The following is a 135,000-nucleotide window of genomic DNA, read 5'->3' on the forward strand; positions in this document are numbered from 1 at the left end:
TAGCGTTATTCTCACACTGCAATGTATCTCTGAGCTAGGACACGCCCCTCCCTCACCTAACTCTGCACATGTTACATCTGCCCCCTGCAGTGCAGCATGGTGTTACCCAGGGGCTCAGTTACTGGCTTCTTCTGCATGTAGCCCACATCTACCTCTCTGCACATGTTACATCTGCCCCCCTGCAGCGCAGCATGGTGTTACCAAGGTGCTCAGTTACTGTGTAGCCCCCACATGCTGGACCGCTGTATTCTCACACTGTAATGTGTTGCTCATGTTAGTACATACTGTAACCTGTTACCCGTTTCTGCACGTAGGAGTCTGGGAATGGGGGTCTGTTCTATGTTCTCTCGTTTTGGAGGGATTATCGCCCCCTTTGTACCAGCGCTGGTGAGTAGCGTGCTGTGGTCGGTGTACTGTACATTGGGAAGGATGAGGGTCTGACTCTTCTCCCCTCTCAGCGTTATTTCCACAGGTCACTGCCGTTCATTGTGTTTGGCTGCGCCGGTCTGTCCGCGGGGTTACTCAGCCTTCTCTTACCGGAGACCCTGAACTGTCCGCTTCCCGAGACGCTGTCGGACCTGCAGGTGTCGTACCGGCGTCTGGCTGCAGCGGAGGAGGAGGAGGTGGCCTTGTTTGCAGATAGAGAGGTGACTGTATAGGTTGGAGTCGCACACTGGGGATGGATGGCGTACACAAAGGCGCTGGGGCCTGGTGCAGTATGGGAAAGGTCTCCTTCTGAGATGTGGTGTTGCTAGGATACTCGGATAACTGACTGATGCAGTGGGTTGCTAGGATACTCTGATAATTTATGGAGGGTTGCTAGGATACTCTGATAATTTATGGAGGGTTGCTAGGATACTCTGATAACTGATGGAGGGTTGCTAGGATACTCTGATAACTGATGGAGGGTTGCTAGGATACTCTGATAACTGATGGAGGGTTGCTAGGTTTCACTGATAACTGATGGACGGTTGCTAGGATACTCTGATAACTGATGGAGGGTTGCTAGGTTTCTCTGATAACTGATGGACGGTTGCTAGGATACTCTGATAATTTATGGACGGTTGCTAGGATACTCTGATAACTGATGGAGGGTTGCTAGGATACTCTGATAACTGATGGAGGGTTGCTAGGTTTCACTGATAACTGATGGACGGTTGCTAGGATACTCTGATAACTGATGGAGGGTTGCTAGGTTTCTCTGATAACTGATGGACGGTTGCTAGGATACTCTGATAACTTATGGACGGTTGCTAGGATACTCTGATAACTGATGGAGGGTTGCTAGGATACTCTGATAACTGATGGAGGGTTGCTAGGTTTCTCTGTTAACTGATGGACGGTTGCTAGGATACTCTGATAACTTATGGACGGTTGCTAGGATACTCTGATAACTGATGGAGGGTTGCTAGGATTCTCTGATAACTGATGGACGGTTGCTAGGATACTCTGATAACTGATGGACGGTTGCTAGGATACTCTGATAACTTATGGACGGTAGCTAGGATACTCTGATAACTGATGGAGGGTTGCTAGGATACTCTGATAACTGATGGAGGGTTGCTAGGATACTCTGATAATGTTCCCATTATTCTGCTGTCTCCTCAGGATGAGCTCAGGACCCCTGGAGAGACCTCTAGTGAGGATGAGGAGGATTTACGCCGTGGCGCTCACAGGGTGCAGACCAGCTGACCTCACCTGTGATAACACCCCTGGAAGTCACCGGGGGTCCGTCCTTCTCCAGCCCCCCACGGATCTCCTCCCAGATTCTGGAAGTTACTGGGCTGGTGGTCCTGCAGTACTGGGAATGGGAAGGATGTGGTGATGGTGCGCCCCCTTCTGCTGCTCTCATGTTTACACGCCCCCCCCCTACCGCGCACACACACAGGGGGTCCGCGCTAGTCGCCAGATGCCGCCTTGGTCCTCGCTGGGACGTGGTCACTGGCCGCTGCCGCCATAGCTCAGGGCTCGTGTGGATTTTTACATGATTTTATATGAAAAGCTTTAGATTTGTTATGTTATGTACAGCGCTGAGTATATATATTTATATGTCTGCCTGGGACGTACAGCGCTGAGTATATATATTTATATGTCTGCCTGGGACGTACAGCGCTGAGTATATATATTTATATGTCTGCCTGGGACGTACAGCGCTGAGTATATATATATTTATATGTTTGCCTGGGACGTACAGCGCTGAGTATATATATTTATATGTCTGCCTGGGACGTACAGCGCTGAGTATATATATTTATATGTCTGCCTGGGACGTACAGCGCTGAGTATATATTTATATGTCTGCCTGGGACTGCTGTCCTCTACCTCCCGCCATATGTACAGATGTCCTATCTTCTTATGGATTATATTAAAGCTCCTTCTATTACCCTGGTGGTGTTACTGATTGGGGGGGGGCCTGGCGCTTCTACCTCAGTCACCCGGCTGTCACACGTTTCTGCCCAAGCATGGCCCACTGATGTCACTAACACACGTTGGCGATGTGCCCTCACTGCCACTTCTAGTTACCCTGTCCATATATGAGCTGAGGGCCCATCTCCAGGGGGCCACATCCAAAGGCTGCTGCCGGGCTCTGGTGCCGGGCTCGCACCGGGCGGTGGCTGTTTGTAGAATGTGCACCGTATATAATCTGTGTAAGGTGCGGTGTGTGGTCAGTGTATGGTGTGTGGTCCGTGTACGGTGTAGTATAGCATTGTTCCTGTAGTGTAACCTGGGCCCAGCACCAGCGCGGAGGTTCCTGTGTGTGCACACTGTATATAATCTGTGTAAGGCGCGGTGTGTGGTCAGTGTATGGTGTGTGCGGTGTAGTATAGCATTGTTCCTGTAGTGTAGCCTGGGCCCAGCTCCAGCGCGGAGGTTCCTGTGTGTGCACTGTATATAATCTGTGTAAGGCGCGGTGTGTGGTCAGTGTATGGTGTGTGCAGGGTAGTATAGCATTGTTCCTGTAGTGTAACCTGGGCCCAGCTCCAGTGCGGAGGTTCCTGTGTGCACCGTATATAATCTGTGTAAGGCGCGGTGTGTGGTCAGTGTATGGTGTGCGGTGTAGTATAGCATTGTTCCTGTAGTGTAACCTGGGCCCAGCTCCAGCGCGGAGGTTCCTGTGTGTGCACCGTATATAATCTGTGTAAGGTGCGGTGTGTGGTCAGTGTATGGTGTGTGCGGTGTAGTATAGCATTGTTCCTGTAGTGTAGCCTGGGCCCAGCTCCAGCGCGGAGGTTCCTGTGTGTGCACTGTATATAATCTGTGTAAGGTGCGGTGTGTGGTCAGTGTACGGTGTGTGCGGTGTAGTATAGCATTGTTCCTGTAGTGTAGCCTGGGCCCAGCTCCAGCGCGGAGGATCCTGTGTGTGCACTGTATATAATCTGTGTAAGGTGCGGTGTGTGGTCAGTGTATGGTGTGTGTGGTGTAGTATAGCATTGTTCCTGTAGTGTAGCCTGGGCCCAGCTCCAGCGCGGAGGATCCTGTGTGTGCACCGTATATAATCTGTGTAAGGCGCGGTGTGTGGTCAGTGTATGGTGTGTGCGGTGTAGTATAGCATTGTTCCTGTAGTGTAGCCTGGGCCCAGCTCCAGCGCGGAGGTTCCTGTGTGCGCACTGTATATAATCTGTGTAAGGCGCGGTGTGTGGTCAGTGTATGGTGTGTGCGGTGTAGTATAGCATTGTTACTGTAGTGTAGCCTGGGCCCAGCTCCAGCGCGGAGGTTCCTGTGTGTGCACCGTATATAATCTGTGTAAGGCGCGGTGTGTGGTCAGTGTATGGTGTGTGCAGGGTAGTATAGCATTGTTCCTGTAGTGTAACCTGGGCCCAGCTCCAGTGCGGAGGTTCCTGTGTGCACCGTATATAATCTGTGTAAGGCGCGGTGTGTGGTCAGTGTATGGTGTGCGGTGTAGTATAGCATTGTTCCTGTAGTGTAACCTGGGCCCAGCTCCAGCGCGGAGGTTCCTGTGTGTGCACCGTATATAATCTGTGTAAGGTGCGGTGTGTGGTCAGTGTATGGTGTGTGCGGTGTAGTATAGCATTGTTCCTGTAGTGTAGCCTGGGCCCAGCTCCAGCGCGGAGGTTCCTGTGTGTGCACTGTATATAATCTGTGTAAGGTGCGGTGTGTGGTCAGTGTACGGTGTGTGCGGTGTAGTATAGCATTGTTCCTGTAGTGTAGCCTGGGCCCAGCTCCAGCGCGGAGGATCCTGTGTGTGCACTGTATATAATCTGTGTAAGGTGCGGTGTGTGGTCAGTGTATGGTGTGTGTGGTGTAGTATAGCATTGTTCCTGTAGTGTAGCCTGGGCCCAGCTCCAGCGCGGAGGATCCTGTGTGTGCACCGTATATAATCTGTGTAAGGCGCGGTGTGTGGTCAGTGTATGGTGTGTGCGGTGTAGTATAGCATTGTTCCTGTAGTGTAGCCTGGGCCCAGCTCCAGCGCGGAGGTTCCTGTGTGCGCACTGTATATAATCTGTGTAAGGCGCGGTGTGTGGTCAGTGTATGGTGTGTGCGGTGTAGTATAGCATTGTTACTGTAGTGTAGCCTGGGCCCAGCTCCAGCGCGGAGGTTCCTGTGTGTGCACCGTATATAATCTGTGTAAGGCGCGGTGTGTGGTCAGTGTATGGTGTGTGCGGTGTAGTATAGCATTGTTCCTGTAGTGTAGCCTGGGCCCAGCTCCAGCGCGGCGGTTCCTGTGTGTGCACCGTATATAATATGTGTAAGGCGCGGTGTGTGGTCAGTGTATGGTGTGTGCGGTGTAGTATAGCATTGTTCCTGTAGTGTAGCCTGGGCCTAGCTCCAGCGCGGAGGTTCCTGTGTGTGCGCACTGTATATAATCTGTGTAAGGTGCAGTGTGTGGTCAGTGTGCGGTGTAGTATAGCATTGTTCCTGTAGTGTAACCTGTGCCCAGCTCCAGCGCGGCGGTTCCTGTGTGTGCACTGTATATAATCTGTGTAAGGTGCGGTGTGTGGTCAGTGTGCGGTGTAGTATAGCATTGTTCCTGTAGTGTAGCCTGGGCCCAGCTCCAGGGCGGAGGTTCCTGTGTGTGCACTGTATATAATCTGTGTAAGGTGCGGTGTGTGCGGTGTAGTATAGCATTGTTTCTGTAGTGTAGCTTGGGCCCAGCTCCAGGGCGGAGGTTCCTGTGTGTGCACCGTATATAATCTGTGTAAAGTGCGGTGTGTGGTCCGTGTGCGGTGAAGTGTAGCGTCGGCCCAGCTCCAGTGCCGAGGTTCCTGTGTGTGCACTGTATATAATCTGTGTAAGGTGCGGTGTGTGGTCAGTGTACGGTGTGTGCGGTGTAGCATAGCATTGTTCCTGTAGTGTAGCCTGGGCCCAGCTCCAGCGCCGAGGTTCCTGTGTGTGCACCGTATATAATCTGTGTAAGGCGCGGTGTGTGGTCAGTGTATGGTGTATGGTGTATGGTGTGTGGTCCGTGTACAGTGTGTGCGGTGTAGTGTAGCGTGGGCCCAGCTCTAGTGCGGAGGTTCCTGTGTGTGCACCGTATATAATCTGTGTAAGGCGCGGTGTGTGGTCAGTGTATGGTGTATGGTGTATGGTGTGTGGTCCGTGTACAGTGTGTGCGGTGTAGTGTAGCGTGGGCCCAGCTCTAGTGCGGAGGTTCCTGTGTGTGCAGATAACCAGCTGCCGTCTGTTAGTGATATTGATTGTCAGGCCTGTGATGACCCAGTTATCAGACAGACACACAGAGCATTGATGTGCCCTTTGGGCATTGCGGCCACTGGGTCAGAGTCAGTGGCTGTAGGATGGGAGGGGGATGTTTTGCTGTAAAGTAAAGAAATTGGGGATTTTAACATGGAACCTCCACCATTATGATATGGGTTGTTGTGTGATCCCACTAGGCCGGACACCAGAGGGTCCAATGTACACTCCCACCCCCCAAATAGAGCATGTGATACCTGAAATCTGCATATATCATTAAATAGGGCAGCTGTTGGGGCTCATCCCACCAACCCCTAAAGGGATAATCCACCTACAGGTCACTTCCGCCTGTACCTGGTACTGCTTCCTACACCTCAGGCTGTGCCCACTCCTCAGCACTGGTAGGGCATCCTACACCTCAGGCTGTGCCCACTCCTCAGCACTGGTAGGGCTTCCTACACCTCAGTCTGTGCCCACTCCTCAGCACTGGTAGGGCTTCCTACACCTCAGTCTGTGCCCACATTTCAGCACTGGTAGGGCTTCCTACACCTCAGGCTGTGCCCACTCCTCAGCACTGGTAGGGCTTCCTACACCTCAGGCTGTGCCCACTCCTCAGCACTGGTAGGGCTTCCTACACATCAGTCTGTGCCCACTCCTCAGCACTGGTAGGGCTTCCTACACCTCAGTCTGTGCCCACATTTCAGCACTGGTAGGGCTTCCTACACCTCAGGCTGTGCCCACTCCTCAGCACTGGTAGGGCTTCCTACACCTCAGTCTGTGCCCACTCCTCAGCACTGGTAGGGCTTCCTACACCTCAGGCTGTGCCCACATCTCAGCACTGGTAGGGCTTCCTACACCTCAGGCTGTGCCCACATCTCAGCACTGGTAGGGCTTCCTACACCTCAGGCTGTGCCCACATTTCAGCACTGGTAGGGCTTCCTACACCTCAGGCTGTGCCCACATCTCAGCACTGGTAGGGCTTCCTACACCTCAGGCTGTGCCCACTCCTCAGCACTGGTAGGTCTTCCTACACCTCAGTCTGTGCCCACTCCTCAGCACTGGTAGGGCATCCTACACCTCAGTCTGTGCCCACTCCTCAGCACTGGTAGGGCTTCCTACACCTCAGGCTGTGCCCACATCTCAGCACTGGTAGGGCTTCCTACACCTCAGGCTGTGCCCACATTTCAGCACTGGTAGGGCTTCCTACACCTCAGTCTGTGCCCACATTTCAGCACTGGTAGGGCTTCCTACACCTCAGGCTGTGCCCACTCCTCAGCACTGGTAGGTCTTCCTACACCTCAGGCTGTGCCCACTCCTCAGCACTGGTAGGGCATCCTACACCTCAGGCTGTGCCCACTCCTCAGCACTGGTAGGGCTTCCTACACCTCAGGCTGTGCCCACTCCTCAGCACTGGTAGGGCTTCCTACACCTCAGGCTGTGCCCACTCCTCAGCACTGGTAGGGCTTCCTACACCTCAGGCTGTGCCCACTCCTCAGCACTGGTAGGTCTTCCTACACCTCAGTCTGTGCCCACATCTCAGCACTGGTAGGGCTTCCTACACCTCAGGCTGTGCCCACATCTCAGCACTGGTAGGGCATCCTACACCTCAGTCTGTGCCCACTCCTCAGCACTGGTAGGGCTTCCTACACCTCAGGCTGTGCCCACTCCTCAGCACTGGTAGGGCTTCCTACACCTCAGGCTGTGCCCACTCCTCAGCACTGGTAGGGCTTCCTACACCTCAGGCTGTGCCCACTCCTCAGCACTGGTAGGGCTTCCTACACCTCAGGCTGTGCCCACTCCTCAGCACTGGTAGGGCTTCCTACACCTCAGGCTGTGCCCACTCCTCAGCACTGGTAGGGCTTCCTACACCTCAGGCTGTGCCCACTCCTCAGCACTGGTAGGGCTTCCTACACCTCAGGCTGTGCCCACTCCTCAGCACTGGTAGGGCTTCCTACACCTCAGATATAGAGGAAAAAGACATTTGAGTGGTGCGCTATCAATAGCGGCCGGCACTGGGTTGTCAGGCCCAACAAAAATATAGAATTAGAAGAAAGGGGTGTGCCGGCGCTAGCTGCTTCAATAAAATATACTCAACGGTTTAAAAAAGTATAAATTTATTTAACATATTATAAATATCATAGACATTTCTAAAAGAACATACAATACATGTATAAATAAAAATAATAATAATAAAAAGTTATTTGAATGATAAGGTGCTGTAGGAATGATAAGGTGCTGTAGGAATTTCTTAGGTACTTGTGTATTTTGGCGGCGCTCCCGATGTGCATCGCGCAATGTTTTTATCGCACTCGATGGCATGCGATGCGATTTTTGTCCCCTATGCAATGAAACATTGGATAAGTACCCTAAAGGGTGCTTTTAAGCACCCAAATGGGTGCTTACAATGTTAAATGCACCCCCACGCTACCCCCCCACTATAAACGTGAACCCGAAGCGTGGTGAGCGCAGCGAGGGGCGGCGGTGGTACGCGTCCTCCGACCTTTTCATACCCCCACTATCCACGTCGGCGTGGTGTTGAGAATAGAAAGTGTGGCGAGCGCAGCGAGCCACCGAAGCGTGGCGAGCGGACGCGGATACCTTCACAGGTATCCGCGTCCCTTTGCGGGCTTCAGAGGTATCCGCGTCCCCTCGCCACGCTTCGGGTTCACGTTTATAGTGGGGGGGTGGCGTGGGGGTGCATTTAACATTGTATAAGCACCCATTAAGGTGCTTATACAATGTTTAATAGCATCGCATTGTATGACATTGTACAATATTGCGCGATATCGCATCGCATACCATCGCATGCCTTATGGTCTGCGATGCGATGGGCGCCGCCAAAATACACAAGTACCATTTGTTATGAGAGCAAATGAGCAGGTGGAGAAAGTCTAGGACTCCATAGTGATGTAAGTTTTGTATATTACCATCCTTTTTGTATCACCTGACTGATCCAGGTAAGGTGACTCCAGAATGTCCTTGCCTTATGATTTCAAAGGCTCAAGCCTCCCTATTTGGCAAGTGTCCTCCTTATGCTGGATTTAGGAATATGGCGTATACCCCAAATGAAGGTCCAGATTTTTGTGGAGTGGTATTTCGTCGTCGGGAGAATGGACTGGTCACTTGTGGAAATGGATGGGGGGGGTCCAGATACATATAAGAACAGGCTCAACGCGTTTCCCCGGCTTATCTGTGGCCGGCTGCCGATGTCGGCACTTTAGGCCGATAAATTTGGAGAAATCGGTCCAAAATCGCATGTGTTTGACATCTGATCTGATGCGCGGTCCCGAGCGCTTCGGATCTGATCAGGTGGTCGGACCTGCTGAACATAAAATATATCGGCATCTGACCCATCATGGGCACATCGTGGGTGCTTTTGCACCCATGATGTATCAGATCCGATATATCTATATGTTTGTACTCCCCCCAGCAGTGCGTGTACGTCTCCGGAAACGGCCGCCGGAGAGAAGCAGTGCGTTCTGTCAGGCTGTCACAAATGTAGTGACAGCACTGAGTGGTAAGACAAGCAGTTCTCCGTCACCTCTGGGCTGAGCTCCGGCAGAGTACGGCACCTGATTGCCTGCGCGGCTCTCTGTAGACTCCAGTGTTATAAGAATTTAACAAGGGAGCCAACAGAGAGCCGCGCAGACACTATACTCTGCTGGAGCTCAGTCCGCAGGTGACGGAGGACTTCTCACCCGATTTCCCAGCCGTACAATCTGACGAGGAGCAGTACAGGCAGTAGTGGGGCAGTGTGATCATAATCTCAGCTCTGGGTATGGTATACTCTGCTCGGCTGCCACAGTGTATGCTACACTGATTGTGGCTGTAGTGAGGGAGGGTGCGGCGCTGCTGGTTCCACATTGCTGTTCACCATGCTTTACTGCAGCAGTGCACCCAAGCAGAATTTAGCTTTTTTGACCCCTGGCTCCTTTCATACACCTATTTCTGGCCACCTCCGCTGAGAGAAGAGAGCTGCCTCAGCGCCCTGCACCTAAAGAAACTGTCATCTTGGTGAAACCCTGGCCAGATCTTGCCTATAGCCATAGGAGCCAGCTCTTTGGGATCTTGACCTCCCAATAATTGTGCTTACATTACACATGCTATTTCTCTGACCTATGGAGGCTCATATGAACCCAGCTACATTAGTTAAGGGGGGCTACAGTTTAAAAGCAGCCCTGCTGAGGCAGTGGAGGTGGGGGGGGCTACATTGAAACATTTGGGGACAACTAGAAATAATTATATAAAAATATTATTAAATAAATAAATATTATTAATATATCAGGGTTGCCGACTCTCCCGGAATGGGCGGGAGTCTCCTGAAAATCGGGACCCCCTCCCGGCCCCCCGGAAGGGTGGGCAACCCTCCTGGATTCAGGGGGGACCCCCCCGCGCCCCGGATTGCGGCATTAAAATGCTGCAATCCTCAGGTCTCCGATGAGGGGGCGGAGATAAAATGACACAATCGCGTCATTTTAGCCCCGCACCCTCCACAGAGATCCGTGAATTCGGCAGTTTGTCATCATGGGGGCGGGGCTTAGTGATGTCACACTAAAGCCCCGCCCCTGAGCGGCTGCTGGAACTCTCCTCTCCAGGCTTCTCCCGGAGAGGAGAATTATAAAGTCAGCAACCCTGTAATATATTATTAAATCAAATAAAAACTGTAAAAAAAATAGAAACCGGATCCAGGTCTCCTGGCACGGGATGTGGACTCGCAGGAACAGCCTAGGATCAGGGACTCCCGCTGATGGCTCAGGGCAGCTAGGCTGTGTGGCTTTGTAAATTACATGACATGTGATTAATCTGATGCAAATTGGAAGTAAAAAATGGCACATCAAGGGGGAAATTGTATGTAGGCCTCCTGCGAAGCTGCCGGGGAAGTTCAAGGGAAATCGGATTTACAGGTCAGATAAATCTTACTAGTGTATGGGGGCCTTAGTGACAGATGAGAAGTGCGGTTCCATCTCCGCTGATAGAGCGCAGGATTACAGAGAGACCTGTGCAATCTCTAATTGTTTCAGTCATTTTCCACTTCTAGTAAATGTCAGTGTGTTTGTGGTATAACACAGCAGTTGTGTGTGTGTGTGTGTGTGTGTGTGTGTGTGTGTGTGTAAAGTGATAATAGAGGAAATGTTAGTGGAGGACTATTAATCATTACTAGAACGACTCAAGTGGTGACTGTCCAGGATCCGGCTCCAGCAGGTCCATAGTGTATACTGACAACAGCGGGGGATGCTGTGCTGTACTGTGAGGTAACTCTCCCATGTCCTGGGTCAGTGATACACAGACGTTCATATGCACATGGGAACATGTAGCTCCGCTGGGGAATACGTACCGACCTGTGTATATTGGTGTGTGTGGGGGCGGGGCTTTGCAGCGAATCGCGGGAGGGGGGGTCGCGGGGGCGGGGTTACTGCGAATCGTTGGAGGGGGGGCAGGGGTGCCGCGAATCGTGGGAGGGAGCCGTGAATCGCGGGAGGGGGGGTCACGGGGTGGGGGGATGCCTCGAATCGCGGGAGTCGTGAATCGTGGGGGTGCCGCGAATCACTAGAGGGGGGGGGGGGTGCTGCGAATGTTGACATAAGTGTGGCACTTCATTGGTGTCCATGTCGGAGGGGGCCGCGAATTGTGGGAGGGGGGGTCGCGAATCACGGGAGGGGGGGTCGCGGGGGGGTTGTTGCCGCGAATTGCGCGGGGGGGGGGGAAGCGGGGGTTGCCACGAATCATGGGAGGGGGGGCCGCGCGGGGGGGGTGTGCCGTGAATCGCGGGGGGGTGTTTGCCGCGAATCGCGGGAGTGGCGGGGGGGGTCGCGAATCACGAGAGGGGGGGTCGCGGGGGTGCTCACCTGGTGGCTGCTGTTTGTCCTAGTGCGCTGGACTGTCCTGCTGTCAGTTCTTCTTACTGTGAGCGCAGCGGGACCTCTGGTCCTTTGCACGTGAGTGTGTGCAGGACGGTGCTAGGCTTAGCTGTAATGTGCGAGGCTGGGGGGGGGGAGTGTTGGAAGAGGAGGGGGTGGATGTTGTGGGAGGTTGTGGTGTAGGACGATAGCATGGGGGGGGCGCAGTGTGTAGCCGTGGGGCGGGGTTTGGGAGTGTATGGGCGGTCCTGGGGAGTGGCGGGCGAGGAGGGGACAGGGCTGGTGTGTAGGACGGAGGGCAAGGGGGGTTTGTGTAGAACGGATGAGACCATGTTTTGCATTGTTGCTAACGGTGGACGGGCCTGTCAATCACCCGTGGAAGCCGTTAGCTTGAGTGACGGATCTGGCTAAATATATATATATATAGCAGGGAGTGGGGTTGGAGGCACTCACAGGATTTGTCAGAAATAAACACACAGACCCAAAGTCTGGCAGCAACGTTTCGGTCAGTTTATTGACCTTTGTCAAGCTCAGTGAATGTACAAAAAGCACTTACCTATATACCCTGTTCCCCACCGTGTGCAGCGAGATGCCAGCTTCCTCCTGTCGGTACGAGTCGTGATGACGTCACTGTTCAGCGACGCGCACCCTCCGGTGCGCTCAGCCCTGCAGGATGGTTGCTAGGCAACTCTGTGTAACAAAGAAAAATATACTGTGACATCAAACTGTGACAATACATGATATAAAAGAATGACACACAGCATCAGCGCAAGAGAGAGTAATGAAAAGGAAATATATAAAGAATATTAAAGAAAAAAATAATAATATATATAATAAACGGCTTCCTATGCTCCTGTCAGGAAGACGGGAGAGGTATACATGTCAAACTCCAAAAACACTATAAAAAATCAGAACGCCTCTGCAGTTAGCAGATATGAGGTACGGTCGGAGGTAACAAACATGACATGGAGTATAGTATGAAACATGTAACATTGCAGCAAAGACAACGGGGGTACTACCATGTTCAAAGAAAGCAGCGGAAACTGCAGGCTTCATTTAAGCCCGTTGGGGATACAGTTTGAAGTCTATGTATCCACATTGACTCTTTTTGTAACAATTTCTTATCACGATCTCCGCCACGCAAAGTTTTAGGTACGTGGTCTATGATTTTGTAGCGCAGGGTCGCTAGACCATGTTTCTGCTCCCTAAAGTGCCGTGGGACCGGTTGTTCTAGCGGGATTATCTTACCGAGCAGTGCTTGACGGATGTGTGCCCTGTGACCTGCCATCCGTTCTTTGAACGTGCGGGTGGTTTTACCCACATATAGCAGGCCACAGGGACAGCGTATAAAATATACAACGTGAGTGGTACTGCAGGTCAATATATGTTTAATGGAAATGCGTTCGCTGGTATGTGGATGTTGGAAATCCGGACCAGTTTCCAAATAGCTGCATGTAGTGCAGTTTAAACATCGCTAGCACCCCGGTTTTTTAGACAAAAAATTAACAGGGCTGTTCACTCTAAAGTTGGATATGTCATTGTGCACCAGGATGTCTTTCAAATTGCGTTGTCTTTTAAAACTAGGCAGTAAGGTGTACTTGGCAAATCCTTTGAGGTCAGGGTCTCTGGATACGAGGGGCCACAATTTTTTTGCGTTTTGTACAATGGCGGTACTAGAGCGGTTATAGGTTTGGACAAAGGGTATTCTGTCATCCATGCCTTTCTTAAATTTGGGTTTTAGGGTTTGTTCCCTGGGGATCGAGAGGGCTGCCACTTTGGCTTGATTTAATGCTTTGAAATCGTAACCCCTGCAGACAAATTTTTTTATCATCAGATCTATCTCTTTTTCTGTCTCAGTGGGGTTGTCACAAATTCTGTGTACCCGTAGAAACTGAGAAAATGGAAGGCTGCGTATGGTGTTGCTGGGATGTGCACTCTCACTGTGTAGGAGTGTATTTCTGTCCGTAGCTTTTTTGTAGAGACCTGTGGATATTTTGCCGCCACCTATAGATATTTGTACATCTAAATAGTGCACAGTTTCACTGCTGATTTCGTATGTGAATTTAATTGTGGAATCTAGCAAGTTGATTCTATTGATTAACGCTATGAAATCCACTCTGGTGCCTGACCATATAAGAAACACGTCATCTATATATCTTACATATAGTGGGATATATTGAGAGACGTCTGGATCATTCAAAAAAAATTGCTGTTCCACAGCAAACATATAGGCATTTGCAAACGCAGGGGCCACGCAAGATCCCATCGCGCAGCCCCTGCGTTGCAAGTACCACTTACGATCAAATAAAAAGTAGTTCCTTTCAAGTGTAAGTGACAGCAGTTGTAAGAATAACTGGATGTCGGGACCCTTGTACAACGGGCTATTATGGAGCAGAGTCCGCACTGCGTCTATCCCCTCTCTGGGGAATGTTCGTATACAGACTCACGATATCCAAGGTACAAAGGTGGCAATTAGCTGGAAGAGAGTCAAGTGCTTGTAATTTTAACAATAAATCCGTTGTGTCTTTTAAATATGTTGGTTGGGCCTGAATCGTGGATTGAAGATGAAAGTCCAGGTACTTGGAAACTTGATAATAAATGGAATCACGAGCCGAAATGATCGGGCGTCCAGGGGGGTTAATAGCATCCTTGTGACTTTCGTTTGTCCCTACAGCCGATTTCAATGACCTACAATGGAAAATTTAATCATATAAATTTAACCGTAAGCTGAGACTGCGGGAACATTATAACAAGTCCACAGAAATACAAGCACCTCAATTGACTACAGATTTTCCCTTCAAAACAGCTTCAACTTTTGATCCTACTACCAACAATGCGTCACTGAAAGCATTTAACAAAACGTTGGACCATCTGGCAATGGTGGAAGGACATCGTCCTAGGACCAAAGCCCCCAATCTCTCACGTAAAGAAACCCAATGTCTACGCAATCTCAGCAATGATCAGAGTATTGTCATCCGCCCCGCGGACAAAGGGGCGGTATTGTAATTGCCACCTTTGTACCTTGGATATCGTGAGTCTGTATACGAACATTCCCCACAGAGAGGGGATAGACGCAGTGCGGACTCTGCTCCATAATAGCCCGTTGTACAAGGGTCCCGACATCCAATTATTCTTACAACTGCTGTCACTGACACTTGAAAGGAACTACTTTTTATTTGATCGTAAGTGGTACTTGCAACGCAGGGGCTGCGCGATGGGATCTTGCGTGGCCCCTGCGTTTGCAAATGCCTATATGTTTGCTGTGGAACAGCAATTTTTTTTGAATGATCCAGACGTCTCTCAATATATCCCACTATATGTAAGATATATAGATGACGTGTTTCTTATATGGTCAGGCACCAGAGTGGATTTCATAGCGTTAATCAATAGAATCAACTTGCTAGATTCCACAATTAAATTCACATACGAAATCAGCAGTGAAACTGTGCACTATTTAGATGTACAAATATCTATAGGTGACGGCAAAATATCCACAGGTCTCTACAAAAAAGCTACGGACAGAAATACACTCCTACACAGTGAGAGTGCACATCCCAGCAACACCATATGCAGCCTTCCATTTTCTCAGTTTCTACGGGTACACAGAATTTGTGACAACCCCACTGAGACAGAAAAAGAGATAGATCTGATGATAAAAAAATTTGTCTGCAGGGGTTACGATTTCAAAGCATTAAATCAAGCCAAAGTGGCAGCCCTCTCGATCCCCAGGGAACAAACCCTAAAACCCAAATTTAAGAAAGGCATGGATGACAGAATACCTTTTGTCCAAACTTATAATCGCTCTAGTACCGCCATTGTACAAAACGCAAAAAAATTGTGGCCCCTCGTATCCAGAGACCCTGACCTCAAAGGATTTGCCAAGTACACCTTACTGCCTAGTTTTAAAAGACAACGCAATTTGAAAGACATCCTGGTGCACAATGACATATCCAACTTTAGAGTGAACAGCCCTGTTAATTTTTTGTCTAAAAAACCGGGGTGCTACCGATGTTTAAACTGCACTACATGCAGCTATTTGGAAACTGGTCCGGATTTCCAACATCCACATACCAGCGAACGCATCTCCATTAAACATATATTGACCTGCAGTACCACTCACGTTGTATATTTTATACGCTGTCCCTGTGGCCTGCTATATGTGGGTAAAACCACCCGCACGTTCAAAGAACGGATGGCAGGTCACAGGGCACACATCCGTCAAGCACTGCTCGGTAAGATAATCCCGCTAGAACAACCGGTCCCACGGCACTTTAGGGAGCAGAAACATGGTCTAGCGACCCTGCGCTACAAAATCATAGACCACGTACCTAAAACTTTGCGTGGCGGAGATCGTGATAAGAAATTGTTACAAAAAGAGTCAATGTGGATACATAGACTTCAAACTGTATCCCCAACGGGCTTAAATGAAGCCTGCAGTTTCCGCTGCTTTCTTTGAACATGGTAGTACCCCCGTTGTCTTTGCTGCAATGTTACATGTTTCATACTATACTCCATGTCATGTTTGTTACCTCCGACCGTACCTCATATCTGCTAACTGCAGAGGCGTTCTGATTTTTTATAGTGTTTTTGGAGTTTGACATGTACACCTCTCCCGTCTTCCTGACAGGAGCATAGGAAGCCGTTTATTATATATATTATTATTTTTTTCTTTAATATTCTTTATATATTTCCTTTTCATTACTCTCTCTTGCGCTGATGCTGTGTGTCATTCTTTTATATCATGTATTGTCACAGTTTGATGTCACAGTATATTTTTCTTTGTTACACAGAGTTGCCTAGCAACCATCCTGCAGGGCTGAGCGCACCGGAGGGTGCGCGTCGCTGAACAGTGACGTCATCACGACTCGTACCGACAGGAGGAAGCTGGCATCTCGCTGCACACGGTGGGGAACAGGGTATATAGGTAAGTGCTTTTTGTACATTCACTGAGCTTGACAAAGGTCAATAAACTGACCGAAACGTTGCTGCCAGACTTTGGGTCTGTGTGTTTATTTCTGACAAATCCTGTGAGTGCCTCCAACCCCACTCCCTGCTACGTACAGTGTCGTTTGACACAGGCATGGCACCCAGGTCAAGATTGAACTATACAAGCTGAGTGCCGATCGCTACAAAGGAGATATATATATATATATAGCTTTGTTGTTTGAAGCAGGCACTCACCAAACAGCATCAGAGCAAGTTGAAAAAGGATTTTAATTAATCATCATGTAGGTCGACGTTTCGATCCGCCACAGGGATCTTTGTCAAGACAGAGTATGTCACAAACAGGACAAGCAGCACCAGGAAGTGTACATGTCTGGTGTCAGTGGTCGGCTTTTATGGGATCACTGGGCTTAATGGAAACACACCCACTTCCTGTAGATCGAAAACCCGGAAGTGTGGTGAAAGTGATATTTAGAAAAGTTAAAACGACCCAAATGTATAATAACATAAGAGCCATAATGACGATTGGTGCCAGCCAGGAGTATGCATGAATTTGAAGCTATCAAAACTAAATAAATAAGCGGAGACACTGTAACAAACGACAACCGGAAGTAACGTGCGCTCCATTGCCGTGGAACGCACGAACTTCCGGATTCTGCGCAATAGACGGATATCGCTGTATGGGATATGATTAGACCCGGAAGCAGCGTGCGCTCCACCTGTGTGGAACGCATGCGATCCCGGAAGTATGTAATACAATATTGTATGCCAGCAAAACGAAACATTTAAAGCAATAACCGGACTAGTAAATACTCAATTATTAATAAGCGCTACATGCCACTCCCAACTGGCAACAAATCACCAAAGTATTATGAAAATATTTATAAAAAATATTTATAAAAAATATATTTATAAAAATTGATTGTGTATGACCATAAATGCCCAACCACAACACACTGCCCGATACATCACATGATATAATAACTTAACAACTTAGACTTAATATGCATATTAAAAAACATATAAAAAGAGTAGCAGATATCATTATAGAAATATGCTAGTAGGAAATGACGACAAAAATTTTTAAGAAAAACTTTCTTTTCTGAAAAAATATGGAAAAAATAATAAAAAGAAGACAGCACTGTCTAGAAAAATGAAAAAATCTTGAAAAAATGGACAAAATCACAAAAAGATGTTATAGGAAATATGTTCATTAAGGCCCCGCGGGGCTACTGTCCCCAGGTCATAAATCCACCGAGCTTCACGTTGGTGCAATTTTTTTGCACGATCCCCTCCACGTAACAAAGGTGGCACAAAATCGATGAGCATACATCTCAAGCTGGCAACCGAATGTCCACGCAATAAAGGTGCCCATACACGTTACAATTATTGTATACAATATTGTATACAATATCGCATCATCGCATATCGGTTTTGCGATGAGATGAGATCTAGTACAAAAAGTATGTGCAGCACATACTTTTTGTACTAGATCTCATCTCATCGCAAAACAGAGATGCGATGAGATGTGATATTGTATACAATATTGTATACAATAATTGTAACGTGTATGGGCACCTTAAGAAATGTTTTGCCACCGGTTTATCTGATTTTTTGTTTTCCAGGGCCTGGCGAATGGATAAGCGGTGATTCGCCATCCGTTCCCTGAAGCACCTTGTGGTCAATCCAACGTAGTACAGTCCACACGGACAAATGAGAATGTATATAACGTACGAAGCAGTGCAGGACAGCCTGTGCCGTATTTTTATTTTCTTCCCGGTGTGTGGATGGGGAAATGTTTGACCGATCAACATCGATCTACAGGTAGTGCAATCCGTACAACGGACACACCCAAGGCGTTGTGTCGGTAGCCAGGTAGTTGTCCCCATGTTAGACTGCATCTGTGGCCTCATAAGCATCTGCTTCAGGTTTGGTCCACGTCGAAATGATTGCATAGGTGGTATCTTGCTTACGTGGCCCATTCTCGCATCAGTGGCCACAATCGGCCAGTACTTTTTAATGGCTTTACCCATATCATCTGATGCTGTGTTGAATGTGGATGCGAAAATCATGCGATCCTGCCCAGATTTTTTGGGGGGATTCAACTGCTCTTTTTGGTGCCTGTTGCGTGCTTTGTAGAGGCATCTGGTGATGGTCTTCTGCTGGTATGCCTCTGAATCTACAGCGCAAGTGCAGATCGATGAGATGTGTATGCGGTTCCTTGAAAGAGGATACCAGCAGAAGATCATCACCAGATGCCTCTACAAAGCACGCAACAGGCACCAAAAAGAGCAGTTGAATCCCCTAAAAAAATCTGGGCAGGATCGCATGATTTTCGCATCCACATTCAACACAGCATCAGATGATATGGGTAAAGCCATTAAAAAGTACTGGCCGATTGTGGCCACTGATGCGAGAATGGGCCACGTAAGCAAGATACCACCTATGCAATCATTTCGACGTGGACCAAACCTGAAGCAGATGCTTATGAGGCCACAGATGCAGTCTAACATGGGGACAACTACCTGGCTACCGACACAACGCCTTGGGTGTGTCCGTTGTACGGATTGCACTACCTGTAGATCGATGTTGATCGGTCAAACATTTCCCCATCCACACACCGGGAAGAAAATAAAAATACGGCACAGGCTGTCCTGCACTGCTTCGTACGTTATATACATTCTCATTTGTCCGTGTGGACTGTACTACGTTGGATTGACCACAAGGTGCTTCAGGGAACGCATGGCGAATCACCGCTTATCCATTCGCCAGGCCCTGGAAAACAAAAAATCGGATAAACCGGTGGTAAAACATTTCTTATTGCGTGGACATTCGGTTGCCAGCTTGAGATGTATGCTCATCGATTTTGTGCCACCTTTGTTACGTGGAGGGGATCGTGAAAAAAAATTGCACCAACGTGAAGCTCGGTGGATTTATGACCTGGGGACAGTAGCCCCGCGGGGCCTTAATGAACATATTTCCTATAACATCTTTTTGTGATTTTGTCCATTTTTTCAAGATTTTTTCATTTTTCTAGACAGTGCTGTCTTCTTTCTATTATTTTTTCCATATTTTTTCCATTTTTTCAGAAAAGAAAGTTTTTCTTTAAATTTTTTGTCGTCATTTCCTACTAGCATATTTCTATAATGATATCTGCTACTCTTTTTATATGTTATTTAGGTACTTGTTTCCTAGAACGGCCACAACGATTTAGATCGTTGTGGTCGTAAGATAAAAAATCGGATCGGTCGCATCGCATGCGATTTGGTCGCATACGATGCGACCGATCCGATCTGCCGATTTTTCACCCGATTTTTTTTTTTTTTACACCAGATTTGTTTAAATTGCCCCCCCAAATGTTAATAAGTGTGCTAGACCCCACGATAGACGTGAACCCGAAGCGTGGCGAGCGCAGCGAGCCCGCGAGGGGCGGCGGTGCGCGTCCTCCGACCTTTTCATTCCCCTACTATCCACTAGGGCGTGGAGTGAGAATATAATAGTGTGGCGAGCGCAGCGAGCCACCGAGCCCGAAGCGTGGCGAGCGCAGCGAGCCCCGCGAGGGGATGCGTCTAACTTCACAGGTATACGCGTCCCCTCGCGGGGCTCGCTGCGCTCGCCACGCTTCGGGCTCGGTGGCTCGCTGCGCTCGCCACACTATTATATTCTCACTCCACGCCCTAGTGGATAGTAGGGAAATGAAAAGGTCGGAGGACGCGCACCGCCGCCCCTCGCGGGCTCGCTGCGCTCGCCACGCTTCGGGTTCACGTCTATCGTGGGGTCATGGCGGGCACATAAAAAATGTGAAATGGGTCATATTGGCCCATTTCACCTTTTTTATCATTTTTCCCTATGTGAGATGGACTTAATCAAGTCCATCTCATCTTGTGCCATTATAATGGCACAAGACCGACCGATTTCAATGTTAAAAGATTTTTTAACATTGAAGTCTATGGAAAAATCGGGTCAATCGGTCGGTCGCATCGCGGCCGATTTTAATTGGTCGCGACCGACCGATTGACCCGATTTCTGTCAATCAAATGGAAAAAATTGTAAAAAATCGGCCACATCGTGAGGATCGTGTCCCTTAATTAAGAGCCACGATCACTCACGATTGTGGCCGTTCTAGGAAACAAGTACCGTTATTTAATATGCATATTAAGTCTAAGTTGTTAAGTTATTATATCATGTGATGTATCGGGCAGTGTGTTGTGGTTGGGCATTTATGGTCATACACAATCAATTTTTATAAATATATTTTTTATAAATATTTTTTACAAATATTTTCATAATACTTTGGTGATTTGTTGCCAGTTGGGAATGTGCATGTAGCGCTTATTAATAATTGAGTATTTACTAGTCCGGTTATTGCTTTAAATGTTTCGTTTTGCTGGCATACAATATTGTATTACATACTTCCGGGATCGCGTGCGTTCCACACAGGTGGAGCGCACGCTGCTTCCGGGTCTAATCATATCCCATACAGCGATATCCGTCTATTGCGCAGAATCCGGAAGTTTGTGCGTTCCACGGCAATGGAGCGCACGTTACTTCCGGTTGTCGTTTGTTACAGTGTCTCCGCTTATTTATTTAGTTTTGATAGCTTCAAATTCATGCATACTCCTGGCTGGCACCAATCGTCATTATGGCTCTTATGTTATTATACATTTGGGTCGTTTTAACTTTTCTAAATATCACTTTCACCACACTTCCGGGTTTTCGATCTACAGGAAGTGGGTGTGTTTCCATTAAGCCCAGTGATCCCATAAAAGCCGACCACTGACACCAGACATGTACACTTCCTGGTGCTGCTTGTCCTGTTTGTGACATACTCTGTCTTGACAAAGATCCCTGTGGCGGATCGAAACGTCGACCTACATGATGATTAATTAAAATCCTTTTTCAACTTGCTCTGATGCTGTTTGGTGAGTGCCTGCTTCAAACAACAAAGCTGTATTTGAGATATCGATTCCTTTAAAGTGGAGCACCTCCCTGTTGCCTTGCGATTCACTAGTGTGCGGTTCCACCTACCATTATATATATATATATATATATATAGCTATTTTTGTGTCGGAACGACCCGGAACGCCGTTCCTGAAGCTGTTTTGCAAAATGACGTCAGCATGAACAGCGTTTTGGGACCTCTGCGGCCGGCCCCGCTCTGATGCGCCGCTGCTTCCCTTCGTTCTGAGAGGAGAGCGCACCGCGCATCTCTCCCTACCTTCACTGTGTCCCTGCTGTCATCAGCATCTCTCCTTCCCTTCCTTCACTGTATGTCCCTGTGACATTAGCCAATCAAAGCTCGCAGGCCAGCTCCTGATTGGCTGCCGGCCCTCGAGCCAATCAGAGCTCACATGCCAGCAGCTAATCAGGAGCCGGCCTGCAAGCTTTGATTGGCTGATGTCACAGGGACACACAGTGAAGGAAGGGAAGGAGAGATCAGCGGTGTAGCTAGGTGCCACGGTGCCCGGAGCAAGGGCATGTTTCGCGCCCCCCCCCCCCGATTTGTAGTAGGTGGGGCTCTTGCGTGGCGAAAAGGGGACGCGGCCTAACATTATACCACACAACGTAATACCCATTGCACATAAAGCCACATGCTATAATGCCACCAATTACACATAAGGTCACCCATGATGCCCATTACATACTATATAACAAACCGTATTGCCTGTCATTGGCAGTGCCACACACAGTGGCTACACTAATGCAGCCGTGACATGCAAACCCCATTTCAGGCAACAGGGATGATGTGCAGAACATGTTTGTATGATTACATATCTCCCATTGCAGCAGCAACCATAATACCCGGTCACCCCGCCATCCTTCCCGGCCTCCTGCTGCCCCAGGTGTAGTAGAGACAGGACCGAGATAGATAGATAGATATATATATATATATATATATATATATATATATATATATATATATATATATATATATATATATATATATATATATATATATATATATAAAAAACCTGCTCTGATATGTATTTGAGGTGTATAATAAGCAATACTAGAAGATTGACATAGAATGTAGTTTAATGATCACTGTTATAATGCCACAATTACAAACTGTAATTTAGTGAATGGTAAAGTGTAATGCAGTTCAGTTCAGTAAAGCACTATATCAGTGCTTAGATGGGGGGCATTCACAAGGGGTATTTAAATGGGAATCCTAGTAAGTAGGAGTAGGGAAATGAAGGGTAAGGTGATTAGGGGTATATTAGTATAATAGAACAGGGGCCAGTGCAGGGTGTACGCAGAATCATACAGGCTGGTGGTGCGGAGTGGCTGGCATCCCATCCCTCCTTCAGCATACCTCTAACCTGTATGTACTGCATTGTTCTTCCTCCTGTCAGTGGAGTCCCTCATTGTCCTGCGGTCCTTCCTGGCCATGACTGTTGTGTTGAATGCAGCGTACAGATGCCAGTCCGGCTTCCAAAGAGGCAGAGCAGGATGTGACTTCCGGGTCGGTATTCTCACAAGATTGTGCTGTCCGGGGTCACATCTCGGATTAGAGGAGACTTTATTTAAATGTCCAGCTATGCTGCTCCGACGCACCCGCATGGTCTTTTAAATCGCCCGGTTCGCCCCCCTCTGTATCCGTCCCTGCAGCAGTGGGTCCTCTCCCTCTTCATGTTGCACCAGCGGCTCTCGGCAGCAGTGTCCCGTCCCCCCACCCCGGCACCCCCCGGTGCGCACGCCTGGGAGACGTGCACTGCTATTTAAAACTTACATCTCCCGCTGGACCGCGCTAGCCAATAGGCGCTCGCGGTCCAGCAGCCACCAGTTGATTGGCTGCTGGACCGCAAGCGCCTATTGGCTAGCGGTCCAGCGGGAGACGTGAATTTTAAATAGCACCGCGTCTCCCGGACACAGCGGGAAGCCGGAAGCTAGCGGGGGAGATGGGGCGGCAGACTAGAGTGCAGGGGAGCGGGTGAGCTGGCGGTGCCGGCACAGCTCCGGCGCCATGATAGCTTCCAGCGCCCGGAGCTGGTGCTCCACCGGCACCGCCCTCGCTACGCCTCTGGGAGAGATGCTGATGGGGCATCCGTGTAACTCTGCGTCAGGCGTGTGGCATCACTGCACGCAATCTGCAGCCTGCCTCCCTGACAGCTCAGGAGGAGCAACCGCTGCAGGGACATCCTCCTGCACGCATCCGACAGCAGGCTCCCGCACACTGATGTGAGCGGGGATGGGGGCAGTTGTGTGACAGGGCTGGCTGCTACTATGCTTCCCCTACAGTACCAGCGCTATGACCGTGATGGTGGGATGGGGAGGGGGGGGGGGGGTTTACAGCCCACAGGTTATTTAGATGGGAGCTTGCAGGGAAGTGTCACCTTGGACAGAGTGGGGAGGGATCTGAGTCAGGCTTGCCTAACCTCCCTTCCCTCCGACAGCCGAACCCTCTCCGCTCACAGCCTAAATCTTAAGGTGCGTACACATGGGGCAATATGGTCGCTGGCAATATATTGCTCAGTGTTCTGTTTTCATCAGTGACCAGAGATGTCACACTGCCGGGATAAGAGGCCAGGAAGTCGCTGGTCGGAGGAGCGTACGCCTCCGACCAGTGACCATTCAGGGGCTGAAAAGGGAAGCACGCACTCAGCGATTTATCGCCGTGCTCACTCCAATCACAGGCAATATGGACACTCAGTGACCATATTTCCAGCGATATTTGCAATAATCGATCCCGTGTATACGCACCTATAGTCCTTCCCTCCCATCCCTCCTGCACCATAATCCTCGACCTTCCCTTCCACAGCCTAAAACCACAACCTTCCAGCCAGTAGCCTAAACCTTCCGGGTGCCAGACCGGGTCCCAACAGTCATTAACCCGACGCTGGGATCCCGACTGTTAAAACACAGATGGCCACCAGCTATTCTCCCTTGTGGGGGTCCACAACCCCCATAGAGGGAGAATAGAATAGGTGGCGAGCGTAGCGATCCCCCAACGGGCTTTGTTGCGCTGGCCACGCTGTCTGAGTCCGGCCAGTCGGGATCCCGACTGACGGAACAGCATACCACACCCAAACCTTCCCTCCCTTAGCCTAACCCTGACTTTCCTCCCCCACAGACAACTCTTAACGTGCTGCAGCCTAACCCTATGCACTCCTGTAGTGCCTAACCTGAATCTTTCCCCAAAACCTAACCTGCTCTTAAACCTAATCTTCCCTCCTGCACCCTAAACTGCTGGTGGGAAATTCTGGAACCATGGGGGAAAAGTGTTTCTGGCACTGTGGGGAAATATCTGGCCCTGTGGAGACATATGTGTATCTGGCACTATTGGGGGCATATGTGTATCTGGCACTATTGTGGACATATGTGTATCTGGCACTATTGTGGACATATGTGTATCTGGCACTATTGGGGGCATATGTGTATCTGGCACTATTGTGGACATATGTGTATCTGGCACTATTGTGGACATATGTGTATCTGGCACTATTGGGGGCCATGTGTGTGTATCTGGCACTATTGGGGGCATATGTGTATCTGGCACTATTGGGGGCATATGTGTATCTGGCACTATTGTGGACATATGTGTATCTGGCACTATTGGGGGCCATGTGTGTATCTGGCACTTTTGGGGGCATATGTGTATCTGGCACTATTAGGGGCATATGTGTATCTGGCACTATTGGGGGCATATGTGTATCTGGCACTATTGGGGGCATATGTGTATCTGGCACTATTGGGGGCATATGTGTATCTGGCACTATTGGGGGCATATGTGTATCTGGCACTATTGGGGGCATATGTGTATCTGGCACTATTGGGGGCATATGTGTATCTGGCACTATTGGGGGCATATGTGTATCTGGCACTACTGGGGGCATATGTGTATCTGGCACTATTGGGGACATATGTGTATCTGGCACTATTGTGGACATATGTGTATCTGGCACTATTGGGGGCTATGTGTGTATCTGGCACTATTGGGGGCATATGTGTATCTGGCACTATTGGGAGCATATGTGTATCTGGCACTATTGGGGGCATATGTGTATCTGGCACTATTGGGGGCATATGTGTATCTGGCACTATTGGGGGCATATGTGTATCTGGCACTACTGCTGGCATATGTGTATCTGGCACTACTGGGGGCATATGTGTATCTGGCACTATTGGGGGCATATGTGTATCTGGCACTATTGGGGGCATATGTGTATCTGGCACTATTGGGGGCATACTGTATGTGTATCTGGCACTGTGGGACATGTGTATCTGGCACTATTGGGGGCATATGTGTATCTGGCACTATTGGGGGGCATATGTGTATCTGGCACTATTGGGGGCCATATGTGTATCTGGCACTATTGGGGGCCATATGTGTATCTGGCACTTTTGGGGGCCATATGTGTATCTGGCACTATTGGGGGCCATATGTGTATCTGGCACTATTGGGGGCATATGTGTATCTGGCACTATTGGGGGCCATATGTGTATCTGGCACTATTGGGGGCCATATGTGTATCTGGCACTATTGGGGGCCATATGTGTATCTGGCACTATTGGGGGCCATATGTGTATCTGGCACTATTGGGGGCCATATGTGTATCTGGCACTATTGGGGGCCATATGTGTATCAATCCTCCATTTTCATTGGTCGCACCCCATGTGGCCACAATCTTTTTTGGCGTGTACACACAGTGCCACAAAGTATTTTTTTAGACTTGCACCACTGGTTTGGGGGCATTGTTTATCTGGCACTGCTGGGGAGCATTGTGTATCGGGCATTACTGTGGGTATTGGGGGCATTGTGCAACTGGCACTGCTGATGGCTTGTATATATACGGCATTATTGTGGCCTTATGTGTATATATGGCACTGCTGAGGGCATTATATGTTAAAGTGTATTCAACAATTGATGCCCGCCCCTTTAGTAGCTCTGCCCACATCTGCCCCGCCCACAGTTCCTCAACCTATTTTCCTACAAAAACAGCACTGTGTGTAAATATATATATATATATATATATATATATATAGAGAGAGAGAGAGATATATAAAATCTCTCATGTCTTCTCATGCCACCAACCCTAAGTGACTTTTTAACCCATTTAAATCTCTACTGTACCCTCAGAATCCGCACTCTTCTTATCCTCCTACTCTACTACCTCTCCTCTTGATCCTATACCTGCGCAAGTCATTAAAAATCTATCTCCTTGCTTATTCCAACCGTAACTAAAATCTGCAATCTCTCTCTTGCTACTGGTACTTTTCCTTCTCAGCTCGAACATGCAGTGATTACTCCCATTCTGAAAAAACACAATTCTGACCCTAACTCTCTCTCTAACTATCGTCCTATCTCTCAGCTCCCATGCCTCTCCAAGCTACTCGAGATACTTGTCTACTCTCGCCTCACACACTTTCTTAACTCTAACACCCTATTAGACCCGCTTCAGTCAGGCTTTCGCTCCCAACACTCCACTCAGACAGCACTGACTAAAGTGGTGAATGATCTGGTAACTGCTAAGTCTAAAGGCCATTACTCACTGGTTATTCTTCTAGATCTTTCTGCTGCATTTGACACTGTGGATCACACACTTCTCATACAAACACTACACTCCCTAGGTCTTAATGATACAGCCATTTCCTGGTTCACATCTTACCTATCTGATCGCTCTTTCAGTGTTCGCTTCTCTGACTCTACTCTTCCTCTTCACTACCTCTGTCAGTCGGAGTTCCGCAAGGTTCAGTCTTAGGTCCTCTGCTTTTCTCAATCTATACTTCCTCTCTTGGTAAACTAATCAGCTCTTTCGGATTTCAGTATCACTTATATGCAGATGATACTCAAATCTATCTATCAACCCCAGAGTTGTCACCAGTGGTTTTGGGCCGAGTCTCTGAATGTCTCTCTGCCATCTCATCCTGGATGTCTTCTCACCACCTCAAACTCAATATTTCCAAAACGGAATTACTTATATTCCCACCAACCAAGAACAGTTACCATCCTGATATCTCCATCGCTGTTGACAACTCGACAATCTACCCTACCCCACAAGCTCGTTGCCTAGGGGGTCATCCTCGACTCTGAACTGTCCTTTCTTCCCCACATTCAATCTGTCTCCAAATCATGTTACATGCATCTAAAAAACATATCCAAAATACGACCCTATCTCACACAAGACACTACCAAATCTCTTATCCATGCACTCATTATATCCCGCATTGATTATTGCAACAGTCTCCTAACTGGTCTTCCCAAGAACAGACTCTCACCACTGCAATCCATTCTAAATGCTGCTGCTCGGCTAATCTTCCTTGTAAGACGCTCATCGTCTGCTGATCCGCTCTGCCAGTCCCTCCATTGGTTGCCTGTATCTTACCGTATTCAATATAAAACACGGTACTTGTGTAGTATCACGGCTCCCATCGCATGCCATATGTAGTGGCATGCGATGGCATGCGATGCAATTTTACCGTGTTTTTATGCATTTTTGATAAAAATCGCATTGCATGAGATCGTCATTTTTCACTGAAATTATGGACATGAGTTGAAATCATGTACAATGCACCCCAAATGTCATTTTTCACACTGTACCACCCCCACTATCAACGCCAACCCGAAGCGTGGCGAGCGCAGCGAGCCCACAAGGGGCGGCGGTACGCGTCCTACGACCTTTTCATACCCCCACTATCCACGTCGGCGGGGAGTTGAGAATATAAAGTGTGGCGAGCGCAGCGAGCCCGAAGCGTGGCGATGTGTAGCCATAGGCTACAATGGGCTATCGCCATATCAGAATGGCGATAGCCCAGGGCTGCGATGCCGGGCTGCCTGATGTTGATACATCGGGCAGCTTCGCATCCCCCATAGAAACCTATGGGGGATGCGGCCGGCGGCGGTGCAGGGAGGATCGCAGCAGGGATCGGAGATTCCTGCTGTGGTCCCCCTATGATACATTTAGGTGATACTTAATAGCCCTAAATATTAGTTGATAAATGGGCCCCTAAAACTCTCCGCTAGCCTCCAAACTTCCAAGCGTTCCCTGAAAACTCACCTCTTCAGGCAGCCTATCATATTTATATACCGCACACATAATCGTCTGAGGCACTTATGTGTTATAAATGCGGGAGTGTCGGCAACCCTGCTGTACCGATGGTGTACTATAATATAATACCTTTTTGAATACAAGTCCGATGAGCTGCCGCCTCTAATTTCTACAAGGAACCTGCCGAGGGAACTGAGTGGATAACTGGATACTGTATATTTCTTCTCTGGAAGGCACCAGGGCATAAAGGGATAATCCAGGGTGCCAGACCCCGCTCGCAAATGTATATACATATATATATTTGTGTTCTGTGTGTCCAGCAGACCATGAAGGAGATGTCAGCACGTTATTCCATGTGATTGTACTCAGCAGAGATCTATGATGGGGGCGGGGTGCCCGGGGTGTGATGTTAAACAACCTGTTTACAGTAAAGAGGAGGCAGAGAATGGACAGGACGGGGTAGGAGTGATGTCAGCAGGCTGGGACAGGGGGGAGAGGCGGCACAGCCTGGCATCTCTTGGATCTGGGCACTTGGAGGGTGAGGAGATGCCGGTGGTCACAGAGGAAGAGCTGCACAGTTTTCTGCTGAACACGGTACAATGTGTGTGTGTGTGTGTTGTGGGTCTTTGTGTCACATGCAGTGTGCTGCAGATACACAATGCTGAATGCATCACATGACCAGGACCCTTATCTGCATGTCGCAGTGGGCGGGCTCTGTGTTAGCTGGGATTGCTCTGCATGCTGGGTAGTATAATGGACATTTGTCCTGGTTCTTACTTACACATTTCCTGACAGCGAGTGTAATAGGGACATTGGGGGCTCACAGCGGCACTTCCTCTTGTGTCTTGTACGTTACTTTTATCGCTCGTCCCTGTATTAACCGCTCCCCCAGCTGTATGATGCCATCCCAGATAGTCCAATCCTGGCTCTTACTGGGCATACACACGCAGAGATGTGGGCTGAGCAATTCCCAGTGTGTGTATACATACAGAGCCCATACACACGCAGAGATGTGGCCGAGCAATTCCCCATGTGTATATACATACAGAGCCCATACACACGCAGAGATGTGGGCTGAGCAATTCCCGGTGTGTGTATACATACAGAGCCCATACACATGCAGAGATGTGGGCTGAGCCATCCCCCGTGTGTATATACATACAGAGCCCATACACATGCAGAGATGTGGGCTGAGCAATTCCCGGTGTGTGTGTGTGTGTGTGTGTGTATATACAGAGCCCATACACATGCAGAGATGTGGGCTGAGCAATTCCCCATGTGTATATACATACAGAGCCCATACACATGCAGAGATGTGTGCTGAGCAATTCCCAGTGTGTATATACATACAGAGCCCATACACACGCAGAGATGTGTGCTGAGCCATTCCCCGTGTGTAGATACATACAGAGCCCATACACATGCAGAGATGTGGGCTGAGCCATCCCCCCCCAGTGTGTATATACATACAGAGCCCATACACATGCAGAGATGTGTGCTGATCCATTCCCCGTGTGTATATACATACAGAGCCCATACACATGCAGAGATGTGGGCTAAGCAATTCCCGGTGTGTGTGTGTATATACAGAGCCCATACACATGCAGAGATGTGGGCTGAGCAATTCCCCATGTGTAGATACATACAGAGTCCATACACACGCAGAGATGTGGGCTGAGCCATCCCCCGTGTGTATATACATACAGAGCCCATACACACGCAGTGATGTGTGCTGAGCCATTCCCAGTGTGTATATACATACAGAGCCCATACACACGCAGAGATGTGTGCTGAGCCATTCCCCGTGTATATATACATACAGAGCCCATACACATGCAGAGATGTGTGCTGAGCCATTCCCCATGTGTATATACATACAGAGCCCATACACATGCAGAGATGTGTGCTGAGCCATTCCCCGTGTGTAGATACATACAGAGCCCATACACATGCAGAGATGTGGGCTGAGCCATTCCCCATGTGTATATACATACAGAGCCCATACACATGCAGAGATGTGTGCTGATCCATTCCCCGTGTGTATATACATACAGAGCCCATACACATGCAAAGATGTGTGCTGAGCCATTCCCCATGTGTATATACATACAGAGCCCATACACATGCAGAGATGTGTGCTGAGCCATTCCCCATGTGTATATACATACAGAGCCCATACACATGCAGAGATGTGGGCTAAGCCATTCCCCGTGTGTATATACATACAGAGCCCATACACATGCAGAGATGTGGGCTGAGCCACCCCCCCCCAGTGTGTATATACATACAGAGCCCATACACACGCAGAGATGTGTGCTGATCCATTCCCCGTGTGTATATACATACAGAGCCCATACACACGCAGAGATGTGTGCTGATCCATTCCCCGTGTGTATATACACACAGAGCCCATACACACGCAGAGATGTGTGCTGATCCATTCCCCGTGTGTATATACATACAGAGCCCATACACACGCAGAGATGTGTGCTGATCCATTCCCCGTGTGTATATACATACAGAGCCCATACACACGCAGAGATGTGTGCTGAGCCATTCCCCGTGTGTATATACATACAGAGCCCATACACATGCAGAGATGTGTGCTGAGCAATTCCCCATGTGTATATACATACAGAGCCCATACACATGCAGAGATGTGGGCTAAACCATCCCCCGTGTGTATATACATACAGAGCCCATACACATGCAGAGATGTGTGCTGATCCATTCCCCGTGTGTATATACATACAGAGCCCATACACATGCAGAGATGTGGGCTAAGCAATTCCCGGTGTGTGTGTGTATATACAGAGCCCATACACATGCAGAGATGTGGGCTGAGCAATTCCCCATGTGTAGATACATACAGAGCCCATACACACGCAGAGATGTGTGCTGATCCATTCCCCGTGTGTATATACATACAGAGCCCATACACACGCAGAGATGTGTGCTGATCCATTCCCCGTGTGTATATACATACAGAGCCCATACACATGCAAAGATGTGTGCTGAGCCATTCCCCATGTGTATATACATACAGAGCCCATACACATGCAGAGATGTGTGCTGAGCCATTCCCCGTGTGTATATACATACAGAGCCCATACACACGCAGTGATGTGTGCTAAGCCATTCCCCATGTGTATATACATACAGAGCCCATACACACGCAGTGATGTGTGCTGAGCCATTCCCCATGTGTATATACATACAGAGCCCATACACATGCAGAGATGTGTGCTGAGCCATTCCCCATGTGTATATACATACAGAGCCCATACACATGCAGAGATGTGGGCTGAGCCATTCCCCGTGTGTATATACATACAGAGCCCATACACATGCAGAGATGTGGGCTGAGCCACCCCCCCCAGTGTGTATATACATACAGAGCCCATACACATGCAGAGATGTGGGCTGAGCAATTCCCAGTGTGTATATACATACAGAGCCCATACACACGCAGAGATGTGTGCTGATCCATTCCCCGTGTGTATATACATACAGAGCCCATACACACGCAGAGATGTGTGCTGATCCATTCCCCGTGTGTATATACACACAGAGCCCATACACACGCAGAGATGTGTGCTGATCCATTCCCCGTGTGTATATACATACAGAGCCCATACACACGCAGAGATGTGTGCTGATCCATTCCCCGTGTGTATATACATACAGAGCCCATACACACGCAGAGATGTGTGCTGAGCCATTCCCCGTGTGTATATACATACAGAGCCCATACACACGCAGAGATGTGTGCTGAGCCATTCCCCGTGTGTATATACATACAGAGCCCATACACACGCAGAGATGTGTGCTGAGCCATTCCCCGTGTGTATATACATACAGAGCCCATACACATGCAAAGATGTGTGCTGAGCCATTCCCCATGTGTATATACATACAGAGCCCATACACATGCAGAGATGTGTGCTGAGCCATTCCCCATGTGTATATACATACAGAGCCCATACACATGCAGAGATGTGGGCTGAGCAATTCCCCCTGTGTATATACATACAGAGCTCATACACATGCAGAGATGTGGGCTGAGCAATTCCCGGTGTGTGTGTGTGTGTGTGTGTGTGTATATACAGAGCCCATACACATGCAGAGATGTGGGCTGAGCCATTCCCCGTGTGTATATACATACAGAGCCCATACACACACAGAGATGTGGGCTGAGAATTCCTGGTGTGTGTAGATACATACAGAGCCCATACACACGCAGAGATGTGTGCTGATCCATTCCCCGTGTGTATATACATACAGAGCCCATACACACGCAGAGATGTGTGCTGATCCATTCCCCGTGTGTATATACATACAGAGCCCATACACACGCAGAGATGTGTGCTGATCCATTCCCCGTGTGTATATACATACAGAGCCCATACACACGCAGAGATGTGTGCTGATCCATTCCCCGTGTGTATATACATACAGAGCCCATACACACGCAGAGATGTGTGCTGAGCCATTCCCCGTGTGTATATACATACAGAGCCCATACACATGCAGAGATGTGGGCTGAGCCATTCCCCATGTGTATATACATACAGAGCCCATACACATGCAGAGATGTGTGCTGAGCAATTCCCCATGTGTATATACATACAGAGCCCATACACATGCAGAGATGTGTGCTGAGCCATTCCCCATGTGTATATACATACAGAGCCCATACACACGCAGTGATGTGTGCTGAGCCATTCCCCGTGTGCAGATACATACAGAGCCCATACACACGCAGAGATGTGGGCTGAGCCATCCCCCGTGTGTATATACATACAGCGCCCATACACATGCAGAGATGTGTGCTGAGCCATTCCCAGTGTGTATATACATACAGAGCCCATACACACGCAGAGATGTGGGCTGAGCCATTCCCCATATGTATATACATACAGAGCCCATACACACGCAGAGATGTGGGCTGAGCCTTCCCCAGTGTATATATACATACAGAGCCCATACACATGCAGAGATGTGGGCTGAGCCATTCCCCATGTGTATATACATACAGAGCCCATAATCATGCAGAGATGTGTGCTGAGCCATTCCCCGTGTGTATATACATACAGAGCCCATACACACGCAGAGATGTGGGCTGAGCCATTCCCGTGTGTATATACATACAGAGCCCATACACATGCAGAGATGTGTGCTGAGCCATTCCCCGTGTGTATATACATACAGACCCCATACACATGCAGAGATGTGTGCTGAGCCATTCCCCATGTGCAGATACATACAGAGCCCATACACATGCAGAGATGTGTGCTGAGCCATTCCCCGTGTGTATATACATACAGAGCCCATACACACGCATAGATGTGGGCTGAGCAATTCCCAGCGTGTATATACATACAGAGCCCATACACACGCAGAGATGTGTGCTGAGCCATACCCTGTGTGTATATACATACAGAGCCCATACAGACGCAGAGATGTGTGCTGAGCCATTCCCGTGTGTATATACATACAGAACCCATACATATGCAGAGATGTGGGCTGAGCCATTCCCATACCTCCCAACTTTCCGCTCGCCCGACCCGGGACACTGCTGAAGCGCGCCGCAATTTTCGGGGGGCGTGGCCTAATTTCGGGGGCTTGGCCTATACTCGTAGCTCTCCCGCGAGGCCACGCCCCCATTTTGCCACTATGTCCTGTACCCTGTATAGTATACCCCCAGACTGTACCATCGCTATATACCCCATAGACTGTGTCCTGTACCCTATATAGTATACCCCCACACTGTACCATCGCTATATACCCCCATAGACTATATCCTGTACCCTGTATAGTATACCCCCAGACTGTACCATCACTATATACCCCATAGACTATGTCCTGTACTCTGTATAGTATACCCCCAGACTGTACCATCGTTATATACCCCATAGACTATGTCCTGTACACTGTATAGTATACCCCCACACTGTACCATCGCTATATACCCCATAGACTATGTCCTGTACTCTGTATAGTATACCCCCAGACTGTACCATCGCTATATACCCCCATAGACTATATCCTGTACCCTGTATAGTATACCCCCAGACTGTACCATCGCTATATACCCCCATAGACTATGTCCTGTACCCTGTATAGTATACCCCCAGACTGTACCATCGCTATATACCCCATAGACTATGTCCTGTACCCTGTAGAGTATACCCCCAGACTGTACCATCGCTATATACCCCATAGACTATATCCTGTACCCTGTATAGTATACCTCCAGACTGTACCATCGCTATATACCCCCATAGACTATGTCCTGTACCCTGTATAGTATACCCCTAGACTGTACCATCGCTATATACCCCCATAGACTATGTCCTGTACTCTGTATAGTATACCCCCAGACTGTACCATCGCTATATACCCCATAGACTATGTCCTGTACCCTGTATGCCCCCAGTTGGTGCCATCACTATATACCCCCATATACTATGTCCTGTACCCTGTATAGTAAACCCCTAGACTGTACCATCACTATATACCCCATAGACTATGTCCTGTACTCTGTATAGTATACCCCCAGACTGTACCATCGCTATATACCCCATAGACTATGTCCTGTACCCTGTATAGTATACCCCCAGACTGTACCATCGCTATATACACCCATAGACTATGTCATGTACTCTGTATGGTGTACCCCCAGACTGTACCATCGCTATATACCCCATATATACCCTGTACTCTGTATACTAGGACCCCAGTTGGTGCCATCACTATATACCCCATAGACTATGTCCTGTACCCTGTATAGTATACCCCCAGACTGTACCATCGCTATATACCCCATAGACTATGTCCTGTACCCTGTATAGTATTCCCCCAGACTGTACCATCACTATATACCCCATAGACTATGTCCTGTACTCTGTATAGTATACCCCCAGACTGTACCATCGCTATATACCCCATAGACTATGTCCTGTACTCTGTATAGTATACCCCCAGACTGTACCATCGCTATATACCCCATAGACTATGTCCTGTACTCTGTATAGTATACCCCCAGACTGTACCATCGCTATATACCCCATAGACTATGTCCTGTACTCTGTATAGTATACCCCCAGGCTGTACCATCGTTATATACCCCATAGACTATGTCCTGTACACTGTATAGTATACCCCCACACTGTACCATCGCTATATACCCCATAGACTATGTCCTGTACTCTGTATAGTATACCCCCAGACTGTACCATCGCTATATACCCCCATAGACTATATCCTGTACCCTGTATAGTATACCCCCAGACTGTACCATCGCTATATACCCCCATAGACTATGTCCTGTACCCTGTATAGTATACCCCCAGACTGTACCATCGCTTTATACCCCATAGACTATGTCCTGTACCCTGTAGAGTATACCCCCAGACTGTACCATCGCTATATACCCCATAGACTATATCCTGTACCCTGTATAGTATACCTCCAGACTGTACCATCGCTATATACCCCCATAGACTATGTCCTGTACCCTGTATAGTATACCCCCAGACTGTACCATCGCTATATACCCCATAGACTATGTCCTGTACCCTGTAGAGTATACCCCCAGACTGTACCATCGCTATATACCCCATAGACTATGTCCTGTACCCTGTATGCCCCCAGTTGGTGCCATCACTATATACCCCCATATACTATGTCCTGTACCCTGTATAGTATACCCCCAGACTGTACCATCACTATATACCCCCATTGACTATGTCCTGTACTCTGTATAGTATACCACCAGACTGTACCATCGCTATATACCCCATAGACTATGTCCTGTACCCTGGATAGTATACCCCCAGACTGTACCATCGCTATATACACCCATAGACTATGTCATGTACTCTGTATGGTGTACCCCCAGACTGTACCATCGCTATATACCCCATATATACCCTGTACTCTGTATACTAGGACCCCAGTTGGTGCCATCACTATATACCCCATAGACTATGTCCTGTACCCTGTATAGTATACCCCCAGACTGTACCATCGCTATATACCCCCATAGACTATGTCCTGTACCCTGTATAGTATACCCCCAGACTGTACCATCACTATATACCCCATAGACTATGTCCTGTACCCTGTATAGTATACCCCCAGACTGTACCATCGCTATATACCCCATAGACTGTGTCCTGTACCCTGTATAGTATACCCCCAGACTGTACCATCGCTATATACCTCATAGACTATGTCCTGTACCCTGTATAGTATACCCCCAGACTGTACCATCGCTATATACCCCCATAGACTATGTCCTGTACCCTGTATAGTATACCCCCAGACTGTACCATTGCTATATACCCCATAGACTATGTCCTGTACCCTGTAGAGTATACCCCCAGACTGTACCATCGCTATATACCCCATAGACTATATCCTGTACCCTGTATAGTATACCTCCAGACTGTACCATCGCTATATACCCCCATAGACTATGTCCTGTACCCTGTATAGTATACCCCCAGACTGTACCATCGCTATATACCCCATAGACTATGTCCTGTACCCTGTAGAGTATACCCCCAGACTGTACCATCGCTATATACCCCATAGACTATATCCTGTACCCTGTATAGTATACCCCCAGACTGTACCATCGCTATATACCCCATAGACTATGTCCTGTACCCTGTATGCCCCCAGTTGGTGCCATCACTATATACCCCCATATACTATGTCCTGTACCCTGTATAGTATACCCCCAGACTGTACCATCACTATATACCCCATAGACTATGTCCTGTACTCTGTATAGTATACCCCCAGACTGTACCATCGCTATATACCTCATAGACTATGTCCTGTACCCGGTATAGTATACCCCCAGACTGTACCATCGCTATATACCCCATAGACTATGTCATGTACCCTGTATAGTATACCCCCAGACTGCACCATCGCTATATACCCCATAGACTATGTCCTGTACCCTGTATAGTATACCCCCAGACTGTACCATCGCTATATACCCCATAGACTATGTCCTGTACTCTGTATAGTATACCCTCAGACTGTACCATCGCTATATACCCCATAGACTATGTCCTGTACCCTGTATAGTATACCTCCAGACTGTACCATCGCTATATACCTCATAGACTATGTCCTGTACCCTGTATAGTATACCCCCAGACTGTACCATCGCTATATACACCCATAGACTATGTCATGTACTCTGTATAGTATACCCCCAGACTGTACCATCGCTATATACCTCATAGACTATGTCCTGTACCCTGTATAGTATACCCCCAGACTGTACCATCGCTATATACCTCATAGACTATGTCCTGTACCCTGTATAGTATACCCCCAGACTGTACCATCGCTATATACCCCATAGACTATGTCCTGTACCCTGTATAGTATACCCCCAGACTGTACCATCGCTATATACCTCATAGACTATGTCCTGTACCCTGTATAGTATACCCCCAGACTGTACCATCGCTATATACACCCATAGACTATGTCATGTACTCTGTATGGTGTACCCCCAGACTGTACCATCGCTATATACCCCCATAGACTATGTCCTGTACCCTGTATAGTATACCCCCAGACTGTACCATCGCTATATACCCCATAGACTATGTCCTGTACTCTGTATAGTATACCCCCAGACTGTACCATCGCTATATACCCCATAGACTATGTCCTGTACCCTGTATAGTATACCCCCAGACTGTGCCATCGCTATATACCCCCATAGACTATGTCCTGTACCCTGTATAGTATACCCCCAGACTGTACCATCACTATATACCCCATAGACTATGTCCTGTACCCTGTATAGTATACCCCCAGACTGTACCATCGCTATATACCTCATAGACTATGTCCTGTACCCTGTATAGTATACCCCCAGACTGTACCATCGCTATATACCCCCATAGACTATGTCCTGTACCCTGTATAGTATACCCCCAGACTGTACCATCGCTATATACCCCATAGACTATGTCCTGTACCCTGTAGAGTATACCCCCAGACTGTACCATCGCTATATACCCCATAGACTATATCCTGTACCCTGTATAGTATACCTCCAGACTGTACCATCGCTATATACCCCCATAGACTATGTCCTGTACCCTGTATAGTATACCCCCAGACTGTACCATTGCTATATACCCCATAGACTATGTCCTGTACCCTGTAGAGTATACCCCCAGACTGTACCATCGCTATATACCCCATAGACTATATCCTGTACCCTGTATAGTATACCCCCAGACTGTACCATCGCTATATACCCCATAGACTATGTCCTGTACCCTGTATGCCCCCAGTTGGTGCCATCACTATATACCCCCATATATTATGTCCTGTACCCTGTATAGTATACCCCCAGACTGTACCATCACTATATACCCCATAGACTATGTCCTGTACTCTGTATAGTATACCCCCAGACTGTACCATCGCTATATACCTCATAGACTATGTCCTGTACCCGGTATAGTATACCCCCAGACTGTACCATCGCTATATACCCCATAGACTATGTCATGTACCCTGTATAGTATACCCCCAGACTGCACCATCGCTATATACCCCATAGACTATGTCCTGTACCCTGTATAGTATACCCCCAGACTGTACCATCGCTATATACCCCATAGACTATGTCCTGTACTCTGTATAGTATACCCTCAGACTGTACCATCGCTATATACCCCATAGACTATGTCCTGTACCCTGTATAGTATACCTCCAGACTGTACCATCGCTATATACCTCATAGACTATGTCCTGTACCCTGTATAGTATACCCCCAGACTGTACCATCGCTATATACACCCATAGACTATGTCATGTACTCTGTATAGTATACCCCCAGACTGTACCATCGCTATATACCTCATAGACTATGTCCTGTACCCTGTATAGTATACCCCCAGACTGTACCATCGCTATATACCTCATAGACTATGTCCTGTACCCTGTATAGTATACCCCCAGACTGTACCATTGCTATATACCCCATAGACTATGTCCTGTACCCTGTATAGTATACCCCCAGACTGTACCATCGCTATATACCTCATAGACTATGTCCTGTACCCTGTATAGTATACCCCCAGACTGTACCATCGCTATATACACCCATAGACTATGTCATGTACTCTGTATGGTGTACCCCCAGACTGTACCATCGCTATATACCCCCATAGACTATGTCCTGTACCCTGTATAGTATACCCCCAGACTGTACCATCGCTATATACCCCATAGACTATGTCCTGTACTCTGTATAGTATACCCCCAGACTGTACCATCGCTATATACCCCATAGACTATGTCCTGTACCCTGTATAGTATACCCCCAGACTGTGCCATCGCTATATACCCCCATAGACTATGTCCTGTACCCTGTATAGTATACCCCCAGACTGTACCATCGCTATATACCCCATAGACTATGTCCTGTACCCTGTATAGTATACCCCCAGACTGTACCATCGCTATATACCCCATAGACTATGTCCTGTACTCTGTATAGTATACCCCCAGACTGTACCATCGCTATATACCCCATAGACTATGTCCTGTACCCTGTACCCTGTATAGTATACCCCCAGACTGTACCATCGCTATATACCCCCATAGACTACGTCCTGTACCCTGTATAGTATACCCCCAGACTGTACCATCGCTATATACCCCATAGACTATGTCCTGTACCCTGTATAGTATACCCCAGACTGTACCATCGCTATATACCCCATAGACTATGTCCTGTACCCTGTATAGTATACCCCCAGACTGTACCATCGCTATATACCCCATAGACTATGTCCTGTACCCTGTATAGTATACCCCCAGACTGTACCATCGCTATATACCCCATAGACTATGTCCTGTACCCTGTATAGTATACCCCCAGACTGTACCATCACTATATACCCCATAGACTATGTCCTGTACCCTGTATAGTATACCCCCAGACTGTACCATCGCTATATACCCCATATATACCCTGTACTCTGTATACTAGGACCCCAGTTGGTTCCATGGCTATATGCCCCCATAGACTATGTCCTGTACTCTGTATACTAGGACCCCAGTTGGTGCCATCGCTATATACCCCATAGACTATGTCCTGTACTCTGTATAGTATACCCCCAGACTGTACCATCGCTATATACCCCATAGACTATGTCCTGTACCCTGTATGCCCCCAGTTGGTGCCATCACTATATACCCCCATAGACTATGTCCTGTACCCTGTATAGTATTCCCCCAGACTGTACCATCGCTATATACCCCCATAGACTATGTTCTGTACCCTGTATAGTATACCCCCAGACTGTACCATCGCTATATACCCCATAGACTATGTCCTGTACCCTGTATAGTATTCCCCCAGACTGTACCATCGCTATATACCCCATATATACCCTGTACTCTGTATACTAGGACCCCAGTTGGTTCCATGACTATATGCCCCCATAGACTATGTCCTGTACTCTGTATAGTATACCCCCAGACTGTACCATCGCTATATACCCCATAGACTGTGTCCTGTGCTCTGTATAGTATACCCCCAGACTGTACCATCGCTATATACCCCATAGACTATGTCCTGTACCCTGTATGCCCCCAGTTGGTTCCATCACTATATACCCCATATATACCCTGTACTCTGTATAGTACTGTATACCCCCAGACTGTACCATCGCTATATACCCCATATACTATGTCCTGTACCCTGTATGCCCCCAGTTGGTGCCATCACTATATACCCCATAGACTATGTCCTGTACGCTGTATGCCCCCAGTTGGTTCCATTGCTATATACCCCATAGACTATGTCCTGTACCCTGTATGCCCCCAGTTGGTTCCATGACTATATGCCCTATAGACTGTGTCCTGTACCCTGTATGCCCCCAGTTGGTTCCATCACTATATGCCCACTCGCTGATCTCTGTCTCCCAGTGGGATGTCCGTCACCGTCGCGTCTCCCAGATGGTGGAAGAGGTGCTGAGAGTTATGGTGAATCTCACATCGCAGATCAGTGTCTGGGACTCCAGGTTCCATAGTATCTCCAACTCTGGGATCCATAGTGACAACCTGAAGGTGAGACACAGGGACCTCGTGTAACATCCATGAGTAGCACTGTGACATCGATGTGTTATATATGTTGTTCTTCAGTATAGATGTCAGGAAAACAGATGTATCGGATAATGTCAGGATACGGGGAATGTCATTGTGACATTCCTGGGTGCAGATCTGGAAGTCTCCAGGACATGTTGGCAGCTGAACCATATTTACCGGATGACTAAAAACTAAATGTAGAAAAACAATTGTTTTACTATATCCGATGTATCCAAGATGAGGAGACGGACATGATGGTTAGCGTAGTACTCCACGGCCATGTGCACATTGATTTGCGTGTGACTCATTTAGCGGCCCCTGGAAGGTACATTAAAAGGCTTCAACTTTGTTGTTCCTGGGTCAGGCAGCACATGGTACATTAGAAGGCTGGGACTCTGCCGGTCCGGGTGTGGTATAGTAGCCCGACAGTCGGGATTCCGACAGTCATTAGTCAGACGTCTGAATCCCGACTGCACAGCGTGGGGAGCGCAATGAAGCCCCTTGTGGGCACGGTGGCAAGCTGCGCTCGCCACCTATTTTATTCTCCCTCTATGAGGATCGTGGACCCCCACGAGGGAGCAGTCGGGATTCCGACGTCGGAGGAATGACTGTCGGAATCCCGACTGTCGGGGAGCCGTCCGGCACCTGCCGGTCCTGGGTCAGACAGCACATGGTACATTAGAAGGCTGGGACTCTGCAGGTCCTGGGTCAGGCAGCACATGGTAGGATAGGACTCTGCAGGTCCTGGGTCAGGCAGCAAATGGTACATTAGAAGGTTGGGACCCTACTGACCCTGGGTCAGGCAGCACATGGTAGGATAGGACTCTGCAGGTCTTGGGTCAGGCAGCACATGGTAGGATAGGACTCTGCAGGTCCTGGGTCAGGCAGCAAATGGTACATTAGAAGGTTGGGACCCTACTGACCCTGGGTCAGGCAGCACATGGTAGGATAGGACTCTGCAGGTCCTGGGTCAGGCAGCACATGGTAGGATAGGACTTTGCAGGTCCTGGGTCAGGCAGCACATGGTACATTAGAAGGTTGGGACCTTACTGACCCTGGGTCAGGCAGCACATGGTTGGATAGGACTTTGCAGGTCCTGGGTCAGGCAGCACATGGTACATTAAAAGGCTGGGACTCCTCGGGTCCTGGGTCAGGCAGCATGTGGTACATTAGAAGGATTAGACTCTGCAGGTCCTGGGTCAGGCAGCACATGGTAGGATAGGACTCTGCAGGTCCTGGGTCAGGCAGCACATGGTACATTAGAAGGCTGGGACTTTGCAGGTCCTGGGTCAGGCAGCACATGGTAGGATAGGACTCTGCAGGTCCTGGGTCAGGCAGCACATGGTACATTAGAAGGTTGGGACCCTACCGACCCTGGGTCAGGCAGCACATGGTAGGATAGGACTCTGCAGGTCCTGAGTCAGGCAGCACATGGTAAATTAGAAGGCTGGGACTCTGCAGGTCCTGGGTCAGGCAGCACATGGTAGGATAGGACTCTGCAGGCCCTGGGTCAGGCAGCATATGGTACATTAGAAGGTTGGGACTCCTTCCGACCCTGGGCCAGGCAGCAGATGGTAGGATATGACTCTGCAGGTCCTGGGTCAGGCAGCACATGGTACATTAGAAGGCTGGGACTCCTCAGGTCCTGGGTCAGGCAGCACATGGTAGGATAGGACTCTGCAGGTCCTGGGTCAGGCAGTCCTGGGTCAGGCAGCACAAGGTACATAAGAAGGTTGGGACTCTACCGACCCTGGGTCAGGCAGCACATGGTAGGATATGACTCTGCAGGTCCTGGGTCAGGCAGCACATGGTACATTGAAGGCTGGGACTCCTTGGGTCCTGGGTCAGGCAGCACATGGTATATTAGAAGGCTAGGACTCTGCAGGTTCTGGGTCAGGCAGCACATGGTACATCAGAAAGCTGGGACTCTGCAGGTCCTGGGTCAGGCAGCACATGGTACATTAGAAGGTTGGGACTCTGCAGGTCCTGGGTCAGGCAGCACATGGTCGGCCCTGGGTCAGGCAGCACATGGTACATTAAAAGGTTGGGACTCTGCAGGTCCTTGGTCAGGCAGCACATGGTACATTAGAAGTCTGGGACTGCTCGGGTCCTGGGTCAGGCAGCACATGGTACTGTATATTAGAAGGCTGGTACTCTGCCAGCCCTGAGTCAGGCAGCCAATGGTACATTAGAAGGTTGGTACTCTGCCGGCCCTTGGTCAGGCAGCACATGGTACATTAGAACAACAAAACACCACAAGTTGATACTGAGCTCTGATTGAATATTCCGTACTGCTGCTGAACCCTGAGGGGGATTACCAAAAACCCCTCACAGAATATGCACAAGAAAAAAAGAAGAAGTAGGAACAGCGCTGTACCGAATATATAAAAAAATATTTAATTAAGAATTGCAATTTTACATATTATCACAGTCAATATTAGACAGACAAGACTTACACACATAAAACACAGAAAACTCCCCCTTATATAACTGGTGCTGGTTAGACTTTGTTAATGCAATTGCGGGTGTTTTGCTCATATGTAGAGCCAGTTAGTAGGTTAGTACTGAGTATCTCCTGAGGAAGCCGCTGAGAGGACTCTAAGGCGGAGAAACGCGTTGAGAGGGGACACTGAGGCTGCCAACAACATTGGGCTGATAATCGATTCTTGGATATGACCTATTGCTAAAGGTCGGAGAAAATCGCCATTGTTTACAAGCCATACTTGACCCCAGGATTACAAAATAGGTATACCACGTTAAAATGTGCACATTTCTGTGGGGACTGAACTCAGTACTAACCTACTAACTGGCTCTACATATGAGCAAAACACCCGCAATTGCATTAACAAAGTCTAACCAGCACCAGTTATATAAGGGGGAGATTTCTGTGTTTTATGTGTGTAAGTCTTGTCTGTCTAATATTGACTGTGATAATATGTAAAATTGCAATTCTTAATTAAATATTTTTTTATATATTCGGTACAGCGCTGTTCCTACTTCTTCTTTTTTTCTGGTACATTAGAAGGCTGGGACTCTGCAGGTCCTGGGTCAGGCAGCACATGGTAGGATAGGACTCTGCAGGTCCTGGGTCAGGCAGCACATGGTACATTAGAAGGTTGGGACCCTACCGACCCTGGGTCAGTCAGCACATGGTAGGATAGGACTCTGCAGGTCCTGGGTCAGGCAGCACATGGTACATTAGAACGCTGGGACTTCTCGGGTCCTGGGTCAGGCAGCACATGGTACATTAGAAGGATGTGACTCTGCAGGTCCTGGGTCAGGCAGCACATGGTAGGATAGGACTCTGCAGGTCCTGGGTCAGGCAGCACATGGTACATTAGAAGGTTGGGACTCTACCGACCCTAGGTCAGGCAGCACATGGTAGGATAGGACTCTGCAGGTCCTGGGTCAGGCAGCACATGGTATATTAGAAGGTTGGGACTCTGCAGGTCCTGGGTCAGGCAGCACATGGTACATTAGAAGGCTGGGACTCTGCAGGTCCTGGGTCAGGCAGCACATGGTACATTAGAAGGCTGGGACTCTGCAGGTCCTGGGTCAGGCAGCACATGGTAGGATAGGACTCTGCAGGTCCTGGGTCAGGCAGCACATGGTACATTAGAAGGTTGGGACCCTACCGACCCTGGGTCAGGCAGCACATGGTAGGATAGACTCTGCAGGTCCTGAGTCAGGCAGCACATGGTAAATTAGAAGGCTGGGACTCTGCAGGTCCTGGGTCAGGCAGCACATGGTAGGATAGGACTCTGCAGGCCCTGGGTCAGGCAGCATATGGTACATTAGAAGGTTGGGACTCCTTCCGACCCTGGGCCAGGCAGCAGATGGTAGGATATGACTCTGCAGGTCCTGGGTCAGGCAGCACATGGTACATTAGAAGGCTGGGACTCCTCGGGTCCTGGGTCAGGCAGCACATGGTAGGATAGGACTCTGCAGGTCCTGGGTCAGGCAGCACATGGTACATAAGAAGGTTGGGACTCTACCGACCCTGGGTCAGGCAGCACATGGTAGGATATGACTCTGCAGGTCCTGGGTCAGGCAGCACATGGTACATTGAAGGCTGGGACTCCTTGGGTCCTGGGTCAGGCAGCACATGGTATATTAGAAGGCTGGGACTCTGCAGCTTCTGGGTCAGGCAGCACATGGTACATCAGAAAGCTGGGACTCTGCAGGTCCTGGGTCAGGCAGCACATGGTACATTAGAAGGTTGGGACTCTGCAGGTCCTGGGTCAGGCAGCACATGGTCGGCCCTGGGTCAGGCAGCACATGGTACATTAAAAGGTTGGGACTCTGCAGGTCCTTGGTCAGGCAGCACATGGTACATTAGAAGTCTGGGACTGCTCGGGTCCTGGGTCAGGCAGCACATGGTATATTAGAAGGCTGGTACTCTGCCAGCCCTGAGTCAGGCAGCCAATGGTACATTAGAAGGTTGGTACTCTGCCGGCCCTTGGTCAGGCAGCACATGGTACATTAGAACAACAAAACACCACAAGTTGATACTGAGCTCTGATTGAATATTCCGTACTGCTGCTGAACCCTGAGGGGGATTACCAAAAACCCCTCACAGAATATGCACAAGAAAAAAAGAAGAAGTAGGAACAGCGCTGTACCGAATATATAAAAAAATATTTAATTAAGAATTGCAATTTTTAATATTAGCACAGTCAATATTAGACAGACAAGACTTACACACATAAAACACAGAAAACTCCCCCTTATATAACTGGTGCTGGTTAGACTTTGTTAATGCAATTGCGGGTGTTTTGCTCATATGTAGAGCCAGTTAGTAGGTTAGTACTGAGTATCTCCTGAGGAAGCCGCTGAGAGGACTCTAAGGCGGAGAAACGCGTTGAGAGGGGACACTGAGGTTGCCAACAACATTGGGCTGATAATCGATTCTTGGATATGACCTATTGCTAAAGGTCGGAGAAAATCGCCATTGTTTACAAGCCATACTTGACCCCAGGATTACAAAATAGGTATACCACGTTAAAATGTGCACATTTCTGTGGGGACTGAACTCAGTACTAACCTACTAACTGGCTCTACATATGAGCAAAACACCCGCAATTGCATTAACAAAGTCTAACCAGCACCAGTTATATAAGGGGGAGATTTCTGTGTTTTATGTGTGTAAGTCTTGTCTGTCTAATATTGACTGTGATAATATGTAAAATTGCAATTCTTAATTAAATATTTTTTTATATATTCGGTACAGCGCTGTTCCTACTTCTTCTTTTTTTCTGGTACATTAGAAGGCTGGGACTCTGCAGGTCCTGGGTCAGGCAGCACATGGTACATTAGAAGGCTGGGACTCTGCAGGTCCTGGGTCAGGCAGCACATGGTAGGATAGGACTCTGCAGGTCCTGGGTCAGGCAGCACATGGTACATTAGAAGGTTGGGACCCTACCGACCCTGGGTCAGTCAGCACATGGTAGGATAGGACTCTGCAGGTCCTGGGTCAGGCAGCACATGGTACATTAGAACGCTGGGACTTCTCGGGTCCTGGGTCAGGCAGCACATGGTACATTAGAAGGATGTGACTCTGCAGGTCCTGGGTCAGGCAGCACATGGTAGGATAGGACTCTGCAGGTCCTGGGTCAGGCAGCACATGGTACATTAGAAGGTTGGGACTCTGCAGGTCCTGGGTCAGGCAGCACATGGTACATTAGAAGGTTGGGACTCTACCGACCCTAGGTCAGGCAGCACATGGTAGGATAGGACTCTGCAGGTCCTGGGTCAGGCAGCACATGGTATATTAGAAGGTTGGGACTCTGCAGGTCCTGGGTCAGGCAGCACATGGTACATTAGAAGGTTGGGACTCTACCGACCCTGGGTCAGGCAGCACATGGTAGGATATGACTGCAGGTCCTGGGTCAGGCAGCACATGGTACATTGAAGGCTGGGACTCCTTGGGTCCTGGGTCAGGCAGCACATGGTACATTAGAAGGCTGGGACTCTGCATGTACTGGGTCAGGCAGCACATGGGACATCAGAAAGCTGGGACTCTGCAGGTCCTAGGTCTGGCAGCACATGGTACATTAGAAGGTTGGGACTCTGCAGGTCCTGGGTCAGGCAGCACATGGTCGGCCCTGGGTCAGGCAGCACATGGTACATTAAAAGGTTTGGACTCTGCAGGTCCTTGGTCAGGCAGCACATGGTACATTAGACGGCTGGGACTGCTCGGGTCCTGGGTCAGGCAGCCAATGGTGCATTAGAAGGTTGGGACTCTGCCGGCCCTTGGTCAGGCAGCACATGGTACATTAGAAGGCTGGGACTCTGACGGCTGGTCAGGCAGCACATGGTAGGCTAGGACTCTGCTAGTCCTGGGTCAGGCAGCACATGGTACGTTAGAAGGCTGGGACTCTGCCGGCCCTGAGTCAGGCTGCCAATGGTACATTAGAAGGTTGGGACTCTGCCGGCCCTTGGTCAGGCAGCACATGGTACATTAGAACAACAAAACACCACAAGTTGATACTGAGCTCTGATTGAATATTCCGTACTGCTGCTGAACCCTGAGGGGGATTACCAAAAACCCCTCACAGAATATGCACAAGAAAAAAAGAAGAAGTAGGAACAGCGCTGTACCGAATATATAAAAAAAATATTTAATTAAGAATTGCAATTTTACATATTATCACAGTCAATATTAGACAGACAAGACTTACACACATAAAACACAGAAAACTCCCCCTTATATAACTGGTGCTGGTTAGACTTTGTTAATGCAATTGCGGGTGTTTTGCTCATATGTAGAGCCAGTTAGTAGGTTAGTACTGAGTATCTCCTGAGGAAGCCGCTGAGAGGACTCTAAGGCGGAGAAACGCGTTGAGAGGGGACACTGAGGCTGCCAACAACATTGGGCTGATAATCGATTCTTGGATATGACCTATTGCTAAAGGTCGGAGAAAATCGCCATTGTTTACAAGCCATACTTGACCCCATGATTACAAAATAGGTATACCACGTTAAAATGTGCACATTTCTGTGGGGACTGAACTCAGTACTAACCTACTAACTGGCTCTACATATGAGCAAAACACCCACAATTGCATTAACAAAGTCTAACCAGCACCAGTTATATATAAGGGGGAGATTTCTGTGTTTTATGTGTGTAAGTCTTGTCTGTCTAATATTGACTGTGATAATATGTAAAATTGCAATTCTTAATTAAATATTTTTTTATATATTCGGTACAGCGCTGTTCCTACTTCTTCTTTTTTTCTGGTACATTAGAAGGCTGGGACTCTGCAGGTCCTGGGTCAGGCAGCACATGGTACATTAGAAGGCTGGGACTCTGCAGGTCCTGGGTCAGGCAGCACATGGTAGGATAGGACTCTGCAGGTCCTGGGTCAGGCAGCACATGGTACATTAGAAGGTTGGGACCCTACCGACCCTGGGTCAGTCAGCACATGGTAGGATAGGACTCTGCAGGTCCTGGGTCAGGCAGCACATGGTAAATGAGAAGGCTGGCACTCTGCAGGTCCTGGGTCAGGCAGCACATGGTAGGATAGGACTCTGCAGGCCCTGGGTCAGGCAGCATATGGTAAATTAGAAGGTTGGGACTCTACCGACCCTGGGTCAGGCAGCAGATGGTAGGATATGACTCTGCAGGTCCTGGGTCAGGCAGCACATGGTACATTAGAAGGCTGGGACTCCTCGGGTCCTGGGTCAGGCAGCACATGGTACATTAGAAGGATGGGACTCTGCAGGTCCTGGGTCAGGCAGCACATGGAAGGATAGGACTCTGCAGGTCCTGGGTCAGGCAGCACATTGTACATTAGAAGGTTGGGACTCTACCGACCCTAGGTCAGGCAGCACATGGTAGGATAGGACTCTGCAGGTCCTGGGTCAGGCAGCACCTGGTATATTAGAAGGCTGGGACTCTGCAGGTCCTGGGTCAGGCAGCACATGGTACATTAGAAGGTTGGGACTCTACCAACCCTGGGTCAGGCAGCACATGGTAGGATATGACTGCAGGTCCTTGGTCAGGCAGCACATGGTACATTGAAGGCTGGGACTCCTTGGGTCCTGGGTCAGGCAGCACATGGTACATTTGAAGGCTGGGACTCTGCATGTCCTGGATCAGGCAGCACATGGTACATCAGAAAGCTGGGACTCTGCAGGTCCTGGGTCAGGCAGCACATGGTACATTAGAAGGTTGGGACTCTGCAGGTCCTGGGTCAGGCAGCACATGGTCGGCCCTGGGTCAGGCAGCACATGGTACATTAAAAGGTTTGGACTCTGCAGGTCCTTGGTCAGGCAGCACATGGTACATTAGAAGGCTGGGACTGCTCGGGTCCTGGGTCAGGCAGTACATGGTACATTAGAAGGCTGGTACTCTGCCGGCCCTGAGTCAGGCAGCCAATAGGTTGGGACTCTGCCGGCCCTTGGTCAGGCAGCACATTGTACATTAGAAGGCTGGGACTCTGACGGCTGGTCAGGCAGCACATGGTAGGCTAGGACTCTGCTAGTCCTGGGTCAGGCATCACATGGTACGTTAGAAGGCTGGGACTCTGCCGGCCCTGGGTCAGGCAGCACATGGTACATTAGAAGTCTGGGACTCTGACGACTTTGGGGTCAGGCAGCACATGGTACATTAGAAGACTGGGACTCTGTCGGTCCTGGGTCAGGCAGCACATGGCACATTAGAAGGCTGGGACTCTGCAGACCCTGGGTCAGGCAGCACATGATACATTAGAAGGCTGGGACTCTGCTGACCCTGGGTCAGGCAGCACATGGTACATTAGAAGGCTGGGACTCTGCCGGCTGGTCAGACAGCACATGGTAGGCTAGGACTCTGCTGGTCCTGGGTCAGGCAGCACATGGTACATCAGAAGGTTGGGAATCTGCCGGCTGGTCAGGCAGCACATGGTACATTAGAAGTCTGGGACTCTGCCGAGTCTGGGTCAGGCAGCACATGGTACATTAGAAGATAGGGACTCTGTTGGTCCTAGGTCAAGCAGCATATGGCACATTAGAAGACTGGGACTCTGCTGACCCTGGGTTAGGCAGCACATGGTACATTAGAAGTCTGGGACTCTGCCGACCCTGGGTCAGGCAGCACATGGTACATTAGAAGGTTGGGACTCTGCCGGCCCTGGGTCAGGCAGCACATGGTACATTAGAAGGCTGGGACTCTGCCGGCCCTAGGTCAGGCAGCACATGGTACATTAGAAGTCTTGGACTCTGCCGACCCTGGGTCAGGCAGCACATGGTACATTAGAAGGTTGGGACTCTACCGAGTCTGGATCAGGCAGCACATGGTACATTAGAAGATTGGGACTCTGTAGGTCCTGGGTCAAGCAGCATATGGCACATTAGAAAACTGGGACTCTGCTGACCCTGGGTTAGGCAGCACATGGTACATTAGAAGTCTGGGACTCTGCCGAACCTGGGTCAGGCAGCACATGGTACATTAGAAGGTTGGGACTCTGCCGGCCCTGGGTCAGGCAGCACATGGTACATTAGAAGGCTGGGACTCTGCCGGCCCTAGGTCAGGCAGCACATGGTACATTAGAAGGCTGGGACTCTGCCGACCCTGGGTCAGGCAGCACATGGTACATTAGAAGGTTGGGACTCTGCCGACCCTGGGTCAGGCAGCACATGGTACATTAGAAGGTTAGGACTCTGCCGGCCCTTGGTCAGGCAGCACATGGTACATTAGAAGACTGGGACTCTGCCGGCCCTAGGTCAGGCAGCACATGGTACATTAGAAGGCTGGGACTCTGCCGGCCCTGGGTCAGGCAGCACATGGTACATTAGAAGGTTGGGACTCTGCCAGCCCTAGGTCAGGCAGCACATGGTACATTAGAAGGCTGGGACTCTGCCGGCCCTGGGTCAGGCAGCACATGGTACATTAGAAGGCTGGGACTCTGCCGACCCTGGGTCAGGCAGCACATGGTACATTAGAAGGCTGGGACTCTGCCGACCCTGGGTCAGGCAGCACATGGTACATTAGAAGGCTGGGACTCTGTCGGCCCTGGGACAGGCAGCACACGATACATTAGAAGGCTGGGACTCTGCCGGCCCTAGGTCAGGCAGCACAAGGTACATTAGAAGGTTGGGACTCTGCCGGCCATAGGTCAGGCAGCACATGGTACATTAGAAGCTTGGGACTCTGCCGGCCCTAGGTACATTAGAAGGCTGGGACTCTGCCGGCCCTAGGTCAGGCAGCACATGGTACATTAGAAGGTTGGGACTCTGCCGGCCCTAGGTCAGGCAGCACATGGTACATTAGAAGCTTGGGACTCTGCCGGCCCTAGGTCTGGCAGCACATGGTACATTAGAAGCTTTGGACTCTGCCGGCCCTAGGTCTGGCAGCACATGGTTTATTAGAAGCTTGGGACTCTGCCGGCCCTAGGTCAGGCAGCACATGGTACATTAGAAGGCTGGGACTCTGACGACCCTGGGTCAGGCAGCACATGGTACATTAGAAGGCTGGGACTCTGCCGACCCTGGGTCAGGCAGCACATGGTACATTAGAAGGCTGGGACTCTGCCGACCCTGGGTCAGGCAGTACATGGTACATTAGAAGGCTGGGACTCTGCCGGCCCTAGATCAGGCAGCACATGGTACATTAGAAGGTTGGGATTCTACCGGCCCTAGTTCAGGCAGCATATGGTACATTAGAAGCTTGGGACTCTGCCGGCCCTAGGTCAGGCAGCACATGGTACATTAGAAGGTTGGGACTCTGCCGGCCCTAGGTCAGGCAGCACATGGTACATTAGAAGGCTGGGACTCTGCCGGCCCCAGGTCAGGAAGCACATGGTACATTAGAAGCTTGGGACTCTGCCGGCCCTAGATGAGGCAGCACATGGTACATTAGAAGCTTGGGACTCTGCCGGCCCTGGGTCAGGCAGCACATGGTACATTAGAAGGTTGGGACTCTGCCGGCCCTGGGTTAAGGCAGCACATGGTACATTAGAAGGCTGGGACTCTGCCGGCCATGGGTCAGGCAGCACATGGTACATTAGAAGCTTGGGACTCTGCCGGCCCTAGGTCAGGCAGCACATGGTACATTAGAAGGTTGGGATTCTATCGGTCCTAGGTCAGGCAGCACATGGTAGGATAGGACTCTGCAGGTCCTGGGTCAGGCAGCACATGGTACATTAGAAGGCTGGGACTCTGCCGGCCCTGGGTCAGGCAGCACATGGTACATTAGAAGGCTAGGACTCTGCCGGCCCTGGGTCAGGCAGCACATGGTACATTAGAAGGCTAGGACGCTATCGGCCCTAGGTCAGGCAGCACATGGTACATTAGAAGGTTGGGACTCTGCCGGCCCCAGATCAGGAAGCACATGATACATTAGAAGCTTGGGACTCTGCCGGCCCTAGATCAGGCAGCACATGGTACATTAGAAGGTTGGGACTCTGCCGCCCCTGGGTCAGGCAGTACATGGTACATTAGAAGGCTGGGACTCTGCCGGCCCTGGGTCAGGCAGCACATGGTACATTAGAAGGCTAGGACTCTGCCGGCCCTGGGTCAGGCAGCACATGGTACATTAGAAGGCTAGGACGCTATCGGCCCTAGGTCAGGCAGCATATGGTACATTAGAAGGCTGGGACTCTGCCGGCCCTAGGTCAGGCAGCACATGGTAGGCTAGGACTCTGCCGGCCTAGGTCAGGCAGCACATGGTACATTAGAAGGCTGGGACTCTGCCGGCCCTAGGTCAGGCAGCACATGGTACATTAGAAGGTTGGGACTCTGCCGGCCCTAGGTCAGGCAGCACATGGTACATTAGAAGGCTGGGACTCTGCCGGCCCTAGGTCAGGCAGCACATGGTACATTAGAAGGTTGGGACTCTGCCGGCCCTGGGTCAGGCAGCACATGGTACATTAGAAGGTTGGGACTCTGCCGGCCCCAGATCAGGAAGCACATGATACATTAGAAGCTTGGGACTCTGCCGGCCCTAGATCAGGCAGCACATGGTACATTAGAAGGTTGGGACTCTGCCGCCCCTGGGTCAGGCAGCACATGGTACATTAGAAGGCTGGGACTCTGCCGGCCCTAGGTCAGGCAGCACATGGTACATTAGAAGCTTGGGACTCTGCCGGCCCTGGGTCAGGCAGCACATGGTACATTAGAAGCTTGGGACTCTGCCGGCCCTGGGTCAGGCAGCACATGGTACATTAGAAGGTTGGGACTCTGCCACCTCTGGGTCAGGCAGCACATGGTACATTAGAAGGCTGGGACTCTGCCGGCCCTAGGTCAGGCAGCACATGGTACATTAGAAGCTTGGGACTCTGCCGGCCCTGGGTCAGGCAGCACATGGTACATTAGAAGCTTGGGACTCTGCCGGCCCTGGGTCAGGCAGCACATGGTACATTAGAAGGTTGGGACTCTGCCGCCCCTGGGTCAGGCAGTACATGGTACATTAGAAGGTTGGGACTCTGCCGCCCCTGGGTCAGGCAGTACATGGTACATTAGAAGGCTGGGACTCTGCCGGCCCTGGGTCAGGCAGCACATGGTACATTAGAAGGTTGGGACTATGCCGACCCTAGGTCAGGCAGTACATGGTACATTAGAAGGCTGGGACTCTGCCGGCCCTGGGTCAGGCAGCACATGGTACATTAGAAGCTTGGGACTCTGCCGGCCCTAGATCAGGCAGCACATGGTACATTAGAAGGTTGGGACTCTGCCGCCCCTGGGTCAGGCAGCACATGGTACATTAGAAGGCTGGGACTCTGCCGGCCCTAGGTCAGGCAGCACATGGTACATTAGAAGCTTGGGACTCTGCCGGCCCTGGGTCAGGCAGCACATGGTACATTAGAAGCTTGGGACTCTGCCGGCCCTGGGTCAGGCAGCACATGGTACATTAGAAGGTTGGGACTCTGCCACCTCTGGGTCAGGCAGCACATGGTACATTAGAAGGCTGGGACTCTGCCGGCCCTAGGTCAGGCAGCACATGGTACATTAGAAGCTTGGGACTCTGCCGGCCCTGGGTCAGGCAGCACATGGTACATTAGAAGCTTGGGACTCTGCCGGCCCTGGGTCAGGCAGCACATGGTACATTAGAAGGTTGGGACTCTGCCGCCCCTGGGTCAGGCAGTACATGGTACATTAGAAGGTTGGGACTCTGCCGCCCCTGGGTCAGGCAGTACATGGTACATTAGAAGGCTGGGACTCTGCCGGCCCTGGGTCAGGCAGCACATGGTACATTAGAAGGTTGGGACTATGCCGACCCTAGGTCAGGCAGTACATGGTACATTAGAAGGCTGGGACTCTGCCGACCCTGGGTCAGGCAGCACATGGTACATTAGAAGGCTGGGACTCTGTCGGCCCTAGGTCAGGCAGTACATGGTACATTAGAAGGCTGGGACTCTGCCGACCCTGGGTCAGGCAGTACATGGTACATTAGAAGGCTGGGACTCTACCGGCCCTGGATGATATTAAACTGTGATACTGTGTGTATATTAAATGTCCCCTTACTGTCCATGATATGAGGGATATAGACAATAGACATGTGATTCCCCAAATTAAGGACTCCTCCAGTTTTATTCAGCTAACTTCTATTGCTGCAGACTGACGCTGAGCTGACACTTAACCTGCCACTGTCATAACTGTGACTCCTCTCTCTCGCTCCCTCTCTCTCTTTTGCTGCTGCTGGTGGGATCAGGACCAGCCAGATTTACTAGCTCACTGGATGGTGCTGCTAAGGGGGCGGAGGTCCCTGCACCCCTGTATACAGGTAATGAGGAGTGTGCATACCCCCACTCACTGCACGTATATATACGTCTCATACAGAATATGCACGTGCCATTATCCCTGAACCCTGACCCCGCACACCAGGGATCCCACACTCATACAACGGGGTGATGAACACTGCTCACAATGCATGATGGTTACTATGATGTGTAACGACAATGAATAATACAACAGATGAGAAATGTCAGTGTGTCACAAGCATGCTACTTACTGTACAGTCAGTACATGATATGTGACATCACTGTGGTCTTCCTCCTGTAGTAGTGTATTAGGATCCCCTGTGACCATCGCTGTGGACTTCCTCCTGTAGTAGTGTATGAGGATCCCCTGTGACCATTGCTGTGTTCTTCCTCCTGTATCAGTGTATGAGGATCCCCTGTGACCATCGCTGTGGTCTTCCTCCTGTATTAGTGTATGAGGATCCCCTGTGACCATCGCTGTGTTCTTCCTCCTGTATCAGTGTATGAGGATCCCCTGTGACCATCGCTGTGGCCTTCCTCCTGTATCAGTGTATGAGGATCCCCTGTGACCATCGCTGTGTTCTTCCTCCTGCAGCCGTGTATGAGGATCCCCTGTGACCATCGCTGTGTTCTTCCTCCTGCAGCCGTGTATGAGGATCCCCTGTGACCATCACTGTGGTCTTCCTCCTGCAGCAGTTTATGAGGATCCCCTGTGACCATCGCTGTGGCCTTCCTCCTGTATCAGTGTATGAGGATCCCCTGTGACCATCGCTGTGGCCTTCCTCCTGTATCAGTGTATGAGGATCCCCTGTGACCATCGCTGTGTTCTTCCTCCTGCAGCCGTGTATGAGGATCCCCTGTGACCATCGCTGTGGCCTTCCTCCTGTATCAGTGTATGAGAATCCCCTGTGACCATTGCTGTGTTCTTCCTCCTGTATCAGTGTATGAGGATCCCCTGTGACCATCGCTGTGGCCTTCCTCCTGTATCAGTGTATGAGGATCCCCTGTGACCATTGCTGTGTTCTTCCTCCTGTATCAGTGTATGAGGATCCCCTGTGACCATCGCTGTGGTCTTCCTCCTGTATCATTGTATGAGAATCCCCTGTGACCATTGCTGTGTTCTTCCTCCTGTATCAGTGTATGAGGATCCCCTGTGACCATCGCTGTGGTCTTCCTCCTGTAGTAGTGTATGAGGATCCCCTGTGACCATCGCTGTGTTCTTCCTCCTGTATCAGTGTATGAGGATCCCCTGTGACCATCGCTGTGGACTTCCTCCTGTATCAGTGTATGAGGATCCCCTGTGACCATCGCTGTGGACTTCCTCCTGTATCAGTGTATGAGGATCCCCTGTGACCATTGCTGTGTTCTTCCTCCTGTATCAGTGTAGGAGAATCCCCTGTGACCACCAGTGTGGTCTTCCTCCTGTATCAGTTTATGAGAATCCCCTGTGACCATCACTGTGGTCTTCCTCCTGCAGCAGTGTATGAGGATCCCCTGTGACCATCGCTGTGGCCTTCCTCCTGTATCTGTGTATGAGGATCCCCTGTGACCATCGCTGTGTTCTTCCTCCTGTATCAGTGTATGAGGATCCCCTGTGACCATCGCTGTGGTCTTCCTCCTGCAGCAGTGTATGAGGATCCCCTGTGACCATCGCTGTGGTCTTCCTCCTGTATCAGTGTATGAGAATCCCCTGTGACCATCGCTGTGGTCTTCCTCCTGTATCAGTGTATGAGAATCCCCTGTGACCATTGCTGTGTTCTTCCTCCTGTATCAGTGTATGAGGATCCCCTGTGACCATCGCTGTGGTCTTCCTCCTGTATCCGTGTATGAGGATCCCCTGTGACCATTGCTGTGTTCTTCCTCCTGTATCAGTGTAGGAGAATCCCCTGTGACCACCAGTGTGGTCTTCCTCCTGTATCAGTTTATGAGAATCCCCTGTGACCATCACTGTGGTCTTCCTCCTGCAGCAGTGTATGAGGATCCCCTGTGACCATCGCTGTGGCCTTCCTCCTGTATCTGTGTATGAGGATCCCCTGTGACCATCGCTGTGTTCTTCCTCCTGTATCAGTGTATGAGGATCCCCTGTGACCATCGCTGTGGTCTTCCTCCTGCAGCAGTGTATGAGGATCCCCTGTGACCATCGCTGTGGTCTTCCTCCTGTATCAGTGTATGAGAATCCCCTGTGACCATCGCTGTGGTCTTCCTCCTGTATCAGTGTATGAGAATCCCCTGTGACCATTGCTGTGTTCTTCCTCCTGTATCAGTGTATGAGGATCCCCTGTGACCATCGCTGTGGTCTTCCTCCTGCAGCAGTGTATGAGGATCCCCTGTGACCATCGCTGTGGCCTTCCTCCTGTATCAGTGTATGAGGATCCCCTGTGACCATCGCTGTGTTCTTCCTCCTGTATCAGTGTATGAGGATCCCCTGTGACCATCGCTGTGGCCTTCCTCCTGCAGCAGTGTATGAGGATCCCCTGTGACCATCGCTGTGTTCTTCCTCCTGTATCAGTGTATGAGGATCCCCTGTGACCATCGCTGTGGACTTCCTCCTGTATCAGTGTATGAGGATCCCCTGTGACCATCGCTGTGGACTTCCTCCTGTATCAGTGTATGAGGATCCCCTGTGACCATTGCTGTGTTCTTCCTCCTGTATCAGTGTATGAGAATCCCCTGTGACCACCAGTGTGGTCTTCCTCCTGTATCAGTTTATGAGAATCCCCTGTGACCATCACTGTGGTCTTCCTCCTGCAGCAGTGTATGAGGATCCCCTGTGACCATCGCTGTGGCCTTCCTCCTGTATCAGTGTATGAGGATCCCCTGTGACCATCGCTGTGTTCTTCCTCCTGTATCAGTGTATGAGGATCCCCTGTGACCATCGCTGTGGTCTTCCTCCTGCAGCAGTGTATGAGGATCCCCTGTGACCATCGCTGTGGTCTTCCTCCTGTATCAGTGTATGAGAATCCCCTGTGACCATCGCTGTGGTCTTCCTCCTGTATCAGTGTATGAGAATCCCCTGTGACCATTGCTGTGTTCTTCCTCCTGTATCAGTGTATGAGGATCCCCTGTGACCATCGCTGTGGTCTTCCTCCTGCAGCAGTGTATGAGGATCCCCTGTGACCATCGCTGTGGCCTTCCTCCTGTATCAGTGTATGAGGATCCCCTGTGACCATCGCTGTGTTCTTCCTCCTGTATCAGTGTATGAGGATCCCCTGTGACCATCGCTGTGGTCTTCCTCCTGCAGCAGTGTATGAGGATCCCCTGTGACCATCGCTGTGGTCTTCCTCCTGTATCAGTGTATGAGAATCCCCTGTGACCATCGCTGTGGTCTTCCTCCTGTATCAGTGTATGAGAATCCCCTGTGACCATTGCTGTGTTCTTCCTCCTGTATCAGTGTATGAGGATCCCCTGTGACCACCAGTGTGGTCTTCCTCCTGTATCAGTGTATGAGAATCCCCTGTGACCATTGCTGTGTTCTTCCTCCTGTATCAGTGTATGAGGATCCCCTGTGACCACCAGTGTGGTCTTCCTCCTGTATCAGTGTATGAGAATCCCCTGTGACCATCACTGTGGTCTTCCTCCTGCAGCAGTGTATGAGGATCCCCTGTGACCATCGCTGTGGCCTTCCTCCTGTATCAGTGTACGAGGATCCCCTGTGACCATCGCTGTGGCCTTCCTCCTGTATCAGTGTATGAGGATCCCCTGTGACCATCGCTGTGGTCTTCCTCCTGCAGCAGTGTATGAGGATCCCCTGTGACCATCGCTGTGGTCTTCCTCCTGTATCAGTGTATGAGAATCCCCTGTGACCATCGCTGTGGTCTTCCTCCTGTATCAGTGTATGAGAATCCCCTGTGACCATTGCTGTGTTCTTCCTCCTGTATCAGTGTATGAGGATCCCCTGTGACCATCGCTGTGTTCTTCCTCCTGTATCAGTGTATAAGGATCCCCTGTGACCACCAGTGTGGTCTTCCTCCTGTATCAGTGTATGAGATTCCCCTGTGACCATCGCTGTGTTCTTCCTCCTGTATCAGTGTATGAGAATCCCCTGTGACCATCGCTGTGGTCTTCCTCCTGCAGCAGTGTATGAGGATCCCCTGTGACCATTGCTGTGGTCACTTCCTCATACACTGTATCAGTGTATGAGGATCCCCTGTGACCATCGCTGTGGTTTTCCTCCTGCAGCAGTGTATGAGGATCCCATGAGACCATCGCTGTGGCCTTCCTCCTGTATCAGTGTATGATGATCCCCTGTGACCACCAGTGTGGTCTTCCTCCTGTATCAGTGTATGAGAATCCCCTGTGACCATCACTGTGAACTTCCTCCTGCAGTATAAGAATCGACTGTGACCATTGCTGTGGTCTCTTCCTCATACACTGTATCAGTGTATGAGGATCCCCTGTGACCATCGCTGTGGCCTTCCTCCTCTATCCGTGTATGAGGATCTCCTGTGACCATCGCTGTGGTCTTCCTCCTGCAGCAGTGTATGAGGATCCCCTGTGACCATCGCTGTGGTCTTCCTCCTGCAGAAGTGCATGTGGATCCCCTGTGACCATCGCTGTGGTCTACCTCCTGTATCGGTGTATGTGGATCCCCTGTGACCATCGCTGTGGTCTACCTCCTGTATCAGTGTATGTGGATCCCCTGTGACCATTGCTGTGGTCTACCTCCTGTATCGGTGTATGTGGATCCCCTGTGACCATCGCTGTGGTCTTTCTCCTGCAGCAGTGTATGTGGATCCCCTGTAACATCCTTGTGGTCTTCCTCCTGTATCATTGTACAGCAGGCATGTCCAAACTATGGCCCTCCAGCTGTTGTGAAACTACACATCCCAGAATGCATTGCCATAGTTTTAGCATTCCCTAATAGCAAAACTGTGGCAAGGCATGATGGGACTTGTAGTTTCACAACAGCTGGAGGGCCATAGTTTGGACATGCCTGGTGTACGGGGATCCCCTGTGACCATCACTGTGGTCTTCCTCCTCCAGCAGTGTATGAGGATCCCCTGTGACCATCACTGTGGTCTTCCTCCTGCAGCAGTGTATGAGGATCCCCTGTGACCATCGCTGTGTTCTTCCTCCTGTATCAGTGTATGAGGATCCCTTGTGACCATCGCTGTGGTCTTCCTCCTGTATCAGTGTATGAGAATCCCCTGTGACCATTGCTGTGTTCTTCCTCCTGTATCAGTGTATGAGGATCCCCTGTGACCATCGCTGTGGACTTCCTCCTGTATCAGTGTATGAGGATCCCCTGTGACCATTGCTGTGGACTTCCTCCTGTATCAGTGTATGAGGATCCCCTGTGACCATCACTGTGGTCTTCCTCCTGCAGCAGTGTATGAGGATCCCCTGTGACCATCGCTGTGTTCTTCCTCCTGTATCAGTGTATGAGGATCCCATGTGACCATCGCTGTGGTTTTCCTCCTGTATTAGTGTATGAGGATCCCCTGTGACCATCGCTGTGGTCTTCCTCCTGTAGCAGTGTATGAGGATCCCCTGAGACCATCGCTGTGGTCTTCCTCTTGCAGCAGTGTATGAGGATCCCCTGTGACCATCGCTGTGGTCTTCCTCCTGCAACAGTGTATGAGGATCCCCTGTGACCATCACTGTGGACTTCCTCCTGTATCAGTGTATGAGGATCCCCTGTGACCATTGCTGTGGCCTTCCTCCTGTATCAGTGTATGAGGATTCCCTGTGACCATCGCTGTGGACTTCCTCCTGTATCAGTGTACGAGGATCCCCTGTGACCATCGCTATGGACTTCCTCCTGTATTAGTGTGGTCTTCCTCCTGTATCAGTGTATGAGGATCCCCTGAGATTATCGCTGTGGACTTTCTCCTATATCAGTGTATGAGGATCCCCTGTGACCATCGCTGTGGACTTCCTCCTGTATCAGTGTATGAGGATCCCCTGTGACCATCGCTATGGACTTCCTCCTGTATCAGTGTGGACTTCCTCCTGTATCAGTGTATGAGGATCCCCTGTGATTATCGCTGTGGACTTCCTCCTGTATCAGTGTAGGAGGATCCCCTGTGACCATCGCTATGGACTTCCTCCTGTATCAGCGTGGACTTCCTCCTGTATCAGTGTATGAGGATCCCATGTGATTATCGCTGTGATCTTCCTCCTTTATCAGTGTATGAGGATCCCCTGTGACCATTGCTGTGTTCTTCCTCCTGTATCAGTGTATGAGGATCTCCTGTGACCATCGCTGTGGTCTTCCTCCTGCAGCAGTGTATGAGGATCCCCTGTGACCATTGCTGTGGTCACTTCCTCATACACTGTATCAGTGTATGAGGATCCCCTGAGACCATCGCTGTGGCCTTCCTCCTGTATCAGTGTATGATGATCCCCTGTGAACACCAGTGTGGTCTTCCTCCTGTATCAGTGTATGAGAATCCCCTGTGACCATCACTGTGAACTTCCTCCTGCAGCAGTGTATGAGAATCCCCTGTGACCATTGCTGTGGTCTCTTCCTCATACACTGTATCAGTGTATGAGGATCCCCTGTGACCATCGCTGTGGCCTTCCTCCTGTATCCGTGTATGAGGATCTCCTGTGACCATCGCTGTGGTCTTCCTCCTGCAGCAGTGTATGAGGATCCCCTGTGACCATCGCTGTGGTCTTCCTCCTGCAGCAGTGTATGAGGATCCCGTGACCATCGCTGTGGTCTTCCTCCTGTATCGGTGTATGTGGATCCCCTGTGACCATCGCTGTGTTCTTCCTCCTGCAGCAGTGTATGTGGATCTCCTGTAACCATCCCTGTGGTCTTCCTCCTGTATCATTGTATGGCAGGCATGTCCAAACTATGGCCCTCCAGCTGTTGTGCAACTACACATCCCAGAATGCATTGCCATAGTTTTAGCATTCCCTAATAGCAAAACTGTGGCAAGGCATGATGGGACTTGTAGTTTCACAACAGCTGGAGGGCCATAGTTTGGACATGCCTGGTGTACAGGGATCCCCTGTGACCATCACTGTGGTCTTCCTCCTCCAGCAGTGTATGAGGATCCCCTGTGACCATCACTGTGGTCTTCCTCCTGCAGCAGTGTATGAGGATCCCCTGTGACCATCGCTGTGTTCTTCCTCCTGTATCAGTGTATGAAGATCCCTTGTGACCATCGCTGTGGTCTTCCTCCTGTATCAGTGTATGAGGATCCCCTGTGACCATCGCTGTGGGCTTCCTCCTGTATCAGTGTACGGGGATCCCCTGTGACCATCGCTGTGGTCTTCCTCCTGTAGCAGTGTATGAGGATCCCCTGTGACCATCGCTGTGGACTTCCTCCTGTATCAGTGTACGAGGATCCCCTGTGACCATCGCTATGGACTTCCTCCTGTATCTGTGTGAACTTCCTCCTGTATCAGTGTATGAAGATCCCCTGTGACCATCGCTATGGACTTCCTCCTGTATCAGTGTGGACTTCCTCCTGTATCAGTGTATGAGGATCCCCTGTGATTATCGCTGTAATCTTCCTCCTGTATCAGTGTACGAGGATCCCCTGTGACCATCGCTGTGGTCTTCCTCCTGTATCAGTGTGGACTTCCTCCTGTATCAGTGTATGAGGATCCCCTGTGATTATCGCTGTGATCTTCCTCCTGTATCAGTGTATGAGGATCCCCTGTGACCATCGCTGTGGACTTCCTCCTGTATCAGTGTAGGAGGATCCCCGGTGACCATCGCTATGGACTTCCTCCTGTATCAGTGTGGACTTCCTCCTGTATCAGTGTATGAGGATCCCCTGTGACCATCACTGTGGTCTTCCTCCTGTATCAGTGTATGAGGATCTCCTGTGACCATCGCTGTGGTCTTCCTCCTGCAGCAGTGTATGAGGATCCCCTGTGACCATCGCTGTGGTCTTCCTCCTGTATCAGTGTATGAGGATCTCCTGTGACCATCGCTGTGGTCTTCCTCCTGCAGCAGTGTATGAGGATCCCCTGTGACCATCGCTGTGGTCTTCCTCCTGCAGCAGTGTATGAGGATCCCGTGACCATCGCTGTGGTCTTCCTCCTGTATCGGTGTATGTGGATCCCCTGTGACCATCACTGTGGTCTTCCTCCTGCAGCAGTGTATGTGGATCTCCTGTAACCATCCCTGTGGTCTTCCTCCTGTATCATTGTATGGCAGGCATGTCCAAACTATGGCCCTCCAGCTGTTGTGCAACTACACATCCCAGAATGCATTGCCATAGTTTTAGCATTCCCTAATAGCAAAACTGTGGCAAGGCATGATGGGACTTGTAGTTTCACAACAGCTGGAGGGCCATAGTTTGGACATGCCTGGTGTACGGGGATCCCCTGTGACCATCACTGTGGTCTTCCTCCTCCAGCAGTGTATGAGGATCCCCTGTGACCATCACTGTGGTCTTCCTCCTGCAGCAGTGTACGAGGATCCCCTGTGACCATCGCTGTGTTCTTCCTCCTGTATCAGTGTATGAGGATCCCTTGTGACCATCGCTGTGGTCTTCCTCCTGTATCAGTGTATGAGGATCCCCTGTGACCATCGCTGTGGGCTTCCTCCTGTATCAGTGTACGGGGATCCCCTGTGACCATCGCTGTGGTCTTCCTCCTGTAGCAGTGTATGAGGATCCCCTGTGACCATCGCTGTGGACTTCCTCCTGTATCAATGTACGAGGATCCCCTGTGACCATCGCTGTGGGCTTCCTCCTGTATCAGTGTACGGGGATCCCCCGTGACCATCGCTGTGGTCTTCCTCCTGTATCAGTGTATGAGGATCCCCTGTGACCATCGCTGTGGACTTCCTCCTGTATCAGTGTACGAGGATCCCCTGTGACCATCGCTATGGACTTCCTCCTGTATCTGTGTGGACTTCCTCCTGTATCAGTGTATGAAGATCCCCTGTGACCATCGCTATGGACTTCCTCCTGTATCAGTGTATGAAGATCCCCTGTGACCATCGCTATGGACTTCCTCCTGTATCAGTGTGGACTTCCTCCTGTATCAGTGTATGAGGATCCCCTGTGATTATTGCTGTAATCTTCCTCCTGTATCAGTGTACGAGGATCCCCTGTGACCATCGCTATGGACTTCCTCCTGTATCAGTGTGGACTTCCTCCTGTATCAGTGTATGAGGATCCCCTGTGATTATCGCTGTGATCTTCCTCCTGTATCAGTGTATGAGGATCCCCTGTGACCATCGCTGTGGACTTCCTCCTGTATCAGTGTAGGAGGATCCCCGGTGACCATCGCTATGGACTTCCTCCTGTATCAGTGTGGACTTCCTCCTGTATCAGTGTATGAGGATCCCCTGTGACCATCACTGTGGTCTTCCTCCTGTATCAGTGTAGGAGGATCCCCGGTGACCATCGCTATGGACTTCCTCCTGTATCAGTGTATGAGAATCCCCTGTGACCATCACTGTGGGCTTCCTCCTGTATCAGTGTATGAGGATCCCCTGTGACCATCGCTATGGACTTCCTCCTGTATCTGTGTGGAATTCCTCCTGTATCAGTGTATGAAGATCCCCTGTGACCATCGCTATGGACTTCCTCCTGTATCAGTGTGGACTTCCTCCTGTATCAGTGTATGAGGATCCCCTGTGATTATCGCTGTAATCTTCCTCCTGTATCAGTGTACGAGGATCCCCTGTGACCATCGCTATGGACTTCCTCCTGTATCAGTGTGGACTTCCTCCTGTATCAGTGTATGAGGATCCCCTGAGATTATCGCTGTGATCTTCCTCCTGTATCAGTGTATGAGAATCCCCTGTGACCATTGCTGTGGACTTCCTCCTGTATCAGTGTATGTGGATCCCCTGTGACCATTGCTGTGGACTTCCTCCTGTATCAGTGTATGTGGATCCCCTGTGACCATCGCTGTGGACTTCCTCCTGCAGCACTTTTCCCCATTCACATTAGAGTAAAACCCAATTGTCTCCTTTTACTCCACCCTTGTGTTTAGTACTTCTTCTCATTTGCCAGGTAATACAAATAATATGGGGGTTCCAGAGTACTCGGGCACAGTGTTAGATATATTGTGATGTATTGTACAGATACACAGCATGGCACACTTCAGTAATACAATACTATATGACCGTTCTCACACTGAATCCCTGGCAGAGCATCACACACTGAATCCCTGGCAGAGCATCTAGTTAGACGACTAATAATAGTTGATCGCATCTAGATCGATGGTAAGGAAAGTTAGATGCAAATGTTAGATCGACGGGAACGTGGTCAACAGTCAACATATTGATATGAGATTTTCCCTTTTTTTGCTTTAGACCAACTTGGTTCATACTTTACCATCCAAGTGGGCATAGAGTTAGCTCATAATACGCTTGGCACTGTGCTCGAGCGCTTCAACCGATGCGAGGGGACACTGTGCACTTATATGGTGTCCACGTTGACACAGCCACCAAAAACAGTGAAAAGCCGGTGTCGAAATTGTGACTGTCGACCACACTCCTGTAGCTCTATCGCAGGCATCTACCTTCCGTTAGTTAGCATGGTTGGCCATAACATGGTGTCTAGATCGACCCCGTGGTCCATCTGCTAGAACATAGCCCTTCCACTTATCATATGCCGTGCATGTCTATGTCATCGTACGGTCTTGTCGAAGCCTGGGAAGTCTACACTGCAAACACAAGTCATTATTAAGCTCTGTCTGCAGAGAACGAGTCCACAAAAATAGAAATAAGACACTAATAGTGACCACTTATCCTGGAACTAAGCACTGATCAAGTTCCGATGAGTGACTTCATTATACATCATTATATCACGTGGTATCAGCCACCAGCAGGAAGGAACATCCCTAACAAGACCAGGATCCAAAACCCTACTCTTCTACAACTTGTCCACACAACGTGACCAACCGTCATAGTATTTCCAGCCAGTCTACAAAATGTTAATTAGTATAAAATGTTAACTTTTTGCACTTTTTCTACCATTAAGGTAGTGTCTTGTTCATAGGAACGGTCACTGTATATGGGGTAGGTTAGGGTTAGGCTGTGGGGAGGAAGGGTTATGGTACAGGGAGATGGTAAGTGTACTACACTGAAGGATTCCCTTCATTTGAATGTCGGCATTGGTATTCTGACCGCCGGTCATCCGTATGTATCCCACAATTGTTAGGGCTTGTCATTTGAGAATCTACACTTTGGACCTTATTCAGGTTGGTTCCAATTGGCTGTTCGTTCGCATGGGGACTGATACTGTGTTACTGCGCATGTGCATTTTTGCTTATGTACATACGCAGGGTGCGTGCAACCACTGTGATTATTGGAATCGCTGGGTGCACGCACCCAGGACAGCGGGCGTTCTCATGCTGATGAGGCCGTGACGTGGGTCATCATTGGATGTCAGCAGCCCGCCCATTTCCTTCTGAACGCGCACGCATACGTAAGGGTGCCTCAGAGCCGACCATCGAATGATGTGGGTGTTCCCCTGCAGGCCACGAATGGATGTTTATGTAAAACATCCATTCGCAGCCAGTGCCTTGGTGGGCCGGCGTATCACCACCACTCGCAAGGCGGAGTTAGGTTGAGAGGATGAGAATTCGCATCAACCAGAATAACCCGCTTTGTCCCTCAGATTGACGGGTCTCTACTGAATAAGAACAATGGGAATCTTACAATCAGGCGGTGGGTGAGTTAGGAAGACATATTATCGCATCTAGATAACGCGCTTCTTCGATACCCAACAGAGAACACAATAATGGTTCAAACAGAAACGTCAATGGTACAGATGGGTATTACACACTGCATGACATATATCCAACAGCGCCAAGGTGTAAGTGTAAGAAATCATTCCATTAAGCCATGCGTTTGTCTACCGTATTTTAGGCATGCCCAATATTACAAGCTTTTTGGGCTGCAGTAACCAACGTACAAAGCGTTAACCTCACACACACCAGAGGAGAATAATCTCAGAGCAGAACTCTGCTTTTACAAAATGGGTCAGCAGGCATCTTACCGCCGCCAGATTAGTCAGCCAGGAATCTGAGGCCCAGCCGCGCGCTATAGACTTACTAAAGGCGCTGAGAAGTTATCAGAACACAAAGAAATGGGGCAAAGCTCTAAGACGCTGCGTTCCTGGACCAGCCGATGTCTGAGGAAAGTGCTCTCTTTTCCAGGCGTGTGTGCACATGTGTATAGTCTGCATATTAATTGGATATGTTCTCATACCCCTTTCACACTGCACCTCCGACCCGGTTTATTGCACGGTTTTGGACGTGTCGACCTGGGGTGGAGGTGCGGTGCACAAGCACCAAAGCTTAGAAGACCCGCGGGTGCGGCGAGGTGCGGTGTGAAAGCACCAAATGGGCTAACCCTTTGAGCGCCAACATCTCTGTGAGAAATGCGCTAAATATCCACTAAAAAATCCCAGCGTCGCTCACATTTGTTATATAAATTCAAATAAAATAAATAAATGTGTAAAAAAAAAAAAAGATATTTCCTCTATAAGGTAAACACTACAGGTCATTATGATGACCAAAAAGGTTTGCTAGTCAAGTTTCACACCTAATGTATTTTGACAAATTCACTTGGCGCTCAAAGGCTTCAGTATATTTAGATGTTTTTGAATTTTTTTTTTTACTATTTTTATTATTATTGAAATCAGGACTTTTGTACACCAGAGATCCCCAAGTGGTCAGCGCAGTAGGTTATTTCCTATCTGGAACACTGTATCAGACTGGATTGCGAGTAGCGTCCATTCCTCACGCTGGTCTCTCTCTTTCATGTAGCAGCAGAATTTTTGAACAAGAGAAAAAGACTCAAACACTCTGGCGTGATACGGTAACCATGGCATTATTTTAAGTGAGGAAAGAGCTGCTATCAGCTGAGAACAGACTGTCACCCCCAGCAGGTCGTCCACAGAGCAACGGGTCCGCTGCATCTTGGACCGCCATTAAGGGCACTGAAGTGACCTCTTCGGAGCTGGCACGTGAAAAGCTGCTTTAAATATAATACCAAGTGGAGGAATTAGACTAAGTGGCTGCTGTGAGGGAAGATAAATAAGAATAATAATGTCTGTGCACCAGCCATGAGCATCTCTCTGCTGGACATTTGCAAATACTGTATATTCTCACATTTGTTTCTTAAGACAAATTGCGATGAAAATTGTCATGGAATTAATCACTAGCGACCGATGCACTGAGAGGACCACTCGCCTGGGCTATATCCTTCCTCAGACGGCAACCCAACCTCGCAGTCTATGACGTGATACCCTCCCCAAGTCTAACTGACACATGCCGACAGTGCCCACCCATAGGATGGCAAGGGGTTGCGGACAATACGACTAGGCAGTTTTGGGATAATTATTGTGCATTCTTTTTAAAATAACTGCAATTTCTTATCAAATCAAAATTCACATTTATACGTATAAAAGGAATGATAGTATATCAAGATACCGTAATTGTATGGATAGAACCATAAAGCACCATAACATAATATGGCTGCACAGAAATGTGTCCTGATGACGGTGTTTTCATTACAATGGAATGTTTAGGTTACAAGCGACTGTACTTTTGTTTTGCGCTGACAGGAGTACCGCACCTATGGATGTATATATCGGCTATACTCAGGGTCCTAAGCAAAAAGGTCATATTAACAGGTCACATAATGCCCATTTGTCTACTCACCTATTGCCATCATCTACTTCCCCCACCCACCTACCGTCATCATTTACTCCTTCATTCACGTATCACCATCATCTACTTCCCCGGACACTGACTGCAATTATCGACTTCCCCACTTACCTACCACCGTCATCTAGTTTCCCGCTCACCGACTGCCATCATCTACTACCCTGGTCACCGACTGCCTCTACTTCCCCACTCACCCACCGCCATCATCTACTCCCCCACTCACCTACAGCCATCATCTACATTACACCCCCACTCACCCACTATCATCATCTACTCCCCCACTCCCCTACTGCCATCATCATCTACTCCCTCACTCACCAACTGCCATCATCTACTACCCTGGTCACCGACTGCCTCTACTTCCCCACTCACCCACCGCCATCATCTACTCCCCCACTCACCTACAGCCATCATCTACATTACACCCCCACTCACCCACTATCATCATCTACTCCCCCACTCCCCTACTGCCATCATCATCTACTCCCTCACTCACCAACTGCCATCATCTACTACCCTGGTCACCGACTGCCTCTACTTCCCCACTCACCCACCGCCATCATCTACTCCCCCACTCACCTACAGCCATCATCTACATTACTTCCCCACTCACCCACTATCATCATCTACTCCCCCACTCCCCTAATGCCATCATCATCTACTCCCCCACTCACCAACTACCATCATCTACTCCCTCACTCACCAACTACTATCATCTACTCCCCCACTCACCTACTGCCATCATCTACTCCCCCACTCACCAACTACCATCATCTACTCCCTCACTCACCAACTACTATCATCTACTCCCCCACTCACCTACTGCCATCATCTACTCCCCACTCACCTATTGCCATCATCTACTCCCTCACTCACCAACTGCCATCATCTACTCCCCTACTGCCATCATCATCTACTCCCTCACTCACCAACTGCCATCATCTACTCCCCTACTGCCATCATCTACTCCCTCACTCACCAACTGCCATCATCTACTCCCTTGCTCACCTACTGCCAGCATCTACTCCCTCACTCACCAACTGCCATCATCTACTCCCTCACTCACCTACTGCCATCATCTACTCCCCCACTCACCTACCGCCAGTATCTACTCCCCCACTCACCTACTGCCAGCATCTACTCCCCCACTCACCTACTGCCAGCATCTACTCCCCCACTCACCTACCGCCAGTATCTACTCCCCCACTCACCTACTGCCGGCATCTACTCCCCCACTCACCTACTGCCAGCATCTACTCCCCCACTCACCTACTGCCGGCATCTCTAAAGAATTTTAGACTCCAAACACAGAGAAGATGAGCCAACATTTCACTGAAGGAGTACATAGGATTCGGTTGCCGTTATCATTATGAAGTGACTATAATACAGCACAATGACGACCTAGATGCTAATGTATGCTGATAATCAACTTACTGTTTGATTACACAATTTCTTGTTACACCATTACAGGATACAACTTCTATCACATAACTAATTGTACAGCACGCGGCCCAGAGTACACCTACTGTCACAGATATATATGTACAGAGTACACCGCTAGTCGTGGCCACATCTTGTATTCTTCATGTTCTATGAACACCATCGGTGCGTACATGTACCGTCGCGGGCTGAGTTTGGACAAGCTGCTCGCTGCACTAGCCACAAGTTTCAATTCCGAAATTGTAGCCCTGTATTGGGCCAGATGTATCAAGCTTCAAAAGTGATAAAATGGAAAGTGATAAACAGCCAGCCAATCAGCTCCTGTCTGTGACATGGAAGTTAGGAGCTGATTGGCTGCCTGTTTATCACTCTCCATTTTATCACTTTTGAAGCTTAGTGCATCTGGCCCATAGTGATAAAGTGAAGAGAGCTAAAATGCAAACCAACCAGCTCTCAATTGCCATTTTTCAAACCCAGCCTGTAACATGGCAGTTCGGAGCTTATTGACTGGACCATTGTCCCTTATCACAATGATACCTATTCTGTATTAGTACGCCGTTACCGCCGGGTGGTACAATGCCGCCTGGCAATACTGCCCGGGAGATTTACCCGGGTCACTTAATGCGTCGCAGGAACGGCCTCGAAGCCTATGCACGTATAACTGGGCTGCTAGTTACACTTAGGTGGTTATTTTGGTTGATTCGCAAGGCTGCGAATTCGCACCCTTGCAAATCAACCAGACCCTGCCTTACGAATGGTTGGCTGCCGCCACCCAATCGCAGGGACGACTCGTCCATTCCCAGGGCAGGGGAACCTCCCACATCTTTCGCCGACCATTGAAAGATGCGGAAGGTGCATGTATATAAAAGTGATTTTCAAGTCACTTACGTATGCGTGCACGCTGGGAAGGAAATGGGCGGGCAGCTGACATCCGGTGATGCTGCGCACCCACCGCACCAGCATCATGGCCTCATTAGCATGAGGACGCCAAGCCCCTGTCAGAGCTCGGCCTCTTCACCTAGTACCAGAGAATGTCTTTATCCCTCATACAGTATACCACCATGGGACCAGCATCCTCGTGGGAGTTACAAAAGGTTCCTATTTGTGGGTTCTTGACAATCCCAAGTCCTGGGCCCCACCACCTCCATCAAGTGTTCCTGCTGGGACCGACGCCCAACTGTCTGGCATACTGTAGCTACGTTTGGACAGTAGGGAGTAAATAGAAGGGACAACGGTACCTTACACCATTCCGCCTTTCTGTGATTTACTGTAGGTATGGATCTTTCCTTTTAATATTCATCTAGGGCTAACATAATTGTATCAATTACAGTAGCAACATGCTACCGGGAACATGGGGATAAAAAATAAATATTCAATGGGTTGTGATGAGGGAAATGAGGCAAAACTCTATTCATTGTCAATGACCTCTCATTTACTCACAGTAATAATGATTGTGATGTCTTAAGAGCAAACATGGTGGCTAATCAGAGTGACATGGCGCTGGCTGAAGAGAACGACGTGGTGCTGGCTGAAGAGAGTGACATGGCGCTGGCTGAAGAGAGTGACATGGCGCTGGCTGTAAAGAGTGACATGGCGCTGGCTGAGTAACACTGCCGTGGCTGACGAGAGCGCCATGGCGGTGGCTGACGAGAGCGACATGGCGGTGGCTGACGAGAGCGCCATGGCGGTGGCTGACGAGAGCGCCATGGCGGTGGCTGACGAGAGCGACATGTCGGTGGCTGACGAGAGCGACATGGCGGTGGCTGACGAGAGCGACATGGCGGTGGCTAACGAGAGCGACATGGCGGTGATGTCTAATGAGTGTATATATCTTCCTCAGGTTCTGGCTCCTTCTCAGCTTCTGGTCACCGTTCCTCTGTGCGGCCTGACTGGGTTTCGGCAGAAGAGGTCACGACATTGGCGATATTACACTCCGAGTGGGGTTCGGCTCCTGACTCCTGTTATAGAGCCAGAGAAACAGCACCAGTGGTTGGAGGTTGAGCAGTTCCAGAAATGCTCCCCCTACTGGCATGAGGGCGATGTCAACATCCAGGGCGACCTTGTACCGGCACGTCTGCTGAGCGTCTTCCACGGGCTTCTTACCCGAGCTATCCGCTCTTGTAACCTGTCTGGTAAGTGGTCGCTCTCCTCTCCAATGTTTCCGCTATGTTCTCTCTCTCTCTGACTGCTGAAGAGAGAAGTGCAGCCACTGGCCAGACTGTGGGGAAGGGAGGTTTCCAGGCAACTGGAAACCCCCCCACGCTGCATTTACCTGTGTGTGTAAAGACACATAAACATACAGGGACAGCTTATCAGAAGAGTAGACCGTGTGGAGTCTTCTCTCTTGTACGGTGCATGTAGTATGTATGTGGATGTATGCATTGTGTATGGTGCATGTAGTATATATGTGGATGTATGCATCTTGTATGGAGCATGTGGTATGTCTGTAGGTGTATGCACTGTGTATGGTGCATTTAGTATGTATGTGAGTGTATGTATGGAGCATGTGGTATGTATGTGAGTGTATGTATGTTGTATGGAGCATGTGGTATGTATGTGAGTGTATGTATGTTGTATGGAGCATGTGGTATGTATGTATGTTAGTGTATACCCTGTGTATGGTGCATGTGGTATGTATGAAGGTGTATGCGCTGTGTATGGTGCATTTCGTATGTATGTGAGTGTATGTATGTTGTATGGAGCATGTGGTATGTATGTATGTTAGTGTATACACTGTGTATGGTGCATGTGGTATGTATGTAGGTGTATGCGTAGTGTATTGTGCATGTATTATGTATGTGAGTGTATGTATGTTGTATGGTGCATGTGTATATATATATATATATATATATATATATATATATACAAACACAGGGGGCCCAGCACTCACTACAACAAACTAACTTCCTAGGAATGGCGAGTGTGTTGGTACTTCTGTATCTATATATTTGGGTTGATTTTTAATTAACCTCTGTTACTGTGATCATAGCTTTCTCATGCACCCTTGATAAGCTCATTTACCTGAAACCTGTGACAGCTGCCCCTTTAATACTAATTCAGGTGCTGTGTTTGGGATTGTCTCACCTTATAAAAGCCATGTTACTTGGCAGTTGAGCATTAACCCAGAGAAAAAACACATGTTCATTTTAGCTATGATGTGTAAGCAGGTGCCAGGTTCCCAAGAAAACCAGTTAGTGTAGGACTTGCAGTGAAATGGGGTCCCTTGGCGATGGGCTGCAAGCTTAAATGCATTGATCAATTCATGAACTAAAACCCCATTATTTATTTATTGATTATTTGAATGTTAAGGTGAGTTAGTTTGTTGTAGTGAGTGCTGGGCCCCCTGTGTTTGTATTTACTAGTGTGTGGTCACAGGCCACCGCACCCCACCCTGGGATGTGGGTGCTGTTTGCACCCCATTCCTAGGAATGGCGAGTGTGTTGGTACTTCTGTATCTATATATATATATGTGGATGTATGCATCATGTATGGTGCATGTGGTATGTCTGTAGGTGTATGCGTGGTGTATGGTGCATGTGGAATGTATGTTGGTGTATGCGCTGTGTATGGTGCATTTAGTATGTGAGTGTATGTATGTATGTTGTATGGTGCATGTGATATGTATGTTGGTGCATGCGCTATGTATGGTGCATGTACTACATTACAGCTGCTGGCCATGCCCCCACAGTGGCAAAAAATGGGGAGTGCCCTCACGGGAATGAAACAAATTATAGGCCATGTCCCCTTGTCAATAGGACCCTAAATTTTGGGTGAGCACCAGCAGACAATTGGAAAGTTGAGATGTTTAATCCATTCTTTCTTCCGCAGACAAAGTGAGTGTGATGGACTCAGTTGGTTCGGCCATCAGGGTAAATGTGGAGACTTCTGTGCATATGGTGGAAGTGGAGATGGTACCGATGGTGGAGATTCCTGCATGTTGGCCTAGAAAAGCTCGGTGGCCCCGGTTCTTTAAGAGGTGGCCCTCCAAGGACAGAGCACGGTGTGTTAAGGTATAATATTTAATATGGCGTTCATCAGGGAAAGTTTTATTGTTAAATACAGAGATGATGTAAGAGGCACTGAGCTCTGTAAGAGTTAGATCCTTACCTCTGTTACTCCATCCCTCTACCATCTCTGGAGCCTTTCTCTGACTATGCTTCACCTCTGTAACTCCATCCCTCTACCATCTCTGGAGCCTCTCTCTGACTATGCCTCACCTCTGTAACTCCATCCCTCTACCATCTCTGGAGCCTTTCTCTGTGACTATGCCTTACCTCTGTAACTCCATCCCTCTACCATCTCTGGAGCCTTTCTCTTGGACTGCTCCTTACCTCTGTTACTCCATCCCTCTACCATCTCTGGAGCCTTTCTCTGACTATGCCTCACCTCTGTAACTCCATCTCTCTACCATCTCTGGAGCCTTTTTCTCTGACTATATCTCACCTCTGTAACTCCATCCCTCTACCATCTCTGGAGCCTTTCTCTGTGACTATGCCTCACCTCTGTTACTCCATCCCTCGACCATCTCTGGAGCCTTTCTCTGTGACTATGCCTTACCTCTGTAACTCCAACTCTCTACCATCTCTGGAGCCTTTCTCTCTGAATATGCCTCACTTCTGTTTCTCCATCCCTCTACCAGCTCTGGAGCCACTCTCTGACTATGCCTCACCTCTGTAACTCCATCTCTCTACCATCTATGGAGCCTTTCTCTTGGACTGCTCCGTACCTCTGTAACTCCATCCCTCTACCATCTCTGGAGCCTTTCTCTTGGACTGCTCCTTACCTCTGTCACTCCATCCATCTACCATCTCTGGAGCCTTTCTCTTGGACTGCTCCTTACCTCTGTAACTCCATCCATCTACCATCTCTGGAGCCTTTTTCTCTGACTATGCCTCACCTCTGTAACTCCATCCTCTACCATCTCTGGAGCCTTTCTTTCTGACTGTTCATTACCTCTGTAACTCCATCCATCTACCATCTCTGGAGCCTTTTTCTCTGACTATGCCTCACCTCTGTAACTCCATCCTCTACCATCTCTGGAGCCTTTCTCTTGGACTGCTCCTTACCTCTGTCACTCCATCCATCTACCATCTCTGGAGCCTTTCTCTTGGACTGCTCCTTACCTCTGTAACTCCATCCATCTACCATCTCTGGAGCCTTTCTCTTGGACTGCTCCTTACCTCTTTAACTCCATCCCTCTACCATCTCTGGAGCCTTTTTCTCTGACTATGCCTCACCTCTGTAACTCCATCCTCTACCATCTCTGGAGCCTTTCTCTTGGACTGCTCCTTACCTCTGTCACTCCATCCATCTACCATCTCTGGAGCCTTTCTCTCTGACTGTTTATTACCTCTGTAACTACATCCCTCTACCATCTCTGGAACCTTTCTCTTGGACTTCTCCTTATCTCTGTAACTCCATCCCTCTACCATCTCTGGAGCCTTTCTCTTGGTCTGCTCCTTACCTTTGTAACTCCATCTCTCTACCATCTCTGAAACCTTTCTCTGTGACTATGCCTCACCTCTGTTACTCCATCTCTCTACCATCTCTAGAGCCTTTCTCTTGGACTTCTCCTTACCTCTGTAACTCCATCCCTCTACTATCTCTGGAGCCTTTCTCTTGGACTTCTCCTTACCTCTGTCACTCCATCCCTCTACTATCTCTGGAGCCTTTCTCTTGGACTTCTCCTTACCTCTGTAACTCCATCCATCTACCATCTCTAGATCCTTTCTCTTGGACTTGTCCTTACCTCTGTAACTCCATCCCTCTACTATCTCTGGAGCCTTTCTCTCTGACTGCTCCTTACCTCTGTAACTCCATCCCTCTACCATCTCTGGAGCCTTTTTCTTGGACTGCTCCTTACCTCTGTCACTCCATCCCTCTACCATCTCTGGAGCCTTTCTCTTTGACTGTTCCTTACCTCTGTCACTGCATCCATCTACCATCTCTGGAGCCTTTCTCTTGGACTGCTCCTTACCTCTGTAACTCCATCCATCTACCATCTCTGGAGCCTTTCTCTCTGACTATTCATTACCTCTGTAACTACATCCCTCTACCATCTCAGGAAACTTTCTCTTGGACTTCTCCTTATCTCTGTAACTCCATCCCTCTACCATCTCTGGAGCCTTTCTCTTGGACTGCTCCTTACCTCTGTAACTCCATCCCTCTACCATCTCTGGAGCCTTTTTCTCTGACTATGCCTCACCTCTGTAACTCCATCCTCTACCATCTCTGGAGCCTTTCTCTTGGACTGCTCCTTACCTCTGTCACTCCATCCATCGACCATCTCTGGAGCCTTTCTCTCTGACTGTTCATTACCTCTGTAACTACATCCCTCTACCATCTCTAGAGCCTTTCTCTTGGACTTCTCCTTACCTCTGTAACTCCATCCCTCTACTATCTCCGGAGCCTTTCTCTTGGACTTCTCCTTACCTCTGTCACTCCATCCCTCTACTATCTCTGGAGCCTTTCTCTTGGACTTCTCCTTACCTCTGTAACTCCATTCTTCTACCATCTCTAGATCCTTTCTCTTGGACTTGTCCTTACCTCTGTAACTCCATCCCTTTACTATCTCTGGAGCCTTTCTCTTTGACTGCTCCTTACCTCTGTAACTCCATCCCTCTACCATCTCTGGAGCCTTTTTCTTGGACTGCTCCTTACCTCTGTAACTCCATCCCTCTACCATCTCTGGAGCCTTTCTCTTGGACTGCTCCTTACCTCTGTCACTCCACCCATCTACAATCTCTGGAGCCTTTCTCTTGGACTGCTCCTTACCTCTGTAACTCCATCCATCTACCATCTCTGGAGCCCTTCTCTTGGACTGCTCCTTACCTCTGTAACTCCATCCATCTACCATCTCTAGAGCCTTTCTCTTGGACTGCTCCTTACCTCTGTAACTCCATCCATCTACCATCTCTGGAGCCTTTCTCTCTGACTGTTCATTATCTCTAACTCCATCCCTCTACCATCTCTAGATCCTTTCTCTTGGACTTCTCCTTATCTCTAACTCCATCCATCTACCATCTCTGGAGCCTTTCTCTCTGACTATGCCTCACCTCTGTAACTCCATCCCTCTACTATATCTGGAGCCTTTCTCTTGGACTTCTCCTTACCTCTGTCACTCCATCCCTCTACTATCTCTGGAGCCTTTCTCTTGGACTTCTCCTTACCTCTGTAACTCCATCCATCTACCATCTCTAGATCCTTTCTCTCGGACTTGTCCTTACCTCTGTAACTCCATCCCTCTACTATCTCTGGAGCCTTTCTCTCTGACTGCTCCTTACCTCTGTAACTCCATCCCTCTACCATTTCTGGAGCCTTTTTCTTGGACTGCTCCTTACCTCTGTAACTCCATCCCTCTACCATCTCTGGAGCCTTTCTCTTGGACTGCTCCTTACCTCTGTCACTCCATCCCTCTACCATCTCTGGAGCCTTTCTCTTGGACTGCTCCTTACCTTTGTAACTACATCCCTCTACCATCTCTGGAACCTTTCTCTTGGACTTCTCCTTATCTCTGTAACTCCATCCCTCTACCATCTCTGGAGCCTTTCTCTTGGACTGCTCCTTACCTCTGTAACTTCATCCATCTACCATCTCTGGAGCCCTTCTCTTGGACTGTTCCTTACCTCTGTAACTTCATCCATCTACCATCTCTGGAGCCTTTCTCTCTGACTGTTCATTACCTCTGTAACTCCATCCCTCTACCATCTCTAGATCCTTTCTCTTGGACTTCTCTTTATCTCTAACTCCATCCATCTACCATCTCTGGAGCCTTTCTCTTGGACTGCTCCTTACCTCTGTAACTCCATCCCTCTACCATCTCTGGAGCCTTTCTCTTGGACTGCTCCTTATCTCTGTAACTCCATCCATCTACCATCTCTGGAGCCTTTCTCTTGGACTGCTCCTTACCTCTGTAACTCCCTCCATCTACCATCTCTGGAGCCCTTCTCTTGGACTGCTCCTTACCTCTGTAACTCCATCCATCTACCATCTCTAGAGCCTTTCTCTTGGACTGCTCCTTACCTCTGTAACTCCATCCATCTACCATCTCTAGAGCCTTTCTCTTGGACTGCTCCTTACCTCTGTAACTCCATCCATCTACCATCTCTGGAGCCTTTCTCTCTGACTGTTCATTATCTCTAACTCCATCCCTCTACCATCTCTAGATCCTTTCTCTTGGACATCTCCTTATCTCTAACTCCATCCATCTACCATCTCTGGAGCCTTTCTCTCTGACTATGCCTCACCTTTGTAACTCCATCCCTCTACTATCTCTGGAGCCTTTCTCTTGGACTTCTCCTTACCTCTGTAACTCCATCCCTCTACTATCTCTGGAGCCTTTCTCTTGGACTTCTCCTTACCTCTGTAACTCCATCCCTCTACTATCTCTGGAGCCTTTCTCTCTGACTGCTCCTTACCTCTGTAACTCCATCCCTCTACCATTTCTGGAGCCTTTTTCTTGGACTGCTCCTTACCTCTGTAACTCCATCCCTCTACCATCTCTGGAGCCTTTCTCTTGGACTGCTCCTTACCTCTGTCACTCCACCCATCTACCATCTCTGGAGCCTTTCTCTTGGACTGCTCCTTACCTCTGTAACTCCATCCCTCTACCATCTCTGGAGCCTTTCTCTTGGACTGCTCCTTACCTCTGTAACTACATCCCTCTACCATCTCTGGAACCTTTCTCTTGGACTTCTCCTTATCTCTGTAACTCCATCCCTCTACCATCTCTGGAGCCTTTCTCTTGGACTGCTCCTTACCTCTGTAACTCCATCCATCTACCATCTCTGGAGCCCTTCTCTTGGACTGTTCCTTACCTCTGTAACTTCATCCATCTACCATCTCTGGAGCCTTTCTCTCTGACTGTTCATTACCTCTGTAACTCCATCCCTCTACCATCTCTAGATCCTTTCTCTTGGACTTCTCTTTATCTCTAACTCTACCATCTCTGGAGCCTTTCTCTTGGACTTCTCCTTGCCTCTGTAACTGCATCCCTCTACTGTCTCTGGAGCCTTTCTCTGTGACTATGCCTCACCTCTGTAACTCAATCCCTCTACCATCTCTGGAGCCTTTCTCTTGGACTGCTCCTTACCTCTGTAACTACATCCCTCTACCATCTCTGGAACCTTTCTCTTGGACTTCTCCTTATCTCTGTAACTCCATCCCTCTACCATATCTGGAGCCTTTCTCTTGGACTGCTCCTTACCTCTGTAACTCCATCCCTCTACCATCTCTGGAGCCTTTTTCTCTGACTATGCCTAACCTCTGTAATTCCATCCTCTACCATCTCTGAAACATTTCTCTTGGACTGCTCCTTACTTCTGTCACTCCATCCATCTACCATCTCTTGAGCCTTTCTCTCTGACTGTTCATTACCTCTGTAACTACATCCCTCTACCATCTCTGGAGCCTTTCTCTTGGTCTGCTCCTTACCTCTGTAACTCCATCTCTCTACCATCTCTGGAGCCTTTCTCTGTGACTATGCCTCACCACTGTTACTCCATCTCTCTACCATCTCTAGAGCCTTTCTCTTGGACTTCTCCTTACCTCTGTCACTCCATCCCTCTACTATCTCTGGAGCCTTTCTCTTGGACTTCTCCTTACCTCTGTCACTCAATCCCTCTACTATCTCTGGAGCCTTTCTCTTGGACTTCTCCTTACCTCTGTAACTCCATCCATCTACCATCTCTGGAGCCTTTCTCTCTGACTATGCCTCACCTCTGTAAATCCATCCCTCTACCATCTCTAGATCCTTTCTCTTGGACTTGTCTTTACCTCTGTAACTCCATCCCTCTACCATCTCTAGATCCTTTCTCTTGGACTTGTCCTTACCTCTGTAACTCCATCCCTCTACCATCTCTGGAGCCTTTCTCTTGGACTGCTCCTTACCTCTGTCACTCCACCCATCTACCATCTCTAGAGCCTTTCTCTTGGACTTCTCCTTACCTCTGTAACTCCATCCATCTACCATCTCTGGAGCCTTTCTCTCTGACTGTTCATTATCTCTAACTCCATCCCTCTACCATCTCTAGATCCTTTCTCTTGGACTTCTCCTTATCTCTAACTCCATCCCTCTACATCTCTAGATCCTTTCTCTTGGACTTCTCCTTACCTCTGTAACTCCATCCCTCTACTGTCTCTGGAGCCTTTCTCTGTGACTATGCCTCACCTCTGTAACTCCATCCCTCTACCATCTCTGGAGCCTTTCTCTTGAACTGCTCCTTATCTCTGTAACTCCATCCCTCTACCATCTCTGGAGCCTTTCTCTTGCACTGCTCCTTACCTTTGTAACTCCATCCATCTACCATCTCTGGAGCCCTTCTCTTGGACTGCTCCTTACCTCTGTAACTCCATCCCTCTACCATTTCTAGATCCTTTCTCTTGGACCTCTCCTTATCTCTAACTCCATCCATCTACCATCTCTGGAGTCTTTCTCTCTGACTATGCCTCACCTCTGTAACTTTATCCCTCTACCATCTCTAGATTCTTTCTCTTGGACTTGTCCTTACCTCTGTAACTCCATCCCTCTACTATCTCTGGAGCCTTTCTCTCTGACTGCTCCTTACCTCTGTAACTCCATCCCTCTACCATCTCTGGAGCCTTTCTCTCTGACTATGCCTTACCTCTGTAACTCCATCCCTCTACCATCTCTGGAGCCTTTTTCTCTGACTATGCCTCACCTCTGTAACTCCATCCCTCTACTATCTCTGGGGCCTTTCTCTTGGACTTCTCCTTACCTCTGTCAATACATCCCTTTACTATCTCTGGAGCCTTTATCTTGGACTTCTCCTTACCTCTGTAACTCCATCCCTCTACTATCTCTGGAGCCTTTCTTTTGGACTTCTCCTAACCTCTGTAACTCCATCCCTCTACTATCTCTGGAACCTTTCTCTTGGACTGCGCCTTACCTCTGTCACTCCATCCATCTACCATCACTGGAGGCTTTCTCTTGGACTGCTCCTTACCTCTGTAACTCCATCCATCTACCATCTCTGGAGCCTTTCTCTCTGACTATGCCTCACCTCTGTAACTCCATCCTCTACCATCTCTGGAGCCTTTCTCTTGGACTGCTCCTTACCTCTTTAACTCCATCCCTCTACCATCTCTGGAGCCTTTTTCTCTGACTATGCCTCACCTATGTAACTCCATCCCTCTACCATCTCTGGAGCCTTTCTCTTGGTCTGCTCCTTACCTCTGTAACTCCATCTCTCTACCATCTCTAGAGCCTTTCTCTGTGACTATGCCTCACCTCTGTAACTCCATCCATCTACCATCTCTGGAGCCTTTCTCTCTGACCATGCCTCACCTCTGTAACTCCATCCCTCTACTATCTCTGGAGCCTTTCTCTTGGACTGCTCCTTACCTCTGTAACTCCATCCATCTACCATCTCTAGAGCCTTTCTCTTGGCCTGCTCCTTACCTCTGTAACTCCATCCATCTACCATCTCTGGAGCCTTTCTCTCTGACTGTTCTTTATCTCTAACTCCATCCCTCTACCATCTCTAGATCCTTTCTCTTGGACTATGCCTCACCTCTGTAACTCCATCCCTCTACCATCTCTAGATCCATTCTCTTGGACTTGTCCTTACCTCTGTAACTCCATCCCTCTACTATCTCTGGAGCCTTTCTCTCTGACTGCTCCTTACCTCTGTAACTCCATCCCTCTACCATCTCTGGAACCTTTCTCTTGGATTGCTCCTTACCTCTGTCACTCCATCCATCTACCATCTCTGGAGCCTTTCTCTTGGACTGCTCCTTATCTCTAACTCCATCCAGCTACCATCTCTGGAGCCTTTCTCTTGGACTTCTCCTTACCTCTGTAACTCTATCCCTCTACTGTCTCTGGAGCCTTTCTCTGTGACTATGCCTCACCTCTGTAACTCCATCCCTCTACCATCTCTGGAGCCTTTCTCTTGGACTGCTCCTTATCTCTGTAACTCCATCCCTCTACCATCTCTGGAGCCTTTCTCTTGCACTGCTCCTTACCTTTGTAACTCCATCCATCTACCATCTCTGGAGCCCTTCTCTTGGACTGCTCCTTACCTCTGTAACTCCATCCATCTACCATCTCTGGAGCCTTTCTCTCTGACTGTTCATTATCTCTGTAACTCCATCCCTCTACCATCTCTAGATCCTTTCTCTTGGACTTCTCCTTATCTCTAACTCCATCCATCTACCATCTCTGGAGTCTTTCTCTCTGACTATGCCTCACCTCTGTAACTTCATCCCTCTACCATCTCTAGATTCTTTCTCTTGGACTTGTCCTTACCTCTGTAACTCCATCCCTCTACTATCTCTGGAGCCTTTCTCTCTGACTGCTCCTTACCTCTGTAACTCCATCCCTCTACCATCTCTGGAGCCTTTCTCTCTGACTATGCCTTACCTCTGTAACTCCATCCCTCTACCATCTCTGGAGCCTTTCTCTCTGACTATGACTCACCTCTGTAACTCCATCCTCTACCATCTCTGGAGCCTTTCTCTTGGACTGCTCCTTACCTCTGTCACTCCATCCATCTACCATCTCTGGAGCCTTTCTCTTGGACTGCTCCTTACCTCTGTAACTCCATCCATCTACCATCTCTGGAGCCTTTCTCTTGGTCTGCTCCTTACCTCTGTAACTCCATCTCTCTACCATCTCTGGAGCCTTTCTCTGTGACTATGCCTCACCTCTGTAACTCCATCCATCTACCATCTCTGGAGCCTTTCTCTCTGACCATGCCTCACCTCTGTAACTCCATCCCTCTACCATCTCTAGATCCTTTCTCTTGGACTTGTCCTTACCTCTGTAACTCCATCCATCTACCATCTCTGGAGCCTTTCTCTCTGACTGTTCATTATCTCTGTAACTCCATCCCTCTACCATCTCTAGATCCTTTCTCTTGGACTTCTCCTTATCTCTAACTCCATCCATCTACCATCTCTGGAACCCTTCTCTTGGACTTCTTCTTACCTCTGTAACTCCATCCCTCTACTGTCTCTGGAGCCTTTCTCTGTGACTATGCCTCACCTCTGTAACTCCATCCCTCTACCATCTCTGGAGCCTTTCTCTTGGACTGCTCCTTACCTCTGTAACTCCATCCATCTACCATCTCTGGAACCCTTCTCTTGGACTGCTTCTTACCTCTGTAACTCCATCCCTCTACCTTCTCTAGATCCTTTCTCTTGGACTTCTCCTTATCTCTAACTCCATCCATCTACCATCTCTGGAGCCTTTCTCTCTGACTATGCCTCACCTCTGTAACTCCATCCTCTACCATTTCTGGAGCCTTTCTCTTGGACTGCTCCTTACCTCTGTCACTCCATCCATCTACCATCTCTGGAGCCTTTCTCTCTGACTGTTCATTATCTCTGTAACTCCATTCCTCTACCATCTCTAGATCCTTTCTCTTGGACTTCTCCTTATCTTTAACTCCATCCATCTACCATCTCTGGAGCCTTTCTCTCTGACTATGCCTCACCTCTGTAACTCCATCCTCTATCATCTCTGGAGCCTTTCTCTTGGACTGCTTCTTACCTCTGTCACTCCATCCATCTACCTTCTCTGGAGCCTTTCTCTCTGACTGTTCATTACCTCTGTAACTACATCCCTCTACCATCTCTGGAACCTTTCTCTTGGACTTCTCCTTATCTCTGTAACTCCATCCCTCTACCATCTCTGGAGCCTTTCTCTTGGTCTGCTCCTTACCTTTGTAACTCCATCTCTCTACCATCTCTGAAACCTTTCTCTTTGACTATGCCTCACCTCTGTTACTCCATCTCTCTACCATCACTAGAGCCTTTCTCTTGGACTTCTCCTTACCTCTGTAACTCCATCCCTCTACTATCTCTGGAGCCTTTCTCTTGGACTTCTCCTTACCTCTGTCACTCCATCCCTCTACTATCTCTGGAGCCTTTCTCTTGGACTTCTCCTTACCTCTGTAACTCCATCCATCTACCATCTCTAGATCCTTTCTCTTGGACTTGTCCTTACCTCTGTAACTCCATCCCTCTACTATCTCTGGAGCCTTTCTCTCTGACTGCTCCTTACCTCTGTAACTCCATCCCTCTACCATCTCTGGAGCCTTTTTCTCTGACTATGCCTCACCTCTGTAACTCCATCCTCTACCATCTCTGAAACCTTTCTCTTGGACTGCTCCTTACCTCTGTCACTCCATCCATCTACCATCTCTGGAGCCTTTCTCTCTGACTGTTCATTACCTCTGTAACTACATCCCTCTACCATCTCTGGAACCTTTCTCTTGGACTTCTCCTTATCTCAGTAACTCCATCCCTCTACCATCTCTGGAGCCTTTCTCTTGGTCTGCTCCTTACCTCTGTAACTCCATCTCTCTACCATCTCTGGAGCCTTTCTCTGTGACTATGCCTCACCACTGTTACTCCATCTCTCTACCATCTCTAGAGCCTTTCTCTTGGACTTCTCCTTACCTCTGTAACTCCTTCCCACTACTATCTCTGGAGCCTTTCTCTTGGACTTCTCCTTACCTATGTTACTCCATCCCTCTACTATCTTTGGAGCCTTTCTCTTGGACTTCTCCTTACCTCTGTAACTCCATCCATCTACCATCTCTGGAGCCTTTCTCTCTGACTATGCCTCACCTCTGTAACTCCATCCCTCTACCATCTCTAGATCCTTTCTCTTGGACTTGTCCTTACCTCTGTAACTCCATCCCTCTACCATCTCTGGAGCCTTTCTCTTGGACTGCTCCTTACCTCTGTCACTCCACCCATCTACCATCTCTGGAGCCTTTCTCTTGGACTGCTCCTTACCTCTGTAACTCCATCCCTCTACCATCTCTGGAGCCTTTCTCTTGGACTGCTCCTTACCTCTGTAACTCCATCCATCTACCATCTCTGGAGCCCTTCTCTTGGACTGTTCCTTACCTCTGTAACTCCATCCATCTACTATCTCTGGAGCCTTTCTCTCTGACTGTTCATTACCTCTGTAACTCCATCCCTCTACCATCTCTAGATCCTTTCTCTTTGACTTCTCCTTATTTCTAACTCCATCCATCTACCATCTCTGGAGCCTTTCTCTTGGACTTCTACTTACCTCTGTAACTGCATCCCTCTTCTGTCTCTGGAGCCTTTCTCTGTGACTATGCCTCATCTCTGTAACTCCATCCCTCTACCATCTCTGGAGCCTTTCTCTTGGACTGCTCCTTACCTCTGTAACTACATCCCTCTACCATCTCTGGAACCTTTCTCTTGGACTTCTCCTTATCTCTGTAACTCCATCCCTCTACCATATCTGGAGCCTTTCTCTTGGACTTCTCCTTACCTCTGTAACTCCATCCCTCTACTGTCTCTGGAGCCTTTCTCTGTGACTATGCCTCACCTCTGTAACTCCGTCCATCTACCATCTCTGGAGCCCTTCTCTTGGACTGCTCCTTACCTCTGTAACTCCATCCATCTACCATCTCTGGAGCCTTTCTCTCTGACTGTTCATTATCTCTGTAACTCCATCCCTCTACCATCTCTGGAGCCTTTCTCTTGGACTTCTCCTTATCTCTAACTCCATCCATCTACCATCTCTGGAGTCTTTCTCTCTGACTATGCCTCACCTCTGTAACTCCATCCCTCTACCATCTCTCGATTCTTTCTCTTGGACTTGTCCTTACCTCTGTAACTCCATCCCTCTACTATCTCTGGAGCCTTTCTCTTGGACTGCTCCTTATCTCTGTAACTCCATCCCTCTACCATCTCTGGAGCCTTTCTCTTGCACTGCTCCTTACCTTTGTAACTCCATCCATCTACCATCTCTGGAGCCCTTCTCTTGGACTGCTCCTTACCTCTGTAACTCCATCCATCTACCATCTCTGGAGCCTTTCTTTCTGACTGTTCATTATCTCTGTAACTCCATCCCTCTACCATCTCTAGATCCTTTCTCTTGGACTTCTCCTTATCTCTAACTCCATCCATCTACCATCTCTGGAGTCTTTCTCTCTGACTATGCCTCACCTCTGTAACTTCATCCCTCTACCATCTCTAGATTCTTTCTCTTGGACTTGTCCTTACCTCTGTAACTCCATCCCTCTACTATCTCTGGAGCCTTTCTCTCTGACTGCTCCTTACCTCTGTAACTCCATCCCTCTACCATCTCTGGAGCCTTTCTCTCTAACTATGCCTTACCTCTGTAACTCCATCCCTCTACCATCTCTGGAGCCTTTTTCTCTGACTATGCCTCACCTCTGTAACTCCATCCCTCTACTATCTCTGGAGCCTTTCTCTTGGACTTCTCCTTACCTCTGTAACTCCATCCCTCTACTATCTCTGGAGCCTTTCTCTTGGACTTCTCCTAACCTCTGTAACTCCATCCCTCTACTATCTCTGGAATCTTTCTCTTGGACTGCTCCTTACCTCTGTCACTCCATCCATCTACCATCACTGGAGGCTTTCTCTTGGACTGCTCCTTACCTCTGTAACTCCATCCATCTACCATCTCTGGAGTCTTTCTCTCTGACTATGCCTCACCTCTGTAACTTCATCCCTCTACCATCTCTAGATTCTTTCTCTTGGACTTGTCCTTACCTCTGTAACTCCATCCCTCTACTATCTCTGGAGCCTTTCTCTCTGACTGCTCCTTACCTCTGTAACTCCATCCCTCTACCATCTCTGGAGCCTTTCTCTCTGACTATGCCTTACCTCTGTAACTCCATCCCTCTACCATCTCTGGAGCCTTTTTCTCTGACTATGCCTCACCTCTGTAACTCCATCCCTCTACTATCTCTGGAGCCTTTCTCTTGGACTTCTCCTTACCTCTGTCAATCCATCCCTCTACTATCTCTGAAACCTTTATCTTGGACTTCTCCTTACCTCTGTAACTCCATCCCTCTACTATCTCTGGAGCCTTTCTTTTGGACTTCTCCTAACCTCTGTAACTCCATCCCTCTACTATCTCTGGAACCTTTCTCTTGGACTGCTCCTTACCTCTGTCACTCCATCCATCTACCATCACTGGAGGCTTTCTCTTGGACTGCTTCTTACCTCTGTAACTCCATCCATCTACCATCTCTGGAGCCTTTCTCTTGGTCTGCTCCTTACCTCTGTAACTCCATCTCTCTACCATCTCTGGAGCCTTTCTCTGTGACTATGCCTCACCTCTGTAACTCCATCCATCTACCATCTCTGGAGCCTTTCTCTCTGACCATGCCTCACCTCTGTAACTCCATCCCTCTACTATCTCTGGAGCCTTTCTCTTGGACTGCTCCTTACCTCTGTAACTCCATCCATCTACCATCTCTAGAGCCTTTCTCTTGGACTGCTCCTTACCTCTGTAACTCCATCCATCTACCATCTCTGGAGCCTTTCTCTCTGACTGTTCATTATCTCTAACTCCATCCCTCTACCATCTCTAGATCCTTTCTCTTGGACTTCTCCTTATCTCTAACTCCATCCTTCTACCATCTCTGGAGCCTTTCTCTCTGACTATGCCTCACCTCTGTAACTCCATCCCTCTACCATCTCTAGATCCATTCTCTTGGACTTATCCTTACCTCTGTAACTCCATCCCTCTACTATCTCTGGAGCCTTTCTCTCTGACTGCTCCTTACCTCTGTTACTCCATCCCTCTACCATCTCTGGAACCTTTCTCTTGGATTGCTCCTTACCTCTGTCACTCCATCCATCTACCATCTCTGGAGCCTTTCTCTTGGACTGCTCCTTACCTCTGTAACTCCATGCCTCTACCATCTCTGGAGCCTTTCTCTTGGACTGCTCCTTACCTCTGTAACTCCGTCCATCTACCATCTCTGGAGCCCTTCTCTTGGACTGCTCCTTACCTCTGTAACTCCATCTCTCTACCATCTCTGGAGCCTTTCTCTCTGGCTTTTCATTACCTCTGTAACTCCATCCCTCTACCATCTCTAGATCCTTTCTCTTGGACTTCTCCTTATCTCTAACTCCATCCAGCTACCATCTCTGGAGCCTTTCTCTTGGACTTCTCCTTACCTCTGTAACTCTATCCCTCTACTGTCTCTGAAACCTTTCTCTGTGACTATGCCTCACCTCTGTAACTCCATCCCTCTACCATCTCTGGAGCCTTTCTCTTGGACTGCTCCTTATCTCTGTAACTCCATCCCTCTACCATCTCTGGAGCCTTTCTCTTGCACTGCTCCTTACCTTTGTAACTCCATCCATCTACCATCTCTGGAGCCCTTCTCTTGGACTGCTCCTTACCTCTGTAACTCCATCCATCTACCATCTCTGGAGCCTTTCTCTCTGACTGTTCATTATCTCTGTAACTCCATCCCTCTACCATCTCTAGATCCTTTCTCTTGGACTTCTCCTTATCTCTAACTCCATCCATCTACCATCTCTGGAGTCTTTCTCTCTGACTATGCCTCACCTCTGTAACTTCATCCCTCTACCATCTCTAGATTCTTTCTCTTGGACTTGTCCTTACCTCTGTAACTCCATCCCTCTACTATCTCTGGAGCCTTTCTCTCTGACTGCTCCTTACCTCTGTAACTCCATCCCTCTACCATCTCTGGAGCCTTTCTCTCTAACTATGCCTTACCTCTGTAACTCCATCCCTCTACCATCTCTGGAGCCTTTTTCTCTGACTATGCCTCACCTCTGTAACTCCATCCCTCTACTATCTCTGGAGCCTTTTTCTTGGACTTCTCCTTACCTCTGTCACTCCATCCCTCTACTATCTCTGGAGCCTTTCTCTTGGACTTCTCCTTACCTCTGTAACTCCATCCCTCTACTATCTCTGGAGCCTTTCTCTTGGACTTCTCCTAACCTCTGTAACTCCATCCCTCTACTATCTCTGGAATCTTTCTCTTGGACTGCTCCTTACCTCTGTCACTCCATCCATCTACCATCACTGGAGGCTTTCTCTTGGACTGCTCCTTACCTCTGTAACTCCATCCATCTACCATCTCTGGAGCCTTTCTCTCTGGCTATGCCTCACCTCTGTAACTCCATCCTCTACCATCTCTGGAGCCTTTCTCTTGGACTGCTCCTTACCTCTGTCACTCCATCCATCTACCATCTCTGGAGCCTTTCTCTTGGACTGCTCCTTACCTCTGTAACTCCATCCATCTACCATCTCTGGAGCCTTTCTCTTGGTCTGCTCCTTACCTCTGTAACTCCATCTCTCTACCATCTCTGGAGCCTTTCTCTGTGACTATGCCTTACCTCTGTAACTCCATCCATCTACCATCTCTGGAGCCTTTCTCTCTGACCATGCCTCACCTCTGTAACTCCATCCCTCTACCATCTCTAGATCCTTTCTCTTGGACTTGTCCTTACCTCTGTAACTCCATCCATCTACCATCTCTGGAGCCTTTCTCTCTGACTGTTCATTATCTCTGTAACTCCATCCCTCTACCATCTCTAGATCCTTTCTCTTGGACTTCTCCTTATCTCTAACTCCATCCATCTACCATCTCTGGAGCCTTTCTCTTGGACTTCTTCTTACCTCTGTAACTCCATCCCTCTACTGTCTCTGGAGCCTTTCTCTGTGACTATGCCTCACCTCTGTAACTCCATCCCTCTACCATCTCTGGAGCCTTTCTCTTGGACTGCTGCTTACCTCTGTAACTCCATCCCTCTACCATCTCTGGAGCCTTTCTCCTGCACTGCTCCTTACCTCTGTAACTCCATCCATCTACCATCTCTGGAACCCTTCTCTTGGACTGCTTCTTACCTCTGTAACTCCATCCATCTACCATCTCTGGAGCCTTTCTCTCTGACTGTTCATTATCTCTGTAACTCCATCCCTCTACCATCTCTGGAGCCTTTCTCCTGCACTGCTCCTTACCTCTGTAACTCCATCCATCTACCATCTCTGGAACCCTTCTCTTGGACTGCTTCTTACCTCTGTAACTCCATCCATCTACCATCTCTGGAGCCTTTCTCTCTGACTGTTCATTATCTCTGTAACTCCATCCCTCTACCATCTCTAGATCCTTTCTCTTGGACTTCTCCTTATCTCTAACTCCATCAATCTACCATCTCTGGAGCCTTTCTCTTGGACTTCTCCTTCCCTCTGTAACTCCATCCCTCTACTGTCTCTGGAGCTTTTCTCTGTGACTATGCCTCACCTCTGTAACTCCATCCCTCTACCATCTCTGGAGCCTTTCTCTTGGACTGCTCCTTACCTCTGTAACTCCATCCCTCTACCATCTCTGGAGCCTTTCTCTTGCACTGCTCCTTACCTCTGTAACTCCATCCATCTACCATCTCTGTAACCCTTCTCTTGGACTGCTCCTTACCTCTGTAACTCCATCCATCTACCATCTCTGGAGCCTTTCTCTCTGACTGTTCATTATCTCTGTAACTCCGTCCCTCTACCATCTCTATATCCTTTCTCTTGGACTTCTCCTTATCTCTAACTCCATCCATCTACCATCTCTGGAGCCTTTCTCTCTGACTATGCCTCACCTCTGTAACTCCATCCCTCTACCATCTCTAGATCCTTTCTCTTGGACTTGTCCTTACCTCTGTAACTCCATCCCTCTACTATCTCTGGAGCCTTTCTCTCTGACTGCTCCTTACCTCTGTAACTCCATCCCTCTACCATCTCTGGAGCCTTTCTCTTGGACTGCTCCTTACCTCTGTAACTCCATCCCTCTACCATCTCTCTAGATCCTTCTCTTGGACTTCTCCTTACCTCTGTAACTCCATCCCTCTACTATCTCTGGAGCCTTTCTCTTGGACTTCTCCTTACCTCTGTAACTTCATCCCTCTACCATTTCTGGAGCCTTTCTCTTGGACTGCTCCTTACCTCTGTAACTCCATCCCCATCAGATGTGGACCATTCTCTCTTGCTCTGTACTTGTTTCTAGCATACATTGTCGGTGCATATTTTTTTTTTTGGGGGGGGGGGATATGCTCTTTCCCCATTAGTTTCTTAGAGTTTCCGCACTAACAGTTCCTTTTGTTGTATCTCTTAGTCCTTTGGTTTTGACCTTATTGCTCGAAAAAATTACCACTGGGAGTTGTCTTTCGTGCGTGCAGAGCGCCTCCTGCTGGAGGGCATAGACGAGGATGGGGGATGTCGCATGAAGTGTCTACGGGTTATGCGGCAGCTGAAGGAGGATGTTTGGTGCCCAGGATCTCGTCCTGTCATCACCTGCCAGCATCTCCAGGTCTGTGCATGTCCAGAGTACAGAAAAAAAAAAAAAAACAGTTTGTATCCCAATTGCACAATGAATGAAAAATATACATATGGAGAAGACGGATACGATGGTCCATAACTCCCTTCTAGCGCACCCGTCCAGCGGCAGGGGCTAGCGCGCCCGTCCAGCGGCAGGGGCTAGCTCCCTGTCCAGCGGCAGGGGCTAGCGCACCCGTCCAGCGGCAGGGGCTAGCGCACCCGTCCAGCGGCAGGGGCTAGCGCACCCGTCCAGCGGCAGGGGCTAGCGCACCCGTCCAGCGGCAGGGGCTAGCGCACCCGTCCAGCGGCAGGGGCTAGCGCACCCGTCCAGCGGCAGGGGCTAGCGCACCCGTCCAGCGGCAGGGGCTAGCGCACCCGTCCAGCGGCAGAGGCTAGCGCACCCGTCCAGCGGCAGAGGCTAGCGCACCCGTCCAGCGGCAGAGGCTAGCGCACCCGTCCAGCGGCAGAGGCTAGCGCACCCGTCCAGCGGCAGAGGCTAGCGCACCCGTCCAGCGGCAGAGGCTAGCGCACCCGTCCAGCGGCAGAGGCTAGCGCACCCGTCCAGCGGCTGGGGCTAGCGCACCCGTCCAGCGGCAGGGGCTAGCGCACCCGTCCAGCGGCAGAGGCTAGCGCACCGTCATATTGATGGTGCCTGGTGGCAGAAAGATAGCTGGCCTGTGTCACCCTCTGTTTGATGGCTCAGACTCAGTGACTTATCGCTTCCTCCTGTCTGTGTCTCCTGGTATACTGGTTTTGTTCTGTGACATCTCCTTCCTTCTCCTGGCAGATGGTTCTCCTCTGGGAGTGTGAACGGAGCCCTTCCACAAAGTCATGGCTGGATTTTGCATCCGGTTTCTTACGCCTGGTTCGCAGGCTTCTGAAATGCTCCAGACAACGCTTCTTACGTCATTACTTCATCAGACGTGCAAATCTCCTCAAGTATGCAGATGCCACCCAGCTGGAGACGCTGGCCAATAAACTGAGCCGATTCCTGGAGTGTCCGACTCTAAATATCTGCACAAATGATGGTGGCTCCTCCGCGTGCTAGAGTGGTCCCTGAGGAGCAATGAAGATCTAACATGGGCTGATTCCAGTGAGGACACTGTATTCACCTGCTGACAGTCTTCCACCAATGATTCCTCCATCTCCACGTGAGACCCTTCTGGGGCCACATAGACGCACATAGTCTTATCGCTAATAGATGAACATTGATACCCATCCCCACAGATGGAGGTTTGGGCACTGGTTGGTTCGACGTGGTATGGTGCCTCCCCATCCCCAGAATGCACGGCAGCGGAGGTACCACCGGTCGGACCTGCTCTTGTGAGGTCTCTGGTGAATGTCACACATGCCCCAGTGATGTGGTCCTGTGTCATAGCTCCTAGGACTGAGTGGGACGATCGCTGCACTCTGACCTCAGCTATATCTATATATTGTTATATTCACACAAAGGCTTTGTTCTATGTAACCCAGCTCACCGAGAATTATACAGTGCAATGTCTCCCTCTAGTGGTCACTCACAATAGTATATTCTAGTGCATTCTAGTGTCTGTGGACAGCACAACTGCATCGCTGGGTCCGAGCACTCCACCATCGCTCCACCATTACTTGCATCATCTTATGCGCCACTGCTTGCGCCATCACTCACACCATCACATGCGCCATCGTTCTCAGCAATCACTCACACCATCACATGCGCCATCGTTCTCAGCAATCACTCACACCATCACATGCGCCATCGTTCTCAGCAATCACTCACACCATCACATGCGCCATTGTTCTCAGCAATCACTCACGCCATCACATGCGCCATCGTTCTAAGCAATCACTCACACCATCACATGCGCCATCGTTCTCAGCAATCACTCACACCATCACATGCGCCATCGTTCTCAGCAATCACTCACACCATCACATGCGCCATCGTTCTCAGCAATCACTCACACCATCACATGCGCCATCGTTCTCAGCAATCACTCACACCATCACATGCGCCATCGTTCTCAGCAATCACTCACACCATCACATGCGCCATAGTTCTCAGCAATCACTCACGCCATCACATGCGCCATTGTTCTCAGCAATCACTCACACCATCACATGCGCCATCGTTCTTAGCAATCACTCGCGCCATCACATGCGCCATCGTTCTCAGCAATCACTCACACCATCACATGCGCCATCGTTCTCAGCAATCACTCACACCATCACATGCGCCATCGTTCTCAGCAATCACTCACACCATCACATGCGCCATCGTTCTCAGCAATCACTCACACCATCACATGCGCCATCGTTCTCAGCAATCACTCACACCATCACATGCGCCATCGTTCTCAGCAATCACTCACACCATCACATGCGCCATCGTTCTCAGCAATCACTCACACCATCACATGCGCCATCGTTCTCAGCAATCACTCACGCCATCACATGCGCCATCGTTCTCAGCAATCACTCACGCCATCACATGCGCCATCGTTCTCAGCAATCACTCACGCCATCACATGCGCCATCGTTCTCAGCAATCACTCACGCCATCACATGCGCCATCGTTCTCAGCAATCACTCACGCCATCACATGCGCCATCGTTCTCAGCAATCACTCACGCCATCACATGCGCCATCGTTCTCAGCAATCACTCACGCCATCACATGCGCCATCGTTCTCAGCAATCACTCACGCCATCACATGCGCCATCGTTCTCAGCAATCACTCACGCCATCACATGCGCCATCGTTCTCAGCCATCACTCACGCCATCACATGCAACATCGTTCTCAGCAATCACTCACGCCATCACATGCGCCATCGTTCTCAGCAATCACTCACGCCATCACATGCGCCATCGTTCTCAGCAATCACTCACGCCATCACATGCGCCATCGTTCTCAGCAATCACTCACGCCATCACATGCGCCATCGTTTTCAGCAATCACTCACGCCATCACATGCGCCATCGTTCTCAGCAATCACTCACGCCATCACATGCGCCATCGTTCTCAGCAATCACTCACGCCATCACATGCGCCATCGTTCTCAGCAATCACTCACGCCATCACATGCGCCATCGTTCTCAGCAATCACTCACGCCATCACATGCGCCATCGTTCTCAGCAATCACTCACGCCATCACATGCGCCATCGTTCTCAGCAATCACTCACACCATCATGTCCCTTCGACACCTGCATCAGCCTCTGTGCTGCTCATTGATGGATCACTGACAGACGCTGACACCTCGCAGTCAGCGCCCCAGAAGGCCGTCTCTATGACACGTGACCTATGATTCAGTCCTGATGGCTCCACTGTAAATGTTTGGAGCACAGTGATCAGGTAAACTCCGCCCCACCAGGTTCTTCCCGCCCTGAACCATTTACCATCGCTCACCATCGAATGCATTTCCCTCTATCTCGGCTTACTCGGTGCTGTGATGACATGACGCCCCTTCCTCCCTCCCAACGGCTGGGCCCGTCTGCATTTGCACTCCCAGAAAATTTCCTCCAGCTGTCAATCAACTTGAGGGCGAATGTGTGTCCTCCAATAACCGCTCGGGCTGCGATTTCTCAGCCCAGCGAACAGGGCAGAATTAGCCCCAATGTACACAACAGTCAGGGAAACACATGGAGTTCTGGTGCATGAACTGCGCAACCATCGGCGCTGCCATCGGTCCAGCAGGGCGGACAGGAACACGTGATGTAATCAGTTCCTATGTTCTCACTCTCCGGTGTCAGAGTCTGATCTATGCTGTATGTGTGTGTGCTGCTGCCTCCTTGGAAGGATGGAGGGGGTTGGACCAGGGCCCCCACCGGGCCCCTCCAGCAAGCCCGGGCCCAGGTAATTAGTTCCTGCTCTCCCCCCCCCCCCCCCCCCCCTCTCGGCAGCCCTGGGAACAAGTGCTATAATCAGTTCCTGTTCTCAACCTCCAGCGTCAGAGTCTGCTCTATGCTGTATTGGAAAAGTGTCACCCCCAATCCCCAACGGGGCGAGAAACGCTCCATGTAACTGCACACCCCAGAGACGCCCCAGTGAGGGAGAACAGACGATTCCGCGGCATCTCTTGGGGACATAATGACAATAATAATGTTCCACTGGCAGCACTGAGAACAGGGAAAATAATGATATCTGGTATTATTCCAGGCAAACAGGGATGGAGAGATGTGTGTGGGCTGCAGTAACCCCGCGCAAGCCACCGTAACACCACACGTGCTGTAGTAACCCCGCGCAAGCCACCGTAACACCACACGTGCCATAGTAACCCAGCGCAAGCCACCGTAACACCACACGTGCCATAGTAACCCCGCGCATGCCACCGTAACACCACACGTGCTGCAGTAACCCAGCGCAAGCCACCGTAACACCACACGTGCCGTAGTAACCCTGCGCAAGCCACCGTAACACCACACGTGCCATAGTAACCCCGCGCATGCCACCGTAACACCACACGTGCTGCAGTAACCCAGCGCAAGCCACCGTAACACCACACGTGCCGTAGTAACCCAGCGCAAGCCACCGTAACACCACACGTGCCGCAGTAACCCAGCGCAAGCCACCGTAACACCACACGTGCCATAGTAACCCCGCGCATGTCACCGTAACACCACACGTGCCGCAGTAACCCAGCGCATGCCACCGTAACACCACACGTGCAATAGTAACCCCGCGCAAGCCACCGTAACACCACACGTGCCGTAGTAACCCAGCGCAAGCCACCGTAACACCACACGTGCCGCAGTAACCCAGCGCATGCCACCGTAACACCACACGTGCAATAGTAACCCCGCGCAAGCCACCGTAACACCACACGTGCCGTAGTAACCCAGCGCAAGCCACCGTAACACCACACGTGCCGCAGTAACCCAGTGCAAGCCACCGTAACACCACACGTGCCGCAGTAACCCAGCGCAAGCCACCGTAACACCACACGTGCCATAGTAACCCCGCGCATGCCACCGTAACACCACACGTGCCGCAGTAACACCGCGCATGCCACCGTAACACCACATGTGCCGTAGTAACCCCGCGCATGCCACCGTAACACCACACGTGCCGCAGTAACCCAGCGCAAGCCACCGTAACACCACACGTGCCGCAGTAACCCAGCGCAAGCCACCGTAACACCACACATGCCGCAGTAACCCAGCGCAAGCCACCGTAACACCACACGTGCCGCAGTAACCCAGCGCAAGCCACCGTAACACCACACGTGCTGCAGTAACCCAGCGCAAGCCACCGTAACACCACACGTGCCATAGTAACCCCGCGCATGCCACCGTAACACCATATGTGCCGTAGTAACCCCGCGCATGCCACCGTAACACCACACGTGCCGTAGTAACCCCGCGCATGCCACCGTAACACCACATGTGCCGTAGTAACCCAGCGCAAGCCACCGTAACACCACACATGCCGTAGTAACCCCGCGCATGTCACCGTAACACCACACGTGCCGCAGTAACCCAGCGCAAGCCACCCTAACACCACACGTGCCGCAGTAACCCAGCGCAAGCCACCGAAACACCACACGTGCCGCAGTAACCCCGCGCATGCCACCGTAACACCACACGTGCTGCAGTAACCCAGCGCAAGCCACCGTAACACCACACGTGCCGTAGTAACCCAGCGCAAGCCACCGTAACACCACACGTGCCGCAGTAACCCAGCGCAAGCCACCGTAACACCACACGTGCCATAGTAACCCCGCGCATGTCACCGTAACACCACACGTGCCGCAGTAACCCAGCGCATGCCACCGTAACACCACACGTGCAATAGTAACCCCGCGCAAGCCACCGTAACACCACACGTGCCGTAGTAACCCAGCGCAAGCCACCGTAACACCACACGTGCCGCAGTAACCCAGCGCAAGCCACCGTAACACCACACGTGCCGCAGTAACCCAGCGCATGCCACCGTAACACCACACGTGCAATAGTAACCCCGCGCAAGCCACCGTAACACCACACGTGCCGTAGTAACCCAGCGCAAGCCACCGTAACACCACACGTGCCGCAGTAACCCAGTGCAAGCCACCGTAACACCACACGTGCCGCAGTAACCCAGCGCAAGCCACCGTAACACCACACGTGCCATAGTAACCCCGCGCATGCCACCGTAACACCACACGTGCCGCAGTAACACCGCGCATGCCACCGTAACACCACATGTGCCGTAGTAACCCCGCGCATGCCACCGTAACACCACACGTGCCGCAGTAACCCAGCGCAAGCCACCCTAACACCACACGTGCCGCAGTAACCCAGCGCAAGCCACCGAAACACCACACGTGCCGCAGTAACCCCGCGCATGCCACCGTAACACCACACGTGCTGCAGTAACCCAGCGCAAGCCACCGTAACACCACACGTGCCGTAGTAACCCAGCGCAAGCCACCGTAACACCACACGTGCCGCAGTAACCCAGCGCAAGCCACCGTAACACCACACGTGCCATAGTAACCCCGCGCATGTCACCGTAACACCACACGTGCCGCAGTAACCCAGCGCATGCCACCGTAACACCACACGTGCAATAGTAACCCCGCGCAAGCCACCGTAACACCACACGTGCCGTAGTAACCCAGCGCAAGCCACCGTAACACCACACGTGCCGCAGTAACCCAGCGCAAGCCACCGTAACACCACACGTGCCGCAGTAACCCAGCGCATGCCACCGTAACACCACACGTGCAATAGTAACCCCGCGCAAGCCACCGTAACACCACACGTGCCGTAGTAACCCAGCGCAAGCCACCGTAACACCACACGTGCCGCAGTAACCCAGTGCAAGCCACCGTAACACCACACGTGCCGCAGTAACCCAGCGCAAGCCACCGTAACACCACACGTGCCATAGTAACCCCGCGCATGCCACCGTAACACCACACGTGCCGCAGTAACACCGCGCATGCCACCGTAACACCACATGTGCCGTAGTAACCCCGCGCATGCCACCGTAACACCACACGTGCCGCAGTAACCCAGCGCAAGCCACCGTAACACCACACGTGCCGCAGTAACCCAGCGCAAGCCACCGTAACACCACACATGCCGCAGTAACCCAGCGCAAGCCACCGTAACACCACACGTGCCGCAGTAACCCAGCGCAAGCCACCGTAACACCACACGTGCCGCAGTAACCCAGCGCAAGCCACCGTAACACCACACGTGCCATAGTAACCCCGCGCATGCCACCGTAACACCATATGTGCCGTAGTAACCCCGCGCATGCCACCGTAACACCACACGTGCCGTAGTAACCCCGCGCATGCCACCGTAACACCACATGTGCCGTAGTAACCCAGCGCAAGCCACCGTAACACCACACATGCCGTAGTAACCCCGCGCATGTCACCGTAACACCACACGTGCCGCAGTAACCCAGCGCAAGCCACCCTAACACCACACGTGCCGCAGTAACCCAGCGCAAGCCACCGAAACACCACACGTGCCGCAGTAACCCAGCGCAAGCCACCGAAACACCACACGTGCCGCAGTAACCCAGCGCAAGCCACCGTAACACCACACGTGCCGCAGTAACCCAGCGCAAGCCACCGTAACACCACACGTGCCGCAGTAACCCAGCGCAAGCCACCGTAAAACCACACGTGCCGCAGTAACCCAGCGCAAGCCACCGTAACACCACACGTGCCATAGTAACCCCGCGCATGCCACCGTAACACCATATGTGCCGTAGTAACCCCACGCATGCCACCGTAACACCACACGTGCCGTAGTAACCCCGCGCATGCCACCGTAACACCGCACGTGCCATAGTAACCCCCTGTGTGCCGTAGTAACCCCCTGTGTGCCGTAGTAACCCTCTGCATGCCACCATAACCCCCTGAGTGCAACCGTAACACTACTGCGGGACAACATAACCCCCTGCATGCCGCAGTAACCCCCTGCGTGCCATAGTAACACCCTACGTGCCATAGTAACCCCCTACGTGCCATAGTAACCCCCTGCGTGCCATAGTAACCCCCTACGTGCCATAGTAACCCCCTGCGTGCCATAGTAACCCCCTACGTGCCATAGTAACCCCCTGCGTGCCATAGTAACCTGCTGTGTGCCATAGTAACCCCCTGTGTGCCATAGTAACATACTGCGTGCCATAGTAACATCCTGCGAGTCCTAGTAACCCCCTGCGTGCCAGAGTGACCCCCTGCGTGCCATAGTGACCCCCTACGTGCCATAGTAACCCCCTACGTGCCATAGTAACCCCCTACGAGTCCTAGTAACCCCCTGCGTGCCAGAGTGACCCCCTGCGTGCCATAGTGACCCCCTACGTGCCATAGTAACCCCCTACGTGCCATAGTAACCCCCTGCATGCCGCAGTAACCCCCTGCGTGCCATAGTAACACCCTACGTGCCATAGTAACCCCCTACGTGCCATAGTAACCCCCTGCGTGCCATAGTAACCCCCTACGTGCCATAGTAACCCCCTGCGTGCCATAGTAACCCCCTACGTGCCATAGTAACCCCCTGCGTGCCATAGTAACCTGCTGTGTGCCATAGTAACCCCCTGTGTGCCATAGTAACATCCTGCGTGCCATAGTAACATCCTGCGAGTCCTAGTAACCCCCTGCGTGCCAGAGTGACCCCCTGCGTGCCATAGTGACCCCCTACGTGCCATAGTAACCCCCTACGTGCCATAGTAACCCCCTACGTGCCATAGTAAACCCCTGCGTGCCATAGTGACCCCCTACGTGCCATAGTAACCCCCTACGTGCCATAGTAACCCCCTACGTGCCATAGTGACCCCCTACGTGCCATAGTAACCCCCTACGTGCCATAGTAACCCCCTACGTGCCATAGTAACCCCCTACGTGCCATAGTAACCCCCTGCGTGCCATAGTAACCCGCTGCGTGCCATAGTAACCCCCTGCGTGCCATAGTAACATCCTGCGTGCCATAGTAACATCCTGCGAGTCCTAGTAACCCCCTGCGTGCCATAGTGACGCCCTACGTGCCATAGTAACCCCCTACGTGCCATAGTAACCCCCTACGTGCCATAGTAACCCGCTGCGTGCCATAGTAACCCCCTGCGTGCCATAGTAACCCCCTGAGAGTCCTAGTAACCCCCTGCGTGCCATAGTAACATCCTGCGTGCCATAGTAACCCCCTGCGTGCCATAGTAACCCCCTGCGTGCCATAGTAACCCCCTGAGAGTCCTAGTAACCCCCTGAGAGTCCTAGTAACATCCTGCATGCCATAGTAACCCCCTGCGTGCCATAGTAACCCCCTGCGTGCCATAGTAACCCCCTGAGAGTCCTAGTAACCCCCTGCGTGCCATAGTAACCCCCTGCGTGCCATAGTAACCCCCTGCGTGCCATAGTAACCCCCTGAGAGTCCTAGTAACCCCCTGCGTGCCATAGTAATCTCCTGCGTGCCATAGTGATCCGCTACGTGCCATAGTGACCCCCTGCGTGCCATAGTAACCTCCTGCGAGTCCTAGTAACCCCCTGCGAGTCCTAGTAACCCCCTGCGTGCCATAGTAACATCCTGCGAGTCCTAGTAACCCCCTGCGTGCCATAGTAACCCCCTGCGTGCCATATTAACCCCCTGCGTGCCATAGTAACCCCCTGCGTGCCATAGTAACCCCCTGCGTGCCATAGTGACCCCCTGCGTGCCATAGTGACCCCCTGCCTGCCGTAGTAACCCCCTGCGTGCCATAGTAACCCCCTGAGAGTCCTAGTAACCCCCTGCGTGCCATAGTAACCCCCTGCGTGCCATAGTAACCCCCTGCGTGCCATAGTAACCCCCTGAGAGTCCTAGTAACCCCCTGCGTGCCATAGTAACATCCTGCGTGCCATAGTAACCCCCTGCGTGCCATAGTAACCCCCTGAGAGTCCTAGTAACCCCCTGCGTGCCATAGTAACATCCTGCGTGCCATAGTAACCCCCTGCGTGCCATAGTAACCCCTGCGTGCCATAGTAACCCCCTGCGTGCCATAGTAACCCCCTGAGAGTCCTAGTAACCCCCTGCGTGCCATAGTAACCCCCTGCGTGCCATAGTAACCCCCTGCGTGCCATAGTAACATCCTGTGAGTCCTAGTAACCCCCTGCGTGCCATAGTAACCCCCTGCGTGCCATAGTAACCCCCTGCGTGCCATAGTAACATCCTGCGAGTCCTAGTAACCCCCTGCGTGCCATAGTAACATCCTGTGAGTCCTAGTAACCCCCTGCATGCCATAGTAACATCCTGCGTGCCATAGTAACCCCCTGCGTGCTATAGTAACATCCTGCATGCCATATTAACCCCCTGCGTGCCATAGTAACCCCCTGCGTGCCATAGTGACCCCCTGCGTGCCATAGTAACCTCCTGCGTGCCATAGTAACCCCCTGAGAGTCCTAGTAACCTCCTGCGTGCCATAGTAACCCCCTGCGTGCCATAGTAACCCCCTACGTGCCATAGTAACCCCCTGAGAGTCCTAGTAACCTCCTGCGTGCCATAGTAACCCCCTGCGTGCCATAGTAACCCCCTGAGAGTCCTAGTAACCCCCTGCGTGCCATAGTAACCCCCTGCGTGCCATAGTAACCCCCTGAGAGTCCTAGTAACCCCCTGCGTGCCATAGTAACCCCCTGCGTGCCATAGTAACCCCCTGAGAGTCCTAGTAACCCCCTGCGTGCCATAGTAACCCCCTGCGTGCCATAGTAACCCCCTGCGTGCCATAGTAACCCCCTGAGAGTCCTAGTAACCTCCTGCATGCCATAGTAACCCCCTGCGTGCCATAGTAACCCCCTGCGTGCCATAGTAACCCCCTGCGTGCCATAGTAACCCCATGAGAGTCCTAGTAACCCCCTGCGTGCCATAGTAACCTCCTGCGTGCCATAGTAACCCCCTGCGTGCCATAGTAACCCCCTGCGTGCCATAGTAACCTCCTGCGTGCCATAGTAACCCCCTGCGAGTCCTAGTAACCCCCTGCGTGCCATAGTAACCCCCTGAGAGTCCTAGTAACCTCCTGCGTGCCATAGTAACATCCTGCGAGTCCTAGTAACCCCCTGCGTGCCATAGTAACCCCCTGAGAGTCCTAGTAACCTCCTGCATGCCATAGTAACCCCCTGCGTGCCATAGTAACCCCCTGCGTGCCATAGTAACCCCCTGCGTGCCATAGTAACCCCCTGCGTGCCATAGTAACCCCCTGAGAGTCCTAGTAACCCCCTGCGTGCCATAGTAACCCCCTGCGTGCCATAGTAACCTCCTGCGTGCCATAGTAACCCCCTTCGTGCCATAGTAACCCCCTGCGTGCCATAGTAACCTCCTGCATGCCATAGTAACCCCCTGCGTGCCATAGTAACCCCCTGCATGCCATAGTAACCTCCTGCGTGCCATAGTAACCCCCTGCGTGCCATAGTAACCCCCTGAGAGTCCTAGTAACCCCCTGCGTGCCATAGTAACCCCCTGCGTGCCATAGTAACCCCCTGCGTGCCATAGTAACCCCCTGAGAGTCCTAGTAACCCCCTGCGTGCCATAGTAACCCCCTGCGTGCCATAGTAACCCCCTGCGTGCCATAGTAACCTCCTGCGTGCCATAATGATCCGCTACGTGCCATAGTGACCCCCTGCGTGCCATAGTAACCTCCTGCGAGTCCTAGTAACCCCCTGCGTGCCATAGTAACCCCCTGCGTGCCATAGTAACCCCCTGCGTGCCATAGTAACATCCTGCGAGTCCTAGTAACCCCCTGCGTGCCATAGTAACCCCCTGCGTGCCATAGTAACCCCCTGCGTGCCATAGTAACATCCTGCGAGTCCTAGTAACCCCCTGCGTGCCATAGTAACATCCTGTGAGTCCTAGTAACCCCCTGCGTGCCATAGTAACATCCTGCGTGCCATAGTAACCCCCTGCGTGCCATAGTAACATCCTGCATGCCATATTAACCCCCTGCGTGCCATAGTAACCCCCTGCGTGCCATAGTGACCCCCTGCGTGCCATAGTAACCTCCTGCGTGCCATAGTAACCCCCTGAGAGTCCAAGTAACCTCCTGCGTGCCATAGTAACCCCCTGCGTGCCATAGTAACCCCCTACGTGCCATAGTAACCCCCTGAGAGTCCTAGTAACCTCCTGCGTGCCATAGTAACCCCCTGCGTGCCATAGTAACCCCCTGAGAGTCCTAGTAACCTCCTGCGTGCCATAGTAACCCCCTGCGTGCCATAGTAACCCCCTGCGTGCCATAGTAACCCCCTGCGTGCCATAGTAACCCCCTGCGTGCCATAGTAACCCCCTGAAAGTCCTAGTAACCCCCTGCGTGCCATAGTAACCTCCTGCGTGCCATAGTAACCCCCTGCGTGCCATAGTAACCCCCTGCGTGCCATAGTAACCTCCTGCGTGCCATAGTAACCCCCTGCGAGTCCTAGTAACCCCCTGCGTGCCATAGTAACCCCCTGAGAGTCCTAGTAACCTCCTGCGTGCCATAGTAACATCCTGCGAGTCCTAGTAACCCCCTGCGTGCCATAGTAACCCCCTGAGAGTCCTAGTAACCTCCTGCATGCCATAGTAACCCCCTGCGTGCCATAGTAACCCCCTGCTTGCCATAGTAACCCCCTGCGTGCCATAGTAACCCCCTGAGAGTCCTAGTAACCCCCTGCGTGCCATAGTAACCCCCTGCGTGCCATAGTAACCTCCTGCGTGCCATAGTAACCCCCTGCGTGCCATAGTAACCTCCTGCATGCCATAGTAACCCCCTGCGTTCCATAGTAACCCCCTGCATGCCATAGTAACCTCCTGCGTGCCATAGTAACCCCCTGCGTGCCATAGTAACCCCCTGAGAGTCCTAGTAACCCCCTGCGTGCCATAGTAACCCCCTGCGTGCCATAGTAACCCCCTGCGTGCCATAGTAACCCCCTGAGAGTCCTAGTAACCCCCTGCGTGCCATAGTAACCCCCTGCGTGCCATAGTAACCCCCTGCGTGCCATAGTAACCTCCTGCGTGCCATAGTGATCCGCTACGTGCCATAGTGACCCCCTGCGTGCCATAGTAACCTCCTGCGAGTCCTAGTAACCCCCTGCGAGTCCTAGTAACCCCCTGCGTGCCATAGTAACATCCTGCGAGTCCTAGTAACCCCCTGCGTGCCATAGTAACCCCCTGCGTGCCATATTAACCCCCTGCGTGCCATAGTAACCCCCTGCGTGCCATAGTGACCCCCTGCATGCCATAGTGACCCCTGCGTGCCGTAGTAACCCCCTGCGTGCCGTAGTAACCCCCTGCGTGCCATAGTAACCCCCTGAGAGTCCTAGTAACCCCCTGCGTGCCATAGTAACCCCCTGCGTGCCATAGTAACCCCCTGAGAGTCCTAGTAACCCCCTGCGTGCCATAGTAACATCCTGCGTGCCATAGTAACCCCCTGCGTGCCATAGTAACCCCCTGCGTGCCATAGTAACCCCCTGAGAGTCCTAGTAACCCCCTGCGTGCCATAGTAACATCCTGCGTGCCATAGTAACCCCCTGCGTGCCATAGTAACCCCTGCGTGCCATAGTAACCCCCTGCGTGCCATAGTAACCCCCTGAGAGTCCTAGTAACCCCCTGCGTGCCATAGTAACCCCCTGCGTGCCATAGTAACCCCCTGCGTGCCATAGTAACATCCTGCGAGTCCTAGTAACATCCTGCGAGTCCTAGTAACCCCCTGCGTGCCATAGTAACCCCCTGCGTGCCATAGTAACCCCCTTCGTGCCATAGTAACATCCTGCGAGTCCTAGTAACCCCCTGCGTGCCATAGTAACATCCTGTGAGTCCTAGTAACCCCCTGCGTGCCATAGTAACCCCCTGCGTGCCATAGTAACATCCTGCATGCCATATTAACCCCCTGCGTGCCATAGTAACCCCCTGCGTGCCATAGTGACCCCCTGCGTGCCATAGTAACCTCCTGCGTGCCATAGTAACCCCCTGAGAGTCCTAGTAACCTCCTGCATGCCATAGTAACCCCCTGCGTGCCATAGTAACCCTCTACGTGCCATAGTAACCCCCTGAGAGTCCTAGTAACCTCCTGCGTGCCATAGTAACCCCCTGCGTGCCATAGTAACCCCCTGCGTGCCATAGTAACCCCCTGAGAGTCCTAGTAACCTCCTGCATGCCATAGTAACCCCCTGCGTGCCATAGTAACCCCCTGCGTGCCATAGTAACCCCCTGCGTGCCATAGTAACCCCCTGAGAGTCCTAGTAACCCCCTGCGTGCCATAGTAACCTCCTGCGTGCCATAGTAACCCCCTGCGTGCCATAGTAACCCCCTGCGTGCCATAGTAACCTCCTGCGTGCCATAGTAACCCCCTGCGAGTCCTAGTAACCCCCTGCGTGCCATAGTAACCCCCTGAGAGTCCTAGTAACCTCCTGCGTGCCATAGTAACATCCTGCGAGTCCTAGTAACCTCCTGCATGCCATAGTAACCCCCTGCGTGCCATAGTAACCCCCTGCGTGCCATAGTAACCCCCTGCGTGCCATAGTAACCCCCTGAGAGTCCTAGTAACCCCCTGCGTGCCATAGTAACCCCCTGCGTGCCATAGTAACCTCCTGCGTGCCATAGTAACCCCCTGCGTGCCATAGTAACCCCCTGCGTGCCATAGTAACCTCCTGCATGCCATAGTAACCCCCTGCGTGCCATAGTAACCCCCTGCATGCCATAGTAACCTCCTGCGTGCCATAGTAACCCCCTGCGTGCCATAGTAACCCCCTGCGTGCCATAGTGACCCCCTGCGTGCCATAGTAACCTCCTGCGTGCCATAGTAACCCCCTGCGTGCCATAGTAACCCCCTGCGTGCCATAGTAACCCCCTGCGAGTCCTAGTAACCCCCTGCGTGCCATAGTAACCCCCTGCGTGCCATAGTAACCCCCTGCGTGCCATAGTAACCTCCTGCGTGCCATAGTAACCCCCTGCGTGCCATAGTAACCCCCTGCATGCCATAGTAACCCCCTGCGTGCCATAGTAACCCCCTGCATGCCATAGTAACCCCCTGCGTGCCATAGTAACCTCCTGCGTGCCATAGTAACCTCCTGCGTGCCATAGTAACCCCCTGCGAGTCCTAGTAACCCCCTGCGTGCCATAGTAACCTCCTGCGAGTCCTAGTAACCCCCTGCGTGCCATAGTGACCCCCTGCGTGCCATAGTGACCCCCTGCGTGCCATAGTAACCTCCTGCGTGCCATAGTAACCCCCTGCGTGCCATAGTAACCCCCTGCGTGCCATAGTAACCTCCTGCGAGTCCTAGTAACCCCCTGCGTGCCATAGTAACCCCCTGCGTGCCATAGTAACCCCCTGCGTGCCATAGTAACCCCCTGCGTGCCATAGTTACATCCTGCGAGTCCTAGTGACCCCCTGCGTGCCATAGTAACCCCCTGCGTGCCATAGTAACCCCCTGCGTGCCATAGTAACATCCTGCGAGTCCTAGTAACCCCCTGCGTGCCATAGTAACCCCCTGCGTGCCATAGTGACCCGCTGCGTGCCATAGTAACCCCCTGCGTGCCATAGTAACCCCCTGCGTGCCATAGTAACCCCCTGCGTGCCATAGTAACATCCTGCGAGTCCTAGTAACCGTAGTTTCGAGAGAGAAAAGAGTTGCACTGAGGATGCACACCAGAGAAAAGAGGATCTTTTGCAAGGGAGAAAAAAGAGTCCTTACGTTTTAAAACTTATACTTTTATTGATATTTATTAAAAAGAAGAAAGAGCAGACCTGTGTGGATTTTTTAGCATATAGAATCTCACTAGGTGATCTTCTTCTGTGCCTTGTGAAACATTTTTTAAGAGGTTAAGACTTTTACATACATACATATAACATACAATGTGTTTGTGCCATAGGGATTAAAATGGATTTCCCTTTGGCTGGCTACTTAATGATGCTGTGATTTTGATTCAAGTCCTCATAGGAAGGAAGGTTTGTGTCATTCAATCACCGACTGGTTTGATTATTTTTGGTGATTTGTGGTGGATTATTTCCCACGTATAAATATGTCGGTTTTTATCTGGCAGATGTTTATTACAGGGCTACGTGTATTCTTTTGTTTTTATTTTAGATACACATTGAGTGTATCCGCCTCTCAAATTTCCTCGTGATTCGAGTACTCGGGATAATTCCTCCAGATAGTTGTTTTTCAAACTAATTCTCTGGTTCCCTCAGTGTTTATTGCCAGCTGGTGGCTAGTTTCTAATAATACACGTAAATAAGCCTGTTTCAGGTTTACCCTAGATCTCCGCTGTGTCTCTCTCCCAATTTATTAGCTCTCTCTCACTGAGCCATTTATATTGGGGGGGCGGAGGGGGCTGATAAGTTTATTTCACAGCTTTGTGTTGATACACTGGTTTTCTGATCTTTTAATAATAATGAGACTGCTTATCCCAGCAATTCGGCTCTCTCTCACTGAGCTCGTATATTTTGCTTTGTGTATTTCAGGGTTTATTTGAGTAGTAATTATTTGTGTGTTGACAGTTTCAGATTTTATTTAAATAACCAGATTTGTGGTTTTAATTCCACTTATTTTATCCAGTATAATATTTTTATCTGGTTTTCTGGTATTCTGTAAGTCTGCTGTCACAGTAGTTCCGCTCTCTCTCACTGAGCTGACACAAATGTTTCAGGATTATTTCTAGTGTATTCGCAGTCTCACATTTATACTTAAATTGTGGTTCAAATTCCACTTTTTCTATTCAGTGTGTTAACGCTGTTCAATATATTCTGCTTTCATTAGTGTAATCAGGAGAGTATTTAGAGCAGTGAAATATTTTATATCTGGTTTCAGCAGTTTCTAGGTGAAAGCATCAAGTATTTGGGATAATTCCTCCAGGTAGTTATTCACAAACTAGTTTTCTGGTTCCCTCTGAGTGCTTTCTTTCAGTAACTATTGCCATCTAGTGGCTATTTTTGAATAGTACATATGGATATATTTATTTCCAATTCTCCTAGACTTCTGCTGTATCTCTCTCTCAGTTTTTAGCTCTCTCTCACTGAGCTATTTTTCTGGGGGAGCAGATAGGTTAATTTCACAACTTTATGTTATTTATACTGGTTTACTGTTATTTTGTGAGGCTGCTTATCTCAGCAATTCGGCTCTCTCTCACTGAGCTCATGTATTTTGCTGGGTGTACCTGGGAGTTGGTTCAGGTAATAATTATTTGCATATTCACTGATTGCAGTTCTATTTTATTTCAATCACCAGATTGTGGTTTTAATTCCACTTTCTCTTCCCAGTATAGTGTTACTATCTCAGCGTCTCTACTATACTTGTTTTCTGATGTTTCATGGGTCTGCTGTTTTTAGTGAATCAGCCCTCTCTCACTGAGCTGTCACAAGTTATTAGTATATTTCGCAATTATTTCTAATTTTTTAGCAGTCTCAAATTAACATTTATATTGTGGTTCAAATTCCACTTATTCTATCCAGTGTATCAGTGTTTTCCAATATATTCTGCTTATATCAGCGCAATCATGGAAAATATTAAAGGGTAGTAATATATTTTGTCTGGTTTCAGCTATTTCTAGGTACTGATTTTGCTCAGATAACTGTTAAATTTCCTTTCATAGACTTGTATCTATTCTTAATTCTATCACAGCATCATTACATCATTATTTATACATTTTCATTGATATTGCAACAAAAGTAGCCAGTTTGGGGAGGCTGACACGTGTTTCACAGGCTTAGCTTCATCAGAGCCATAAAAGTTTTATGGCTCTGATGAAGCTAAGCCTGTGAAACACGTGTCAGCCTCCCCAAACTGGCTACTTTTGTTGCAATATCAATGAAAATGTATAAATAATGATGTAATGATGCTGTGATAGAATTAAGAATAGATACAAGTCTATGAAAGGAAATTTAACAGTTATCTGAGCAAAATCAGTACCTAGAAATAGCTGAAACCAGACAAAATATATTACTACCCTTTAATATTTTCCATGATTGCGCTGATATAAGCAGAATATATTGGAAAACACTGATACACTGGATAGAATAAGTGGAATTTGAACCACAATATAAATGTTAATTTGAGACTGCTAAAAAATTAGAAATAATTGCGAAATATACTAATAACTTGTGACAGCTCAGTGAGAGAGGGCTGATTCACTAAAAACAGCAGACCCATGAAACATCAGAAAACAAGTATAGTAGAGACGCTGAGATAGTAACACTATACTGGGAAGAGAAAGTGGAATTAAAACCACAATCTGGTGATTGAAATAAAATAGAACTGCAATCAGTGAATATGCAAATAATTATTACCTGAACCAACTCCCAGGTACACCCAGCAAAATACATGAGCTCAGTGAGAGAGAGCCGAATTGCTGAGATAAGCAGCCTCACAAAATAACAGTAAACCAGTATAAATAACATAAAGTTGTGAAATTAACCTATCTGCTCCCCCAGAAAAATAGCTCAGTGAGAGAGAGCTAAAAACTGAGAGAGAGATACAGCAGAAGTCTAGGAGAATTGGAAATAAATATATCCATATGTACTATTCAAAAATAGCCACTAGATGGCAATAGTTACTGAAAGAAAGCACTCAGAGGGAACCAGAAAACTAGTTTGTGAATAACTACCTGGAGGAATTATCCCAAATACTTGATGCTTTCACCTAGAAACTGCTGAAACCAGATATAAAATATTTCACTGCTCTAAATACTCTCCTGATTACACTAATGAAAGCAGAATATATTGAACAGCGTTAACACACTGAATAGAAAAAGTGGAATTTGAACCACAATTTAAGTATAAATGTGAGACTGCGAATACACTAGAAATAATCCTGAAACATTTGTGTCAGCTCAGTGAGAGAGAGCGAAACTACTGTGACAGCAGACTTACAGAATACCAGAAAACCAGATAATAATATTATACTGGATAAAATAAGTGGAATTAAAACCACAAATCTGGTTATTTAAATAAAATCTGAAACTGTCAACACACAAATAATTACTACTCAAATAAACCCTGAAATACACAAAGCAAAATATACGAGCTCAGTGAGAGAGAGCCGAATTGCTGGGATAAGCAGTCTCATTATTATTAAAAGATCAGAAAACCAGTGTATCAACACAAAGCTGTGAAATAAACTTATCAGCCCCCTCCGCCCCCCCAATATAAATGGCTCAGTGAGAGAGAGCTAATAAATTGGGAGAGAGACACAGCGGAGATCTAGGGTAAACCTGAAACAGGCTTATTTACGTGTATTATTCGAAACTAGCCACCAGCTGGCAATAAACACTGAGGGAACCAGAGAATTAGTTTGAAAAACAACTATCTGGAGGAATTATCCCGAGTACTCGAATCACGAGGAAATTTGAGAGGCGGATACACTCAATGTGTATCTAAAATAAAAACAAAAGAATACACGTAGCCCTGTAATAAACATCTGCCAGATAAAAACCGACATATTTATACAGTACGTGGGAAATAATCCACCACAAATCACCAAAAATAATCAAACCAGTCGGTGATTGAATGACACAAACCTTCCTTCCTATGAGGACTTGAATCAAAATCACAGCATCATTAAGGAGCCAGCCAAAGGGAAATCCATTTTAATCCCTATGGCACAAACACATTGTATGTTATATGTATGTATGTAAAAGTCTTAACCTCTTAAAAAATGTTTCACAAGGCACAGAAGAAGATCACCTAGTGAGATTCTATATGCTAAAAAATCCACACAGGTCTGCTCTTTCTTCTTTTTAATAAATATCAATAAAAGTATAAGTTTTAAAACGTAAGGACTCTTTTTTCTCCCTTGCAAAAGATCCTCCTCTCTCTGGTGTGCATCCTCAGTGCAACTCTTTTCTCTCTCGAAACTACTATTACGATTTTGTTGCCCGGATAGCACCCATCGCCTACATGAACAGAATAACGGCGTCAGAATAATGTTTCCCTGAATAAAACATAAGGGACATCATATAAGAAAAAACGTGTGTGCGGACCCTCAACCCCCTCCCCTTGTCTCCATTATCTACTGAGTCCTAGTAACCCCCTGCGTGCCATAGTAACCCCCTGCGTGCCATAGTAACCCCCTGCATGCCATAGTAACCCCCTGCGTGCCATAGTAACCCCCTGCATGCCATAGTAACCCCCTGCGTGCCATAGTAACCTCCTGCGTGCCATAGTAACCCCCTGCGTGCCATAGTAACCCCCTGCGAGTCCTAGTAACCCCCTGCGTGCCATAGTAACCCCCTGCGTGCCATAGTAACCCCCTGCGTGCCATAGTAACCCCCTGTGTGCCATAGTAACCCCCTGCGTGCCATAGTAACCTCCTGCGTGCCATAGTAACCCGCTACGTGCCATAGTAACCCCCTGCGTGCCATAGTAACCCCCTGCGTGCCACCATAACCCCCTGCGAGTCCTAGTAACCCCCTGCATGCCATAGTAACCCCCTGCGTGCCATAGTAACCCCCTGCGTGCCATAGTAACCTCCTGCGTGCCATAGTAACATCCTGCGAGTCCTAGTAACCCCCTGCGTGTCCTAGTAACCCCCTGTGTGCCATAGTGACCCCCTGCATGCCATAGTAACCCCCTGCGTGCCATAGTAACCCCCTGCGTGCCATAGTAACCCCCATGTGTGCCATAGTAACCCCCTGCGTGCCATAGTAACCCCCTACGTGCCATAGTAACCCCCTGCGTGCCATAGTAACCTCCTGCGTGCCATAGTAACCCCCTGCGTGCCATAGTGACCCCCTGCGTGCCATAGTGACCCCCTGCGTGCCATAGTGACCCCCTGCGTGCCATAGTAACCCCTTGCGTGCCATAGTAACCCCCTGCGTGCCATAGTAACCCCCTGCGAGTCCTAGTAACCTCCTGCGTGCCATAGTAACCCCCTGCATGCCATAGTAACCCCCTGCGAGTCCTAGTAACCCCCTGCGTGCCATAGTAACCCCCTGCGAGTCCTAGTAACCCCCTGCGTGCCATAGTAACCCCCTGCGAGTCCTAGTAACCTCCTGCGTGCCATAGTAACATCCTGCGTGCCATAGTAACCCCGCTGCGAGTCCTAGTAACCCCCTACACACCATAGTGATATTGGCATATTGATGCCAAGGGTAAACTGCCCAGGAAGCCATTAATAAGCTACAGGAGAGGACGTAATTAAAAGATCAGGTCATGCGATCTCAAATGACACCTATACCTGCAGCAGCCACCACAGAAGGTTACACCTATACCTGCAGCAGCCCCCACAGAAGGTTACACCTATACCTGCAGCAGCCCCTACAGAAGGTTACACCTATACCTGCAAGCAGCCCCTACAGAAGGTTACACCTATACCTGCAGCAGCCCCTACAGAAGGTTACACCTATACCTGCAGCAGCCCCTACAGAAGGTTACACCTATACCTGCAGCAGCCCCTACAGAAGGTTACACCTATACCTACAGCAGCCCCTACAGAAGGTTACACCTATACCTGCAGCAGCCCCTACAGAAGTTTACACCTATACCTACAGCAGCCCCTACAGAAGGTTACACCTATACCTACAGCAGCCCTTACAGAAGGTTACACCTATACCTACAGCAGCCCCTACAGAAGGTTACACCTATACCTACAGCAGCCCCTACAGAAGGTTACACCTATACCTACAGCAGCCCCTACAGAAGGTTACACCTATACCTACAGCAGCCCCTACAGAAGGTTACACCTATACCTACAGCAGCCCCTACAGAAGGTTACACCTATACCTACAGCAGCCCCTACAGAAGGTTACACCTATACCTACAGCAGCCCCTACAGAAGGTTACACCTATACCTGCAGCAGCCCCTACAGAAGGTTACACCTATACCTACAGCAGCCCTTACAGAAGGTTACACCTATACCTACAGCAGCCCCTACAGAAGGTTACACCTATACATACAGCAGCCCCTACAGAAGGTTACACCTATACCTACAGCAGCCCCTACAGAAGGTTACACCTATACCTACAGCAGCCCCTACAGAAGGTTACACCTATACCTGCAGCAGCCCCTACAGAAGGTTACACCTATACCTACAGCAGCCCCTACAGAAGGTTACACCTATACCTACAGCAGCCCCTACAGAAGGTTACACCTATACCTACAGCAGCCCCTACAGAAGGTTACACCTATACCTACAGCAGCCCCTACAGAAGGTTACACCTATACCTACAGCAGCCCCTACAGAAGGTTACACCTATACCTACAGCAGCCCCTACAGAAGGTTACACCTATACCTACAGCAGCCCCTACAGAAGGTTACACCTATACCTACAGCAGCCCCTACAGAAGGTTACACCTATACCTACAGCAGCCCCTACAGAAGGTTACACCTATCCCTGCAGCAGCCCCTACAGAAGGTTACACCTATACCTACAGCAGCCCCTACAGAAGGTTACACCTATACCTACAGCAGCCCCTACAGAAGGTTACACCTATACCTGCAGCAGCCCCTACAGAAGGTTACACCTATACCTACAGCAGCCCCTACAGAAGGTTACACCTATACCTGCAGCAGCCCCTACAGAAGGTTGCTACAAGTGCACAGGCTGCACCACATGCACAAGTCGGACAACAGGACCATTTTTCCACCATCCCTATACATGGAAAAATATCAACATTTGACACCGATTATCCAGAATGTCGGACGATGTCGTGTACATACTGAGCTGACCGTACACTTGGTCTATGTGGGCAAGACCATATGCCCATGTAAACAATGTTTGGCCAATCACAGGTCCACCATATCGACAGCGCTTCCTACAGGGGTAACAGGAAATGTTTTACGATGGATTTATCCAACTGCCAGCTACCCACTGTCAGCTTTACGCTGTCTGATTATTGACAGAATTCCACCACTGAGTAGAGGTGGCGACAGAGTGGAAATTTGACATCACCGTGAAGCGATGTGGACCCATAAATAGGACCCAGTCTGGCCACAAGGCCTCAATGATTTTATCCAATAGAGCATCTTTTTGGATGATTAATTAGCACCTTGGATAATATCACTTCTAATCCAGAATCATTTCTGCCATGCAATCTCTTATATATTTAGCCAGATCTGTCACTCATCCCCTGTGTATATCCCCTTCCCGCGTTTCAAGCCCCCCTGCGCCCCTCGCGCGATTTGCGGACCCCCGCCCCCCAAGCAGGTGCCGCCCCTAGGTGGGAAATCCTGCCCCAGCTGCCGCGCTGCAGGTTCCCCCACTGCCAGAAGTGTCCCCACGGTCCTCTGCACCAGCGCCACAACTTTTATCAATGTCTTGCCCACATACCACTATTATACAGCCTCCTGCTCTCATGCACCCTCACTCCCTCCCAGTGGGAGGAAACGCTCACCCACTGCCGGGAGCTGCATACTGTCCCCCACCCTCCTCCAGTTCTAGGGATGCCTATCGACAATCAATGATTTCAAATAATCGATGGTTTATGGCCGATGTTGAATACTTTTGCCATCGATGTGGGAGGACCAGATGGTTTCCCTACATCAATGGCAAAGGAGAACCAATCAAGTTTGAAATTTTTTTAAGGAGCCAGGACACGGAGCATACCTCTGCCCCCCCCACACCTGACAGTCCCGCCACCGAGTTCTGATTGACCCATGGCCTATTCAGTCAGATATAATGGATGACCATCGATAGCTACAACAATCGATGGTTATCCAAGTAATATGTTACTACTATCGATGGCAGGGTGCAAAATCGCCATCAATGCCAACCATCAATGGCGTCTGCACCAATGCCCATCCCTACTCTGCAACAGCCAAAAACCGTTACTACCCCTCATGCCCACACACCTCTATCACTGCCCTGCCTCCTGTTCTCCTGCCCCGTATCTTCCGCCAGTGGGGACCCGCTCACCCTGTGTTGCCCACATTCCCCTATCATGCTTTACCACCCAGCCTCCTGCTCTCATGCACCCTAACTCCCACCCAGTAGGAGGAGACACTGACTCAGGGCCACCGTCCTGTACTCCTGTGCTGCCACGCTGGACCCTCACCCACTGGCAGAAGCTGCACAGTGTCCCCCACCCTCCTCTTTAGTCCCCCGTATGCCCACACACCCCTATCAATACCCAGCTTCCTGCTCTCCTGAACCGTAACTTTCACCTCTGGGGAGTCGCTGACGCTGTGTTGCCCACATTCCCCTATCATGCCTCATAGCCCAGCCTCCTGCTCTCATGGACCCTAACTCCCACCCAGTAGGAAGAGACACTGACTCAGGGCCACCGTCCTGTACTCCTGTGTTGCCACGCTGGACCCTCACCCACTGGCAGAAGCTGCAGTGTCCCCCACCCTCCTCTTTAGTCTCCCTTATGCCCACACACCCCTAGCACTACCCAGCCTCCTGTTTTCTTGTTTCGTGACCTCCGCCAGTGGGGAGCCGCTGACTCAAAAACACCCTACTATACTATTGCACACACACACACCTAAACAACACCTTCCACATCATATGCTCTCTATTTAACACATTTCACCAATAACTCAGGTTGCGGTACTTGTGTAGTTTCACGGCGCCGCCGCACGCACACTCTGGCTCAGAAACTTGGCAGCCTGCCAGAAGCTCTGATTAACTGTGCGCGTGCCGCTCTAGCTCAGACAGAGTGTGCTCACGCCGCTCTAGCTCTGTCTGACTGAGCTTCTGCCGCTCCAGCTGTACGTAAACAGCGTAGCGGCCGGCCAGCAGCAGCGCTGCCCAGGCGCTGACAGGTCAATGTCACTGTGGCACTTGTAGTTCCACAGTGAAATAGGCAGCGCCTGGGCACCGCTGACAACGGGGGTATGTTAAAGTGGACACCCCGACACAGCGATGCCGGGGCTTCTAAACTGTACGCGAGATTCAGACGCAACTGCGTCTGAATCTCGAGTCACATAGATAGCCGCTAAGAAGCCGGAAAGCCTGGATTCAGACGCTAAAGCGTTAGAATACAGGCGCCTTGCAAGCCGCAAAGGTGTTGGGGCTTGTAAACCCAGACACAAATGCGTCTGGATTTACTTAGGTGAAGGGGTACATCTAAATTTAGACGCAAAAGCATCTAAATTTAGGTGGCCCTAGGGGAACACTATTGAAACCCACCCTCAGTGCCACTAGTGGACGCCACAGCTGTGGACCGTGTAAATCCCACTATCCACGCCCACTCGAAGCGTGGCGAGCGCAGCGGTACGCGTCCTACGACCTTTTCATACCCCCACTATCCACGTCGGCGTGGAGTTGAGAATAGATTAGTGTGGCGAGCGCAGCGAGCCACCGAGCCCGAAGCGTGGCGAGCGGACGCTGACACCTGTGAAGCCTGCGAGGGGACGCGGATAGCTGTGAAGGTATCCGCGTCCCCTCGCCACGCTTCGGGCTTGGACTAATCTATTCTCAACTCCATGCCGACGTGGATAGTGGGGGTATGAAAAGGTCGTAGGACGCGTACCGCCGCCGCTCGCCACGCTTTGGGTGGGCGTGGATAGTGGGGCTGATTCAGGAACACATTCACACCTGCACACTTACACACCTGAGGCAGTAAAGACGACATTTTCGGCAACTGTTAACTTTTTTTTAGTTGAAATTCAAGTGAAATTTAACTTTTTTTTTTTTTGTTGAAATTCAAGTGAAACATAACTGGAGAATATTAAATGATTCAATGACATGAAATAATCAGCACAAGAAAAAGTCCAAGAATAATTTAAAAGTCATGATTAATCAGTAGAGCTACATCCCCGCCAGCACTTTCAGAGGACGGACCTGCTGTGTCGACATCACCGCCAGCACTTTCACCGGAAGGACCTGCTGTGTCGACATCACCGCCAGCACTTTCACCGGAAGGACCTGCTGTGTTGACATCACCGCCAGCATCCTCCTTCTCGACCAGGGGGAGCAGGGTCAGAGCATGTAAAATACGCAGGAAGGCGTCCTGGGCGCCTAAACTCTGCCTCCACATAAATTCCTGGAGGTAGGATTCCAGGTGATGGCGCGCGGTACCCCTCTGGCGTTTATTACGCCACTTGCAGCTGCCCCAGAGTCGCTCCACATTCTGGGTGTGCACCCCAGTGTCCGGGTCCACAAAATTATACTTATGGTTTACCTTCCCATGCTGGTACCCGGCCTGCTGGAGTTGCTGGGTATTGTACGCCCTCCAGCAGTCTGTGAAGACGGTAGTGCCCGGTTCCACATAGGCCTCGATGGCGGCCATCAGGGTGGCCGAATCCCGCCGCTCCACCGCAGTCATAAAGCACTGGCCGGACTCCCTGGATATTCCCCCGAATACCCACTGCTGGGGCAGGAGCCGTCCGACGTTGCTCTTCCTCTTGACGTAGAGGCTTTCATCGACCTCGACGATCTGACCCGGGCCTCCGATTCGCCGCTGAGGCTGTGCCAGCAGGTCTAGCGTGCAGGCCTCCCTCATTAGATTATTATATTGGACAGCAGTTTTTTTGCAGATGTTCAGCTGCTTGTCACAAAATTTGATGCTGGTCAGCTCTTCTGCCCAGCAATATACGAATCTGATCAGGGTCACGAAGGTGAGGTGAGATCCCCTGAACCATTGAGCGGACCTGACGCTTAGCTTCTTACGGCAGCTGCGAATGCGGCAGCATTCATGGGGTGGCCATTGGGGCAGTTCATGGTCTGTGGCAGGAACTGGCGGGCCTGCAAGAAAGCCACAGCCTCCTCCTCCGTCTGCGGCAGGTTAAATAGCGTCAGACGCTCCATTGCCATACAGAGGCTTGCCACTGCCATTATTCACCTCAGTGTCTCTTACAGGGCTACTGCTGACTGACTACGCAAACTGCGTAGCTCTCTGACTGACTACGTAACGCTGTCCGCGCGTGTCTAAGCCGAAGTGCCGGGAGTGTGAATTGAGACGCTAAATAAGTTAGCGTCTACATTGGGAACACCAGCGGTGTGCCGGGGTGTGCGATTTATAAGCCCCGTTTGTCTGTTTTTTACACGATACACTTCATTACATTTGGCACGCGCAGCGCTACGCTACCTGGCAGGCTGCCAAGTTTCATAGCTAGAGCGGCACGCGAGCCTCTGCACTTCCGGCGCCGTGAAACTACACAAGTACCCAAGTTGCAATACAGGCATCTTACATACAATTCTAACCATATTTCTCATATACAAACGTTCACAAATTACCTTAGGGCGCAATGAATCACCTAGGGGCGCATTTATCATGATCGCATTTACAATGCGGAATATTACCGCCAAGGATCGTATTGTAAAATGCGATCATATCACTGGGATGTATCACCTGGCAGGGCGCAGGGACAGGGCTCCGAAAGGAGCCGGGGCTGGTTCCAAAAATACGGGGGACAAAAAGCATAGGGGTCCCCCGTATTTCTGAAACCAGCCCCGGACTCTTGGACCGGTTCTGGTTCCAAAAATACGGGGGACAAAAAATCTTGGGGTCCCCCGTATTTTGAAACCAGCACCGGGCTCCAACAGCCCTCAGCCCTGATTGGCTGAGCTATGCGTCTCCATGGAGACGCAACGGCCAATCACGCTCTCAGCCTCTGTAGCGCTGGGACAGCGCAACAGAAGCTGTTAGCGGCATTGGAGAGAGTCGGTTCTCCCCGCTGTCAGTGCGGGGGGAGCCGGCTGTGAAGAGGACAGCGCTGGATCCTGGAGCGGTGAGTATAGCGGTGTAAAAGTGAGGTGTGTGGATGTGTATGTAATAAAGTTTTACTTCTCTGTGTGTGTTTTCTTTTAACATTCTTTTTACAGGTGGACTACAAGTCCCAGCGGGCCCATTAATGCCCCGCATGCTGGGACTTGTGGTTCTCCAAGTCCCAGCATGCGGGGGAGGTCTGCTGGCACTTGTAGTTCTCCTGTATTAAGCAATGTTATGTATGTAAGATTTAACTATATCAGGCCGGCGTCCACTGGCCACGGACGCCGGTGACAGCCCCGGGCTTCAGGGTGAAGCCTGGGGGGGGGGACCCCTTTATGGGGGGGTCCCCACTCCTCCGGGTACCCCGTCCAAGGCTGACCAGCCACGGTGCTCATGTTTTGGCCGGGGGACCTTATATAAAAAGTGTCCCCCGGCTGTGGCATGACACAGAGGGCTGTTGGAGCCCGGTGCTGGTTCCAAAATACGGGGGACCCCAAGATTTTTTGTCCCCCGTATTTTTGGAACCAGGACCGGTCCAAGAGTCAGGGGCTGGTTTCAGAAATACGGAGGACCCCTATGCTTTTTGTCCCCCGTATTTTTGGAACCAGCCCCGGCTCAATGAGCCCGGGGCTGGTTATGCTCAGGAGGGGGGACCTCACGCCAATTTTTTTTTATTTAAGAACAAAAAATCGCACATTTCCTTAAATTCGCACATTTTCATGCCTAAAATTCACACATTATCGCACCTAATCGCACTTTTTTCTCTGAAATTCGCATCTCATTAAATATGTGAAAAACAGCCAAAAAATGCGATTTTAAAAAGTGCGATTTGGTGCGAATTTTAGACATGCCTAAAAATCGGAACCCATAGAATGTCACCCATTGCGTGTAAACTGATTTTTTTATTTTTGAAATGTAATTTCATGGCTGTTCGTGTTTTTGAGGGCAGATTACTCTGGAACCAAACGGCCCAGTTTCATAGGACCAAAATCATTCTAATGCCCCCCATACACGGTCCGTGAATCGGATCCGTTGTGTGCTTAAACAGCACACATCGGATCGGATCGCATGCTTAGTGCATGCAGTGTGCATGCACTGCGATCCGATCCGATGTATAGCTAGTACAAAAAGTATGTGCAGCACATACTTTTTGTACCGTACTATGTGATGCGCGGGAGCGCGCATCGCATAGTACAGAACGGAGCCCTACTCAACGGACCGTGTATGGGCTCCTTAAGCCCACTCAAAAGTTCTTCAATATGATACTTGTCTCATGTAAATGGGTCTGTTGGTTCCGAAGATATAGCCGGTTAAATGAGAAAACTGGTTAAAGGGGGGAGGGGTGGTTTTCTCTCCCCCTCACACCAGAAAATGCAGGGACTAGAATGGTGTAAAAGGGGCCAACCTGGGAATGCATTTTCTGGTGTGAAAGGGGTATTATTTCAAATAGCCGGACCTGCAGTGCTCTGAATACAGCCAGGCTCTGCCACTGTCAGTGGCTATCTCTTCTGTCCGGCTGCAACTGTCCCCCATTTACCCCGAGCATGTATTCCCCCATGGCAATGAGCATGTAATCCCACATGGCAACGAGCATGGAACCTCTGGCAATGAGCATGGAACCCTTGGCAATGAGCATGTAGAGAAGCAGCACTTATGTAGCATAATTTTTAATAGGCATTATGGTGTTTGGCATAATATTTAATGGACATAATGGCGTGTAACTTAACGTGTAATGGACATTATGGTGTAAATGTTTAATGCGCGCCTTTGGTGGACAATGTCCCTGTTTATGAAGCGGATTGTGAATTTTGGCTTAATCTGTGTGGCATTATGTGAATTTTGGCTCAATCCGTGTGGCATTATGTGAATTTTGTCTCAATCCGTGTGGCATTATGTGAATTTTGACACAATCCATTTGGCATTATGTGAATTTTGGCTCAATCCTTGTGGCATTATGTGAATTTTGGCTCATTCCATTTGGCATCATGTGTAAGGGGCAAGTATAATGGAGTCTAGTATTTTGATGCATAATGTGTAGAAGTTGTATATGGTGTTGTACACTACACTCAAGGACACATCTCTGTTGAGTGGCCACACCCCCTTTTCCAGAGCGCACCTTCGGCACGCGCACAACTACATCCTTCACTTTTGTCACCATGGTGGGCCTGCGTACTTTAAATGCCAGGGCCTTTCCCATTCCCACTTTCTCTCTGCCTCTCTCTTAGCATGTACACTGGCACCACTAACACCGCCCCTCCCCCACCTAAACCTTCTTTTATCATGGTGCCTCCCCTGTTATTTTATCCTGGATCCGCCCCTGGATATATGTATATGATACCAGGCACAATCAGGTACCACATCCGGGGCACTGCTGGAGACTCACTTGACCCACGCTGACCCTGCAAGGTGTATAGCGCGCCGGGACCCACACAGGAACAGATGCCGGACGAGAGGACCTGGACAGGCAGCAGTGAGCGTCACTGAAGCCACGCCCTAACGCGTGTCGTGGAACACTTCATCAGAGGGCGTGGCCGGTGTCCGCTCACTGACTGAATACAAGAAGAACAGCATCCAATCATATTGCGCTAGTTAGTAAAGTAAACAGCGCAATATGATTGGATGCTGTTTTTCGATGTTAGTTGAACATATATTGATACGTTATTGGCAGCTAATATGGCACTACAAGTTCCAGCATTCTTTGCAGACTGCTGGTGAACCACAAGGAATGTGTACACACCTCCCTACACTCATGTTCGGCATCACGTTGGAGGTCACTGCAGGGCACACCCAGCGGTGAGTGAGTCCTCTGCCAGTCTCCCCCCAGTAGGGAAACTGCGGCCCCAAAAGCGGGACTGTTGGGAGGCATGCTGGAACATGTAGTACTACACCAGCAGAAACACCTACAACACAGAAGGCTCATTGTAAAATACACGACTGCCCTTCTCCAGCAAAGTCCAGCTCTGACCACGGATTGGTCCACTGTGGTGTCGACAGTGCCGTGTCATCATATCATCAGCCCATGCACCTAAAGTAATGTGTCCCACTGGCAAGACCTGGGGGGAGGGGAGGGGGCGTCAGCACCGATATTACACCGTGATCCGGGGGCTGTAGATCGCATTGTACATGTGATCCATTAGTAAATAGATCCCAGCCCCAGGAATATGTACCAGCGGTCAGAGAGCGCTGAATGCCGACACTAGGTACACCCAATGAAGGTCAACACTGAAATAGATTGACATGGCTGATGTCGACACAAGCATTAGGCAGACATGGGGAAGGTCCACAGTCAAAAGGTCGACATGAGTTTTTCACGGATATTTGAGCCGAAATGTGCCGACAGGCGGTATTTCATAAACAGGAGGCAGTATGATCCGTACCGGAACCTATAACCCATACCGGAACGTATAACCCGAACCGGAGACCATATGACCTTTACCGAGACCGTATGACCTGTACCGGAGACCATATGACCTGTAACGGAGCGTATGACCCGTACCGGAGAGTGTATGACCCGTACTGGAGACCATATGACCTGTAACGGAGAGTATGACCCCTACCGGAGAATGTATGATCCGTACCGGAGACCGTATGACCCGTACCGGAGACCGTATGACCCATACCAGAGACCGTATGACCCGTACCGGAGCGTATAATCCATACCAGAGAGCGTATGAACCTGTTCTGAGACCGTATGACCTGTACCAGAGACCGTATGACCCGTACTGGAGACCGTATGACCCGTACCGGAGAGTGTATGACCCGTACTGGAGACCGTATGACCCGTACCGGAGACCGTATGACCCGTACCGGAGCGTATAATCCATACCAGAGAGCGTATGAACCTGTTCTGAGACCGTATGACCCGTACCAGAGACCATATGACCTGTACTGAGACCGTATGATCCGTACCAGAGACCATATGACCTGTACTGAGACCGTATGACCCATACCAGAGACCGTATGACCCGTACCGGAGCGTATAATCCATACCAGAGAGCGTATGAACCTGTACTGAGACCGTATGATCCGTACCGGAGACCATATGACCTGTACCGGAGCGTATGACTCATACCGGAGAGTGTATGACCCGTACCAGAGACCGTATGACCCGTACCGGAGACCATATGACCTGTAACGGAGCATATGACCCGTACCGGAGAGTGCATGAACGGTACCGGAGACCGTATGACCTGTACCGGAGCATATAACCCATACCGGAGAGTATATGAACCGTACCGGAGACCGTATGACCTGTACCGGAGACCGTATGACCTGTACCGGAGCGTATGACTCATACCGGAGAGTGTATGACCTGTGCCAGAGACCATATGACCTGTAACGGAGTGTATGACCCGTACCGGAGATTGCATGAACGGTACCGGAGCATATAACCCATACCGGAGAGTGTATGAACCGTACCGGAGACCGTATGACCCATACCGGAGAGTGTATGAACCGTACCGGAGACCGTATGACCCGTACAGGAGCGTATAACCCATACCAGAGACCGTATGACCCGTACCGGAGCGTATAACCCATACCAGAGAGCGTATGAACCTGTTCTGAGACCGTATGACCCGTACCAGAGACCATATGACCTGTACTGAGACCGTATGATCCGTACCGGAGACCATATGACCTGTACCGGAGCGTATGACTCATACCGGAGAGTGTATGACCCGTACCGGAGACCGTATGACCCGTACCGGAGACCGTATGACCCGTACCGGAGACCATATGACCTGTAACGGAGCGTATGACCCGTACCGGAGAGTGCATGAACGGTACCGGAGAACGTATGACCTGTACCGGAGCATATAACCCATACCGGAGAGTATATGAACCGTACCGGAGACCGTATGACCTGTACCGGAGCGTATGACTCATACCGGAGAGTGTATGACCTGTGCCAGAGACCATATGACCTGTAACGGAGTGTATGACCCGTACCGGAGAGTGCATGAACGGTACCGGAGACCGTATGACCTGTTCCGGAGCATATAACCCATACCGGAGAGTGTATGAACCGTACCGGAGACCGTATGACCTGTACAGGAGCGTATAACCCATATCAGAGACCGTATGACCCGTACCGGAGCGTATAACCCATACCAGAGAGCGTATGAACCTGTTCTGAGACCGTATGACCCGTACCGGAGACCATATGACCTGTACTGAGACCGTATGATCCGTACCGGAGACCATATGACCTGTACCGGAGCGTATGACTCATACCGGAGAGTGTATGACCCGTACTGGAGACCATATGACCTGTAACGGAACGTATGACCCATACCGGAGAGTGCATGAACGGTACCGGAGACCGTATGACCTGTACCGGAGCATATAACCCATACCGGAGAGTATATGAACCGTACCGGAGACCGTATAACCTGTACCGGAGACCATATGACCTGTAACGGAGCGTATGACCCGTACCGGAGAGTGCATGAACGGTACCGGAGATCGTATGACCTGTACTGGAGCATATAACCCATACCGGAGAGTATATGAACCGTACCGGAGACCGTATGACCTGTACCGGCGACCATATGACCTGTACCGGAGCATATAACCCATACCGGAGAGCGTATGAACCATACCAGAGACCGTATGACCCGAACCGGAGCGTATAACCCGTACCGGAGAGCGTGTGAACCGAACCGAGACCGTATGACCCGTACCGAGACCGTATGACCCGTACCGGAAAGCGTATAACCCATACCAGAGACCGTATGACCCGTACCGGAGCGTATAACCCATACCAGAGACCGTATGAACCTGTACTGAGACCGTATGACCCTGTACTGAGACCGTATGACCCGTACCGGAAACCGTATGACCCGTAACGGAGACCATATGACCTGTACCGGAGACTGTATGACCCGTACCAAGACTGTATGACCCGTACCGGAGCGTATGACCCGTAACGGAGAATGTATGACCCGTACCAAGACCGTATGACATGTACCGGAGAACATAGAACCCGTACCGATACCGTATGACCAGTACCGGTAAGCGTATAACCCATACCGGAGAGCGTATGAACCATACCAGAGACTGTATGACCCGAACCAGAGCGTATAACCCGTACCGGAGAGCGTGTGAACCGAACCGAGACCGCATGACCCGTACTGGAGAACATATGACCTGTACCGGAGCGTATGAACCATACCGGAGAGCGTATGAACCGTACCGGAGACCTATGACCCTTACCGGAGCGTATAACCCATACCGGAGAGTGTATGAACTGTACTGGAGACCGTATGAACCATACCGGAGAGCGTATGACCCGTACCAGAGACCATATGACCTGTACTGAGACCGTATGATCCGTACCGGAGACCATATGACCTGTACCGGAGCGTATGACTCATACCGGAGAGTGTATGACCCGTACCGGAGACCGTATGACCCGTACCGGAGACCGTATGACCCGTACCGGAGACCATATGACCTGTAACGGAGCGTATGACCCGTACCGGAGAGTGCATGAACGGTACCGGAGAACGTATGACCTGTACCGGAGCATATAACCCATACCGGAGAGTATATGAACCGTACCGGAGACCGTATGACCTGTACCGGAGCGTATGACTCATACCGGAGAGTGTATGACCTGTGCCAGAGACCATATGACCTGTAACGGAGTGTATGACCCGTACCGGAGAGTGCATGAACGGTACCGGAGACCGTATGACCTGTTCCGGAGCATATAACCCATACCGGAGAGTGTATGAACCGTACCGGAGACCGTATGACCTGTACAGGAGCGTATAACCCATACCAGAGACCGTATGACCCGTACCGGAGCGTATAACCCATACCAGAGAGCGTATGAACCTGTTCTGAGACCGTATGACCCGTACCGGAGACCATATGACCTGTACTGAGACCGTATGATCCGTACCGGAGACCATATGACCTGTACCGGAGCGTATGACTCATACCGGAGAGTGTATGACCCGTACTGGAGACCATATGACCTGTAACGGAACGTATGACCCATACCGGAGAGTGCATGAACGGTACCGGAGACCGTATGACCTGTACCGGAGCATATAACCCATACCGGAGAGTATATGAACCGTACCGGAGACCGTATAACCTGTACCGGAGACCATATGACCTGTAACGGAGCGTATGACCCGTACCGGAGAGTGCATGAACGGTACCGGAGATTGTATGACCTGTACTGGAGCATATAACCCATACCGGAGAGTATATGAACCGTACCGGAGACCGTATGACCTGTACCGGCGACCATATGACCTGTACCGGAGCATATAACCCATACCGGAGAGCGTATGAACCATACCAGAGACCGTATGACCCGAACCGGAGCGTATAACCCGTACCGGAGAGCGTGTGAACCGAACCGAGACCGTATGACCCGTACCGAGACCGTATGACCCGTACCGGAAAGCGTATAACCCATACCAGAGACCGTATGACCCGTACCGGAGCGTATAACCCATACCAGAGACCGTATGAACCTGTACTGAGACCGTATGACCCTGTACTGAGACCGTATGACCCGTACCGGAAACCGTATGACCCGTAACGGAGACCATATGACCTGTACCGGAGACTGTATGACCCGTACCAAGACTGTATGACCCGTACCGGAGCGTATAACCTGTACCGGAGAGCGTATGACCCGTAACGGAGAATGTATGACCCGTACCAAGACCGTATGACATGTACCGGAGAACATAGAACCCGTACCGATACCGTATGACCAGTACCGGTAAGCGTATAACCCATACCGGAGAGCGTATGAACCATACCAGAGACTGTATGACCCGAACCAGAGCGTATAACCCGTACCGGAGAGCGTGTGAACCGAACCGAGACCGCATGACCCGTACTGGAGAACATATGACCTGTACCGGAGCGTATGAACCATACCGGAGAGCGTATGAACCGTACCGGAGACCTATGACCCTTACCGGAGCGTATAACCCATACCGGAGAGTGTATGAACTGTACTGGAGACCGTATGACCCATACCGAGACCGTATGACCCGTACTGGAGACCATATGACCTGTACCAGAGCGTATGACCAATACCGGAGAGCGTATGAACCGTACCGGAGACCGTATGACCATGTTACATCTGCCCCGCCTGCAGTGTTCTTCGGTTTGAGAGACTTTGCTTTTGCAACTGAACCAGAATCAGGCCCAATGTGGCGTTAGGGCCGGGCCTAGAATACATTTCTCCAAAAGTGATAATATAAAGTGACTTCGTTCCCAGAAGACGGAGCAGAGCAAGTGCCCTGGGGTCTGTATAATATATTCCCTCCCCCCCATGCTGTATCCTGCGCAGTACAGGTGCCCCGGGGTCTGTATAATATAATCCCCCCCATGCTGTATCCTGCGTAGTACAGGTGCCCCGGGGTCTGTATAATATAATCCCCCCATGCTGTATCCTGCGCAGTACAGGTGCCCCGGGGTCTGTATAATATAATCCCCCCCCATGCTGTATCCTGCGTAGTACAGGTGCCATGGGGTCTGTATAATATAATCCCCCCCCATGCTGTATCCTGCGCAGTACAGGTGCCCCGGGGTCTGTATAAAATAATCCCCCCCCCCATGCTGTATCCTGCGCAGTACAGGTGCCCCGGGGTCTGTATAACATAATCCCCCCCCCCCCATGCTGTATCCTGCGCAGTACAGGTGCCCCGGGGTCTGTATAATATAATCCCCCCCCCCATGCTGTATCCTGCGCAGTACAGGTGCCCCGGGGTCTGTATAATATAATCCCCCCCCCCATGCTGTATCCTGCGCAGTACAGGTGCCCCGGGGTCTGTATAATATAATCCCCCCCCATGCTGTATCCTGCGCAGTACAGGCGCCCCGGGGTCTGTAGAATATATTCCCCCCCCCCCATGCTGTATCCTGTGCAGTACAGGCACCCTGGGATCTGTATAATATAAAATGACTTTATTGCTGCATTCCCAGGAGATGGAGCAGTACAGGCGCCCTGGGGTCTGTATAATATAATCTCCCCCCCCCCATGCTGTATCCTGCGCAGTACAGGTGCCCTGGGGTCTGTATAATATAATCCCCCCCCCCCCATGCTGTATCCTGTGCAGTACAGGTGCCCTGGGGTCTGTATAATACAATCCCCCCCCCCCCCATGCTGTATCCTGCGCAGTACAGGTGCCCCGGGGTCTGTATAATATAAAGTGACTTTATTTATTTACAGCGTCTTATATAGCGCAGCAGATTCCGTTACAGTGTCTTATAAAGCGAAGCAGATTCCGTTACAGTGTCTTATATAGCGCAGCAGATTCCGTTACAGCGTCTTATATAGCGCAGCAGATTCCGTTACAGTGTATTATATTGCAGCAGCAGATTCCCTTACAGCGTCTCATATAGCGCAGCAGATTCCATTACAGTGTCTTATATAGCGCAGCAGATTCCGTTAGTGTCTTATATAGCGCAGAATCCATTACAGTGTCATTACAGCAGATCCCGTTACAGCGTCTTATATAGCGCAGCAGATTCCGTTACAGTGTCTTATATAGTGCAGCAGATTCCGTCACAGTGTCTTATATAGCGCAGCAGATTCCGTCACAGTGTCTTATATAGCGCAGCAGATTCCGTTACAGTGTCTTATATAGCGCAGCAGATTCCGTTACAGCGTCTTATATAGCGCAGCAGATTCCGTTACAGTGTCTTATATAGCGCAGTAGATTCTGTTACAGTGTCTTATATAGCGCAGCAGATTCCGTTAGTGTCTTATATAGCGCAGCAGATTCCGTTACAGTGTCTTATGTAGCGCAGAATCCATTACAGTGTCTTATATAGCGCAGCAGATCCCATTACAGCGTCTTATATAGCGCAGCAGATTCCGTTACAGTGTCTTATATAGTGCAGCAGATTCCGTTACAGCGTCTTATATAGCGCAGAATCCATTACAGTGTATTATATTGCAGCAGCAGATTCCCTTACAGCGTCTCATATAGCGCAGCAGATTCCATTACAGTGTCTTATATAGCGCAGCAGATTCCGTTAGTGTCTTATATAGCGCAGAATCCATTACAGTGTCATTACAGCAGATCCCGTTACAGCGTCTTATATAGCGCAGCAGATTCCGTTACAGTGTCTTATATAGTGCAGCAGATTCCGTTACAATGTCTTATATAGCGCAGCAGATTCCGTCACAGTGTCTTATATAGCGCAGCAGATTCCGTTACAGTGTCTTATATAGCGCAGCAGATTCCGTTACAGCTTCTTATATAGCGCAGCAGATTCCGTTACAGTGTCTTATATAGCGCAGCAGATTCCGTTACAGCATCTTATATAGTGCAGCAGATTCCGTTACAGCGTCTTATATAGCGCAGCAGATTCCGTTACAGCGTCTTATATAGCGCAGCAGATTCCGTTACAGCGTCTTATATAGCGCAGCAGATTCCGTTACAGCGTCTTATATAGCGCAGTAGATTCTGTTACAGTGTCTTATATAGCGCAGCAGATTCCGTTAGTGTCTTATATAGCGCAGCAGATTCCGTTACAGTGTCTTATATAGCGCAGCAGATTCCGTTACAGTGTCTTATATAGCGCAGAATCCATTACAGTGTCTTATATAGCGCAGCAGATCCCATTACAGCGTCTTATATAGCGCAGCAGATTCCGTTACAGTGTCTTATATAGTGCAGCAGATTCCGTTACAGCATCTTATATAGTGCAGCAGATTCCGTTACAGTGTCTTATATAGCGCAGCAGATTCCGTTACAGCGTCTTATATAGCTCAGCAGATTCCGTTACAGCGTCTTATATAGCGCAGCAGATTCCGTTACAGCGTCTTATATAGCGCAGCAGATTCCGTCACAGTGTCTTATATAGCGCAGCAGATTCCGTCACAGTGTCTTATATAGAGCAGCAGATTCCGTCACAGTGTCTTATATAGCGCAGCAGATTCCGTCACAGTGTCTTATATAGCGCCACAGATTCCGTCACAGTGTCTTATATAGCGCAGCAGATTCCGTCACAGTGTCTTATATAGCGCAGCAGATTCCGTTACAGCGTCTTATATAGCGCAGCAGATTCCGTTACAGCGTCTTATATAGCGCAGCAGATTCCGTTACAGTGTCTTATATAGCGCAGCAGATTCCGTTACAGTGTCTTATATAGTGCAGCAGATTCCGTTACAGCGTCTTATATAGCGCAGCAGATTCCGTTACAGCGTCTTATATAGCGCAGCAGATTCCGTTACAGCGTCTTATATAGCGCAGCAGATTCCGTTACAGTGTCTTATATAGCGCAGCAGATTCTGTTACAGTGTCTTATAAAGCGCAGCAGATTCCGTTAGTGTCTTATATAGCGCAGCAGATACCGTTACAGTGTCTTATATAGCGCAGCAGATTCCGTTACAGCGTCTTATATAGCGCAGCAGATTCCGTTACAGCGTCTTATATAGCGCAGCAGATTCCGTTACAGCGTCTTATATAGCGCAGCAGATTCCGTTACAGCGTCTTATATAGCGCAGCAGATTCCGTTACAGCGTCTTATATAGCGCAGCAGATTCCGTTACAGCGTCTTATATAGCGCAGCAGATTCCGTTACAGCGTCTTATATAGCGCAGAATCCATTACAGTGTCTTATATAGCGCAGCAGATTCCGTTACAGTGTCTTATATAGCGCAGAATCCATTACAGTGTCTTATATAGCGCAGCAGATTCCGTTACAGTGTCTTATATAGCGCAGCAGATTCCGTTACAGTGTCTTATATAGCGCAGCAGATTCCGTTACAGTGTCTTATATAGCGCAGCAGATTCCGTTACAGTGTCTTATATAGCGCAGAAGATTCCGTTACAGTGTCTTATATAGCGCAGCAGATTCCATTAGTGTCTCATATAACGCAGCAGATTCCGATACAGTGTCTTATATAGCGCAGCAGATTCCATTACAGTGTCTTATATAGCGCAGCAGATTCCGTTACAGTGTCTTATATAGCGCAGCAGATTCCATTAGTGTCTCATATAACGCAGCAGATTCCGATACAGCGTCTTATATAGCGCAGCAGATCCCGTTACAGTGTCTTATATAGCGCAGCAGATTCCGTTACAGTGTCTTATATACTGTAGTGCAGCAGATTCCGTTACAGCGTCTTATATAGCGCAGAAGATTCCGTTACAGTGTCTTATATAGCGCAGCAGATTCCGATACAGTGTCTTATATAAAGCAGCAGATTCCGATACAGGGGGTTATTCTAGTTCACTCTTTCTGACAAATTCCTTCTTAGATGGACAAAACCATGTGCACTGCAGGTGGGGCAGATGTTACTTGTGCAGAGAGAATTAGATTTGGGTGGGGTTTTACTTCAAAGAAAGATCTATATTGGAGTGTAAAAATAAAGCAGTCAGTATTTACCCTGCACAGAAACAAAATATCTCACCCAAATCTAATTCTCTCTGCACATTTTACATCTGCCCCCCTGCAGTGCACATGGTTTTGTCCATCTAAGAAGGATTTTGTCAGAAAGAGTGAAGTAGAATAAGGCCCACAGTGTCTTATATAACGCAGCAGATTCTGTTAGTGTCTTATATAGCGCAGCAGATTCCATTGCGCTTTACAATAGTGGACAGTGATAAAACAAACTGGGTAACACCAGACAGACTTGGAGGTAGGAGGGCCCTGCTGCAAGCTTACAATCTATAGGGATATAGGGGGAACACAAGGACAGGCACCAGTAATAGCATAGCAGTCCCAACAAGTTACAAGTCCAGAAGGGAAGCTGTATAATACATAAGTGCCTCAGAGGGTTATGTGTGCGGTATATAAATATGATAGGCTTGCCTGAAGAGGTGAGTTTTCAGGGAACGCTTGAAAGTTTGGAGGCTAGCGGAGAGTCTTAATGTGCGTGGAAGGGCATTCCATAGGATGGGAGCAGCCCGATGACAGTCCTGTAATAGTGAATGGGAGCTAGTGATCCGTGCAGAAGAGAGACGCAGATCTTGTGCAGAGCGGAGTGGTCAAGATGGGAGATATTCTGTGATAAGTGCAGAGATGTATGCTGGTGCAGTATGGTTATAGCTTTATATGTGAGTAGAAGTGTTTTATATTGAATACGGTAATATACAGGTAACCAATGGAGGGACTGGCAGAGCGGATCAGCAGACGATGAGCGTCTTGCACGGAAGATCAGCCGAGCAGCAGCAGTTAGAATGGATTGTAGTGGTGAGAGTCTGTTCTTGGGAAGACCAGTTAGGAGACTATTGCAATAATCATTGCGGGATATAATGAGTGCATGGATAGTACAGATTAGTACCTGTTAATAGGCTTTCCTCTACTCCACCATGGCAGCATACTTCTGGGTTACGCCCTCTCGGGTAGATATCTGGAAAGGAACACAAAAAACAGACACTGCCCCTATATAAGGACCTCCTCCCCTGGGCTCTGTGTCTTAAATTAGAAAGCTCAATACACAACACTTGTACAACAAAACGGGCACGGGAAAACGGCTGCCATGGTGGAGTAGAGGAAAGCCTATTAACAGGTACTAATCTGTACTTTCCTCTACCTCCCCATGGCAGCATACTTCTGGGTATACCCAAGCAGTTTTATTTCACTGGGTGGGACAATCCATTACCGTAAAGAAAAGAGAAAAGGATACGGTTACTTCACCATCTCCGTTCGTAGTCTGTACATTCTAGTCAGCCTACATTCCTACCATCATACTACTGCGCTCAATATTTTGCGCCCCATACTAGCATCTTGGGATGCCGTAACGTCTACCCTGTAGTGCTTGGTAAACGTGTGTGCAGATGACCAACACGCTGCTCTGCATATTTCTTCTATTGACGTAGATTCCCTTTCGGCCCAGGACGCCGCCAAGGACCTGGTCGAGTGGGCTTTTAGCCCCACAGGAACTTCCAACTTCCTAATCTTGTATGTCTCCGCGATACATGTCTTTATCCACCTAGAAATGGTGGTTTTTGTAGCTCCCAGCCCCTTATTCCTACCTTCCATCAGTACGAACAACCTTTTTGACTTTCTGAACGGCTGTACTCTTCTTATATAGGTTTTTAGGGCTCTAGTCACATCTAGATTATGCAACCTTTCTTCTTTAGCATTTTTAGGGTCCGCACAGAAAGAAGGAAGGATTATCTCCTGGTTGAGATGAAAACTGGAAACTACTTTGGGTAAAAAGGTAGGGTTTGTCCTCAGCACTGCCTTATCTTTGAAGAAATTTAGAAACAGTTCTTGTACCCACAGGGCCTGGAGTTCGGACACCCTCCTTGCTGATGTAATAGCTACAAGGAAGACCACTTTTATAGTGAGATAGTTGAGCGATATCTCCTCCATTGGTTCGAACGGAGCCTCTGTCAATACGTTAAGGACCAAATTGAGGTCCCATGGGGCCATAGGATTGTGAAAAGTTGGCCTAATCTTCTTGATCGCTTGAACGAACCTCTGAATATACTTATTGTCTGCAATCTTGATGTCCAACATTGCCCCAATGGCCGAAATTTGCACCTTCAAAGAATTCGCCGCCAGCTTCTTTTCCAAACCTGCTTGCAGAAAGTCTAGAATGGTTGGGATTAATATGGGATTTTTGTTATTTTCTTTGCAGAAGAACACGTATTTGCCCCATATTCTATAATAAGTTGCTGACGTCAACCTCTTTCTTGCCCTTAGTAGTGTATCCACTACCTTCTGAGTAAACCCTTTTCCTCTTAACGTCCTGGTCTCAGTAACCAGGCCGCCAGGCTCCAACTTGCTGGTTGACGTTGGTGATACCGACCCTGCCAAATGAGATCCTCGTGATTGGGTAGGACCCATGGTCCCCCTATCGACATCCTTACTATCTTGGCAAACCAAGGTCTCCTCGGCCAGTATGGCAAGACCGCTATTACCGTGGCAGTTTCTCTCTGCACTTTGTTCAGGAACCTGTGGATATTTGTGAACGGGGGAAATGCATATGCCAATTCCACTCCCCACCTTGCAGTGAGTGCATCCGTCTGCCATGCTGTCGGTTCCCAGTGCCTGGAGATGAACCTCGGGACCTTCGCGTTGCTTGCCGTCGCCATCAGGTCAACTTCTGGTACCCCCCATTTCTGTGTTAACTGTACAAACACTGCTGTTGACAACTCCCACTCTCCTGGGGTCAGCCTGTGCCTGCTCAGAGCATCTGCCCTGACATTTTCTTTTCCTGCCACGAACACTGCGGAGATGTTCCTGACATGACGTTCTGCCCATTTCAGTATTAGTGCCACTTCCGACATCAGCTTCTGGCTCCTTGTACCCCCTTGTTTGTTTAGGTACATGACCACTGACTGGTTGTCTGATCTTATTATCAGATCCTTGCTTTTTACAAATTCTTGAAATTCTTGACATGCCAAAAACACCGCCCGCATCTCTCTTACGTTTGAATGTTCCCGGCTCATAGCTTGGTCCCATTCTCCTTGTATCGACTGCTGTTCGCACACAGCGCCCCATCCTGTCTTGCTGGCGTCTGTCGTCACCATCTGTGGTCCGGTCGCGAACGACTTTCCTTTGGTCAACCTGTACGTTTTTGACCACCAAAGCAGATCTTCTACTGCCCCTTTCGACAGATATATTCTCTGCCTTCGGTCCTTTGCATCCCCATTCCACTGCCTTAAGAAGCAATTCTGCAGTGTTCTTATGTGAAATCTGGCCCACCTTACCGTGTCCAAAGAGGCCGAGCACCCTCATGTAGTCTTCTGAGCACACCGACTTTTCCCTCAGCATGCCTCTTACTTCTTGTAAAAGTTTTAAGCGTCTGTCCTTTGTTAATTTTATAGTCATTTCTTTCGTATCTAAAATGACTCCCAGGTATTTCACCTCTTGCGTCGGTTCCAACTGACTTTTTTGGAGGTTGATTAACCATCCATGTTGTTTTAGGTAATCCAGCACTACCCTTGTATGTGCCTCTGCCATCTCCTTGGTATCTGCTGCGATTAAGAGGTCGTCCAGATACGGCCAGATTAAGACGCCTAACACCCTTAGGTTGGCCACCAGTACCACTAGAATTTTTGTAAAGGTTCTCGGGGATGTTGACAGGCCGAACGGCAGCGATGTGAACTGGTATGAGATCTGTTTTAGGCGGAATCTGAG

The 135,000-nt window shown here is 49.9% G+C and overlaps 2 protein-coding genes across 6 annotated transcripts in view; both read left to right on the plus strand.

The window, feature by feature from the left end:
• Window positions 1–2,383, plus strand: part of SLC22A15 (solute carrier family 22 member 15) — a 56,454-nt gene extending 54,071 nt beyond the window's left edge. For all 4 annotated transcript variants that reach the window (XM_083171451.1, XM_083171455.1, XM_083171453.1 and 1 more), the window contains 3 exons: window positions 315–387; window positions 459–647; window positions 1,609–2,383. In XM_083171451.1, the coding sequence (XP_083027577.1) occupies window positions 315–387; window positions 459–647; window positions 1,609–1,692 (346 nt within the window). In that variant the 3' untranslated portion in view covers window positions 1,693–2,383. The remainder of the gene's footprint in view (window positions 1–314; window positions 388–458; window positions 648–1,608) is intronic.
• Window positions 2,384–16,289: 13,906 nt separating this feature from the next.
• On the plus strand, window positions 16,290–93,008 carry MAB21L3 (mab-21 like 3). Of its 2 annotated transcripts, none has more exons than XM_083170920.1 (7): window positions 16,290–16,434; window positions 41,435–41,575; window positions 55,224–55,295; window positions 72,152–72,443; window positions 74,140–74,321; window positions 91,212–91,406; window positions 92,202–93,008. In XM_083170920.1, exons 2-7 carry the CDS (start codon window positions 41,465–41,467, stop codon window positions 92,460–92,462), a joined length of 1,113 nt encoding a protein of 370 aa, XP_083027046.1. In that variant the 5' UTR covers window positions 16,290–16,434; window positions 41,435–41,464; the 3' UTR covers window positions 92,463–93,008. The 2 variants fall into 2 exon arrangements, with proteins under 2 accessions (XP_083027046.1, XP_083027045.1); XM_083170919.1 differs by lacking the exon at window positions 16,290–16,434 and adding an exon at window positions 28,481–29,038.
• Window positions 93,009–135,000: the final 41,992 nt, after the last annotated feature.

This window comes from Crinia signifera, chromosome 2 (genome assembly GCF_055691185.1).
Source record: "Crinia signifera chromosome 2, ASM5569118v1, whole genome shotgun sequence".
Taxonomy (NCBI): Eukaryota; Metazoa; Chordata; class Amphibia; order Anura; family Myobatrachidae; genus Crinia; species Crinia signifera.

What these genes read in the sequence shown, in the direction of transcription:
- MAB21L3 (XM_083170919.1), top strand. Translation starts at nt 28,823, where the DNA reads ATGATGGGGGCGGGGTGCCCGGGGTGTGATGTTAAACAACCTGTTTAC. An exon ending in ACAGAGCACGGTGTGTTAAG is followed by an intron (nt 74,322 to 91,211) that starts GTATAATATTTA and finishes TGTATCTCTTAG; the next exon opens with TCCTTTGGTTTTGACCTTAT. An exon ending in TCACCTGCCAGCATCTCCAG is followed by an intron (nt 91,407 to 92,201) that starts GTCTGTGCATGT and finishes TTCTCCTGGCAG; the next exon opens with ATGGTTCTCCTCTGGGAGTG.